The sequence below is a fragment of the Pseudopipra pipra genome, chromosome Z, assembly GCF_036250125.1.
Source record: "Pseudopipra pipra isolate bDixPip1 chromosome Z, bDixPip1.hap1, whole genome shotgun sequence".
NCBI lineage: Eukaryota > Metazoa > Chordata > Aves > Passeriformes > Pipridae > Pseudopipra > Pseudopipra pipra.
The window spans coordinates 9,266,520-9,372,943 of record NC_087581.1 but is presented as its reverse complement, the minus strand read 5'-3'; the positions used below and the strand labels follow the sequence as shown (position 1 = coordinate 9,372,943).

Genomic DNA, 106,424 nt, shown 5'->3' with positions numbered 1-106,424 from the left:
GAGAAAATTCTTGTAATCACCTGTCAAGAACTAGTCCTAATAGGTAGCATTTATTTGCTGCATCACAAGACCTTCAAGTGGCTTGAATTCTATGCAGAAAATAAATATGCTACTCTCTTTCTGGCTGACACACCTGAAGGACAGGATGACATCCAAAGGGACCTGGACAAGGTCAAGGACTGGGCCCATGGGAATTTCATAAGACCAAATGCAAGGTGCTGCACTTGGGTCAGGGCAACCCCCGGTACCAACACAGGCTGGGGGATGAACAGATCAAGAGCAGCCCTGCTGAGAAGGACTTGGGGTGCTGGTGGGTGAGAGGCTGGACATGACCCAGCCATGTGCACTCACAGCCCAGAAACCAATCCTGTCCTGGGCTGCATCCAAAGCAGGGTGGAAAGCAGGTGAGGGAGGGGATTCTGCCCTTCTGCTCTGCTCTGGTGAGACCCACTTGGAGCACTGCATCCAGCTCTGGGGTCCCCAGCACCAGAAGGACATGGACCTGTTGGAATAGTCTGGGGAGGGCCACCAAGATGATCAGAGGGCTGGAGTACCTGTCCTATAAGGAAAGGCTGAGAAAATTGGGATTGTTCAACCTGGAGAAGAGAAGGCTTAGGCTTAGGCTAAGTACCTGAAGGGAGCCTACAAGTCTTCAGTACCTGAAGGGAGGCTACAAGGAAGATGGAGAGAGACTTTCTACAGGTGTATGTAGCGACAGGACAAGGAGTAATGGTTTTAAACTGAAGAGAGTAGGTTTAAGTTAGATATTAGGAAGAATTTCTTCCCACAGTGAGGGTGGTGAGGTACTGGAACAGGTTACCTATAGAAACTGTGGATGCCTCATCCCTGAAGTGTTCAAGGCCAGATTAGATGGGGCTTTGAGCAAAAGGGTCTAGTGAAAGGTGTCTCTTCTCACAGTAAGGGGGTTGGAATGAGATGATCTTTAAGATATCTTCCAATCTAAGCCATCTTATGATTCTATCTTTCTGTTTTGCATACTACATAGCACCATCCAGAACTGAAGTACTGCTGTCTTCAGGCATTATATTAAGTATTATTAAAAGCTTTTTGACTTATAAGTGCCACTTTTACAATGGGGAGGAAAAAAAAACCCATCTTAGTTCTGGATGCACAGTACTAGAATCACCTTTACATGACTCCAAAAATTAGCTCAGAATCATGAAAGGCAACCCTGCCCTACATCTAAACAAGTTGTATAACCATGCAGCTTGGAAAACAACAAACAAGAAAAGTAACACTGGAAGAAAAAATTGTCATGTACTAACACCCTTTTACTGCCTTTTTCTATGAAGTTTTGTTGTTATTCAGAGCATTTTCTAACTTTGCATGAATAGTTAATGCTTCATTTATGATGCTCTCAGTCAGTGCTGGTTAGCTCATCTTTTCCCCAACGCTTGTGCTTTGTAAGCTGAAGCCCACTGCTATCTCTCTGGTGCAGCATTTCTTGTACAGATTGCTTCAGTAATACGCAGCACTGGGAAATATCCCCTCCTCCCACACAGATCCTTAAAAATAAGAGTGTGAAGTCTGGCTCTCCCAACAGCCAACACTATTTTTAAGGGCTGCGTATGTGGCAGGTAGGAGTCCCCCCACCCACCTCTCCCATTGCACCCCTATTCTGAGCAGAGGCAACTGACTTACTCCACTGCCAAATGAAATTCTCTCAATTTTTACCGACGAGCACCGTGCACGAGCGTCATGTCGAGCAGTTCAGGACACCGCAGATTTCTGTGCCCCATTCCAAATAAGATACCACCTCTTCCATCAGACCACACTGCTGTAATTCTATCTGCCATTATACCCCCAAAGCAAGATGCAAAGAAGGGAGTTTTGCATAAGGTGGCAACAGTTGTCTCAGCACCATCATCTTTAGTGTTCTTCTACAGTGTCTGATATACACTGATTAGAGGACTTGGTCCACTCTTCAAACATATCTGGGTTCCATTTTTACTGAAAGAGTCACTACTGCATCTAGCCCTGAGAAAAGACAACCACCTGATCAAGAAGGTCTTTGTTAGAGTCTTAGTACAAATGTGAATGCGTGCTGGGCAGCATCACACAAGGAAGAAGAGCCTACTGCAGTTAATCCTGGTTAAAAGGGATGAACTATGTGCACAAAGACTGTTCTTTCAGCCTCCAACACTCAAGTCACTTCTGGAGGAAGCCACTACAGAAATTGCTGTGACCAGATTGCCTAAGAAAAATGTGGGTAGAGAAAAAAAAGGCACATAGTCTAATAAGACTATGGACACATAGTCTAATAAGAAATCTAAGAATTGTGCAACATGCAGGTCATTTATTCACATCACCAACCCACTGCTGCCAACTACATCTTGCTGTCTGGTCAGCAGTTACACTTCCATGGAGAAGAAGGAAGGTGACTAAAATACCTTTTCCTTCAGAAAACACCAACTTGTCAAAATCAAAATCTGCTTTACAGGACGATGATTTTGAATGAGAACACTTTTCTGGTCTAAGATGCCCAAACAGGTGAGGGAGTGCAAGGAAGAAGCATTCTCTGGAGGAGTGTTACAGCTCAGCAGTCAATGCACTTTTCTAAACTGTGGGAAACACGGGCTAAAATCTCAGTATTGCTCAGTTTAGATCAAGAACAAGAGTCTTATTCCTCCATTATTCTAAACATATCTAGCTTAAAAAAGCTAATAGGTATAATGGCAGTCTATTCACAACCACCCCAGTACTAGCATTATGACCTTACAGGTCAGAGAAGAGAAGCAGAGTTCAGCCAAACTGGATTACTCGAACATAACATGCAGTACTAGCACAAAACACAGAGATGCATCTGATTGTGGAACACTCTGTGTTCATAAACTATACCCCAGATGTTGCACAATCACGTTCCCTTTCTTTTTAAGGAAATCAATGGAATAAACTTTTGAAGAAAATTAAATTACACTTGGATTCCCACTCAAAGGCTTCAAAAGAATCTTGACTTACAGATGTGTAGAGTTTATGATACAAAACGGAGAACAAAAACTCCCTTGAGTTTGGGGTTTTTCTAACCAGCAACAGGAAGATATGAAGGAACTTTGTTGTCACTGGAGGGGAGAGATGTCCTGTGTGTCAGGGAATACAAATCATCAACACCAAAACTGGCTTTTATCGGAGATGAATTGAAGTTGAGAGTCAGCATACTGGTATGTCCAGAGAAGGTTGCAGAAAATCCTATAAGCAACTGAACAGGCTCCTACCTGCTGTGATCATTATAAAAAGCATTTCTCACCAGCACACTGCTCCACAAGAGAGCCTTTCTCTTAATTTTTAACTACTCTGAAAAGGGAAAGCCTGCTGATTTTTTCCACTGGAGATAAGGTTATCAAAAAGCTACTCAAAAATCACAACAGCAGCTAATGAAGGCACAACACTATTTTCTGGGTGTCCATACAAATAATTATCTCTGCTGTAACATAACTGTTAACACTCATTGTAAAGCAGGTTAAAGTAGGTCTCAAGGAATCTCAGAAAAGATGAATAAAGATGCATTTTATTCCCAACAGATGAGAATACGCAGGTATCTTATTTAAGACACTTGGAGAAGAGAGCAGTTTGTCCTTTTCTGAGTACAGCATGTCAGCTGAACCTTCCCTCACAGAGAGGCAACAACAGGCACAGGTTGTTCAAGCACCAGAGAATCACCCAACACAAAAAGCTGCCTCAAGAAAGCTTTGGGGAGTCTCACAAGACTTGCCACGCTGCAAACTGAGGTCAACACAGAGAACCAAGACCATGGCACTGTGAGACGGTCCCCTCTACTTTTGTACTGAAATGCTTTCTAAATAATTATTGTTGTGCAATCCCTAAGAGATCTGAAAGCTGCACATGCACATTACAGGTAAGGTATACAGAAAATATTTGGCTGCTATTGTGAGCACAGCCACCTAACACCAGACAGTGCAGTACAGCTGGCAGTGACCCTCGGATCGTGCCTTACCAACATGATGTCTGCTCAAGTGTAGGAACAGAGAATTCATGACCACAAGGGTATGCTACAGATCCCCACCACCACTGATCCCTAGCACATTTGCCCAGCAATGCTGGTATTTTGGTGGAGGTTAAAGATAACCTTCATACATCATCAGGTAGATAAGAATGAAGACATTTAACTGGAGATGTAGGTTTTTCTGTATGGAGAGAAGTTTCTAGTAACTCTAATGTTAGAGTCACAGTGCTTCAGTTTGCTTCTTTGCCACTGTGTGGGAGGCTTTGAAAATGCAGAGCTTACTCATCTTCACGGGACTGATAAAAAACACCTAGGCAACAAAGCTTAAGGGAAATAAAATGCCGAAAGTAAACTACTGCATGGACTGCAAAGTCCATGAGAGGTGAAAAGGGACAGTTTCTAGTCTTTTGGTGACTGGCTTAAAGCCGTCTGTCCTCCACTAGCCATCTGGGATGGTGAACAGTACGTGGTAGTACATGCAGCAGTACAGAGCAGAGGGCCTGGATTCACATGCTGAGCTCATTCACATGGGGACAGGCAGATAACTTACAGTCAAGCTTGCAATCAAACCTGGCACCAATTAGTACCCTGCTGGTCTTTTCACTAGTAGTGGAAGTCCAGAAAGGACTCTTCAGGTCACTCCACTGCTACTTAAGACGGGAACAGTGGTGCTTTGCACCAACAACTTGCTTTGTCGAGATCAAAACAGGGCTTCACACTCCAAAATCACCAATACAATCACCCTCTCTGAACCCTGGCTTTTAAAAGTGAGACCCTGATGGTTCTTAAATACTTGCAGGTGCTTGATAAGAAGTGCTGACTGTGAAGCTATGGGGTATGGGAAAATCAGACTGAGGACATGACTGAGTACCTATAAGAGTAAAGAAGAACAGCCATTGAGTTCCCCTGACTGCAGGTGATCATCATATTCCAGAAAAACAGTCACAAACTACATCTGCCATCTCAGAACGTGATCTAGTTATGTATCAATCAAAAAGAATAGATTATTGACATTTAACAGGGAAAGACAACTATTATATGAAAAATGGTATAAAATGGTATTTATGAAAAAAAATGAAGAAAAATGCTCCAATTAGTTTGGTTTAGAAATGAATACAAGTCAATTGATGTATTTAATCTGCTGACATAAAATAGAAAAATTATGCATAAGATCTTTTCCCCTGTAAACGAATTCAGTATAAGTGGAGAAAATCCAAGACCCCGCACCCTCTTCTAATATTTAAATATACTTGAAAGAATTGGTAAGAGAAGCAATTTGATGATTTGACTGAATTTTTGTTCTTCTCCAGTCTGCCAATTCTTCTGTTATACAAAAGTCAGATTTAAATTTGTATAATTTTAAAAGTCACACAGCCATGTCCCTAGCTGGAGGCTATTTCAGCTACAGAGGGCTGTAAGTTGAAGATGCAATAGCTACGTGTTTGTTCTTCTCCTGGAAAAGAAGCTCCCCCTGAGGGACTGCAGCAGACGAGCTATCAATTAATCCCTCTTTGTAGACAAAGTTCTAAGTGTGAAGGTGAGGAATATTGAGTCATCCCTTGCGGGGCTGAAAACCCTAGTTGATTCTGGCATAATTAAGTTTCCTCTTCACAGAGAAAGAGAACAAGAAAAACAGCAGAAGTGAGGAACAAAACATGCAGGCTACAACAAAGCTTTTTTAACATGCACAGTTACAAATTTCTGTGCCATTTTATAACTGTCAAGTCTTAATTAAAATACTACATTTCTCTGACTCATGGTCAGGATGTAGGATGCATGTACATTATTCACATGAATATTAATCTCTTTCCAGGTAGGAGGCTGAATTGCTCAGGGGATTTATAATCACATCACATATGGAAACTTCTTGGTGTGTCTTCTTTTTTTTTTTGTTTTCTTTCAAATTTCAGCCAGATCATTAACAATTAAAAGTCATAAGAACCACTTCAGTAGTCTATGTGAGAAGAACGCAGCCATTCAGATCTGTGAGCTGGAGCTCCATGTGTAGTCATGAAACGATATGGCACATTGAGTAAGAGGAACACAGAAATGTTCTGGAGGCATCACTTTGAACATTAAGGACATAACTACCTGTTCTAACACGCTGGAACAAAAAAGGATAGTCCTCTTGAAAGCTTCTAAGTAATGACAGAAAATGGAAAGATGTTAATAGGGTGACCAGACAAATGTAATCTTTTACCAACAGATACCAACAGAGTTTCCTGGTTAAACTATCATCATCGAAGCAATCCTGATCCTTATCTGTAAGCCTGTATTTGTATTACTGAGCTCATGAGAAAAAGGCTTTAAGGACCAGGGAGTTCAGGAAGCTGTTAAGAAATAAAGAAACAGCATTAACAGAGAGAAATCACAAGCTGTCCCAGGGAAGAGGAGGGAAAGGACTTATTGAGAAACCTGTTCCTCTCCTAGGAGGCCTTGAACTCTCTTCTTGAGGAAGTTTTTAAGGACAAAAAAGATTGCACAGGAAAGAAATCAAAAGGCTAAAGCAAAAAATTAAACACTTAGCAGTGAACACACAATATGACAAATAAAGGATGGATGGAACTCACAGGAAGACAAAGCTATCATCAGGTGGCATTACGGAGGCTGGAACATTTGAAGCCTTAATTGCTTCAGGTCTTCACTTGAGAGAGGCAAGTGCAGTCAGGCAGCTGACAAAATTAGTAGTGGTTTGTTGGGGTTTTTTAAAGGAAAGAAGTTTAGAAAGTTATAATAAACAGGCTGCAGTAAAGGAAAACAAACTGAAAGAAATAACTGCCTTATCTGCTTGTTGAGTCAGCTGGCCCTGATAAATCTTCATCCCCAGGTTCTAGGTTGCAACACTGACAATCAGTAAGCACTAAGAACTCAAAGATTTCAAACAGGCAAAGCAAGTATTTACGCTTGTAAAAAAAAAAAAAATAAAGTAGTGATTAAAAATAGTAAGAGGAGAATTTGGATAATTCTGAAAGCAGTAACTTGACATACACAGACACACCAATTTCCTGGAGAACAAATAATCAAATTATTTGCAAATCTTCTAGAACACAAAAAGGAGAGAAATAACTGTGAGCAGAGTTTCATCAAGAGTAGAACTGTGTCAAATGGACTTAACTTCCTTCTATGACAAGGTGAATTAGTCTAAGAGGTAGAGAAAGAATAGTAGAAATTTTGTATCCTGAGATCTGGATGAAGCTGTTAAAAGAGATGCAAACACACTGGGAAAAAAAATTATACTCATGGCAGCCAAGCTCAAAGAACGTATCAAGCAAGGTCCCTCAGGCAACTCTGGTAGTACACAGCCTGGCAGCTTGAGTACCACACAGTTTTGCCTCATACAACTTGAATGATTTGTTCACGTAAAAGAAGAGGAAGAGATAGACAGCAAAGTGCTTAAGAAATGAAAAAATACCCAATTCTATTAAGAAGAAATGCATAGCCATATTCAGCTGTAATCCAACGTAAATATAGGCTAGGGAACAACTGACAAAGCCCTTTTTCAGAAGGAACCTCAGCTTTGGAAAGCATAAAAGGGTAACTATGCATCAGTGATAGCCTGTGACAAAAAAAGCACCATCACAGTAGGACAGCTGATATCTTGGGGTATCAGGATCACAGACAGGAGAGCAAAGTCTTTGTTGCTCTGTAGTGCACCTGAACAGGCTCTCAGCTGGGTTTACACATTCAGCTTTGGACACTGTGTTTCGGGAAAACAAAAGAAAGGAGTAAGAGGGAGAAGAAAAAAAGACAGGCTGATTAAAAGAGTGCCTAAAAATCCTGGCAAGAAAAAGCTAAAGAAAAAGGGTCATCTAGTGAACATGAGCAGAGTGAGTGTGGTTTTGTCTTGGTTTTGCAGCAGCCCTCTACTATTCCAGTATTCCTTGTCCTAATCATGAGAAATGGATTTATATGGCACAGGAGAGACCTAGAGCAGAAGTTAGGAAAAGTCTTTGGACAGTAAAGGCAGCTAAGCCCTGGAGCAGGCTCCTGGAAAACTCCATTTCCCACATTTTTTGTTCTAAGGGAATTCTGGATGAATAGCTTTCAGTGGTGGTCAAGGCAAAGCAAATAATGACATTTTGCTATCATAACTAAACTACTGTTTCAGTAACAGTCATCCTAAAGCATGTCTTCTTTCCAATTCAGCAGAATCACAAAATGGTTCTGAACCACCTCACGGACCTTCTACTCTCTCAGAAAAAGAGACATCCAGGGAGAGGTGTTGTTGAACCTCTTGTTCCTTCTAGTATGGCTGTGCACCTGTTTTCCATAAGGTACAGAACTAAATTGTTTTGCTTGCATAGTCTGCAAAATCACAGCAAAATCCTTCTTCTTAAGATACTAATGGTGCTTAAATTTCACTTTGCATGTCATTCTGACAGTTGTGATCCAAACCCTTTCTGCTAAGAAGTGAAGCAATTTTTAGATGGAAAAGCATTTACAATCCAGATAAGCCTAAGGAAAAACTATTTTGCCTCCCCAGATGCAAAACAACAACAACAACTGCTTTCTTGAAAATTTGCAACAAATCCAGAAGAGAAAGAAAAGTCCTGAAAGTGACAGATACTGTAAAATAATTTCTTATAAAAACAAAATAAGGCATCTCTAGAAGAAAGCAGAATTTCTAGATGAAATATATTAACTCAGCACTTAGGGTAATAGGCAAAAGTTTATCATCTAAAGAACATGAGCACCATATGTTATCTTTCTGTGGGCATAGAGATGGATGAAAGCATAAGACTTTTTTTTAAAAAACCCAACTTTTTGGTTCATAAGCACTGTTTTCTAAAACAAGAGTGTTTATTCTGTTATAGAAAATGTCACAACCTTTTCCTTTTGACTTCCCAAATCAAGACTATTTATTTTTAAATCTTAGTTCCACGAGATGGAAATACCAAGACTTATTATACACCCACTTTCAATTAGTATATATAAAAATATTTGATGTAAAGTTTCCCAAGGAACATTTTCACATGAAAAATAATACAGATTACTCCTACTAAGCTAAAAAGCTATCCTCAAGCTGCCTTGAGAAAAAGTCTTCATTTCAAGCAGTTTGACACAAACCATTTAGCCCCAGACATTGTAATTTCAAATTATTATTTACAGACCCAGAGCTAATTTCTCTGCTTCTGCATATTTTCTGATTTTCATCTCTAGTTCCATATGACAATGTTAAATATGTTTGGTTGAATTAGACAGCTCTAAGATCATCACAACATGCTGCAGTCCTATACATTTCATTAAATTTTTGACTGCAAAACATCAAAACTGTAAGAGGTATCTTACAATGAAGAAGAAATGAAATCACAGTAGCTCAGGAACAAGCAAAGCAATACTCCATCCTACCTCTTGAAGCTGCAGTCGAACTTTGCTAATTGCTCTAATCCAGTGGGCTCTTGCTGGAGGAAATGGTGGTGGCTCGTTGTCACCATGGTAGCTTAAAAGCAAGAAACAGAAAATCACTATATGAAAAACACTCACCTGTAGCATTAAAGACTCAACTACATGGTGTAACAACAGCTTCAGCTCTGGAAGCTGAAGGAACCAACAGGCTCCAGTCAACACACCCCTGCACACGCTCTGGGAAGTGAGAGGCTAAAGGTTTCCTTATACACAGGAATTGTCTTGGAAATTGATGAGCTGAAAGATATAAGCTGTATACAATCCAGACCCAGGAGCAAGATGATGTCTGAGAGAACATAACGAAAGCTGCCCAAGGCACATGACCAAGCCAGTGCAACACACTGGTATCATAATTACACACACAAAGAGGCAGATGGTGCCTGTTGCAAGTTCCTTCTAACCACTGCCCTTTCCTACTCACCCCTACTGCTACAAATTTACAGCCCCTCTTCAGTGGAAACACTAGCAACAGGGCTCAGCCTTGTTTTCCGCTTGTTCATTGAACCTTTATCACTCCACCCTTTCCCACAGCTTTTCAAGAGGGAATGTGCATCTGTCAGCAAGCTCCACTTCAGCGCCCCACAGCACATGTTGCACTCCCTAACCTCATGGTACCTTGGGCTTTTGGTTGCATTCCTGCTTTTGTATATTGCTGAGGTGTAAATCACCAAAACAAACATCTTTTCCTGCCTGCAAAGCACCCACTCCACACTATTGACAATACTAAACAACCCCACAGCTGAAAGCATCACATATCCATGCCACACATCTAGCTCAGGTGCAACTCTAAGGACCAATGTTCAGAGCTCAGTTCCATGCATACTCCATGGAGACAGGAGAGCATTGCCAGAGAGTGGAGAGAAAGGGCGCCAGTGATGTAGGAGCATCCAAGTTAGATGCTTAAATTAGCTTGAAACAGCCTATGTGAATAACCTTCCCTGTGAACAAATATAGGCCAGCCATTCTGGGACAAGACTCCTGCTGCTCTGTAAGGAGAAGAGGAAAGTGAGTCAGAGTTTAAAAACAGTTTAACACTTTCTCTAGTCTTGTTTTCCTTTTTTCATCTTTAGTGTAAGGCTTGCCTACACATGAACTCTTGTGGTTAATTCTACCATACAAGCACAGTGACACCAGCTGTACCCTCCAAAGGGCAGAGACAGGCAGACATCTTTCCATGGATCTAACTGAACCAGATAAAAGCAATCCCTCATACTTATTAAAATATAACCTTATCCACACTAGGTTCTGCAATGACTTAATTACCTCAAGGAAAAATGTCACTCCCAAATTTAAGCAGTGGAATTTGAAATTCCTCTAAAACCTGTACAAAACCCAGTACACTACTCCCCCAAACTTAGCCAAAATACTTTTGAAGTCTGTTTTCAATACTGTACAAGGACAAGAAAAGCTGCAACAGTGAGTCAGATCAACATGTCTATTCATACTGTAATTCTACAACCTACGACTACATAAACACTAATGGTGGTAGTCTACTACAGAAGAACTGAACTAGTGAAGCTCTAACCATGACAACATGGATTTCTTGGTTGCATAAACCTGATCCCACGTGAGCAATGGAAGCAGCTATTTTTGGGCCAGAGTACATTCATCAAACCAGAAACAGGAAATACAGCAAATGAACTTCAAGGCACTAGCTGGTGTTCCTCTTCACATACACTGCAAACATAGCTTAACCTAGCCAATGTCACATAAATAAATGTTCCTGTACAACAGATGTTTCACAGGTCAGCAACATCAACTTAGTTGTCAGAGAAGAGTGCAAGAACAATGTACACAATTCGCCCCAGCAAATTAGAAGAACCCTCTTTGAACTAATTTAAAATAACTAATTGAAATTCACCTACCTCATTTGGGCTTCTGCCTCAACATCCTTGGGTTTCTCAAGTTCCAGAGGTAACTTAGCTGCAGGATGGTCTGCCTGTTTTTCCTCTGCCTTGCAGAGCTTCTCCTCCTCTCCTTTGCCATGAGGCTCCTCTTGCTCCCTGAGCCAAGCCTGACCATCCTTCTGGTAGCTGCCCGAACTGTGGTAGGAATGATTCGACTGCCTTTCCTGGTGATCATCATCTTGCTCAGAGCCATGGGCACTTTCATGGGAATGTTCCAGCTCACTTAGGTGAGAGCTTTCCTGGCTGACATTGCAAGAGGAGCCATATCTACTACTGCCAACAGGACTATGAGAGAATAAGAAAGTCCATCAGAAAAAATAATGGATTGGAAAAACACAAAACAAAGTGCACATTCAACAAACTGAGCAGAACACTAAATATTACTGAAAACATATGTGTTATGGAGTCAAACATATTTAACTACTATGCTCTTATGATTATTATCTAGTCTTATGAACCTCAAAACTTTGGTAGGCAGTAGAAATACTTCATATACAGCCTGCCAGCATATAGACCATATATGGTTTATATATATATATTTATACATATGTATATATGTATATGCACATGTATACTTTTTATATATATACTTATATATGGTCTATACATATATATACCTTGGTCTTTCCTGCACCAAATACTATTTCACCTTACATCAGCAAGAAACTGCCAGTGAAGATATTCTAATAACCAGACAAGATTCATGGAATCATAGCAATTCAGAGTGAAAGTGTTTCTGTCTTCTGTGGTTTTGCTGCAGCTAGGGTCTTTATCATGACCATTTAGCTGATTATTATTATTAAAAAATACAGTTAAAGTTAACTTTATTTTTATATACTGCAAGTTTATGATAAAATACATTGCAGTCAAGATTAAGATTGTCAAGACTCTCAACTTAAAACCTTTCACAAAAGTGGAGCAATTTTTCAAATGAAAGCCACATGTCTCTCTCTAATAGAGCTTTCTCAATAACTCGTTTTATATAAAAAGAAACAGAGCCACAGGGGTGTGATCTCTCTGATTCAAGACACCACTTTCAGGACTGAATTCCTAGAATCCTCAAACAAAATACAGCAGACGGAAATTTCTCGTGCAGTCAGGAAAACTATGGCCAAGAATAAAGCAGCATTCATATTTCTCTCTTGTAGTCTTTGGAGAATTTGAAACCAGATAGGAAGTTTATGAGTGCAGAGTTGCAGCTGTGTGATCAGAGGAACAAGTTTCCCTTATATTAGACAGAAATATGTAAGTTTAGTGAGTCTCTGTTTTGATTTTTGAAGGTGATTGTAACTTAACGCAGAGGACTTAATACAGCCTCGTGAAATACCAATACTTTCCTCTAGTGGTTTTCATAACTGCATGAAATAACCTTCTGACAGATTTTAGGAAAAGCGAGCATTAGAATACCTTCACTGATATCTCTGATAATGTTTTAATATATTCGGTAATATGAAATGAACCGAAGTAGTTCTATAATGCATCATCAGTAAGTTAAATTTCTCTCTAAAAGCCTTTATCTTGCATTTTGAAAACAAAATGCTCCTTCCTACCAGTACTTTCTACCCACTGTTAGTTTTTTCTTGGCAAATACAATATTATTATCACTAAACAAGAAAGCAAAGTGAATCATATGCAGCAGAATTAACACACAAATACTTCTGAGAGGCTACTGAAATCAGCATTAGAAGCATTTCATTCAGTGGCACACGGTATAAGAACATAGGAAATTCAATTACACTTGCAGAAGAAAAGTGGAAAAAGGTGAGAAAATGGTCTAAGGGCTTGTACATAACTGCAACTGCAGTTTGCCATAACCTCTGTGACAAACATTGACAACAGATAGGGAATGGGACTGAGCTACAAACATCAGACACCAAGGCCATCATCTACTGCTGCAGTGTTGCATTATAAATGGTCAAAACCCATTTATTATGCCTCATTTGTAACTAGCCTTTTCTCATTCTGTTGTTCCACGCTCTGCAGATCTGCAGCCAGTGTGTTAGGATGAAGCACTGCTCCATCAGGAGCAGAATCAAGCCCAGTTTCTCCCAGTTCAAGCTTCTCTGTCACATGCTCTTCTGCCTGATCGTCCTTCTGCAGTTCACCTGAAATCACATTCTGCTGATCTTCTGACTCTTTACCAGACTTCTCTCCCAGCTCTTTGCTGGATGTATCATCAACAGTGCTTGCACCAGATGGCTCTTTGGAAAGTTCATTGTCTACAGTGTCAGGCTGCTTTGAAGACAACTTTACTTCTATATTTGCATCTGTCAGTTGATCTGAAACTGCAGATTTTGAGTTTTCATCTGAACTGACTGTTCCTAACACCTTGTCATCTGGTTTTGACAAAGCCTGTGGTGGCACATTTGGTTCCTTTTTGGCAGAGGTCTCTCTGATGTCTTTTTGCCAGGGAAAGGAGAAATCTAGCTTTTTCCCAAATACTGCTCCTTGGGCACTCTCTGGCTTACTCACCTTTTCTTCACTACCTCCTTCAAACAGAGATGAAGAAAGCTTCTTAAAACTGGACATGAGGCCCTGATCTGTTCCTGCTTTATTAACAGAGGGTGGCTGCTGAGAGAAGAACGACCCAAATGGCTTTCCACTATCAGAAGATGACATAAAGCTGAATTTTGGCAAACTGGGTATGTTTGGTATCTCAAAGACATTTTTACTACTATTTGTATCTGGAGGGACATTATCCTGTTTCTTCAAGTCAGATTTGGAAGCAATTCCTTCTGCAGGCACTTCATCAATTGCTAAATGTTTCTCCTCTTTGGCAGTTTGCTGTTTTACTTCACTTGTCTTATCTTCATTTGGCTGAAGCTGATGAACACTGGGCTCATCAGCTGGAGCTGTGGGTTCTCTATCATTGTTACTGATCAAGTCCTGCTGATCAACACCAGCATTGGCCTGATCCCCTGTAACAGCAGCCTCTGATTCAAGTGTAGCACTCTTGTCTAACTGGGAAAGGTTTGTGCCTGCCTCACTAGCTGGGGCTTCCATTTCGAGTGCAGGCTCATTAGTAGAGTCAGAGGGAAGGATGTCAATGGCTGCCTTGTCTGCAGGAGCAGCTTGTTCCTCTGCTACATCTGAAGACCCCGTATCTAGTTGGGAAGTACCTACATCAGTCTGGTCAGTGGCCTCAGCCTGCACTGTATCAACTGCATCCCTGAGATCAGACTGGTATGGCTGAGTATCTACCACCTCAGAGGGTTGTGCTTCCTTATCGAGCTGCAGAACCTCAGGGGCTTGTTCCTCACTACAGACTCCCGTTTCTGGCATGATCCTCAAAGGTTCCTCTTTACAGGTTTCCGAGTTCTGTTTTGACTCAGCTTCTGTTTTCATAGGAGACTCATTTGTGGAGTTCTCTTCTGCTGAAACAGGTAATACATCCTTCTTCACAGAGCTTGAGACGTCTCTTTTAGACTCTCTGGCTGCATCTGTATTTTCTGTCTCCTTAGAGTCTTTTGCTGGAACAGACCCAGTGACATCTTTCACACTACTGCTTTGAGGTTTAGGGGTGGATTTTGGAGGCATCTCTTTTGGAGGTTCTTTTGGAGGTTCTTTTGGACCTTTGAAGATGCCAAAGAGATCATTTGTGAAAGCTGGTGCTGGGGCACTTGGGAGGGAGGAGAAACCAAAGAAAGAAGAGCTTCTCTTCTGTGCAGGAGGAGGTGCAGTAGCTTGAGGTTGTGAAAAGAAACCAGAAAATGTTTTAGGCGGTTTCATTTTTGTCATGAAACTTGAAAACATTTCAACTGAAGAATCCAGAACTGATTTATCACCCTCAGGTTCCTTAGGTTTGTTTTGAAAATTAGATGCCTCTGGCATTTTAGGAGGAGTGTGTGGCTCTTGTGCCTGTTTTAACCTGTCACCAAGAGTTTGTTCAGGTACTTTATGTTCTGGCTCTTGTGTCTGTTTCAACCTGTCACCAAGAGTTTGTTCAGGTACTTTATGTTCTGGCTCTTGTGCCTGTTTTAACCTGCCACCAAGATTTTGTTCAGGTACTTCATGTTCTGGCAACTCATGCTGTACACAGACCTCTTCAGAGACCGCTTCATTTTTGATGTCACTTGTACTATTTAAATCTTTTAGACCCTGGGAATCCATCTTATCACCTGAGGACATGCTATTATCCATCTTTTCAGAAGTTTGCTCTTTTGAAGAATAAGGCTCTTCTTTATCAATGGGAAATTCAAGACTGTCCATTTTTTCTGTATTACGCAAAGCATCTTCTTCTGCCCCTGGGGAAATAGTCTGAGAACCTTCCTGCACAGTGGGAGTCTGAAGGCAAGGATCAGAAGCAGCTGAATTGGTTACTGCAGTGTCATCTGTCTGTGGAAGCTTTTCTAAGTCACTCTCTTCAGCTACTGCAGCAATACTTTCTATATTTTTCACATTTTCCACTGCCAGCATTTCTGATTTATTTTCTGGGATGCTGAGGTCATTAGATATTTGTTTGCCAGTCACTGCTGCAATAATATCATCAACTTCTTTTTTATTGTCTGCATCTTGTTGCCTGGTAGAACTGCTGCTTTTGACACCAGAGTCAGTGGAAACACTTTGCTTCACATGTGGCTTAGAGTCCACTGGTTTAGCCGGTTTTGTATTACTCTCCTGTCTATGAGCAGTTGGTGGCTTAGAACTCACTGGTTTAGCTGGTTTTGTGTTATTCTCCTGTCCTGGAGTAGTTTGAGGCTTTTCATCCAAAAACGATGTCAAATTGAAGAAGCTAAAGCTAGTGCTTCTTTGAGGTACGCTCTTCTCAGCAGATGGACCACTGGAGAAGAAGGAGGGCAGATGAAACAGTCCCTCTGTTTCTTGTTGCTTCCCGCCAGCAGGAGCAGCAGCAGGTGCTGAAGGCTTTGGTTCATCCGACCCAGTGAAGAAGGAGAATATGCTCTTACTGGCTGGCTGTGATTTCGGAGCAGTGATGTCAGAAAAGCTGAATGGCAAACTGAAACCTGACTCTTTAGGTGTCTGGTCTGGCTTCGGTTTTGTCCGATTGGTTGTGTCTCCTAAGCGATCTCCTGCTTGTTGCTTTGGTGTAACTGTGGGTGTGCTGCTTTGCTGCACGGCTGACTGGCTCAGCTGGTTTATTCTTGGACCTACACCCATTGGTTTCTGTGAAGCATTCCCAGGAGGCACTTTTTTACTCTCAGGAGGCCCCTCCACAGCTTTTCTGCTTTGTTGTTCCTTTTGCACCCCAGGACTAGGAGAGACCTGGCTGTCCATACCTTCCGTTCTCACCTCTTCCTTAGGGGTGGAGGACAGACACGGCATACTGGCACTCTGAAGACCCCCAGACTTCTCAGTTTTCTGTCTTGGCTCAGTCACAGTTCTGCTATTGGTTTTTGGAAGAGTTGTAGTGCTTGAGGTTGGTTGAGAAGACACAGGCTCCACTTTGAAGAGATCTCCGATGGATCCAAACAGTGATGAGATGCCAGAGGTTTCCTTCTGTTCTGGCTGTTTCACCTCTTCTGGTTTATCACTTTGACTTTTCTTCAAATCTGGTGATGGCTGTGGTGCTTTGCTCACCTGTGTTTTAAAGAAATCAAAAAATCCAGAAGCTTGGGGTTTGTTGGCAGTTGAGCTAGCAGGAGAATCTTCTCCAAGACTGAACAATTTTAGAGCACTTTTAAATAATGTCTCCTCAGGCTCAGTGGCTGGTTGGCTCTGATTTGGCTGTGACTGAGAAGGTTCACTAACGTTTGCGTGCCTTTCAAGATGCCTGGAAGCTGGTGTTGTTTTGACAGGTCTCTCTTCTCGTATGGGCCTGCTGTCTGGAGTAGTCTGGCTCAGTACAGAGGGAGATCTTGTTAATCCTGGTTTTTTAACACGGATGTTTTCTGTTTGATTTAATTCTGGCTTTTCCTTTCTAGCAGCCTCCAAATTAAGTTCTGATGAGGCATTCCTTCTCAGTTCTGATGTCACAGGAAACTTCTGCCCTGCCTGTGCCTCATCCAATTTTCTATTTGGTGTAAGTGGTAAAATATCAGTTTTATTTTCAGATGATATTGACTGTGTGTCTGTCCTCTTCAAGGCAGAATCTTCTGATGTCTCAGAGCCAGGGCCTGAAGACTTTCCAATTAGTCCACCCAAAGCAGAAAATAAAGAGCTAACTTTATTCACTGGTGTTTTCTTATCTTCCTCTGTCTTTTTTGTTTCTGTTACTCTTTCAGTAGATGCTACAGTTTCCTCAGCTTTAGGAGTAGACTGAAACAATTGGAAACCAAAGAATCCTGATGACCCACCCCCAGAAGTTGTCACAGGGACAGCCTTCTCGACTCCCTTAGTGTGGACCTCCTTACTCAGGGATTTATTGAAAGCTGCTCTGGAATGTGTTCTGAGATCAAGGGTTAATGGAGGCTCCTCTGAATGATTCAGGGTTTCCTTCTCAGGCCTAAAATCTACTTTGAGCTTCTGAAGCTTATAACCTGAGAAGTCTAATGGCTGCTCTCTCTGATAATAAATAGACTCCTCAAACATTTGTGAAAAGGTTTCCAAATTCATGTTCATTAGCTGATCACTCCTCTGCAGAGCTACTGACAAATCCAGGGGTTTATTTGTTGTATAATCATCTAGAGACTCTTCTTCAGCAAACCAAAACAGCTCATCTTCACTGCCAAGAGGGACTTTAAAACCACAAACAGCAATTGTGTTGTCTTCTAGCACAGCTCTTGGAATGGAATCCATCTGAAAGTTATAATCCCAGCAGTCTGGGTAAGAATAAGTTTCAGGAGCGCACACGTAGACATACTGTCCAGTGGGATCAGTGAGCAGTGAATACACGTACTGGCTATCACTGTACATGTAGTATCCACAATCACCATCTTCTGATGGCCACCATATGCCCTGCTCAAGCATCGTTATCCACTCCTGATACTCTCGGCTATAGGATGAGTACATGAAGCTCTCGTCCATACTTAAAGTCTCTTGGTCAATTAGTGTCCACATTGTTCCATCACAGCCAGAGGAGTAGCTTAAATCCATGGGCAGCTCCTCAAATGAGTAACTGACATCTCTTTCAAAGGGTGGAAAGTTACTGTAACTTTCATTCACAGAATTAGCAGCCCACGCATCATTTTCTTCTGAACAAACATCTTGAAACATTAACTGGTCAAATGACTCATACGATATTGCACTTAAATCTAAACTCTGTCCATCAAAATTGGCATTAGTCTGCCAATCCATCACATTTGCATTCCCATCCTTTTTACACAGATTCACTACCGTATCATTTGCAGGCCAGTCCAGGAACTGAGGGGGCAGAACAGAGTTCTGGTTTAACACGTAGTAAACTGGAACTGCTATTCCATGAGTGTCAGCCAGTTCCCCCATTTCATATTCCCATTCAAAGCCAGAATGGCTTCTTGTTTCCTGATAAACTGAGTACTGCTCCGTAGGGTTATAGCTTTTATTAGTCAAATTGAGAAATTCATTTGATCCTTTGTTTAAAGGAGTTGGAATTACTCTAGATTCTACATCCTGATGAGGAATATGTCTACTATTTTTAGGCTTTCCAGATAAGTCCTGTACCTTGTCTTGCATATTTAGAGCTTCAGGTTGCACAGGATGCCCACAGTGGGGAGCATGTGGCTCAGCTGTTTTATTTACTTTTGCACCGGACAAGTGGTCAGTAGTTTTGGAAGATTCCACTGTTTTCACATGATCTTGTTTCTCCTTTGGTTTAGGCAGGAGATTTTTTAAGAAGCTGGAAGCTTCCTGTTTTTCTCCAGTGCTGCTTTGACTGTCAGAAGCCATTCCCGAGTTGCTGGGTTTTGTCTCTGAGCTAGAATCCTCACCTTTATCAAAGAGCTTCATGAAGCCCAGAGAGTTTGTTTTCACCTTCTCTTGCTTAGATTCAGACAAGTTTTCATTTGAAGCTAACCTAAATAAGCCAGACAATAATCCAGGAGAAGTGCTTTTCTGGCCATCACCCTCACTTTTAGCAGTTAGGTCTTGGTTATGGGCTGTGTTTTCATTGGAAGAAATGCGAAGGAACCCAGAAAGAAAACCTGGTGTGTGCTTCTTCTCCACGTCGTCTGCACTTGCAGCTTCTGGCCCTCTGGCTGAAGAGGTGGATTCAACTGAGCTGTTGTTCAGTCCTTCCTTCATCAGTCCTTCTTTTACATTTCTAGGTTCTTCCTGAGTACTCTTGGTTCTCTGCTGCTCTTCTGCAGCCTTAATGGTAGCAGAGCCATTCTCCTGGTGCTTTTCCGTGTTTCCTTGGCCACTAGATAGATTTTCTTTATTTGTACTTTTTCTCTGTAAAAGTTCCTCCTTATGGTCTGATAAATTTGGAACTGAGCTAGATTTTAATGAAACGGCATTTTCTGAATTCCTGTTTCTGTCTCCAGGTAAAGAATTGTCGTTAGAACTCTGGTCACTTCTTTGGTCCTTTGTAGGTGCTAGATTTTCTGCAGAAGAAAATTTAAATAACGAAGGAATAAAGCCTCCCTTCTCATTCTTCTGTTCCTGCTTTGCTGAAAAACCCAGACCACTGAAAAAAGGAAGTTTTCCAGTGAAAGGAAATGACTGTTCTTCCTTTGATGAACTATTTTGTCTTACATCCTCCTCAGACTTATGGCCTTTAAAATGCTCAGATGTACTTTCTTTCTGCCCTTGTTCAGCAGAAGGAAGCAACAACTGACTGAAAGACTTTTTGAGTGGACTGAAAAAGCTTTCAGATGCTGTACCCTGACCTTGAGGTTGTGAATTAGGTTCCACATTACCTCTGTTTTGCTTGTTTCCCAGTCCATGAGCTGCAGTATGCTGATCCCCTGAGTGATTTGCAGGAGGCTGCTCCCTGGCAGTCGGTGCACCCTCTTTCACAGTGGCAGCTGGTTGGTTTGTAACAGGATGCAAATCTGGTTGCTTCTCTGGCACATCCTGCTGCTTGGGAGCCAAGAGACCATCAAAATTGGCTTTCAGGCTGAAGGAACTGACTGAATTCGTGAGCCTGCCAAAGATTGAAGACACAGAAGTGCTATTTGCGTTTACCTCTGCCTCACTTCCAGTCTCACTTTTCTGTACCTCTGGAACAATGCTGCTGGTCCTGGCTGACGTCTGTCCAGATGGTGTTTCACTCCTGTTTGCCTCATCAACTTTTGCAGCCTGGCTGTCCTCCTTGGTGTGCTCCTCCTTTATGACTTCTTGCTTTGGCACTTCCTTCTCAGAGAAGATCTTTAAAGGATTAAACATGCCTAGAACTGAATTCACAACTGAATGTTGGTTCTGCTGGCCGTCAGCAGCAGTTCCTTGTGACTGTTGGGGATGATGTGGTGCAGAAGCCTTACTGTCCACCTCAGTGGTTTCTGGCTTGTTGGAGTTTATGTTCTGGGCTCTTTTATCACCACTCACTGGGGATGGTAGCAAAGACTGAATGGAGAACTTGGTGTCAGATTTATTATCTGCTGCTCCTCCAGAAGATGACCTCTCGCTTTTAGACTTATTAGAAAATACATTCAAGATTCCACCTTCTGATGAGTTTTTGTTTTCTGTATTCTCTGGAGTGGAAGAAACAAGCTTTTCAACAGATGCTGTGAGCTGCTTTGTGCTTGACCCTACCTTTTCTGTGAAAGAGCTGAACAGGGAATTTACTGTATTTTTCACACCTGACAAGTCTGGAAGAGATTCAGATTTGCCTTTGGTACTCTCCTCCGCAGCAGGTTGTTTGGTCTCTTCAGACTTTTTAGCTTCTACTGAATTATCAGCATTACCCTGTTTCAGTGGCATGCTCTCAACATTTTTTCTGGTTTCTGGCAATGTACCAAATTTGCTGATTTCTTCCTCCTTTTCAGCCAAGTATTCTGAGACTGATTCTACTAGACACTGAAGTTCATCCATTGTGTCTATGTACTCCTCGCTGGGTTCTTCAACAGGAGACAGTGTCAAGTCTTGCATAGTATGAACACGCTTGCTCTCTTTAGTTTTATGTTTTTTATCAGAGCTAGCCTTTTTTTGGGAGCCCATATTTGCAGGGCCATTAACAGTTAAGTTTCTCAAATGGTTGATGTCAGAATCACACCATGTTTTTGAAAGCGTAGCCAGTTCCTCCATTTCATCATCCGAAACAGGCGAGTACTGGAACTCATCAGAAGCACTGCTGTCAAACTCCTCAAGGACATCCACAGGCACAAAAGTGTTTTCTGGCATCCCGATGTGTTTCATGTCTTCAGCGTTACTGAGGTGAAGTGAGTCCTCATGGTTCATTCCCTGCTTGATGGGCAGCTTGCCACTTTTAACCATTAACCCATTTTTGTATGGACGCAGGATTGGATAAGCAGGCAACCGTTCCTTACTTTCTGAGCTACTGGTATATTTTCCAGTTCTATCATATACTGGGAAATCATCAACTAGTTCAGAACTAGTTGCCACACCATTGAAATAAACTGCCTTCTCCCCAGGAAAATGTAGACCTCCATTACCTTGCAGGCTTATTTGTTCTCTCCCTCCAAAATTGTATCGCAGCTTCTTTTTCCTTCTTCTATCTATTGTATCATATTCCTCAGGATATCTAGGGACATCTACAGATCCTGACTCCACACATACCCTTTGGCAGCACCTTGATCTTTCACAGTGACTGAAATTTTCTCGTTTTGAGAGAGTCTGCATCTTTTTAATGTTTTTCTCATGCCAACTTCTATTTTTATGATTTTTTTCTAAGAATTCCTCTATTAGCAATTTTCCTAGCTCTTCATAGTTACTCTCCTCTTCTTCTTCTCCATCTTCAGAGTTAAATGGAATGATCCTGACTCTTTCATTTCTAGCTAGAGATCCTTGTCTAAGATGAGAAATAAAGGAGGTGGGAGGGAAAGAAAGAGAGGCAGCAAAAAAAACAGGAAGGGAAAAACAACAGTTTTAGAAAAAGCTCTAGAAAAGACAGAAAAAACAGCAATGGTAAAACAGGCGTTAAATAAAGGAAAATTAAATCAGAAACATTCAGAAATAACGAAGTTGAAAACCTGCCAATCTACCACCATTACATTTAAATGAAATAGTCAAAAAAAGCAGCACGGGTTGTGAGATTCCACAGGTTATGGCTGCACAAAAATTAGAAGTGCTTATTTGAAGGAGAACAGCTTTTTGTGATCAAGTGAGGGCACACAGCCTTGGATGCACCAGTATTCTGCTGTCACTTTTTTAGGCACGTTGAAAAGAAGTCACTTATTGCAATAGCAGGACTACTTTGAGATACAGTGCCCACGCACACCATTCCACTACGCTGTGCCTGCATTTCGGTCACTCCGTGCTGCAGACTTTTGTTTTAGCAGTATTCATAAAGCAGAATGACTTTGTCTCTGCTTTATGACTTTGTGCCTTCCAGGGGTGGCTACAAAGCAGAGACTTCATGTAAAAACTCAAGAGTCACTGTACTCCAGGCAAGTGTGCAAACTGTGCACACCAGCAGCATGAGGAGTTTCGGCTACTCCACCACTCCTCTTTGCTGGGAATGCTCTCACTGCAGCTACTGGCCTGGAGGGGCTCCTACCAACACAAAATTAAGGTTCTCGGGGGTGTCACTGGATATTAGCTCATTGCAAGCCTCACATGCTTTTCAGGATCCGTACTTCCCCTTTATAATGCATCTAAACAGATCCAGCAACTTGTCCATTGTGGGAGAATGGATTAAAACTGTGAAACAATTCCAAGCTTCTCAGAAACCCAAGTAAATGACACTTGGGGTTTTGGGATTAATTCCTAGCCCTTGGTCAGAAGGATTATCTCAATTGTTCAACAGCCCAAAGGCTAGTAGCAAGAAAGCTTCCTCTTTATCTGAATCTCACAAGAACAGCTCCTGGCAATCTACATAAAAATAAGCAGGTAGAAAGTGGATGTAAAAATAACAAAATCATCATCTGAAAGATGCACCGTAGCTTTGTCTCACATCATCATATTGGGGCAGCCCAATATAGAACACTATCGGGACAGCCCTGAAAAAGAAATAGGTCATTGCATTTTCACTACTGCTGGTTTAGTACTGCATTTCCACCAGTATTACCCAACTTACTCTAATTGAAATGGTGCTCATTACTTTAAATTACTCCTGTTATAAACATTTAGTACACTTACTACACTTCTTGCTCACAATTTTAAGACAGTAATTGAAATAATTTTCTTTTAAAAGCTAACAAAATTTAAAAGACTCCCAGGGCCACCATAGTTACTGGATCAAGACCTTCCAAATCTCAACTGAAAGCAATGGGACCTACATGAATGCCTGAAGAGCCATTATCTGCAAATGCTGAACCAACAATAGGCTAATTTAGGCACAAAGGAAATAACTTTTCTTTGCAATTGAGCGCCTTCCCCTATATGTGTTTCCCCTGTACTTCTACAGAGCATCCCTTTCACAAGAAATAAAGCAATGATGAGAAGTCCAACACATGAGAGGACTAAGAGATGACAACATCAGCCCAGCACTTAATTACCACAGATCCGAAAGAGAGAGGAGGCAAACAGCAAACATCAGCTGAAATGTATCACAAGACAAGCACACAGGCGCAGAGAGGTCAACCCACCTATCCGACAGATCTAGAGAGCGCCTGCTCTCTAGCGAGCACTGGCAGCTTGTCATCTGACTACACTCAGATGTGGACTCTGGGTCAGTGCAGCCACTCACAGTGGAATCTATGCTATCAAATCGCCTTGGGAGTGAAGAGAGCAAAGAGCAGGGAGACATGGAGGACAAATGGTTACACAAAATGAACATTGCAAAGAAAACTTAGTGCTTAAAAAAAAATAAATAAATGAAATCTGAGGGGAAGATATCTGCTATTCTGAAGCCAAACTGGCTGTTGGCAGCAAAACATTCTCCAAAGACAAATAAGAATATTGCTTGTTATCCCTAGGAAAGTGTGGAAGAAAATACATGTACTTCTATCAAACAAGTATGATCACATGTAGCAGCTAATAAAGAGAACCAGAACTTTTCCACCCAAACTCAAATGTCGTAAGAAAAAAACTGAGGTGTTAGGACAGTTTCAACTGAGGCATTTTGGCACTGACAACACTCTGCCCAATTCAAGTCAGGTTCTAGCAAAACTTTGACTGGTTCCTCTGGGTCTGCCCAGGACAGCCTCCTACAAGCCGTCATTTCCTCAGCAACCACCAGTTGTCATGAACTGCAACCTGCAGACTGCCAGGAACACTGATTTCATCAGGTGACTGCCTGGTCCACAGCATTAATTGCTGCTAGGACAGTTTAGTTTTGCAATACTCAGCTAAAACTTTGTTTCGAAAATATTTAAGACCTACCCACATGCTTCTTTTCAGCCAGCTTATTAGAAATACCTTTCTGGTAAGAACGAGAATCCCACATAGCTTCTTTGGAAAGCTTATTTGCATTTTTTAAGTTTTAAGATTAAACATGTAGCAAAAAATCTTGTTGGGCATGTGGAAAATGCGCATAGGAACAGGAAGGCTCAGAGGGAATCGATCACCATCTAGCCTTCCTGGACTGAAAGTAATTTTAGACCTTAGCAGTCTACAAAGCTCATTAAATTTTATCAGTCCAGATTGTTTCACACCAATACTTCAGTAAATCAGGAAAAAAACTCAAAACCACAAATTCATACTCTAGCTTGTTATTCTGTAACAATTCAAACCAGAAGTGCTTCTTTGGAAGGTCTTATGAACACATTTAGCCTTTAGATACAGTTAAAAGTTCACAAACACCCTGGCTCCAAGAAAGGTGAGCCATGAAAGACTACTTGTACTGTCAACACCACCCCAAGAACTCACACAACTGCAAAAATACACAGCCACCATTGGCTTCTCCTGGCTGGGGGCCCAATCCCACTGTTCAGTTTGGCTCTTCCATAAAGAGAATGCCTCAGCTCATCTACACAGACTCTCAGTAAGATCTTCATCAATTTTACCACTGCAAACCAGCAGCACAGAATCACATGGGAAAGGGAATAACTTGCTTTTACAAGATATTTAATGGACTAGGAAAAGAGAGCTAGGAATGACATGTCACACTGCAGTGAACACATTTTGTCAGCATATTTGCCTTTGTTCTTGAAACCTCAATAACAGTAACAACATTAAGTGTTACCACTAAAACTCTTCCTTTACCATTAATGACCATATGTCAAGAAGAGCAAAATTTAGCCTCAGTCATACACCCATGAGGACAACTGAATTCAGGTTCAGGCTTCAGGAAACAAGAACATTCTTACCAAGGGACATAAAGTAGAACAAATCAGTTATAATACATATAAAACTCTGCACATCTGTGATAGTCTTTAAGCAATTGCCTCTTCCTTCCACATCTAAGGCAGAAGCAGCAGCATAGCCTGTCTACACACCTACTCTTACCAAGCTGACCAGCACTGTCCAAGTTCTTCTGCTTTCTCCTTACACAACCAGCTCTATTATTAACTTATTATCATAAGTTAATGCTGTAATGCTTAATACTTAAGTTAAAACCAGTTGTGAAACCACTGATTTATGGTCAAAAATATGATTTAGATCAAGTAAACCATTTTTCATATAGCTCAAAGTAAACCAAAAGAGAAAGCACAGAATTCAACAAGGTTATATGAGGACCAAAAAAAAAAAAAAAAATCAACCGAAAAACCCCAACTAATTGGTTACAAACTTTCTTCTTGAATATGTTGTTTTGACAGAGTCAATAGAACCAGAACTAAACCAGGACAGAAGATAAATCTGCCCCGGGAAAGAAGCTCCCAATAGGATAACTCTGCTAGGCTGTGTTTCACTGGCTTGGGAGGCATGCCCATGCAATGGTACCAGAACAATCAACTACTCAGTGCTCTGGCCTTCAAAAGGTAAGGGGAAGGTACAGCCAAGAGTAAATGACCTCAAAGTTGAGCATATCTTTTAAAGGTCACTCCCTAAACTCCCAGATCTGGTGTAACACGGAGCCTCATGGGTTTTTCCTGGTTCACAGCACAATCCCAATGCTAACAAAACACCTTCCTATCAGAAGACTTTTAAAGCCCTCGATCTGCCCTCCCCTGCCAGCACGGCGGCTTCATGGCCCTGCCACAAAACAAGGGGAAAAGAAGAGCAACCCAGCAGACAGCACTCACCTGATGGCCACGTGCTCCCGGTAATCCAGATCATAGCTTTGCAGGGAGTCAGCACAGGAATCCCGCAGGACCCCTTGCTGCTGCAGGCGCGAGGGTGCCGTGAACTGGTGCACGGAGGCGTTGGGCTGGGCCGTGGTGTGGTACGGAGGGGGGATGCTGTTACTGGTCTCACTGCGGTAGTCGCTGTCCCGGTCATCCACAGCACTGTCAGCATCTTCAAAGGCTAAGAAACAAAACCAGTTAAGGCCACAGCTCTCTCAAGTCGCCCTGTACGGGGCAGTAAAGCCCATTTCGTTTTGAAAGAATGTAAAAAAACACTGTTTCTGCTGCGGATGTATCTCCGTCTGGTAGCTGGCTATAACCTCCATTTCTCTCAAGTATGCACCAAGGAATTGCAGTGATCAGGTCCACACCTTCCTTTCCCTCTTCCCTACATAGGAGTATACTTCTCTTTAGTCGTTACTAATCAGCAGATTAAGACATTTTTAATCAAAACAAACAAAAAAAACCCCCAGCATCTAAAATTTCAGGTACTTTGCTGCTGCCAAAATGAACCTTTAGATGTTGGGGAAAACAAACAAACAAACAAACAAACAAACACCAAAACATTTCCTTATGGAAAGGAGCTCTTTTCCTGGAAACTTTTCAACCTTTAATTCAAGCTGTAATACTGTCTCTTCCTCTCAGCATCCTTAACCAGAACTGTAGGGTTCTGGATGGGTATGTCATGCCTTTTTTTCTCTCCTTTTTGGTAAAAGTATTAGTTTAATTTAAGAGAAACTAATGTAAACTACTCAGTAGGAAAACCAGAAGAACTGGGAGAGCAGTTCTGCTTACAAACAATTACACTACTTCTTATAGGGGAAAATTGCTACATTTAACACATACAAGTAAATTAGCCTAAGTATAGTACTCAACACTAATAATAACCTTCACGAAGGAAAAGGCTCCTCTCCAATGAGTCCCTCTCCCTGCAGAAACATTTTAGCTTGTTAACCCTTCAGAAAAGGAGAATGCCGAGTTATAGTGAGGAAAGGTATCAAAAATATACGGCTGTGTATGGCTGTGCAGGATGCAAGGTTATCTTTGCAAGCTTAAAGTGAAATACACACACTGTTAGGCAGTGGAGTGCACCATTAACATGCTTGAAACAAAAGAAAATAAGGACCAGCCATTATTCATTCTCTCTGCCAACAAAAGCCTGCCTAAAAGGGACAATCAAATTAAAGCTCTCTCCAGAAAGTTACCCAGTGGTGTGTGTTCTACACAGTCATTGACCATGAGGCTAAAGGTGTTCTTTACAGGCCAGATCCTTAATAAAACCTACATTTAAGTGCTGAAATTCCAAGCAGATGGAATGCAGCATCACGGAACACCTTCTTCTTCCACTGGTGTTTCCCACACCTCTATTTCAATTTCCATTTTTTCAATCTGAGGCAAAATTTGTTCTGTGACCTTTTCAGTTCCTTCCCAATACAGTAAGATTAGTGCCCTGAACATGGATGGAAGAGTAGAAAAGAACCCTAGCAGAAAACAAGTCTGCAAAATATGGGCCACTTGAAAAAGCCCAGCTCTACCCTCCTAAGTAGAACCAATTCAATTTGATTGTCCACACTGAAAACGAAGTTAAGCCTCCTGCTTTTTAGTAGTTTAAATGCTGCAGAGTTCCTGTCAGTCTCGAGTCAATTGAATAGAAATGAATAGCAATCATATGCTGCTTTATTCAGCTTTATTAAAAGCAGTGTCCATCAATTTTATTACAGTTCAGTGCTTAGGAGAAACATTCAAGATTTACTACACAAAAGTGATTTTATATGGTAAGGTGTCAAACCACTCTGAGGAGCACCAAACTTCCAGCCTGTGGAGCAAGGGTTGATCTATTTGTCAATCACAAGGCACACGCTGTCCTCAGAAGAATAACAAGCTATTACTCAGCTGAGCAATGACATTGCTGAACACTTGAGCCATTACCATCTAATGCACAATAATTACTTTTACTGGGAAAGAAACACACTGCTCCAAAGAGCCTTTTAACGCCTCACTTTGCTGCTCAACTAATTTCTTGGTCCTATCAGATGTAGCTGTCATTCAAGCTAAAGCCTAAGTAACTCTGGTACGATGGAAAGTTCTTCAGCTGTGGCTGCATCATCATGGCAGCACTTGTAGGAGCTGAAGGCAGCCTAGTTGAGATACAGGTCTGGGAGCTGGTAAAAGTCACCAGATGAACAGCCTTAGGGATAAACAATTTAGCTAACCTCAAAAATAAAGCAAAAAGTACAAGTTAGTAGTACAATCACCTGGGTCAAAAAACCCCAGTGAATCCAGTAACTCACTAGTATTGGGCTAAGCTTAGTATCAGGGCGTGCAAAGACTTAGACAGTTATGGTTACCAGGAATCAGGACACAGCTTCTACAGGTCAGCAGCTCTGACCACCTGACAGGCTCAGAGATTTCCAAAGGAATCAGACTGTCGCAGAAGCACCATCTGGATTTGTTAACCAGCCATCCCATCTCACCTCTGCACTATCAAATGAAGATTTCCCGCATGGACCACAGTATCTCTAAGCAACATCCAAAAATAGCTATTAGCTTAAATGTAAATGTTAATCATACATTTAGAGCATATATGTTTATAAAAGCTGGTACCAGAATTTCTCACAATTCTTACTGGTGTTTAGCATGAGGAAGTCACTTTGGGATCATGACACTAACTGCTTCCCTGAGGCATGTTTAAAGGATGCAAGGCTCCTTGAGACAGGAACATACTGTTTCTTTGATGTATGCACCATGAGCCTAACAGCATCCATAGATGTTAATACCAGGCAGAAATCCTCATAAATAAGAGACAACTCAAAAAAACTCCTGTTCATGCTGAACTGCAACTACCCTATGAGCAACCTCACTTTATCTAACAGAAGTGTTCTCAAATGAAGACATTGCTCAGCCTGATCAAAAGCATCAAAAACTAGCCCATATGTGGCATATAGCACACGTTACCTTTGCAAAAAAGTATTCTGTGAAATGCCAGCATACAGTGATAATCCTGTTCATTAACATGCTTGATGTTTAAATTTCAATTAAGCAAGAGACTGACAAAAGCTTGCAGAAGCAGCTTTGGGGATGCAGTGCCTCTTCAAAAGGAGGCATTACAGTCCATGTTTCAGCAAAATATCCCTCACAACACACATGGTGTGATAAATTCAAGTACTATTTTCTTCGAACAGATGATACACCAAGTCTTCCATAAAGCGAAGCTGTAGCTTAGCCTCAGTCTGCAGATTAGTTAAATTAATAACAAGCTACATAACAATAAACAAAAAAAGTCAGTAACTGTTATCGCACTTTGAGAAATTTCACATATACCAAAGAGCTCTCAAGGGACGAAAACTGCTTCTTTGTCACTGGACCCACTGCACAGACAGCTGTGGGTGTGGCTGAAGGGGCAGGGCACAAGCATGCTGTTCACGTTTCATCATTGAATATTCATGCATATAGGCAGCATAAGAAGAAAACCCATCGGATTGTGACATCACACAGTAGGATTTTACAGAGTGGGGAAAATCAAGGAAAGGAGAGATACCTTCTCTGCCTGTTATTCCTCCCCTCAGCTCCTGCCTCTCAAAGTTATTACACTGCTGCAGGGTAGAACACACAGAGTTTTTAACATCTTGATCTCAAAACCACTTTGCACAGTCCCGTCATGTCATGTCAACTAGTCACCTTTAGCCTCTGGCAACTTCCTTAAATCAAGCTTCAGGACAGGAAGGAGAGCCAGCAGCAAAATTATTACAGGTGGCTGGATGAATGCACTTGAAGAAGTGTTTTTGTTGGTTTAAGGTCCCAAAGCACAGCAGGAACTCCTCTCAAAAGGCTGTATTAATTGCCTCCTGCTTTTCTAGCGTAATGTGTCATCAGCCACTGGGAGCTGAGGTCCAGTCCCGCAAGCTTAGTTATCATCCATAAACTTGAGCAAAATCTTGGACAAAAGCAAAATCCTCACTAGTTCTCCAAATTAAGCACTGAGCTGTTCACAGCTTTTGTATATTTCAATAATGGTAGAAGAGAATAAAGTGTTCTAACTGAAGGAACTATGTCCAGTCCAAGTCAGCAGAGATCTCTGCCAGCTCCCCACCAAGGCCTTTGCAATTCACCTTCCCCACCCTTCATCCACTCAAACTTCTTTTCAGGATAGCTCCCCACAACTTCATTCCTTAAGTCTCAGACCCCACTGCTCCATCATCTGCCAAATCATCAGTCCCTTATGGCAATCATGGACACTTTCTAAAAACTTATGCTAATCAAAATGCATATGAGCCTTAAGAGGACTTGAATAATAAGGAAGGGAAAAAAAGACACAAGGGTATTTTTTGAGGCCCTTCTATATCTCTCCATGCTAAAAACACCTAGGTTGTGAGAAATACTTTAAGTGCAATTCTGCAGGTCATTAGTTCATTGTATTGCCCTCATCACTTAAAATTACATTAGAAATTTGCATAATTGTAAGATGGCAAGTTTACAATATTGAGTCTTCAGTTTAAGAGCTTTCATAATCTTGTTTTTCCCACTTGAAATTACTCTGCTGCTGAAACACTCAACAGTCAAGAACCAAACTGACAGGCTGAAGTGCAAAGACTACTTTGAACATCTATCCTACTTCTTCAAGTCTTTCCCTTTCCTAAAATAAGACCAGGTTAGCAGCACTAGCTGCTAACATTTCCTAAAGTGCCCCGGTCTCTAAGAAGGGTCTGGGCTACAGCAGTCCTTTAGCAAGAAGCTCTTACCAGGAAAAATCTTCCAGCTACCATCATGTTGTTTCTGCTGCTTCCTTCTCAGTTGCTGTTGAAAGTTTACAATTAGAAGTGTATTTTTCATAACATTGTCAAGATAATGGAGTTCACTTGGAAACATCATCAACACTGGCCCAGGCCTGCCTATAAGCATTTCAAAGAGGATAGCACGTGATTTCAAAGAGGATAGCACAGGAAGGATGAAGGACAGGGAGGAAGGGAACCTCATGAATACAAATACCTTTTAAATCAAAAACTCCACACACCAACACTCCAGATAAATAGAAGAAATACTCTGCACAACCCTCCTAAACCTCTCACTGACCAATGCCTAAGCACCCCACTTCCTTCCCAAATACCCAAAACTGAGAAATTAAAGAAAGCTGTTTAGGACACTAATCTTTGGTTTAGTAGTGTACAAAAGTTAATTAGTTACCTCTCAGTTATCCTACCACACCTCTGAGAATAACTCCAAACAACTGAGACATTCAACACTGACAGCACGAGTTGGTCAACACTGCTGATGCAGAAAGAACTTATTCTTTGGTCAAAGACAGGAGACCAAGGAGGACAAAAAACATTGCTGGAGGAGAAATGGGGAAGTCAGTGGTGGGAGAATTCTAAAATGCAGAACAGGTCCATGTGTGAAATGCACTCTAACATTAGCTGGACATTAGACTCAGATGCAGTAAGAGCATCCTCTCCAGATCCCATTGTGTCAAAAATGGAAAAGCACCAGGCAGAATCCCCTCCCTGATGGATGCAATCACAGTGATCTTTCTTTGCATGCTCCCCTTAGCAACACCCTCATTCGTAGCTTTTTTACAGGGAACAGACACCTTCATTTTAAGCCTGATGGGTCAGTCTTTACAGGTCTTATGGGCTGTAGAAGCCACATACTGTATCTTGAGCAGAAGCCTTGCCTGTAGGACTTTCAGAAAGTGAAGATGTTTCATGCACATTATCTGGAAAAATGAACAAAAATTTGATGGCCGGTGCACAGGTTATCACACCAGTCTTCACATGTAGCATTAGCCCCACAGATCACAGTCAGCTGCAGTATCTGAATTTTACCTGTCCCAGGCTGGTAAGCATTAGTTAAAGCAAAGCCCTGCCACTTTTGCCATGATAGTGTCTCACTGAGCTTGAATATGTGCACCTGCCATTTCTGCTTTCAGATTTACTCCTATTAGTAGTATTTGGAAGATATTTCCACATATTTTCACATCTTAGTAAAACAATCACTGCAGATTCCCTTGTGTTTTTCCATCATTCCAAACACTGATTTGGGCTTACAGAGGTATGAAGACCAACACAAAAGACACACATAAGCAGAAAACTAGAATCACCTTTACAGGAAGAGAGTAATAGTCCAGTTCTGTCATCATGTCCTCAAATTCCAGCAGAAGGCAAAAGCAACTCACTTAAAACATGAGCAAAACAAAGCTAAAAAGTGAAAAAATGAACAGCCATCCATCCACACAAATATGAAGACTCAGTGAAAGTGAAAGAAAATACGATGGAACGGATTTTCTATATGCATGAATATTTCCACTTTTCCTCATACTGGAGCATGCTGCATCACTATACGATCAGAAAGCTTGCAAGAAATCAAACTGTTACGTACTCAGCTGTTCTCCCCATCCGAAATAACTCCAGCTGCCTGCATGTAACACAAACAGCAGAAAAGAATAGGAATGGAAAAAGAAAGCTTAGAAAAACAAACCACAAGCATACTTTTCATGTATTTAAAACGCCTTATAGATCATGAAGAGATTTTTTTTTCTTGATAAATACAACATTAAATTTATGTTGGGGCTTGCTCCTTGTATTCATTTTGTTTGTAAGACATTCTGAAGACTAAGATCATTATGAACTCTAGGAATTGCTGTGCAATCATGCATTTATCAACACAGGTAGGCAAAATACTTATCAATCAACACATTACCTAACAAGAGCAGTTAAACAGTTATTTCCCAGTGCACTCATCAGGATTATAGATAGAAGGTCCCAGAAACCAGAGTCCAGTTTAGAGCAGTATCTGATTCCAGGCTAAACTCTGCAAGTCAAGTGGCAAAAGTTGCTCCTTGTTTCCACTTCTGCCCCCCTTCAAGAACGAAGTTAACCCAGCGGTGAGAGCACCACACCAGTAGTAACACCATGAAAAACTGTGTGCATGTAAACTAGTGTTAAGTGTAGAGTACTTTCTTAGGCAGATAAACACACAGGCGAAAAATGTAAGAGCTCTCACAACGTTCCAGGGATGCAAATGGCCACAAGTTAATTCTGCAACAGTAAGCAAATCTCTCCCTGTTAAAATTGAAGGTGACAACAAATTCATGCTAAAGCTGAACTGTAAATTGGTAAGACAACCAAGTTTTTACTTATCAATATCCATGTTGTGACCCCAAGGTCATACTCAGTACAATGGAGGCAACAAACTAGCACATACAACACTTAAAGCACTTCAGAAGCATGCACACAACTTGCAACTCCAAGAAACACTTCAGATCCAGCATTTCTAGAAGACTACGTGTAAAAAACACTTTAAAAAGTGACATTTACAGGAGTTTTGATGGGCCAAGTGCAGCAGACAATAAACAAATTCTTCACCTGCAGGAAGAGAACAAGCAAGAGCTTTCTGTCCTGGCTATCAGTCTCATCTCTACCTACCAGCCAGGCACACATTACCAAGAGGGTGACAGCTCAGAGGATTAAACATATCCCTCACACTGCACTCATTAATAAGAGTCACAAAGTTAGAGTGGGCGAGTTCTTGCTTTTAGCTAAAATTGCAAAAAACAGTTCTGGGAAAAAAAGTATCTTTGTCCCAAAAAATCACCACTGAACTAGTACTTAAGTAAGTGACGATTAGTCCTGATGAGTAACTTGGCTTCCCGAGGGTTTAGTCCCTAGGTACATCTACTACAGAGGGGCTTCAAATCTACAGGGAAAGAAAAGGTGAGCCGGGAAAACAGGTACAAAGGTGGAGTACCCCAAGAAAATTAAAAAAGCAAATCAGGGTTTCACCCTCTCTCTCATCAGAGCTACAACTAGACTGCTCCTTTCTTCGCAGAAATAAAAGGTTTACTAAGCAATGCAGTTCCTCAGATACACATCAGTACTTCAAGGTTCCTGGACTACGCTCTGACACACGTGTGGTGCTTTGCACAGGCACAAGCATTGCTCAGCCTAAAGTGACACTTTTATTATCTGCTAGAGCTTCAAAGGTAGGTCACTGCCTTCTGGCTCCTACAAGAGTAGTTAGAGAAAAAAAAAACAAACCAACACATGTATGTTTGCTTTGGTCAATAAAGGAAGCAGCCTTGACCAAGTGGAACAAATTCAATTATATTTTTTATCATATTGATTTAGAAAAAGACCACATATTAAACTGGTATAATGCTCAATAAATGCAGTTTCCATGGAGTATAAAAGGGTTATTCCTCTCCTGTTTACAGAAGTTCTTGCTCACAGAACTTAACAAGTGAGAAAAAGCAAAGTCCATCGAGTTGAGCACCAGAAGTCTACAGCCTGAGACAAGACAAATGTCATGTCTCTGGTCCACAGCAGCAAGTGTGACAATTCACCACTTGGACAACGCACCAGTGCCAGCTGTGCTGGCAAGATGAAGATGTATCCAAATGCATCAGAAACCTGCCAGTGTCCACCTGACAGTGTTTACGTGACCCTGACCACAGGGCTGTCATCTCAAACTTGTTTTTCACTGCAACAAAAATCCATGGATTGCCTAAATATCAGCTTTGACAGAGGTCTGAGTGTATTTCAGGGGGAAAGGAGGGAAGAAGGAGGAACACACAACCAAGCTGGCAAAAAAACCAGAAGTAAAAGACATCCAAGAAAGAGAGATGAGAAAGGAAGACAACCAGTAGGAAGGGTATGGAAACCAGAGGGAGGGAGAGCAGAGGCAATAGAGACAAATATGGGGAAAAAGTTGAGAAAAACAAGCAAGATGTTGACAGAACCCTGCACTGAGCTTTAATGTGCTGTAATCAATAGTTCCCATTAGAGAGAAAATAATTTCCTATTAATGTATAAGTCAAACAATATCTTTTGTGCATCTCATTCCTGAAAATCTCAAGCCACTAACACATGTAATAGCAACTTCAGCACATCTTTCCATCAAAAAGTCTGTATCTCAGGTGAACAGTAAGAGGCAAAGGAAGGAACATTCAGATATCTGGATCAATACTAAAGATCCAGAAAAACTCTGTTGTGAGAGAGCATCATTGCAGTCAGGCTACTTATTAGTGAAATCCATGTCATTATTCACAAGTGAATGCACACGTAACATCCCAAAGAAACTGGGGAAGAAATAGCAGAAGATACTATAAATTTCTCAAACTAGTATGCAGATCAGAAAAACCACAAAGGAAATGGAGCTTACCTGTTCTGCAACTTTCACAAAGACAAAACACCCAGACTGACAGCCTCTGCACAAACCACTGTAATCAATCTGTGTGGAGGGAATGAGTGGCTCTTTAAGGGGAAACCCCTGAAACGAGCTCAGACTGTTCCTAGCCCTTATTTCCTAGACAGTAAAAGGCCTGGTGGCACAAACCAATAATGAAAGTCATTGTTTAAAACTGGAACAAGGAGAAAACCACCAAGTGCTAAAAATGAGCCTTTCTCTTCCTCTGTTCTTGGAGGAGAAACATTACCACCTCCCACAGGCAAAGAGTCCTCAAACTGACAGGGATAACCCTGAACCAGCTACTTACCTGGCCACCTCACTGCTACCAAGTTCCACAAACTTTCCATGCCCAAACATCAGCTGATGCCAAGCAGGGCAGGGTGAGGAGAAGGGTGGCTGCCATGAGACACCAGCTCCTTACCCTGCAAGATCCACACTGAGAAGTTGTATCTTGGCTAACCAGGGCGTGCTACAACTAGAGAACGACTGGAAGACAATACTGCAGCAGCAAACAGAAAGAGATGCAGTAACAGAGAGTAAGGCAGAAGCTCAAAACTCTGCTTTTGTTTGTTTTTACTAACACCCACTTCACTTCAGCGTCTAACATTTTGGAAAAAAAGATGAATTTATTAAAGATTCAACACATATGCTGCTTCATTTAAGATTCAGGAGCTAGCAGTATACATCTCAGTCCTTCAGCATAATCGCAGAAGACCTGGGCTGACAGTCTTGATATTTTGAAGGTTAATGAAAACAGAATTTCCTTTTAGCCTTTTCAAGTTGTTTTTCTGCTTCATAAAAATAACATGCATAGCCTCAATTTGTTAAGAAAAATCCCTTCCAGATCACCTTCAGGAACAAATTTAAACCTGTACTAACTTGAATTAAAAACATCAAGAAGTCTGGACAGATAAAAATTGGAAATTTGTAATTCTAAAGACATACAACAACATACATTAACACTAGAATAGATGATACACACAAGTCAGACTGGTTACTCCATGTGCTCTTAAATACCAACAGTGTGTGTCTCGGTTATCACATTATTTTGTATTCATAAGTTTCAGTACTCAAAAAATGAGGTTTCATATAAACCTCCAATTAAGGACTAAGCAATGCCAGCAGCCTGGTGCCTTGGAAGCTACAACATTTTTGTCATTAACACATTTTATAAAGCACATCTAAGTTCCCACAGTTAGCTGAACATAACATATGCTTGTTCTGTGTCTCAGTTATGCAACTATTCAAGGAGGAACTCCTCCTCCCCACTTCACACTGTCAAGCCTGGATCAGCAGGGACACTGTAGAAAAGCAGAATATTCCAAGTTCTTAATGCAGTCTAATTTGACTGCTTGTGTGCCATTTTGTTTCATTGCTGTTTACAAGTCTCTGGGAGTGGCTGGCACCTACTATCCCTGCTGTCCACTGCTTACAGTCATGCTGCTGAATTATTTAATTACCCTGTTGTATCCCATGCTGAGCACAGACAGAAATCATCTAAATAAGTTTATAAAAGCAAACAAAGCTCAGGATATTGCACTATATTTGGTGCTAATAAAATACTGTTTGTAGAATACAAACAGAGCTGGGAAAGTCCTGGTCAGTTCTTTTTTCTAGGTTTAATAAACCTCCTTTTCCCCTGGCTAATTCCCTCAACAGAGTGTGCCAGGTCTCAGATTCCATAGAAATCCTCATTCTTCCAGTGTTCAATGCACTTCCTAACACTAAACAGGTGGTATTTTAGTGGAATAAGCTTCTCAAATACCAAACATAAACTGAAAAGGTTTTAGAAGGAAGTCAAGTTTCCAGTAAGCAGGATGACCAAGAGGGTTTCATAACAAGTACCACTATTTCCAGTTCAATTTTGAACATCACAGATGAAGGCTAAGGCCTTTGCACAAAAGGAGATGAGAAAGCACAGGAGGGAAATGAGCTAAAAGGAGCTGACAGAGACAAGGATAGGCACTGTAGTGTGACATTAGAGTACTCCCCTCTTGCTCCCTTTTTTTCACCACATTCAGCTTATGCTGAGCTTTTGGAGTATTTTATTTCACTAAATGAAAGGGACCTTCTGGCCACCTTTACTATGGCTAAAGAAAATCAGATTGAGAGCTGAGAATTTAAGTAGGGCTTGGATCACCAAATTAGAGTACCCACTAAGTTATTACAAGCTTGTGCAACTCATTAAAAACCACAGTAAAAAGAATCAGGCAGAGCTCCACCTAATTTTATTTACAATGGAAAAACTGTAACATTTCTATCACTGCATTGATATCTAACAGAGCTGTCTTGTCTTAAAAATTTTACACAGACTAAGAGATGTAAACACAAGTACTGGCAAAAGATTTATATAATCCTCATGAGATACAACTTTGGACCATAGTGGATCACCTAACACTATATATATATGCATAATGAAAAAGAGGAATATAATGTTCTACAGCAGCTGGGATACAAGATTTGGTGCCTTTTTTCCTTCTGATTTTCAGTCTTGGACTTTGAGTACAAGCCTTATTGCTCAAGGGCACATGTTTCTGGCTTGTGCATAAAGTCAGGCAAAAATTTTTCTATCAGTTTAAAATATTTAGTCCAATTTTTAAAAAGTTTATATTCCACTGTGGCAGCAAAATTCAAATTAATTTCCTCCTATTGCTATGACATTAAAGGATGACTAATAAAGTTTTAAAGTCCTTAAAAAGTCTGCACAAAAAAAAAAAGGTAGCTTTCATGAAGAGCGCTGGACAAATTATGAAAGCTACAGAGTTTAACTGAGCATTTGCATTGTTTGATCACTGCTTACAGAGACACACATCAGTATTAGCAATGTTCAGAATTTCAGTAGGAGCTTTACATTTGGAGTTTATTTAAAAGTCAAAGCTTTATTTCCTTGTCACCACTTCTCAGAATGCAGCCCATACTCTAGGAAAACAACAACTAAAAAAAGGTATATTTAGGGGATCAGCAGCAAAAACAAAGCCTTAGAGTTTTCTGGAGTTCAGCAGTAAGTCAAACTTTTTTACTGTATAATCTCCTAATATAGCCAGTATTTTTATTTTTAAATTTCATTTGCCAAGTACTTTTCCTTAGACATATCCAGTCCTGAAGTGGCATTTTTACCCTAAAACTGCAGGCAGGCACTTTGGAGTAAGACCTTGAATCTGTGTTCCTTTTAACAGATCCATCATGCCTTCAGCCAGCCCTGACAGTGAGTACCATAATGCCAAGAAAACAAGTCTCCCAGGAGGGATTCATCCCAAACAAGGAGGAACAGGAGCTGCCAATCACCCAGAAGCAGAGAAGCCCAGGAACTCGCTTTCCCAGCCCATCACCAAATGACCACAAAACAGCTCATACAACGATTTCCCTTGCACAGGCTAAAGCAGTTTATCCTCGGCCCAGCTTAAATTAAAAAGAAAAAAAAAATAGCCACTCGTGTATTTTTTTGAATTATACTAAACATTTTTCAAGGACTGTTGTAACTGCACTGTGGCCAGAAGTTCTACTCTTACTGGAGCACAGCTTTTCAATGACTGATGATCTTTACTGTCACCTACCCTTGAGAAGGGTAAAACAATCACTGACTTCCTCTTCACCCTTCCCAAACTGGCCTGGTCTAGAGATGCCATAGGTGTCTGCAGACCTCTGTTGTTTAGGTGCAGAATCAGGCTGGTAACCATCAAAAAAAAAAGGCAAGAATCTAGATGTATAGCACACACCTCTACAGCAAGGAGAGCTGTGCAGCTGCATCACCTCCCAGCAATCTCAGACAACTATGCTGCCTGACCCTCCACTAACACACATCATACATCTCTATGAACAATCAAAAGGGTCAAGCTGTGGCCTGTTTAAAAGTGTTTTGATTCTGTCTGGCCTTGAGACACCGGTATAGCAGATCACTTTTTTTAACGTATCATTACTGAAGAAGAAAACAAATTTTTTTTCAATAGGATGTCATTTCGGCACATTTGCTGACAAAGAGTCAGTTCATCCAGCAGCAGGGTGGGATGCCCCCAACCCAGTGGCACATTAATGTCAGCAGAAAGATGCCAATATCCACAGTATCATCACATCCATACATCACTGTGGATAGTATCAGGGCTTCCTGGAGAGTCAGGGTTTGGGAGGGCAATCTTTGGGTTTTTTACCAGACAAAACCCCTCATCAGCACCAGGGAAAAAAACATCATCTCAGCATCAGAGTCCTTCTATTCAGAGGAATGTACAAGCCTTCCTGAGGCACCAGTGGAATTTGAGGTCTTAAAAAGAAAACTAGAGGGCGTCAGGAATGAAACCTCTCAAAGTCAGCCTTTGTTGTACCTTTGAAATAGTAGTGAATGCGTAGGTATTAAAAGAATTTTGCCTTATATATTGTGCAGAAATAGATTTCTTCGAGTGTTAGTGGGAGAGAAGGGTCACCACAACAAACTGATCTGGCAAAAAATGCCATCCATTCCTATGATGTGTATAAAACATTTTGCCAGATTTTAAGTGGATAAAAAGCTGCTCGTGTATCTAAAACAAAACTGCAGCATTTTTTTTCCTGCGTGCATGTGCACACACACACATTCCAGAGAGCATTTAGAGATGTAATCTTGCTCCTTTCTCTCTCATCTTATGGCAGACCAAGCACAGGCTAGCTTTGGTTCTTTTGGTGGTATAACAGTGTATCAGAAGTTTTTTCTCCTTTTGTTGCTGGTATCAACACACAGTCCAGAGCCAAGCAACAAATTCGCCTTCTGCTGATAAAAAAGAAGAATAGCAAAATGTACAATAAAAAAAAATAAACAAAACAAAACTACCCCCCCCTTTTTTTAAAAAAAAAAAAAGGAAAAAGGAAAACAAAAAACCACCACCCACCACAGCCCTGGTAACCAGGGATTTTACAGAGCAAAGCACTGAAGGAAATGGAAGAAAAACATATATGAAGAAAAGCAACAATAAAGCGTTCTCACAAAGATTATCAGTCGATGATAAGAAGACAGACAGAATTGGTTGATTCAGTGGCACTTAGGTTATCGTTCCTGAGAATCTGAACAAACCTGCTCTCTTCCAGATTTGTAAACTCCCTGACAAATGGTGTAGGACAGTATTTACAGTAGCTGATATTAACCACGTCTGCCAAATCTTTTTTGCAAAGATGCAGAATATCTTTCTCATCCCACTTTGGACTGTGACTGATCCAAGTCAGAGTTGCATTTAAAACACTCTCAGTGTGACTCACTTATGGATTATAATGGACTTTTAGGTTGCCAGAAATGATTTTGAGCATACGAGGAAAACATATCTGTAACTCCCCACAATAAATAACTTAAAGCTTATTGACTCAATGCCAAAATAATCAAATAACGCTTCTTCAATCTGCTTCATTTAAAGTGAATTTCAGACAATAAAACCTTGGGTTTCTTTTTAATTTACATTTAATTTCAGGCTGCTTGTAGAAGCTAATATGGGGATGCTTCAGTTATTCAACAATGACTTATCAGAAAATTAAGAATTATGACTGCCTTTAACATAAAGGCAAACAAAACTGGATCCATGGGCACTATAGTGCTTTGCTTATGGCTCGGAATCACTGAAAGTTAAATCACTTGGAAGCATGCAATCTTTCTGGGGCAGAAGAAATATACAGGGAAGCACAGCAGTTGGAAGGTAAAAATGAAACGGTTAAGTATGATAAAGGAAGAGACAGGAGTGCCAAAATCAGCAGGGCTTAGAAGAACCACCTGCTTCATTTAAGAATAGGTAGGAAGCCTAAATACCGCATTACCTCAGAAATTATGGGTCAGACTCTTCTAAGAACAAAACAACATTTGAGACTGTGAAAGTGGACCTGAAAGCCCAACAATCTCTGGAAAAATTGGAGCTTCTAGTCTGGGCTGAGATTTCCCATGGTACCATGCCAAGGCAGCAGCCCATACACAACCAGAGACAAAACCCCACCCTCACAGATCAGACGATGGCTTTCAGACAGGGCCCACCTCTCTTCTCCCACATCCTGCTCCATCCATCTCTCCCTCTGTACTCATGGGGGGATAACAGAACAAGTTGCATCCATGCAGGAGGAGGGAAACAACCACAAGAAGGTGGTTGGGGAAAGGGAACAGACATGTCTGCAAAGTACAGAAGCAGAAGAGGGCATAAGTGTAATCTAATTTAACATATAAGGAGGACATGTATTTCTCCATTTAATGAACCTGATCTTTCCTGCTGGAGTAGGTTTTCTCTAGCTAGAACAAGGATGTTGAAACGTTCTTCTGAGACCTGCAAGAGGGCTAAGCAGGACACCAGTGGCATGTGCAGTTATGCACCATTTTTTTAAATGCAACCTACATGAAGTGTTTTGCGGCACTTCTGTTCTATACTGCATCAGGTGTGGTTTCTTTATCAGTTTTGTATTTTTTAGGATTGGGAAGACATTCTCATGGGGCAAAAACTATTTACACTGAGCATTTCTCTTTCTCCTTTTAAACCCTTAGTCTGATGTCCAGCTGATTGTGTCCTGCTCCCAGCAGTGACCATATCTCATCTAGCACATCATGATGGAAAATTGGATGAGTCTTGCAAGTGTTCTTGAGGATGTTTTTATTACATCTAAAAATATAGCTATCAATTATTAACCCACAAGGTAAGTAAGAACACTACGTACTGGGCACATTTTAGGCTCCTGTGTGAAAGGGGTTAAGCTCCTCTGTCACATGCAAAGGTCAGGTCAGCTTTCAACAGAGATACAATCAATGCACCTTCTGGGTTAAACTCTTGAGTACCCAAGGACTGTGCTACAGTCAGGAAAACTGACGGTTCTAATGCACAGGTTGATGCAGGGAGAGTTCATTTTTCAAGAGTACCTCTATATTAAATGTCTAATTTACATTTTTCCATGTAAACAGATATTCATAGATGCCAGATACTTGCAGGCAGTAAATAAGCAAAAGTACATGCAGTGCCATGAGCTTTATTGAAAATTCTTAAATACATTAACCACATACTGCTATGAAATGTTTAACATCCATTCTAATGATGTTTTAATCCCATGAATGATTACACTAATTCTTGTGTGACATTACTTTTCAAAGCAGGGGCCTTCAATTAATTATTGTAAAAGGTCACTTTCAAGGAAGGTGCACGCTGTTAACAGGCAGCACAAAAAGGGCAGCTGCAGTGCTGCTCTTCACTGTGTCTGCCTGCGAGAGCCCATTTGGTTCTCCAGGGGAGAAACGGGCTACAGGTAGATGTAAAAGCACCCTGCTGTGGGAACAGGTGCAGCTATTTTTTCTACACAGAAGCATTCCTTCTAATTTACCCATACATCGCAATAATTAGAAGAGCCAATGAAACCAGCCTCTCCCAAACAGAAGCAAAGTCCAGGGCACAGAGCCAGGAAAGCAATTTCAGCAAATATGTTAATTTCTTCGACATTTCACATCAGGTAGCTTTTCTTTGACCTTTTGGCATCAGGAGTTCTGCTCACTATGCTAATATGATTTAATAAAATATCTGTTTCTCCCAAAATGCTTCTTATTTGTAGGCTTAACAAATCAATTGTGACCTTTTGACTATGCAAAAAGCGAAACAAAACACAAAGAAACCCACCCAAAACAGATCACCAACAAAAAAACCAAAAACAAACAAAAAAACTGCTTTATTCTTTACATACACTTTTTTTTTTCAGAAAGGGAGGACACATTCAGTGCTACCTGGAGTGAAAGCATTGATGAAATACTCTCATATGGAGCTTTGTACATTTTCCAGCTACACAGCACATTTGGATTTTCTAAGCAATTGGTTAATATCCATATTTTGTTGAAGATTCTTTTAAGACAACATTACAATACTATACAGAGTAATTAATTCTACTCAAAAAAGTAAACAGTAATTAGCATTTCCTAATGTTATCAGTTTTGAGGAGATCCTATAATCAGCCTAATGGATAAACAGCCTGCAACGTGTAATATCCAAGTCTTACAGGATTTGAAGTAGAGGATAAAAGATTTGTCTAAATTATGAGACTTGAATTTTATTAATGTTGTTGCCAAAAGTAGATAAGACATTCACAAGAGACATCACTGAGCTTTCATCTATTGTACGTTAAAAGCAGTGTTTCAGAAATCTAATTTTGCAGACCATCAGATACAGTATTTCCTAGGTTATTTTTCCATCCACGTTTTCAGAAGCATAAAAAAATGCAAGACGAGATAAGCAGAAATTAGTAAAAGCATTTTTTCCATCCATCAACACAGCATTGAAAAGTAATATTAAAGAAATTAGACATCAAGTACACAAACCTCTGGTGCATGTTAAAAGGCTACCAGCAGTACTTGTCTCCATCTACTTTCTGCCTCTTCAAATTTCATTAAACAGTAATAAAAATAATATTTAACACAGGATGTTTAAAGATAACACGTTTAAAGAGCCTGACTTAGTCACATGAAAAAAACTCAGCATTTTCTTACAGGCATCAATATTACAAGGGTCTAACAATCCAGGTGACTTTGAACACATTTGCTGTTCCTTTTGCACATAAGGACTCCAGCAGGTTAGACTCAATTTTGCTTCCTTGCATCAGAAGCTTTAGACCAGCATTTTGAGGAGCACAGCTTTTCATAACTGACAAAAGTTGCTGGCTGCACAGAGATTTAAGTATTTCTAGCAAGAAAATATTGTTCTGATGTACCATCACTTGATAACTAAGCACAGAAGGAAATTAAGTACACTGTAAGAGGAAAAAATATTGAGAAGAAAAAAGTCTAACTTACAACACTGGGAGGCAGCACTGGGCAATGGTTTCTTCTGGACTTCCTCCTGAAAGGAGTACTAAGGGAGGGAAAAAAAATAGGAAAAAACACAGATGGATAAAAAAGCAAATGGTAATTTTATGAAACAGCTTTCAGAATACAGCATGCCACACATAAGAGAAAATATCCCTGGCAGTATCAAAGCATAATATCTATAAGGATAATATCTATAATATATTCTCCATAATATAAACACAGTCCCAGAAGTGTCCTTTTTTTCATGCTAAAATCACATGTTCCAAAGTGCACATCTTGTTAGGGTGAAATCTGCTTTACTACAAGCACAGGACCCTACTATCAATTGTGAGGCCTCAAATTAGACACCTAAAAGACTTGATTCTCCACACCATGATGTCGGTGTGACAGGGAGCTCAGAACTGAGTATAAGCCTGTTTACATTTAGACACTCCAGCAGAGCTTAAACAGCTCAAAATTCAAGTGGGCTCACAGCAACTCTGCAGCAGGAGATGGAAGCAGTTAGATAATTAGTGTGTCTGGCAGGGTAGGAACACAATGTTTGCCCAGTCAACACTTGCAAACTCTCCTGTGATCCACTTTACATCCAAAGTAAAGAATTTTTCATCTCATTTAATACTAAATTAGAGAACACAGAGGTATTTCAATTAGCCAGCTTTGACTTTGTACAAAGCTGTTTGTTACAGCATCAAAGCATTCCCAAGGGGAATGCCAGTGATTTTATTTTGTTATTCCATCTTGTATTACATAGAGATACGAGAAAATTAGGACAATTGACCAAAATAATGAGAGCAGTCTTTGCTGGGAAAAAAAGGTCTGACAACAAAGGAAGTGGCAAACTCAGCAAGATGGTGCTGCAGCCTGTGCAAAAGAGGGCCACCAGACAGTCTCTCCTTGGATTTGGTAAGGATTAATGGCCAGTTCTTTACATGGAAGGTGACAACCCGCAGACTTCCGCTGCGGTTATCTTCCAATCTGTGCTATTTAAAATGCACAAGGGATCCTGAGAGGTGGTTAGTCTTGTCATCAGCAAACTGCCAACCCACTGAGTTAATCAGGATTGTGAAAACAAGAACTGCCGGATCTGACAGCACTGACTGGTTGACAAAGTGGTGAAAGGAAGTCTGTTGATGAGCAATTTCAGAAGCACAGGACAGCAACGGGTTCTGAATTATTATCCGCAGAGATCCCAAAATGGCAGCAGTTTGTTCTTTTTAAGGCATCAGCCTGACGGCTATCAGCAGTCCCAACATGAAAACTGAGTATTGTTTGTAGGAAGAGAGGCTGGAAAGCATTTTTATGACACCATATGAACTCCAAATGAACCTGCCTATTGAATACTGCTGTGCAACCTTAGTCTGTTCATTCATTGTCTCAGAGATAGCTGAACTTAACGTACAGAAAAGAAGATAAAGGCACAAAGCTGCCCTGCACCATAAATACCACTGTGCAGACTGGGATTCTGCAGCCCAAAAGGTGAGGTCTATAAAGGTGAGTGGCACAGAGTGGATGCATGAGGATCAGTCATTTAATTTGTCCAAATAAACCTGCCACCAGCTGGTTTCACAACATTGGGTTTATTCGCCCAGAGCAAATAAGGTGTTTCTTCAGGCAATGCACAATTAAGGTGCTGAATTCCTTTGCTGCAACATAACTGACCTGGGTGCACTGAAAAGGCAACTGCAATCCACAAAGAAAAATCCACTGAATGCTGTTAAACACAAGAATACTGCCTCTGGCTCTGGAAGTTCCTGAGCTACAAGTCACCGCCAATTAGATGAACATGCAGTGAAGATCTCATCCCCATTCTGGGTGGCTGGCAGACATGGGACAAGAACCTTAAGTCAGACACTGCAAAGGCGTCCTTACATTTTCTCATTTTCTCACTGGTGACACAGAACAGCCACAATAAATTTGAGACCATTAGGTCACAAATACAGAGAGATTATTTTGGTACTGGTATTTGACAAAAGCATGCACTTAGCATGCAGATGAATGGCACAGTAGGGAAAGGGAAGTCTCAGGGTATCTGTCAGCAAGTACCAGCTCAGTGAAGCACTAGAGGGCACCTTTGCTTCACTGAAGTACCTGGCACGGACTGCTCCTACAGCCCATGGGAGCAGGGAGGCACCACAGCAGGATCACTGACAGGACAAATCACAGACTGAGCTTTTTCATCGACTCCTAGAGGTTCTCAAGCCTCTAGGAAGGCAAGAGAGATTGCCCCAAACATTTTTATCCACGGAAAAACTGGCCTGTCCTCAGTCAGAAAGAAAATCCACCTTATTTTCCTTCATCTGCGCAGTAAAACAACTGACTCATACAAGGAGCAGAAAAGAACAGATGAAGGATCCCAGAAGAAAAATCTCTTGAAGTCATCGCATTGGCAGAATATCTTGTAAGTTATCTTGCTATGGAAAGAGACCTATCAAAGGGTTTAAGCAAGCACCATGTTCTTACTCAGTGATGTTCACATCAACATGTGTGTATGGTTTTTTTAAAATGCTACATTTCTGGTACAGGCATTACTATGTTAAATCTTACTTTGCAAACAATCACAGGGATCCAATACAAAGAATAAAAGCAAGTTATATGGCATTCAGGGCTACATTAATCTTTCAATTTAGATATTTACCTCATCATCTCCCAGTGAATTTATTTGTTCCAATTTTCTGGTCCAGTATCTGGCCTCTTCTTCAGGGATATCTATATCAAAAGAGTAAGTCACACCACCTTATTAACGAGGCAAGTTTGCATTTATCACCATTAGCATTAAAACAGGCAGAGCAGTCCAAGATCACACCACAAAAAACCCACATGTGATTTTGAAGAAATAAAACTGTCTTAGGTTAGCACTCAGACGAAAAAATAAACATTGTAAATAGTAACACAGTTCAAGGGCTTACATTGCTTTCTTGTTTAAAGCTGATTAACCAAATGCACACTGCACAAAGGTAGGAAAGAGAAAGACAGACTGGTTCACATTTAATTCAAGTATTAGTTTCATGAAGAGCCATTTTGCAATGGTATTTTAATACACTTGCTATATGCCTGATAACACATAAAAATAGCCTCTTCTTTTTATAACCTCAACAGAACACGAGCTCCCTTTGAATAGCACATCTTACCTAAATACCTGGTGTAGCACAAATTAAAACACAAAAGCTAAATGGTCTCTTTTATTCCTTTGCAGGCAATAAGCAAAATCTTTTCAGGTAAAGAATAGTGTTACATTATAGGCAGTCATATTCACTTGAAAGCACATTCCTACTTTTACATCACACTGCAACTTCATTGTGAAATGAACCACAACAACACTTTTACCTTCTAGATTTACCAACTGGATGACTGGCAGCAAGTAGCAAGCATTATCACCTTTATTTTGGTAACTATTTCTATTCTCTATTTCACACTTTGAAGTAATATAGTGTCCTAATGGAACACAGACTTCTGCCTCTCAAAATTTCACCTTTCAAAGCACACCTGGGAGATGTAGATGAACTGCTGTGAAAAGCTTGATACAAAATTATTTAGGGATGGGGTGGTGTAAAATCATTGGAAAAGGAAAAAAAGGTTATGGGTTTGTTTTTTGTTTTTGGGTTTTTTTTAGCTACTCAATATCCCTGACTGTAACAACTTCTGAAATCTGGCTATTCATGGCCTGAAACCACCCCAGTGCAGAAACTTCAAAGCTCACAGAGGAAGGAAGTGGAGGCAGTGCTCCAGCTAGACAACACCAGCCCTGCAAGCCAACAAGAAGATAGTGCTATACCAGTTCAGCTGGTTTTCCCATCCTCTGTAACCCTTTACACTCTCAAGTGGCCTCAAAAGGAGCCAAGTTTACGTCTAAGAAGTTTGTTCTACTGACAAGAACTCCACCCAATGACCACCACCACAATGGTGCGTTCAGCTACGCATTGGCAAGAACAGGAGAAGCAGGCTTGGGATGGCCTCCTGGTGAAAAGGTGATTCAAAAAGTTACATCCACCCTCACTCTCGAGAGAAAAAAGAACAGGATATATTGGCAGGTGAGCATTCCATTGGAACTATGATGCTTTCAGGAAGGACCAAGTATTGTTTTCTTCTTGTACTTTGATGGGATTATCTGTCCTACATGTGTTCTCTCTCAGCCACACAAATAAATCTTATGAAGGCAGTGACCCCAGAACACTGGAAATAATAGTGGCCATGAACCACTATCAACAGGAACATGCCAGATTTAGTGGAATTTCAAGCTTCAGAAGTAGGTATTTCCTTGGACTACAAATTCAATTCTACACCTTTGTAAGAGAAACATCACTGTATTTTTATGCAACTAGTCTCACCCAGACAAGGGGATAAAATAGTTGCCACTTGACACAGTTTTATGGAACTTTAACCCCTGGCTCCAAAAAAAACTGCATCAAGTAGGAAAAAAGACAACCTATTTCTCCTTGCTTGGAGGGAGACCAAAGTAATTTACCCCAACCATAATACACAAAGCCAGTTGCTCTTACTGGTGTACAGTACATTACTTTGTTGTTAAATCCTAACAGAAAACAAGCTAAGACAAACATGAGAGAGTCTTCCAGAACTGCAAGAGTTGAAGGAAAACATTACATGGTTTTGATCATCAGAGCTTTAGATCACAACTGCACAGATTTATTAGACAAGCTCTGCAGAAATCAGGGTTGGCATTCAGGGAGAATCTGGATAGAATTGACCTAGAAAGAAGACGTCAATGAACTGAATGGCTATCAGCACACAACCTGATGAGATTTAGGAAGACAAACTCTAACAAGGACCTGAAACAATCAAAAACTTACAGTAAAGCCTATGGAATTGTCTTTGAAAGCCAACACTTCTCTAAGACATGAAGAAAAACTCATGAATTGAGGACTAGAGGTCAGAGCCTATCTTGTATCCCAGATGCCCATTTCATAAGTAGAGCGATCAGATTTTTACTACAGGATTGCTGCTTCCATTGAAACAGGTTCTTATGCAAGTCAGAGATAAAAATCTGCTACTGCCCAGATACCAGCTGCTTCAAGGACATCGTCTTGGTCTTAGAGAAACTCTTGTCATCAATACTAATGCCAGTACAATTACTCCACAGCAAACGTTAAACATGAAGCAATGGGCCTACGACCTTGAGTCAAGTAACCTGCCCAGATGAAGAGATCCCAACGAGATAGAATTCTTGATGTTTTGAGGAAGCAGTTTGTTTTTTACTTTCACAATTCTGTTGTGTCTCACCTCAGCCAGCAGTTTCACTGAAGCTCGTTCTTTGGAATGCAGAGAATAGAAATCTCTAGCGCGGAGATCACAGACCGCTTGCAAGGCCACATCCATTGGCCAGCTCCTACATCACTGCTCAACTTTGATTACAATGGAAATTACTATGCTACATTAACTTTTGCTTACAAGATACAAATGTGGAACTAGTCCAAAAAGAGGACACCTGATGACAGCTCTGGACTCCACTGACATCACGCCTGGTGAACAAAAGGAGCAAGGCCACATGTCAGTGGAACTTATTCATGGTCACATGAATAAGAGCAGAGACGAGATGGGCAGCTATGTTCAATAGCTTTTGGGGCTTATTAATTTGATGCCAACACAGAAATATTGCAAGCTTTACTGCCCTTGCTCCTACTGCCATCCTCAGCTAGAAGCTGAACCCCTTGTTTTCTCTGGGCTCCTGGTGTCAGGGAGCAGTGAAGTCCGGTTGCTCCCCAAGGGAAGGGAGGATCCCCTGGCTGGCAGGGCAGGGGACTTGCCAGTTAGGGTCTCATTCTTACAGCACCTGAGCAAGGTGAGCAGAGCAGGCCCAGAGATCATGGCAAGGTTCAACCAGGAGCCCAGATTGGCAGCCAGGTCCATGATGACAAGGTAGGCCTGAGGTCGAGTCCAGACAAAGGTCTGAATCTATGGGGTCCCTAAGCAGGCAGAGACACGGCACTGGCTGGGGTGAGGGATCAGCAACTCCCACAACATCACTCAGAACTGAAGGCTCAGAGCTGAGCTGAAGTGAGATTCCTGGGCACACGAGCAGAGGTGTTGGGTGGAGGTCCCAGGTGAGGCTGCTCAGAGCAAATAGGACGTATCAGTGTATCCAGGGCCCTGACACCTGGATACAGACAGACACAGAAATGGGGACACAGCAGTACAGTCACTTATCAGACTTATCAGAGGAAGGAAATAGAGGAGAATTTGGTGCATCTATACAGACCACTCCACTCAGTTATACCTCTTGAGGTCCTAAACATGACAGTATTCCTGCCTAGAGATCTCTAGCTTGGCAATAACCAGGCATTTCAGCCCTAAAGCTTTTCTTCTCCTCAGGTTTAGTGGTCCTTGCTCTAATCCTTGCACATCACCTTGTGCCTCCTGGGTTTTTCCCAGGTAGCAAGTTCTGGGCTGGGGCATATCCCAGCTCAGCATAAGAACAAGTGCTGAAGGTGACACCCTCTCTCTCCCCACTTTCCTACAAGCCTTCACCTGGCTTTGCCTCTTCCCAACCCCAATTTCTCCCCTTTTCCAATGTATGGGAATCTTCGCAGGTTCTCACTGAACTGAGTTTGTCAAGTTGAGTGTTTCTTTCTGTTCAGTTCCTAAGACAATAAAACAACGAAGCACATTTACTCCACCTGATGGCTGGATGCAGATCAGCATGCTCCCAGCCTGGGAGTAATGAGAACACTAAAAGCATCTTCACTCCAATTATGAACTAGAAACTGCCTGGCACAGAACCAAACTGCTATAGTTCGGGAGCCAAAAGCATTTTTGAGTGCTGCATCCTGTGAGGGATTTACACATAGTCATTGCATTTCTAAAAAAGGGGGGCAGAGTAAAATTGCTTCTAAACAGAACAATTTTACACTTGAAAAGCAGCATCCTGAAAAGTCTGTGCCAGCACACACTCACTGCATCAAAACAATAATAGCAAGACTGTCTTCTCTTTACCAGTAAATTTTCTAAACCAACCACAGAAGGCTTTCTCCCTTCCTTGATATGTCTGTCTTTTTCCTGAGAAGAAACAGATATGATCAGTGGAGAAACCTGCTCCAGCCTGTCTTTGCTCACAATCCCATGAAGAAGGCAGTTTACTGCCATTTTTGATAGACTACCTAATATAAAAATGCTTTGCACCCTATGGGTTAATATCAACTCTCACTAATGCTTCACATTTCCCATGCTCACTCTTCGCTGCACTTTTACAGAAGAGGATTTTCAGTCATCCTGTTTCTGTGAGACTGAACATTCAAGCACCTGGGGCTGGCAGAGATCATTAGAGGACAATCTGGCCCCCAGCAGCACAGTCCCTCACACAAAAGGGTCCACAGGTCTGCTCTCTCCTGTGCTGATGTCACACTAACGACACTACTGACCACAAGGCAAGAGCTGCATCTGGAATGTGCAATGGGACACATGGGCCATATGTCAAGGCCACCACAGTAGTTCTTTTTCCTGTTAGAAATCTGGGCATTAACGAAGTTTAGCTCCTGTATGACCTCAAAAAAGCTTATCTAAAATCACCAGAAGCAGCGACTAAACTCTCATCAGGCTTTGTCAGGAGATGATTGCTTCCCAACCCTAAGCCTGGTAAATACTTAAAAACAACTTCATATGAAACACCCCCCCCCAAAAAAAACCAACCAAAAAAAAAACCCTCTAAGTTGCCTTCATCATATACTACCATTACCAGCATCAGCATGTTCTGCATTTATTTCAGCTTTAGCTGTTGCCAGTCTCCAGAGTACCAGGAGAAGAGATACCAAGAAGGTAGACTCTTGAATATATCATGTGGATGCAGAACAACAAACCAGCTTCTAAACCTCACTGCACACACAATCATGTTTTACGTCACAGATTTCAGCTTTTCTGTTTTTCAAGTTCACTTATTCTCTTTTATAAACCCTAAAAAACTTCTCAAGCTCCACTTAAATAAAACGAAACATTTTAAATACACAGAATAACCAGGAGTACTGGATCTGTATACATCTAAATGAAAGAGAGCAGCCAGAAGTGATAGAAAAAGCACAGAAGCACAGCCAAACAGAACACACAGTTTTTTAAAGCTGCTATCCCAGACAGCAGTGTTTTACTCGACTTGAAAAGCAGCACAAGCTGTACATGTGCACACATATCGCTCTGCTTCTCATGTACCTACAGTAGCCAAGAGATCCTCACCTGGGAAACAAAACATGATACACAATGTTCCTAAGTGTCACTTCAAACCTGCTGTTATTAAAATATTGCCTCTAGCGCACTGCTGATGACTTAAGAACTTCCACAGGCAGATCAGTGATCCACTTAGCTCCCTGCGTAGGTTTAAAGGGGTAGTTCCCAGCTCATTTTGAAGAGTCTTAACATGTAGGGCACTGGGAGTCCACATTGCTGCCATCCAGCTAAAGGGAAGCCGACCAGCAAATCCACTGGGGGAGATGCAGAGGCACTGCTGTGAGCTGAGCTGCCTCCATGCATCTCTCTGAGGCTCACAGTACTTGGGGCAAGGAGACAGAGCCTAACCCATGTTGCAGGGTCCTTCTCTGTCGTAGAGGTGACGGCACAAGACACTCAGTCACGGCGTGAAGGGAAGCACTGCTGGAGAAGGTGACGCTCCCTTCCAGAGAAATAACACACCCCTTAGTGCCTACTGCTTTTCAACCTGCCTCTGACCTTGCCATGGCAGGACACACTGAAAATGGAGATAGAAGCAAAAACTGTAGCACTCTTCAAGGGAAGAGCAGCAGAAGCCTTGAAAGACCTAACTCATGCACCCATTTTTTCCTGGACATTATGAAACACTGGAAAGGCAGACAACTTTTCACACTCTACAATAAAACTCCTTCAACACAGCAGTGTGGACTTCCTGTTGCTTCAGTATTTGGCCTAGTAAGCAAAGAAATAAGTAACAGATGTACTTTAAATGATCAATTGTGTTAAAAACAGAAGAATCACAAAAATCTTATTATTTATGGTCTGCTTTGCATGAAATCCTACTTCTCCAAATGTAAAAATTTAAACTAGTAGTAAAAAAAACCCAAAAAAAACCAAATAAGAACTCTTGTGAGTATAGTAGTAGGAATAAAATAAATTATTACCTGAAATAGTTTTATTTTTTAAATGCAGATGCTCTAATACATAATGATTTACAGGGAGTCTGTTTTCTTATGCTTGAAAAAAAAAATCTCAAAATGTAATGCTGTTCAAAATATGAATTGCAGAAGAAAGCAAATTCACTTTTTGACCCTCTCTGAATACAAAGGGAGACTCCAGAACTTCATTTTCTTTTAAAGCAATGACAGATTACAAGCAACTGTGTCACAATGAACTTAGATGAGAAGGTAGTGGCTACAAGCCTTGCCTTCAGCTGTGTGTGCTGTGTTCTGCCCCTCCCAGAAGCCTCAACACTTGCCCCAAAAAACCAAGATTTCCATGTGAGGTGAAACAAAGTGTGTTGTTCCTCCTCTTACATAACAAGCAATTTCAGTAATAAACTTCCCACTGACAGGGTGAAAACCGTCAAATACCTTTTCCCCCTTTACACACTGGACTGTAGTTAAAGAGTAGTGCCATTAGAACACTGAAGTACAACCATCCAGGGGACTGTGCACTCAGAACAGTACACTCAGAGCACTAGATACGATTTGCACCGACTGTTGTGCTGCAGGGCCAAGGCCTGCATCCTCCCCTGCACCAGCAAGGGGGCTATGAGACTCCAAGATGTCCTCACTCCTTCCCACAACAGATGGCCACCCTGACAGGTGCTGGCCAAACGCCAGCGGGTGCACAAATGTTCCACCCCTGCTTAGAGCACGATACAAATTCCCCACACTGGCAGGGGGCTTGGCAGCTAAAAAGAAGCAACAGGCAGAGAGGGAGAAAGGAGCCTTGCAATGACAGACAACTCTGAAACACTTCAATACCCAGTGCATGAAAAAAACAATAGCACAAGCCCTAAAAACATCATCTCTGCTCTTATTAGCTAAGAGCTGGAAAGAGAAGCTTCTTAAGTCTAGGATGCATTTTGGCTAAGGCCTTACTTTTGGGGGTTATTTGGTTATTTTGTTTGCTTGTTTTTAAGTAAAATAAAATTTTAAAATTATACACAACTTGACTTGAGATCTGTTTGCTCCAATTAGCTACTTTTCCATATTCTGTATTTTACAACCACAAGTAATTGCCAGAAAGGCACTTTTTACAGCATCAAGTTATTTGTATACTCTGCTAATGATAATGTTCAGGAGCATTAAGCATTAATGTTTCACTAACTGAACTGCACACTCCTAAGATGGCTTATGTGCACCTACCACAGAACAGCCCTAGCAATGCCAAATTTGTCTAGGTACAAAAAAACAAATGCTTCCTGCTCAGGAACAAAATGTGTGACTACACAATCCTGAAATACTATTAAGATGACAACTCTACTACTCATCTAAACATTCCAGCACCCAGGGACTTTCAGATACTCCACATTTATTTGGATCTTGTAAAAAGAAGCCAAACAGAAAATGAATACCAGAAATTTATCTCCACTGAACTATACTGACTGAACTAAGAATGAGCACAACTTGATTATAAAACTCAATCTGCCATCACTTTCTCTCCACTGTCAGCACCCTGGGTAAGTTATGGAAAAGCACTCACCAAAAGGTAATTCAAATCTTGTGTCCAGCAAAATTTTATGAGGAGTTGGGTTTTTGGTTCCACAGATTTCATCATGTTTCATTACAACTTCTGCCTCCAACGTAGACCATTCCCCAGGACCTTCCTGTGGATCACGAGCCACATGTCAATGAACTTTCAAGTCTGAAGAACTTTATGCAGCAACTCTTATACACTTGTTAAAAGACTCCAGGAAGAGCTTTACAACATTATCAAGGCCTAGTACTTTGTTTAACATCAAATTACATCCAGTCAGCATGTGCTGGCTTTTTCTTCCAAACTGGATTTCTTTGAAGTCTCAGAGGCCTTTACCAAGACAAGTAGCAAACATCTTCTAGCTTAACTGCTGCCTTCTTAGTGGAATTGCAAAGGTAAGACCTCAAAGACAGGACCAAGGAATGCTTGGACAGCCACAGACCTTAAGCCACGCTGCTGAGCATCCCCACTCTTTTCCCCGTATGGAAAATATACTCTCTCTCTCCCTGCTCAAATTCAATAATCTTCTAATTAAATACACTGATATTTGAGTTAAAAAACCAAATATGTCTTGCTTAGCTGCAACGACTGCCAAATTCAGTAGTTAGGGCAGTTACAGACATTGGCACATCCCACTTCCTACTTTTTTCCATATTTATCAGCAACAGTAGACACCCTCTAACACTGCAATCAGAAGCCCGAAGAAGATGATGCAGACATGCTCTGGGCCTACTCTGTCAGCTGGACTAAGACAGTCTTTAGCAATAAGTCACAGAAATTTGAGCATCAGACGAAGCAGTCAGTCCTTAAGACTTCAGACACTTGTCACTTACATGTTCCTTAGCAAATTAAGCCCTGGTTTTTGAGTCCACATGACTAAAATGAGACCAAAATCCCCTGTGTAATTTTGGTCTCACTTCAAAACCAAAACCAATAAAATGAGAGAGCCCTCTCTGGTCACCCAGCCTTCCTGACTTTTCAAGTGGAAGTTTTGCTGAGGAGCTCACCCTGGGCTGCACCAGGCCAGATTTGTAACACATTATCTATTAACACTGGAGAAAATAAAGGTTCTGTGTGAGCTTAACCTCATCAGATTGGTGAATGGCCTTCAGAGCAATCCACACAGTCCCAACCAGGGTATCCCAGATCAGTCCTTTGTTCCATACTTCAACAATTAGTCCCAGGTCCAGTCGGTTGATCTCACTGCAAGAAAAGAAAAGGCATCACAGGCGAGAAAAAAGAGAATACCATCCAATTCTGTTTTAGGTTCCAATTACCACCATGATTGTACCCGTGAACTCTTTCCACACAGCAGTGTCAAGCTACAGAAAGCTTCTGGAAGTCTGTGGTCGGGGCAGCTCATACTCACAAAGGTCACTAGTTTCTAATAACTACACAAAGATTGCAAACTAAAACCCAGGACTGTGTCATGCATCAACTGCCAGCTGGGAACTCATCTCTGCAGCTATGTACACAGGAGGAGGAAGTGTATCTTGGGCCAAAACCGAGGGGTGAATTGTTCTTTGTCATCGGGCACAACATTTCTAACAAAGTGGGTGTCTCCCTTGGCAGCACAGCAACACAAGTGTGCTCTGGCAGGTGCAAACATGCCAATACTTACCTGTGAGTGGAGCTACCCCATGTCCAAAGTAACAGTCCCAAAAATCACAGCTGCACCAGCAGCACTACCTATTGCTCAGGGCTGTGTTGCACCACTTCTGCTCCAGCACTAGCTACTTCCACATGGCCACCGAGTGCCAAGTTCTTGGAAATACTTATCTGAAGGTTTTCATGACATCTTCCCTTTCAGTAAGGAAAGAATGCATCTCAAATTTGCTTCCTTCCAGTGTTTCATAGCATTTATACCTCTCTCTTCCATGCTAGTTTATAACCTGTCTACTTCAGAACAGCCTGACACATACACAGCTGGTAAAAACAATGAAGTACAGAACAATCCTGAGCTGTCTGTTGATACACAACTGCCTCACACTTATCAGGAAGAAAGGCTATCACTCCTAATTCTTTGAGCTCAGGGCTTCCCTTCAGTGCAAATGTTAATCCCCAAAAGCAGATATTTTGGACAGTCAGTCCAAAGCTGCTGCCTTTTGTCCTTCGGTCCAAACGTATCCATTTTACATCCATCAAGGAAATTTAAAAGCATGTTAGTCCCTAATTTCTATAGGCTGCCATCATGGCCAAAAAAAGAAAGAACTGCTGCAAATCCCAGTATCTATTTCAGCTTTGCCCCCTTCTTACAACTTGAAAAGGGAACGCAGTATCTACAAGGCTCAAGACGAACCCTACAGCTACAGCAAAGCACATTAATATCTATTTTAAATCCAAGTCCTTCTGTTCGCGTTTGAGACACAGGAATTGAGGTCAGCAGTGTCCAGTACTTGGGTGGCTCAGTCTACACTAGTTCAAAATCAAGCTATTACATAGGCTTATTATGACTTTATTGCTAGCATCTTGTAATTCCAGCATCCTCTGTTTAGACAGGCTTTCACAAATACAACCAAACCAACAACTGTACCAGTACTGCTCTGCCCCTCCCACTGCTTGCCTCTTGGAAGATGATATTTATCTGACTCCAGGCTGCTGATGACTGGCTTTCTGCAGGCTGGACCAGCCTGAGTCCAGAAAGGGAAGGGAAGGAAGAAATACTCTGTTTTCAATCACAGTGTAAAACCATGTTCTTTGCTTCAACATACATTGACAGAGCAAAACACTGATCATGAGACATCCAATGGGCTTCTGAACAGAACTCCACAGGATAGGTCACCAGATAAGAATAATAAAGATATTTTCTGTACAGTGGTTTTGATTGCCTTTGTGTCTCCCTTTCTCCACCTTCTGGTTAGATGCAGAACAGCTTCAGAGAACAAAAGAGCTGAGACTGGTATTTGGTGTCCCTCCCTTTCCACACATACATAGAATTTAAATAAAATACCTTTCTTTAACACCAAATTAATCATTATGTTCTAAACATCAGTTTGCAGTTTCATTCAAGAGGTCCTTGCTGCAAATATGCAGTTCTTTTTAAAAAGCTGCTTTAAAATTAGAAGATGTCCCCAAAGAATAAATTAAAATGTTTTCCTGGTTTGGTAAATATCCAAATTTCAAACAAGCCCAGAGCCCCCAGTTCTGAAGTGCTGCATCTCACAAGAAGTTTGGAAGCAAAAACAACAAACACAGTCAAAAAGCATTTTCTTGCTTGTAGTCTATTCTTCTAGTACGCCTCACAAAAAAGGTAAACACAAATACAGACAGTAAAAGCATCCTTCCCTCAGGGAAAAACAACTGTATTAAAAATCCTTTTCCAACTCCAGAAAGAAAAAGAGCAAACTAGAGAACAGTAGTATTGGAATACCAGTGTTATTCCTCCTGGGACAACTTAATGTACACAGGATCATGCAAAACACGTTTGTTGCCACATGTAACATTTCTGTCATAAAGAAACAGCAGAACTACTGTGCAGTTGCCTGGCTAAAGCAGGGGTGATAATGGCGAGGTAGTTCAGCTAATATTCTGCTTTCATATTCCCTAGCAACTAATTATGGAGCATTACAATGACCTTACAGCAGGATAGCTCAGCTCCCAGCTGATACTGGAGTGCAGTTCCAGGAGCTCCTTCAGGGAAGGGAGGAGGACCAACCCTGAGAGCCTTCATCCAACATGCTCAAGTGCCTTTCTTAAACCACCTCTGAGTAGTCTCCTCTGCAGCTGGCCATGTTCAGAGCCAGTTCCTGTCCACAGGATGAGCACAAATCACAGGCAGAATGAGTTAGTAGTTTGGGTATAGGTGTGTGATTTGACAGACAGTTACTGTCCCCTGTCCCAACTTTACCCAGTCCTGCATGGTTTACATCAGTGACAGCCATAGCCTCTGTCCAACCAGGAACTGCAGAGCTGAGCAGATGTATTTCACCAGATGCCAAAGGACAGACTCTCTGCAGGAGCACACCCCTCTCATACTGCTCCAAAAGCAGACTGGTACCAAAAAAGGGATGTAGGAGCACAGCTATGATGCCAACACTGTGCTAACCCAGGTGAACTCCTTAACCAGAGGCAACAACTTCCCGCTTTCAGCTGAGGAGAACCAACTGCTTCTGGATTGGGAAACATGCTCACAAAATCCCATGTGGGTGTCTTACTACAGATACTATGTAAACACCGCAAACACGCTCAAAACCAGCAGCACTAGCTTTGACTCCACAAGATGAATACAACATCATTCCTCCCCATTTAGTTTGCTTTGTCTTACAAAGCTATAGAAACGGAAGCAGATGCAATATAATCAATAAGTCATTTATCCACTAGAAAAAAAGAAAACCACCATTGTGAAAGATACTGGGAAATCTTTGGCTACATGTCAGGATCAGAGCCAATCAGAAGTGCTGAGTGCACCAGAAGCCCGGGAAAAGCTGGAATGAACTAGTTCTGCTGCTCATGGCAGGGACTGGCAGCCCCTTAAGCTGAACCAGAGGAGCTGGAAAACACATTCATGGGCACTGGGCCAATGGCAGAACACATCAACACACAAGCAGCTCCCACACTAAGGTAACCAGGATCACCACGTGGAGGTCCTGAGTGCATTAACAACAGCCCTTAATTGCCCTGACCAGCCCCTCCAGCAGTCTCCACCCACACCCTGGTCCAGGGTCCAGGAGCTCCATTTAAGCTCAGCTATGGGCCTTCAGCCCTTCTCTAAACTATGTTGTAGGTGTGTGTGTCTCTTGCTCATAGCCACAGCTGTGCAGGTACCTGGCCAAGGACATCCATCCAGACCAACCCACAGACCAACTTCCCAGCTCAAACTCAAACTTACCTCCTCCCTATAGACCTGACTGGCAATTGCCAGTCTGTGGCACCGGCAGAGACAATCTCCAGGCTTGTGCATTTTACCTACCCAAATACTCCAACCCATGCACACAACAGCAGCTCTGTGTGAGTGTAGGGGCTGTGGAAGGACTCAACCACAAGCACCTCAAGCTGTGCACCCCCATACTTACAACATAAAGTCCTGTTCCCAGCAGGGTTGGTCACCGCGCACGGCCACCGTCGTGCTCTTCACATTTTGCACCTTCAGTGTCACATATGTATTGAATTTATCTGGGGAATGAGACACAACAAGTTATCTCCATCAGCAGATCCCTTCATCACATACGTGCAACACTTCAAGGTTTTCAGCTCACACAGTGCATCCAGAGAGGCCCCAAGTGAAAAGCCCGTCTGGAAAGACGTCACAGGGTTTAAGCAGCCAAATGGTCATGATGTTTTTTACCTGCCATCAAATTTTGAACCACAGCTTTTTTAGAAATTCAAGCACAAACAAACAAGATAAGGCAACTAATCACCTGCAGTAGGACAGGGACAAAGAAAGTATGTAAAATCCTAGAGAACACAGACACTTAGTAAGATGCTGCTACTGAAATGCAGACGAGGAAGAAGAGACAGTCTGAAGGAATAGGGACCATCATGCAGACCAAGAAGAGCAAAAAACAAACTTGCAAGACATGCAAGCAAGCAGTTGAGTTGAACATATCATTTCTTCCCTTTGGAACCAAGTGCTCTCCTAGTTCCAACCTGGTTTTCCACCCAGGAGTCCACAAAGAAAAATCCTGAAAGAACTTTTTCCTCGTTCTTGCTCTTTCTGTGCTAATAAAACCAAAAGCAGCCAAGCATAGACACATTCAAAGTTTGAATATCAGCATCTGAGAATGACAAAACTTGCTTTTAAGGGAAGTTATTACCTCAGACCTATCTATCAGTTTCAAAGAGCCTGGAACAAGACACGTTAAGTAGCCAGGAAGCAGTGTACATATTTTAACACTTCAGTGTTCTGCTACATCTATTCCCAGTGCAAGTTAGATCACAGTCCATTTCAATACTGTCAAACCACACATGGAAAAAAAAGAGGTGATTGGGAAGAGCCAACATAGCTTTACAAGCAGGAAGTTCATGCCTGACAAATCTGATGACCTATTATGTTTCAGCATCTAGCTTCCAACATCCTAACAGAACGGGAAGAAAGGGAAATACATGATCCAGAAGGGATCCACATTTCAGGAAGAAGTAGGAATCACTGAAAGTCAGAGTCTTCATATCTGTCTACATCACTTGCATCCTCCTGGGACACCGGCCTTGTCAGTAAAACCACATGCTTTGCTGAGTTAAACCTAGACTACAGGACAAATATTTTGCATCTGTGAGAAGGTTTCTTAAATAGAGAAAGGATAAAGTACACACTGTCTTCCTTCCAGTCTGGGCAATCAGCTTTCCTTCCCTGGAAGTTCAAGGCTGGTGCACACACAGATCTTGACCTGATGTGGAGTATGGACAATGACTCCTGGAAAATTTTCTGCTCTAACCTGAGGACAGCTGTATCCAAAGAATAAAGCTGAACGAATAAGTCATGAATACAGCTGTGCAATTGCTTGGTATCTAAGCACCTGCACAGGTGTTATTCCAGAAGCAAACTTCTTCTTTTCTAAACTGTACATCAGATTTCATTCAATAAACCTATTTGCCTGCTAAGGGATTGCTTGCCACCTACCAAACCACAGTGAAAAAAAGCTGCCTAAACTGTACATTCTGGGTGTCACCAGCTGTTTGTTTTTTACTTTATTACGCAGACACAAAAAGTAGTGGATGGGGTTTTAATTTCAAGCACAGTCATTATGGACCATCACATAAGGGAATGAGTCACTTCTGCAATTCCATCCAGCAATCCTGATCAGGATCAAGAAGGCACTGAATCCACACAGGTACACACCAGTCCTGTTCAGTGGACATTTTCAGATCCTGTTTTGAACAGGGACAGAGGAAGGATGAGCAAAAGGGCAGGGTGGGTAGGAAAGGGTGACAATAAAGGAACACATTTCCTTATTCATCACCTGTTCACGTCAGTGAGCAGACAGAGGTTTTCAGCACTATGACACCACATCACAGCCTCAAGCTTTCTACTAACTCAAGCTGCCCGGATGCTCAAGGCAGATCATGTCACTCCTAAGGAGAACATGGAGGAGCCAAGAGGGGGTGGATGGAACTTGAGGGAGCAGAACGAACAGCAGTGAGAGAGGTGTCCCTATTGCTGCAAATTAGCAGTAGAGCATGGCTTACCTGGTGGTCCATGGAGTTTAGCTTTTTTTACTGTAAAGAGAGAAGAAAAAAGAGGCTGTTAGTGATTTTGTCCTGCTGCAGTTGAATTAGAGTGTCACAGTGCATCGCATTAATTGGACAACATCCCCAGTGGAGAGCTGGTGGCTGGAAATCCAGTTTAACAGATCTGGAGACAAAAACTTCTTTGTACCCCATGGCACCTCTCTAAAGTGATGCATTTAAAAAAAAAATAATCATAGGCTTAATGTGTGAAAAGTAATGTGATATGGCTAATGGAAAGCAATTTCAAAATCGGTTCTTTGCAACCCCTCCCACAAGTTACTGCTGCTTAGTAAGGTGTCATTTCACACCACCTCACTTACAAAGTTACTTAAAAACACTCTAGAAGAAATAAACATTTCTTTATAAACAAAGAAACTCCCCTAACAGTGCACAGCAGACCTTCAACCACAAACTGAAAATAATCAAGCCTGAATAGCAGCTCTATAAGTAGCTCTATATTATGACATCTGTAAATTAAATTAACTAAGCCAAACAAACAGCGGTCTAAAGTCAAATGTCACTTTTACAAGCTCTCCTCTGTTAATTTAATTCCAGGACAGTACTTATATATAAAAATAGAATTGTTAAAATAAAACAGCATTGGCTCTTATCTTGCCAGATGAAGAAGGTCCATGTCTACCCAGGGGAGATTTTGTTTACATTTCCCTTTTGCAAGCTCATATCCTCACTAGAATTGCTAAGTGTAACCACTAAGAGAAGACATCTCCAGGCGCCAGCTAGTTTTCCCAGTGGAAAACTAATACTAAGAAGAAAACATATTTAGCAAGCTAGGAATCAAGATATACAGAGAGCAAAAACTTTTAAAAGCTGGTGTAGTGAAGTTTCCTTCAGAAAACAGAGCTGCCGATACTCAGTAGTGGCTCACAGTGTCCAGCTTTCAAGACGAAAATTCTAGAAAGGAGCATTAAAAAATCAAAAAAAAAATAAAATGCCCTTACACAAGTTACATGCAGAGCTGCAATGGAGTGTGATCCTGGAGAATCCACTTGCTATCTGAGAAATTCTCCTTTGTGAGCACTGACAGTCCAGGTAGATGTTTGCATGAAGGAAAATGCTGTACCAGGTATAGTATGAGCCAGAAGCCTCTCAAACAGATGCTAAAAGAGCTGTACCTTTCACCTAGGCTGACAAGGCCCACAAGCCATTCAGTCCAAAATAAACTGTCATTTTCTCCCAGGTTCAGGGCCTGAAGCATTCCTGATGCTAAACCTAGTGGTGCAAGCAAAACATACGATGGTGTGGGCCAGTGTTCCTGCTCACTGAAGATACAGATTCTGCTTAATCTCCAAATCAATCAGTCTGTTTAACCATGGAGAAACACACAGGCCAATCTACCCACTTTCTAGGTGCCTTTGCACGCCACACAAAAACAAGCATTCCATGAACTACCGCTCTGGAGTGGGCAGGCACCAGCTTATCTCTGAACCTCCCCTCACCCCTCCTTTGCAAGAGACAGGAGACAAAGAAACAAGTGCATGAGCTTGAGGAAAGGAAAAAAGGAGAAAGAGGGAAGGGGACCAGCAGTAAGCTTCAGCTGGCCTCTCTCTCTGTTTGTAACAAGCTCTACTACTGTTAGCAAGGAAGCAGAGGCAACTCCAGTGTGGAAATTTGCTATTATTTGTCGAAAATGCAGATAGAGTGGGCCACTGGCTGCTAAAGACAGAGACTAGACACTGCCACTGCAGTGAGGAATATGCAAACTAAGAGGCAGATGCCATCTGTATGTTGTGGTCTCAGTCTCTAGATATTCAGAGGTTCATTTTTCATTTGATGAAAAGCAGCAAACCCTGCACTACCTCAGAGTGCTGAGAAGGGTGCCTGTGTGGGGCTTCAGCAAGAGCTGCCCCAGGGCCTGCAGCAGGAGGAATATCCCCAGGCAGCAGCCAAGCTAAACAAAGATCACAAGCCTGCTACAGATCCACATAACAAAAATGGGAGTCTTTAGTAACTCCCAGGAATGAACACCATGCCTCGAGACAAAGTGCAAACCTTCAGCTGAAGAAACAGGGCTTATAACTAAGAGCTGGATCACAAACCCGGGAGTCTCATCTCACCAGTAACTCTTTTGCTCTGCCTGCAAGTCTACACAGAATGTCCAAAAAGTTCCCATGAAAAGTGACTTGGACGTGTTTTATTTTGTTAGCCCCACAGGAAAGCACTTCCTAGGAGTGTGTAAAAAGCATTGCAAAGGTGCAGCTCCCACAATATCTCAGGATTGGGACTGACTGTGATACTGCAGGGTTTCCCATTTAACAGTTTGAAAGTCTGGGAGTTCAGAACTGAAAAGAGCTGCTCAGCTCTGCCAAGGCCCAGCCTGTTTGTCAGCCCAGGGAATCCACAGGTTGGTTTTCTACCCACACCTGCTCCTTCTGTCTGGTTAGAGCTCCTCTGTGCCAAGTGTCCAAGGAAGGACTCAAAGAAGTAAAGAAGCCGCAAAGAAGCCTGATGCATTAGTTGCTCACAGTGTTGCAACAAAGGCTGAAAACCCATTGCTACTTCAGATGCAGAGTGACAGCACCTTGAAATTAAGCCATGTGTAACACAATATTTTTATAATATAAAATCTGTAGCACAAAATGAAACCAAGCTTCTCTAGAGCACTCAACAACACTAAGTTTCACAGATATAGTTGCTCCTGAGTTGCCACACAGTAAAAACCTAAAGTAAGTTAAAAGTCTAGATCAGATACTTCCTGACTCACTCCCATTTATCCCACAGCACTTCTGGTCTCTGAGAAAGCCGTGTTTTTAAACCATCAGAAAATGTTAAATTCTGTTCAGTTTCAAATGGCTTCTCTCAGCAAACTGGGCAGCACAGAAAGTCCATCCATTCAGAGGCAAACATTGAACCCTGCTGAACTGTGATCCTCCCATGCCACTGCACAGGATGAGCAGGACACCAGGCAGGGAATGAAAATGATATAAAATTAGCAATGAAAGTGAGACCTAGTGCTTTACACTGCTACATGCAAGCAGTGCATGACACAGATGGACAGAGATGCACCTGCTCTCACTGCATGTGATGATTCATTTAATCACCAAGAAAGACTTGGGTATATCAGAGACACAGCTATTGCAAGGAGAAAGCCAACAAAAATTGATACAGAGAATCCTCCTCTCCTCTCCCCCCCCCCCCACCCCAGCATTTCTCACCATTTTGGCATTACTCTAACAAAGAGACAAGAAAAAATTAAGTTGAAGTCTTGTATGCAACTTTAAAAAAAAAAAAAAAAAAAAAAGCCACGGCAAGATTCCAGAATCACTGTGGGAAGATGAAAAAACAACAACAGAGCGCACATTAGTATTCTTAAACTCAAGTTCTATGAAAAAAGTCTTGCTATCCACATATTTTTCAAACAATAATTATTTTTTTCCTGACTAAGTGCTCCATACACCAGTGAGAGAATTAAAACTGAGCGTGTCAAGTTCAAACGACACACTGCTCAACCCTCCTAAGCAGGCACACACTCATATTCAGTTTAAAGGAACCAGAGTGTTCTGAACACCTGCACATTTCAGATCACCTGTAACACCTGCTTGCAAATGAGAGGGATGCAGACACAGGGAGTGCCTGAGCAGATGGCCAAAAGATTACATTCTAGCTAAATCCAGCACATGACTTAGCTGGTCACTCAACACGCTACAACAAAACCTACATCCTTTCACAGGGGCCAGTGAAGTGCCATGGAGGGGCTGTGGGAGAAATCAGAATGAAAGGACACTGTTTTAATTAGCGATCTTAAAAATAAATGCAATGTTGAAAGCAGAGCACTCAAATGCATTTTCATGATCAGCAATTTGATAAATAGTTTCCTTTTCCCTGGGAAATACAAATGGTCATTGTGTTTTCGAGAGCACTCTAACTTTTACAGTAACTGTCTCCAGCTGAACATCAGAATTAATACATATTTCCATTTCACTCTGCTTTTCTCACCTTTTCCAGGTGCTCAGACTTCAGTGTACAGTGACACGCAGCAGTAGGTGCAAAGGTTGCTTAAACAACAGAAGTAAGAGACCACAGAAAGCTGCTCATACTACCCTAAGTAAGAATAAGTCAACACACCAAATACATGGCCTGTGCACCCTGCAGCAGGCACGGAGAAGGGAGGAAACCCTTCTGGGAGGGACGCAATGGTCAGGCAGTGCTCCAGCCCTTCAGGTGTGTTACATTTTCTATAATCGAGACTTTGGAAACAATTTTGCTGTCTGAACCCTGCACCAACAGCTATAGCACATGAACCTATAGCAGAGCCAGAAACTCAACACCTCCTACTCACTTCTGGAAAGTTATTTTTAAAATCTACGACATAGCTGGTAAGTGGCACGAGACTGGCATATCTAATGAGGACTGCCCTGTCCCTGGGGATCCCACCCTGACACACAGGGATCTTTCCCAGAATGGGCCAGGTTGGAAGAGATCACAGTGGGTCATCTGGTCCAACCTCCCCTACACAAGCAGGGTCATCCTAGAGGCACAGACAGTTCTTGCATATCTTCAGTGAGCGAGACTCCACAGCCTCTTTCCTCCTTTGGAAATCAAAATGTGCACAGACTGCACACCCTCATCTCCCACCTGAGGGTGGGGAATCCTTGTCTTTCTCAATACCTGAACCCAAAGGTGCTCCAGGCTGGAGGAAGAAGAGGCCATGCAATGATCTGACCTCTGATTTTAAGTCAGTCACTGTTTTGTTTCACGTGATCCCTATTAAAGCCCAGTAGCATCAGTTGTGCCATTAAATGCAACTGCATGTGTCAGAGTAGAACAGCAGTACTGACTGTGCCACGAACCTCTACTCCTCGCTTCATAACTCCAAGAAAGAAAGAGCTGGATAAAACAGCAGTACAATGGTTTCCTGAGTCTGTTATGAAGATTCGACATGTCACAGCCACAGCCTGAGACAGGTCTAAAAAGAAGGGCTCCACTACATTCTCACACATTCAGAACTAAATTATGTTCAGAAGAAAAAGATTTCCCTGAAGTAGCTCAGAGGAAGCATAATTGCACAGGAGGTCCCAGGGACACACCAGCACTCAGCAGCACCTCAACAGCCTCCGCTGTAACTGCAGAGAGCCCAGAGCAGGTTCCACTTGGGCTCCAACTCCTCGCAGCAGAGCCCAGCAGAGCTGGGCTGGTTACTGCAGACGAGAGACTCCTTTGGCCTCAGGGTCCACTGACAGACACAGGACCTAAGTCACATTTATTGCTTTGTACTTCGTTTTTCTGCCAGGCAAAAGAGACCACTGGTTTACATATAAACATTGGTCCACTCAAGCAGGGAAGAAAAGAGAGTACTTTATGCCCCAGTGTATGCCCCTTGAGAATGACATAACGGAAACACAGTGGGCACCTTCGTGGACCAGCAGTCGTAAAAGCTGAGGCCGAATTTCACAGTACATGGAGGATAACATTCTGTTTCTGCTTCATGTGAAATGAGGGCTAGGCTGTTCAGAGAACTTCCCTGCTGCCAGAAGGAAGAGGAACCACTGTGAAATGCCACTCTGCTGGGTAACTCAGGAACTGCAGGAACACAGCGCAGATTTTCAAAAGTACCTGAAGAAATAAGGCTGCATCTAAGGGCAGAATTTTTCCTACATAGTGCTTGAAATAGTCCTTCAAAAATCCACCACCTTGCTGACTGAGACAACTGTGGAGGAATCCGGATAGCCAATTCACCTCAGCTGAACCGAGGGATCGATCTGCTTTAATAAGTAGTCCGGAAAATTGGAGTGGACACAGTATGAGTTTATTAATTTTTAATAGTTCACAGAAATGAAAAAAAGAAATCCAAACCACAAAGCACTTACACACTGCAGTTCCCATTCATAGAGCAAAGAGCTTTCTTCAATTTGACCACTCTAAATGCCCACAGGACAACTTGATTTGCCCTTCCCAAGCCCTTGGAAAGCACATCAAACAAAGGGAAGGTACGTTCCCTTCAGCAACCAACCACCACTCAAGGATTCTTCTCAAGAAGGTGGGGGAGGGAGAGAGAGATTCTATTCTGCTGTCTGCGGATAGCAAATTGATCTACCCAAGGGATTTCCATATTGCCAGATGTCTTGAGAATGAATTAGAATCCCTCCTAATTCACGTGAATTAGCATCTTCCTGCTCAGATGACCTACAAATTCATTATCCTGTCCAGAGACACACAAAGCTACTAAGTCTCTTTGATTTACAATACAATTTCCAGCAAACAGCTTTCTACCAGTGACTCCACCCTTCCTGCACACTGGACAGTGACTGACAGCAGCTGGGACACATAACTGCTTGAAAGGTTTTCCAGATTTCTATGCTAAGTGGATATACACTCAATAATAATTCCATTCACATTCAGCACCATTTCATATAGGATTTCTAGGAAAGTACACATCCCAATAACTCCACACCGCCAAACCTCACTAGATGCTCCCCTGTTCATCTGTAAATTCTCTGGTCAGTTGGGATCAAGGACTTGCACGCATACAAGTGTTACAACCTACAAATAGATAGCACCCCACTTGCTTTCCTCCACAGTCCAGGCGCTCCACACCTTGAGGCTGACAGATCAGTCCCAGAGGGATACTGTAGTTGCTGCCTGGTTCTGCTTACTAAGCTTCACCCCAACATTTACTTCTTGCCAGAATTTTCACCCGTATGGGACAAACTATGATGAGCAAAGAACTGAAATCTACACAAAAAATGCCTACCTTTTTGTATAAAGATATATATCATAGTCTTGTCTAAATCTCTATTACTGCCATAGCCAGTGGGCATGACAGTGACACAGCACAGTGACCAGGTATCTGGAATACTCCACGGTGTTTCCTGCACATAAACTTGAGAGAGCTGGCAGGACAACACAATGGCCTATCTACACAAAATTGATCAAACCAACAGCTAATATACTGTGCTGAACCAATTATAAAATAAAAGACACATACAACTACTTTGCTGAATCATGCAGTTTGATCCCCTTACTGAAGTGGGTAATTTCACACCTCCTGCAAATATTGTCACTTTTCAGCTCAGCTTTCTCATAAAACTCGGTAAGTGTATACAGCACAGCACAGCTTGCATCAGAGCTTCAGAGTGTTCTGCTTTTTCCATCCTTACCAAAGTTACTAGATAACATAAACAGAACCAATTAAACAACTGCATAGGAAATCCTTTCTGGCAGTTACAAACACTACAATCAAAATCCACATTCTCACGGTATACCTGGAGGACAGGACCAACTTTGCAGACCCTTTAGCAATTGTGGTTTGGGTTTTTTTTTAAATAAGATTCAGCCCCATCATCAAAAGAAGCCTTCTCTTAAAAGATCCTACTTCTCTAAAAGGTATTTCATGTGATAGAAGGAGTGACAACTCAATTTACTTTCTGTGCTGGTTTAATGTAGAGGCAGTTAATGTAAATAGGCTTCTAAACACTTTCAATGACAAAATAGATTCAGACACTTAGAGACGCATCTGGGTCTTGATTACAGGTTAATCTGTTACCAGATTTGATTTGACACACTGACTTACCATCACACAGGTTTTCAACCTCCTCAACTGAAGAGTTTCATATGCATTCTAGTTTGGTGCTTAGCTCAAGAACTCAACTACCTGAAATATTCCTTGAACTATTTCAGCAACAGAAATTCACAAGTGAAGAAAACACTACAGCAATTTAAAAAAATTGTAAATAGTGCTGCAGAAGATATACCATGGGGATTGCATTTGCATCAGAGTATTGCACAGCAAAATGAAACATCTATCTCAAAGAAACACAAACCGAATGTTTTACCAGGGAACTATATAACAGGAAAAATGGAACTGAAACTATGTATGCAACTTGTAGAAACCAACTGTGACAGGGAACTAAATGCAACAGGAAAACTAAAGAGGTCTGCAACTGATTCCTTCCTAGAAGTACACATCAGATTGCTCTTCTGAATCCTTATACCAGTGTTTCTCCAGAAAGTAGTATCAGGCAACAAGGTCAGGCTGTTATCTGTTGCTTTGAAAAGTATCTGAGGTAGAACAACTAGGACAGGGTTCACTGAGAGGAAAGGAGGGAGGAGACTCACAAAATGACAGGTCCCAAAACCCAGAACTCCCCTCATCTCTGAACTTGTAAGCAGATACGTTGATTTTACTAAAAATCTAGCACAGAATAGGATCTATACTGGCAAAACATAATCAATACACCATGACCACTCAGCACTGCAAAAGGAATCCAGTATTTTAAAACATGCAGATCATTTTATCCAAAAAAGCCTCAGGAGATCTTACCAATAAAATACTTAAAACATTGATAAGCTATTTTGTAAACCACAGATCAAATCATTGTTACATTAAGCATTAGCACTTACTGAAACTTCTGTTTTGCAGTAAGGAAGCTGCAAAAAGTTTACTTACAGCTGATCCCAGAAAAAGCTTCCTGAAAGGCAGTAGGAAGCATTCAATTGATTTCAGATAAAGAACAGCTGAAATAAGCTTGACAATATTGTTTCTTCTGGCTGAGGGGGGAAGTGTATTCATGAACCACGCAGTCAAGAAAGCTGGAATCAGATCCTGGGAAGCAATAAAGAAAGTAGGAACATGCAAGTCTTGAACTTTACAGCCTCCTGAAACAAATTAGCACTGCCAGCAATTCCAGAGTGCCAACAGCCCATTAAATATTTTCCAGTTTTTACATGAAACACACTTGGAAGGAGAAAAAGTGCAGAAGCTTCTACTTGCCAAGCAGCATGTATGGTGAAACACTGAGGAGAGAGATGGAGGCAACAGTCTGGGAAGTGGAACACATCATGCTGGAATACCCAGCACCAGGACACTTCTAGAAATTCCCATCACTGTAGATGCTCTTCCAGGCAAGAGTCTCCCTATCCCCAGTCTCCTGCCTGCATGGTCCCCCAGTTCAGATGGCAGGCAGGACACTTCTCCAGCCAACACAAAAAAAAGACCAACCCACTGAGTTCAAGTTGTCTTTCAGGTCATTAAGACAAGCTGAAAATCATAAGCTGTCTTCTGCCCACTTTGGGACTTTCTGGAATGATAGCCTCCCAGTGCCCAGACAAAAATCTTTCCCCTAGAAATGCATCTCATTATTGTCCTTAAAAGGCTGTGCAGAAAGCATTTGGTCCAGCTCTCAAGAGCCCCACAGCCTGTGCTGGAGTACAAGGTGCCTCCTGCTCGTGTGCTGCTCTCCAGAGAGAGAGAGCATTTCTCAACCTTTTCAACTTATCTGACAATAATCACAATCTCAGTGCTCAATCAACTGACAAGTTAATTCTAGCAAGGCAAGAGCCACCTTGCTAGATGCGTATTTAGAATTGTGTTTTGCTCCTTCATAACCTTCCCACAGGCATGTTATCATCCACCTGAAATTTAACCTCACTCCCAGCTGTCATCTCAACATCCATTTGCTACTCAAAACCAAATGCCCAGGCTCTAACACATAGCCAGTGGAGCACTCAAACTATCTTCAAATGGCTTTCTTCACCAAGGAAAGGCTCTAAAATGTCAGTTCTGCTGTCCTATTTCTCCACTGAGAACTGCAACCAAGTCACACAAGAACATTCACAACCAATATGCTACAGAGACCCCTTTTTATCACCTCACAGATATCTGCCTTGTGGTTACTGCCTCTCCCAGCACAATGACAAAGCCAGTCAACATTTGCAATTCACTGTTCCCCAAACATCACTTGTTTTGATAAGTCTGACAGTCCCACTGCTCAAACTCAGTGCTGGAATTCCCAAAGAACCTCTCTGACACCAATGACATCTCACACTTCGGTCCCAAACCAGATGTCTTCTGTCCCACAGACCAAAGGGCTCTTTGCACACTTCCAGCTTGCACTATGAGAAACCATATAATGATAGTAAGGGCTGCAGAACAAGCCCATTTAGCTCATATCTTGCCCATAAAAACACCCAGACAATTCCTAGGAAAGACCATGGCATGATGATACAGCAGTACCTACTCTATAAATTAACATGCCTCCAGGCTTAGGACCCAGAGGTGACATTTTCAAAAGCAGAGTTTCATACAGTCTGTTCTACAACCAAATCCCCTCCGTTCCCAATATAATCAACACTGAATGGTGCCAACAGGCAATTTCAGTTGAATTCCATGTTGGTATTTCTTCAACAGCAAGGGTGAATGCATGCTTCAGACACCTCACTTGATAGTTTAGCCTCTTTGCTATACATGTTTGCTGTCACTTGACAGCAGTATCGGACGTTTTAAAGTAGGCAGACAACACAAGCAAACCCATATCACTCTACATTGAAAGGAAAGGGACTATCAAAGAGAGGCAAGATGCTTTGCTACCTGTCCAGCACAGCAAGTACAGTCTGGTGGCTTTTTTCAAAACTAAAATGAACAGCCTTCCCATGACCACAATACACAAAAGAAAATCCTTCAAATTTTGTGGGGCTATAAGCAGAGAGCTAAATCCCTTATTACTAACACCACCACTCCTCAAGGGCAGATACTCACACCTTAGCTGACTGAATAATCCCTCCTAGCTTTGGCCTGACCTAGGGCAGGCAGGTGAGCATCACCTCCAACTGATTGGTCTGGATCGGTTACATTTTTCTTGAGAACTGGGAAAATAAACACAACACTGAAGTTCTCTTATGCTGTGCTTACAAACCAAGAGACTATGATTTTGTCCAAAGTTTGCTTTCCAAGGGGCTGGGAAAGCAGAGTGTGGTGATGGAGAAATGGATTTGACACTATTTGTGTAACAGAACACCTTGTAAACAAAAAGAAAACTGAGGATGTGGCCAGCTTCCCCAATTCCATGGAACAGCTAGCTGCACCTATACACACACTTACCACACAAACACTTAAGTTGCTAAAAAGCACAGTTAGGAGAAATTCTCTAACATCTATTTTTTCCTTATTTTGTCTGACCAGTACAGACAGGCTGCTGAAGATCCACTGAAGTTTCTGCCAGGCAGCTGCTTTGAACTGAGCAGTGAGGACAGGAACAAAATCTCCTATTCAAATCACAGAGATTATGAGAGGTTAATCCTCCTGACGCTGGCAACACAGACAGCTCTGTCAGGCGACCTGGTTCCCCAACCAAGAGGTGAACTAAACAGTAATCCAAGCTGCCACGCCTCTCCAATATTCTGCTGCAGACTTAATATTATTAGTAGAAAAAGCAGTTTGGGTGCAACATACTGGAGTGAGTTACTGAGTGTGTGACTCTCTCAGATGTACTCTGTTAGATCACGCTTCGGTCACTTCGCTTTAAGGCGTTTCTAGGGGTTACAAATTTCTCCTGAACTTTCAACTGGTTTATGATTGGAAAAGACAGCATCCCTACTCCTGAACCTGTGCCATGTCAGGGAAAAAAAAACTCTATCGAGCCTTTCAGAATTTTCAGATGTATAAGATAAATACTACTGGATAGAGCAGTAAAGGAGGCTTCCAATTTTCAGTGGCGTAATTGTCCTTCTTTCAAATTCTTTAAGGTTCGGAAATACATTATTTTAAGTTAGTGAAAATGCCTTTACTGAATAAGAGAACAAAACCATCCCACTTAATTTTACACAAAACAGACTTCAAGTCATATATGCATCCAGCTGCCAAAGACTAAGGAAATATGCATAATGAAAGACATATAATTGTACCAGAAGGCAGGAAAAGAGACAGACTGATAATGTATTAGGTCTGCTAGGAGCCAGCCTGAATTGGTAAACTGACTCTGATGACAAAACAACAACAGTTCAACCAGTTTATAATAAAAGGTTTGAGGGGGCGGGGAAAAGGCCCCAGAGCAAAGATAAAAATAATTAAAAAACACACACACAACAAAACCCCTTAAAATTAATTCAGAAACCAGATGAATGGACAAAATGGCTTCTTGGGGTTTGGGGAGGGGGTTATTTATTTATTTATTTTGAAAATAAGATACACCTCTTTACAGAATCATTTCTGAAAAGACACAGAGCATATGCAGCTGCTGCTCAGACACTGTACATACAGGTAAAGGCCACTTAAATTACTAGAATCTTGCCAGAGTTACTAGGTCAAATCACACAGCCTGGTCACAGCCAGGTAACAGCTGCTTGAAGACACAACTACTCTGGTACCAAAGAAGACAGAGCAGAAATGACAGAATAAAACCACTTGTGTGTTTGTCCTTTGGCTGGTGTGTGCTTCTCTCCTGTCAACAAAAGCACTCAAGTCACCTGTACAGTCTCATGACTCAGATTTCTACACTCCCTGTTCAGATTTAGTGTAAACAAGATGCACCCTGGAAAAAAGGAGTTGCTGACTAACCACACTAGAAGTGATTGCCACCTAGTCACAGCCTTGGTCTGTTTTCTGGTAGTTTCGATTTAAGTTACAGAATTGCAAGCAATCAGCCAACTGGAACATGGCTAATTATCAAGCAGGACGGAGCACAAGTTTGTCCTGAAAGGCACTGAGTTAAAATATGATACTAACAAATACCACTGTTCGACTCCAGAAGTCTAGCATATTCACTAAAAGAGAAGCTAAAGAACAAAGCAACAGCACATTTGAGGTGGATTCAGTAACTTTTTTTTTCTGTTTTCTTCCTTTTTTTTTTTTTTTAGCAAAAACATCTCATCATACTACAGCAAATGATCAGCTTCCAGCACCTGTGTTTTCCACACCAAATGAAGAGCGATTGGTCTACTTCAAAAAATATTTTCATTAAATTACTAATAAAATGTTAACAATATATTAGTAATATTTCAGTAACATAATATTATGTTGTTTAAATATTTCCTGGTCTGGCTTCACAAACCAGAGGAAAGACTAATATGTAAGAGACAGAAATAAGCTTGACTGCAAGAATTAGGAAAGAGTAAAAGAACTGATCAGGATATGAGCTATGGTGTAACTGCATGAGATTCCCAGGCAGGAACGGGACATTTAAGAGAACGCTGCTGGCAAATCAATTCTTTGGCAGTCTGGCTTTACTTTTAGCATTCACGAACTGCTCAGACAACACTGGTTCTTGGAGGACACCATCAAATTGTAGAAATAGGACAGTAAGATGAGAGAGCTGTGCCTCACAAACAACTAGCATTCACCTGCCAATACTTTTGTTTTGACACAGCATGTACACAAAGAACCGAACCACGAGCAGGTCTTACTAATGACAAGGATTGTGCCCAAGACTGTTCTTCCAAAAGCCATGTTGTTTTCTTGCATTTGGGCCTTAACAAAAAATAAAGCGAAATTCCATCAGGCTAGATGCAATAAGAATCAAAATCATTAACTAAAATAAACAGCCCGAGGTAACAATTGAGTATGAGCATGTTCCCTCGCTTGAAGGGGTTTTTTTTATTTTTTTGTTATTAACATTTGTAACTAAGCAAGATGCTACCTCAAAATTTTACCTTAATATACAAATTGTCTATAGCAAGTAGTTGTAAGAACAGTAATTTACATCACAATGAAGTTAGTTCTGTGAGGATAGTAAGACTGGAAGGGCCCTTTGGGACCACCAACTGTAATGCTGGTTTTCCCAACACCTTTACCACTTAAACCATTAAAAACCATTCCCACCTTCCAGCCTACACTTTAATTAATGGCACACTTATACCTTCTATATCTAATGTCAACACAATCCTCCACCTCAATGTTTTTCTTCACCCCATGTTTAATTTCCTGGTGTTTTTTATGGACACAAGTGACAGATCCCATCAGCTTCTGTTTATCAGCACCACGGCGCAGAGTCACAAGGACTCCCCAGCACATCTCCTTTCACCAAGATTCACATTTTTCAGCAATGCTTGTCATTTGCCTGTAAGTGTACAGCTCTCCTACATAACATCAACTCATTTTCATTATCACTCTCCTCAGGAGTCACTGAGTCCTTCAGGAGTCACTGAGTCCTTCATGCATTATACTTATCTGCTTCCAAATTTACTATGCCATTAGGACTTGTCTTAAAAACAGCTTTGACACACACATTGCTATTTTTTCCTTGCCATGACACAAGTGAGAGACATCTATCTGCTTCTCCCACTAGTCTTTGCCACATTCCTAGCTTCTGCTACAGCCAGCTCCTTATAAACTTTTTATATATTTTGCCAATTCCAATTTTCTTTAAAAAAAAAAAGTCTGTTACAGGATATGTGAGATACTACAGAAGTTTGAATAGATGCATGCTTTCATCTAGAAACGAGACTATCCCAGCACAACCTTCCTCTCACGAACGCACGCCACATTTTATACCCAGTGACCTTCCACACTGCCTTCATCTGTCTGTAAAATTTTTATCATTCTCTCTTAAAAGTGTATTTTAAACCTTGCATATTGTCACAGTCCTGCCCGCTTTAGAAGTCAAGATCCATACTTACCCACGTCTATCACTCCTCTCCTTATCTTCCTGCCAATCCACAGAAACCACCTTTCTTGCCCTCCAGTTAGGTGATGCCACTTGTGGTTTTAGGTGACTGCTTGCTTACAAACTTCTGCTAACAGAGCACAGATTTCAAGTCTTGCATATTCAAGCACTCTGGGATACAGAGTACCAGACTCAAATTCAGAGTACTAGAAGTTTTGCTCCCACCCCATATATCTGTGCATCATTTTCAATTTCAACCTCATAAGAAACAATTCCTGCAGTCCAGGGACCATACCCAGCTCATCCTTACTCAACTCCCTCTCCCTACACACAGAAGTTTCATTCCTTCCTCTCTGGAAGCTGGCTGTTTCTCCTTTTCCTATGGCCAAAGCACATTCTGTTATCTGTTTTACTACCCTTTGCAAGATGTCACCTTGTCTGCTGAGGTGGAAGCCCCTGCCTTAGCCCTGGACTTCCTGATCCTCAATATACACCTTCCTTTAGAAACTGATTTTTTGCCCACACCTCTCACAGGTTCTGTGTTTGCTCACCATATCCTGATGCAATGATCAGATGAATCATCAGCTCTGGGGTCATTTCCTAGGTGGAGCCTTTTCTGTTATTTGAGATGCTAATATTTACCCCTGTAGCTTCACTGAATTGCATGCCCTCCTCCGTATCCAAGCTCCTTGCTTCAACAAAAGGCTTCTTCAGTTTCTCTGGAAGCCTGACAGTTGCTAACCTACATGTTTATCTGTTTACCTTAACCTAGTTTCAGTTGTGATCACTCAAACCAAGTTCAATTCTATGTCCAGCTTCCCTGAAGCATCTTCTGTGCCTCTCAAAGTCACGTCTACAGTTCACTCCATCAATTTTATGACTTCAGTCACTGTCTGATGGTGAAACTACCAGATAACACAGCTCTCTACACCTAGCCATCACCAACAGCATCCACTCTCTGGTGTGGGGAGTCAATCTTTCACAGTGACAATACCCAGAAATGGTTCTCTCTAACCATGCTACGAGATTTTTACCCATATTTAAACCCTGGACTACGTGCAGTAGATCTCTTGTGCTATCACGGGAAAATCTCTTATCAGCTCCTCCCAAAGCAATTTCGGCCCAGCTGGTTCTCTTTTATCCACACTAATGCTGCTTTACAATTCCGCATCACCAAAACCCAGTGGAATTTTCCCAGTCACCTCTATTCCTCTCTTTCCACAGCAGGACATCCCCTCCAAAATTCCTGTTCCACTCATAACCCCCAATCCTCGTGGCTCCAGCTAATCTTATGGGGGTTAGTTCTGAGTCCTTCACTAACAGCCCCCTTCCCACCACTTCAGTCAAAGCTCCCCACTTTGCTTTACAACACTAATGTCTTTGCATCCCTTTGGAAACAAACTCAACACTACTAATTTAGATGTTTGACATTGTTTGCTTTCTGTAACTGTAGCACATGTCATTTCAAGATCATGTAATCCCTACTTCGTCTCCAACACCAGCTCCAGCTCCATTCTTTGAGAAAAAAAAATTCTACAGTGCAGGCCCCCAGCAAGTGTGCACAGGGTTAACTCATATATATTCAAACTTCTGTCACGTGCTGCTCTCCTCCAATAAATCCTGAACTAATTTCTACATCTTTGACTAAAGTATCAGATCTACACAGAATGGTAACTTCAAGCTCAAGTTTATAACAGAAGTAAAAGTTCTGTAGGTCGAGCTCTGTCAAATGTCACTCCTCCCACCTAGCAAAAGTGCAGCAATATACTGATTTAACACTGCAATCCAACAGGTCATGGCATGTCTTGATCTCTTTTTAACTGTTGAAAAATATGGAAACACTTCTCAATATAGTCAGACTAGTCATAATACAACATCCACAGGCCTCTACTCAAGTAACAGATGTTACCAAACTCCATTTTTTTCCACTCCTTAAGAACTGGATGGGCTAGGAGTACAACTTTCATAACAACTTCTCCAACCTAAGGAAAGGCACAACAACTTCTGCTGTTCTAATGCTGAAGCTAGGAAACCACTTCAGTATAAAACACAAAAATCTGTCACATATGATGATAATCAACATAAAGCTGTGGAGAACTGTAGAAAACCCTTCATCAATTTTAGCTCAGAATCTGATCTTTTTTATAAGACTCTAGGTTGTTATATTAAAAAATACTATGTCCTACAGAGGGTCATATTAGGTGATTACAACAATCTATTCTGGCCTTATAACTATGGAGTTTATAAGCAGTTAATCTCCTCAAAAAATCTCCTATTGAAATGGAGCATATACAGACTCCACTTACTTAATTTGAGAGGTCAAAATCTAATAAAATTCTGCACACACAGCAAACTATACCAGGTAGGAAAGACTGAAACAAAGCTACTGTCTCACGTCCATTTTTCCCTCCCCAATAATCCATATCCATTTTGCACGCTAAATTCAAGTTGCACACTACAAGTTTAGGTTCAGATCAGGAGTTCAAGTTTGGGGGATGTCTGAACCAGAAAATAATGAGAAATTTGCTTAAAAATGAGACTTTATTAATCTAGGAAATGGCATTATGATTTTGGTAGGGTTAGAAATCCCAAATCCAAAACCAGAGGCAATCTCAGCTTTCTAGTAATTTACGGCCCCTCTGGCTCTCAAAGAGGAGCCACAAGAAGGGTTCCTTCCACAGAGGCCAAATGACCTTCTAAAGAACATCACCTGCTTGCCTTAAGTCTTATGATGAAGAATAACTCACGAAATTTGGAAGGTGAACAGAAAAGGAATGACAATTTTCTACAATGCCTGTAATAGTTTAGTCAACAGTCAAATTTCTTCCTCATTCAAAGTTGATAAACTACCTTGGCATCATGTCAACTAATGTACAGTATTCCTGGCCCTATAGGAAGCAACAGTTACTAAAGATTTCCAGAATAAGGGTTTGTAGCTGTCCAGTGTATAATTGCAGCCCTAACACTCCACAGGGACTTCTGTTTGCAAAGGACTGTGGTTGTTGTGCAGGATAACTAAATGTGAATCAGAGCAGGTATTGAAAATCTCAAGTCCCTGGATGTTTTCTGAAAACCTGTTCTGAAGTTCATACAAGTCCTTAGGAAAGCAAAATGTCTCTAAAGGGTTTCTCTTTAGAAATTTAGGTATCTACATATTCATACATATATATTTATTCACTGAAATCTGGTATGTTTGCTAAGCATAAATTTTCAGTTTACAACATAGCTTAAGTGAAATTTCTTCATGCCTAGTCTTTCCATCACTACCTGACTTACGGAACTGTTTTGAAATATCCTTAAGACGTACTTTAGAGCAACTAAAAAAAAAAAATAAAGAAACCCCAAACTCAAAGAACTCCATTTGCACAACAGTCTTAGAAAAATTTGATGAAGGATTTGATGAAAAAAAGGGTTACAGTAAGTAACTTTCTTATGATACCCAGGATGCTGACTATCAGTACAGAGCAGAATAAAGCACACAGCTCCCCAGGCCTCCATCAGGTATCCAGTGGCACAAAAAAATCAGATAGATCTTTGACAACTCCAAAAATTCTGGCAAGCCAAGACAGATGGCATGGAGAAAGTTCCATGAATGTTTCAAAGCACAAGGCAGCTTTGTCAGCACACCAGCTCCAAACCAGTGCCTGAGTCTGGGGCTTTGCTCTCTGTGCACAGCACCAGTGCTCACCTCACTGCCCAGACCTTGGACAACAGCCCTACATCACCCTAGAGAAAAGGTTCCAGGTGATGCAGTCCCTCCATAGTCATAGTGCCCTATTAAATGCCTGCATCTCTGGCACAGGAACTGCACCACAGGGCTACCATAACAGCTTAAAAAAGTGAAGGGTTTAATGGGCCACCATCCTTAGCTCCAGACGTAAACTCTTTCCCTCAGCAGATGCCAACAAAGACAGCAGCAGGTTGGTTATAGGTTGGAGACTTCATCTGAACAGAGTGGTGACCCAAAAAGTCCTTTAGCATATTCTTTCGTTTATGATGTTTCTTACACTGAGTGCCTGAGCAGAGAAAATAAACACTGAGTGTGCCAATACTCAGAAGTGTAATTCTGCAGTTATTTTATACCTGATAATTAGGTCTCCATGGTGGAAATGCTGGAGTCTGTTTAGCAGAGAATTTAGTTGTAAAGAAATAAGAGAGTTAAGTCACAAGAGCTTTAAGTAATAAGGTTAAAACCAGTATTCCTTAAAGGGACACTGTCAAGGCTTAAAGCCAAACTTCTTTTAAAACATGCCAACAGTTTTAGGCTAGAGATTATCTTGAACAAGACACCTTCTCTTATCCCTCATCAGACAAGACATCCCAGTCCAATTCACTTTCCATTTATACAGGCTGTTCAACTGCAAGGAAGAGTAACAGGAGTCTGAGATCAGCACAAGGCTGTCCAAAAACCTTCTTTATGTTTCTAAATGCTCCAACTCCCCAGACACAGGCAGTCCAAAAGGGAACAAAGTAAAATGTTTTAATCCCTTTATCACAATTTCTATCCCATGCACCCTGCCCACCAATGTTAAGACTTTTACAAGACTTTTACACCTGCAAACAAAGCAGGTGACATTTATTCATACCTAACAGTGCCTCAATTTAATTTTCTCTCAGCACAGGATTTCCATGAACTGAAGGACTCTGAGCATACGCTTACAGGTTGAATGCAGGTATCCAACTCCCTTACAGTTCTGCCCAAATCCCACCTCAGCTCATCTGCCAAAAGGATGAACATATACTTGAGCAGTATGCCAGAGGGTATAAACTGAGTCACAACTGGCAGCACTCCCTTTCATTTTTAAGATGCCCTCGCCTAGCAGTCAGAGAGAGGGAGTACCTGCCAGTACTGTGCTCCCATTCCTTGCCACTTTCCACAGTAGCAGGACATGAATCGATGCCATTAACATGGTGCTTATGAAGTTCAACCAACATCAGTCAAAAGAATTCCTCGGCTGAGGACTTCTAACCTGATCGAACTTGATCCCCTGGCCACAGCTGGTCTCTTGCACTTCATGCTACACAAGAAGGGAAAAGCCAATAACATCTGTAGGTACTGAGTGTGTTACTGGTTATTTTGAAGTGCAGTTACTCAATTATTCAAAAGTTCATAATGGGGAAAATAACCTAAAAGAACAGTAAGAAATCTATTTTGAAAGCCTGGTGAAAGAATTGGGTATCTCAGCTTTTTACAATGTATGATGTAAATCCCACTTGCATCTTGTCATAAAACTATCAGCCAGAGGTTTCTCAGTTTAACTTTTTTTTAAATCTGGATTAAACTTGAAGCTTTCTTCACAGCTGAACTACACATATAGATGGACATAGTTTATTCCATAATGTATTTAACTGAAATCTGTGAACTCACCACAGAAGACAGTATTACTCATAGAAAGACAGTTAAACAGAAAAATGCTGGAAAGTTCATTAACGTAACTATCAATATTTCTTCAGTCTTTCAAAACTTGTAAGTAGTGTTCCAGCTCAAAAACTGCTGAACAGCAGAACACCTATTTTGGATCTCCACTACGATTTCCTTCTACAAAACAATTAGTTAGAAGTTACCTGTGGTAGCTGTGATCAAATAAAATACAACATGGGCTGTCCAAAGACAATCTCTATACAATAAACAAGGGACATTTCAGAGGGGGTTAACTTCATGAAATTGAGAGTAGTTATTACAAAATAGACTGAGAAGAATAAATTCAAACCAAAACTGTCATAATCAGATGCAGGAATCATTTATGAGGATTTTTCCAGGGGGCCAAAAAGCCACTACTCCTCAATCTGAATTCCATTCCACTCCAAAGAGCTATAATGCCATGGTAAAATACACAAGAAATAAACAGTATCAACACAGGTTGTGTGGCTCAAGAGGTAGGAAGTTAAACGCAAGGAAAAGCATGAGAGTTAGATATATCAAAAAAATCTTAATTATTTTAAGGGAAAAAACACCAGCAAGGGTATTTCCTTCCATTCCATCAGTTGACTTCACGGCTAATGGTGAAAAAGCATTAGGCATCCAACAAACGTTTGCCCCATTCTCAGGAAAAAGCAAGCACCTGTGAGATCAGGCACTTTCCAGCCCATCACTGAGTGAAGATGATGTTAAATATCCAATATGCAAGTAATAAAAATCAGAAGGTCTAGAAAACTGCCACTCACATGTCAGTGAAGCAGTCTGCAGCCCAGTGACTTCGGCTTTAAATGCACCTGAAGAGATTAGAAAAGAGGCTCCAAGAGGAGCAAAGCACAACACCCAAGGTGACACTCAAGAGTACACTTGTAGGAGCTCGGGTACCTACATAGACCACTGAGCACTCCAGAGAAATGTCTGAAATGTCTAAGGAGTAAAAGTTCTGAATAAAAATTATGCCCACTATTCAGAACCAGTTTGGACAGACTTATCTAAGCTGTACACGCATGGAATTTTCTGAGATATATGACTTATTAATGTAGCGTAAAATGACATAGCATGGCAGGAATCCAGTGAAACAGTAATGGTCAGGCACTTGAGAGACTGGTCATGGTCAGTGGGGTTTCCCGCTCCGAGTGCCTGCCATGTTTCGCTCCTGCTCAATTGGGGATTTGCCATTTACACAAAACCAAGCAGGACATACAAGCCAGTCAAAAGGCAAATAATGAAAGCATCATTATGCACAGCAGCCTAATCAGGTACAAAGAGAGCCGAAGAAAAAAATAAAAAGCATCTAAAATCCTGCTAAACGCAAAGAGATCTGATCCAAACACCCAGGATACACCTATAGAATAGGAATCCATATCACAGAAAGCATCTGCCAAATTTTACAGGTCACAGCATACAAGCAAAACATTATTTCAGCACAGCCCTTGGCAAAGATGGCTAAAGCATGCTCAGATAAGCACAAGCTGACAATACAAGTAAAGCACATTTTAGTTCTCCATTTAACAGCGACAAGATCAACACATCAATATTAAATGCAACATTCATCACTACAGAAACTTTATAAGCATGGTCAGAAAATAAAGACTACAAAGAAAAGCAAATTCAAATGCTAAAGAGAAATCTTTCAGACTACAGACTCCAGAAATCTTTCTATCTAACAAGAAGCAAGAACAGCAAGGTGCTTTCACACACTTCCACCTCAAGGAAATGCCAGGGACTAACTTGTAAGCTTTAATTTACAAAACAGGCAGAGTAAGGGAAGACCCTACAGACTTACACAGCAGTTCTCTATCTGTTTGCAAGACCACACAGTGAATTACCAGAACAAAAAAGCAACAGAGTTATTAGGCACAACATTTCAATTTAAGTTCTCTTGGAAGAGCACTGGGAACAGCTTTCAGCAAGTGATTCACATGTTTTTCAGAACATGGAATAAAATTTGATCACGAGGCATCAAAAAAAAATATGCAGGAAAAAATTTTAAAGGAAATTTCTAAGGGGATGACTTGCCATTAGACATAGGCATTTCACATGCCTTCAAGTCACATATTTGAAATTAGGTCCTGTATCTAAAGCAGCAGTGTAATTTGCACATTGCGTAAACTGCAACTAGCTCTCAGACTGCTACAGTTTAAAATCAGGATCTTTCGGCATTTGGATTAAATCACTTTACTGTGTATTTAAACAGTATGGCAGTAACAACTTAGTATACTAAGTTTGGCCTGGCAGATCCCAAACTCAAGGAGCCAACTCACAGGACACCACGGGATCAAGAAGGAAGACGACACTGTTCAAATTCAGGAAGCACCTCTGTACATTTCCTTCATCCCACTGAGAAATACAGGGAGGTTTCAAGTAGCTCATAGTCCCTAAATACCTAAAAAGTAGACTCCACACCTGTTTGTTGGAACTTTTGCAGTAACAGTGCCCAAAGCGGAAGGATAGAGGGTTTGAAACAGGAAATTGAATGATCTCCTGTGAATCAAAAGCCAAATGTGGTTTGTAGGTTTTAAACATTACTATTATTTAACAACAGAAAAAGCTTGAAATATTAAAAGTTCTCTCCAACTAAGCCAACAATTATAGCTTTATAAACCTCAAACTTAACTGTCAACACAAAAATGCTCATTTAGTAGAAAATGCTTCTATCTTACCCCTATTATCCAAATTTCTAATCCACTTCATTTAGTTCCAACACTACATACACTGGCAGCTTCCTCACTAAGTACTGCTAGAGAAATAGAGTTCATAATACTTACACAGCAAATTCTAAATGAAAAATTATGGTGTTTTAATGCCCTAGCTTTATAATGTGTACTTCTGCTACCACTTTTAATGTCCAATTATGTTCTTTGCCATTTTGATCTATAAAAAGATGGGAAGGGGGTTTTTTTCAATGCTACAACTATTTCAGAATACTGTCACAACACAGCAATGCAATCACCTGATTGCTGAGTACTATTTATGAGTGCACAATGTAGGGAGCTCCAGCCAGAGAGACCTTCACCCTTGAGAGAGAAAGGTGGAGGCACTGCATTCAGTCTTACAGAGAACACCAAAGTAAGTTGTGGCTATTGCATCAGGGTGAGGAAAAATCCTGTAAACAAAAAGTCCTGACACTTGACTACTGGGCTTCTAGATACAGATGTTTCTAAGTACTCCACAGGATAGACATGTTTTAATTTCTATTATCATTAACATCCATTTCCCTTTTCCTTCTTTGCTTCTTTCAGTTGGATGTCAACAGAGTACAGTTTGGTGCACAGGTACTGGAAGTCACATTTTGCTGGCAATACAGGGAGACACAGTTAAGTTCTCTGAACAGTATTGCAACACTCCAGCTGTTCTGACAAAAATGTCACCAGATAACAAGCTCTTCTAACTATTCAGAGCAGCCAAAAGATACACAGTAGGCAAAACAATAACCTCCCCAACCTCCAGACAGTGTCATTTCACACAGCAGTCAACAACTCAAAATTCTAGAGTCCAAGGCCAGAAGAGTTCACCTACATCAGTCTCCCACGTACCTCTGGCAGCCAAGTCTCACACTGATACTGCAGATCAGTCCCCAAGATAAAAGGACATTACAGAAAAGCACTATGCCCTCACAGGACTAAGCTAGGTTCTGTGCACAGGGATGAGGGAAGAACCCCACCACCAGTATCCTTGGCAATATAATTATCAGGCGGATAAGGTACGTCAAGCAGTTGGGAATACAAAAACAGTGAAGACACAGCATAAGCTGCTTTAAAGCAGAGGGGAGAAAAACCATAAGAGAACCATCAGTGTCTTGAGACAGCAAGAGCCGGGGACAAAGCAAGATGTAATAGAAGTGAGCAAGTGAAAGGGCCTGACGTGTGAGGACAATGACGCAAATAGAGCCCGTGACCGGCTGATCCAGCCCCAGCAGGGTCTTCCTTTGCTATGACCCTTGCAAGCTGTGCTGAGACAGCACTTATTTCTACCTCCAAGTCAGAAGACAGGAAAGATCACAAGAAGAAATTTAATTTAGCTGACATGTGAGGTAAGATCAAGAGTCCCAAGAGAAGATCAGGGAAGCTGACAATGGAAGACTGATGTGGAAAACTAGACTGCTTCCCTGGGACTGGTTTTATTTAATATGTGCTGTTTTCGCAAATACAACACTAAATGCAAACTAATAAAGCAAACTATGCCAAGAGGAGATTATCAGACATAATCCAGACACAGCTGCTCTAAACAGGAGTGTATGCAATCTCTTTTGCACTTAAGCAGTGGAATCAAAATACAAAGAAGTCTCCTAAAAGCCTCAATCATGTAATATTCAGGACTTCTTTTCTCCTTCACTTCACTTACACTCTCTGTGTATTTTACTGATTCAAATGAATCCCTTAATTTGCTCCTACAACAGCCCATTACCACTGGCTCACTACACAGGTCCTCTGAACACCAGCAGGCTCACAATTCCTCCGGCCTCAGATTTTCAGCCAGGTACTTCCTACTTCTGTGGTAGATATAGCTCAATGATTCTGGAAAAAAAACAAACCAAAACACAACAAAACAAAACACCGAAGGAACAAAGAGAAAACCGACCACATAACAAAACAGTAGCAAGTAAAACAAATTAAAAAATCAAAACAAATAAACCAAAGCTAAACAAAAAACACACACACACAAAAAAAAAAAACAACAAACTGTTCCCCAGAAAGAAGAGGTAAAAGAAATGTAGCGCTAAACACGAGATCAAGAAGCCATGTGTGCTAGCTGCTCTCTCAGGAACAAAGGCAGCACTCAGACATGTTTGGTGAGCACTGTTTTAGATTAGCCATTCATTAAAATACTATTAATGTGCGTAATTCAAGGGGGGTGGAAAATAAATCAATAAATTAAAACACTATCTTTCTGGCTGCCGGGCTTCTTATGACGCTGACACTTAGGGCTTTTTCCACATTTCCCTTTATCTGTTAAACTGCAATCCAGATGCTATTAACAGTGTCCCAACTGCCTACATTTATTGCATGGGTTTTTTTGTTCTCCTTCTGTTTGAATCTCAGGTCTACACCATCCAACACCACATTACTATGCAGTCTTATATGTGTACCATTTTTAATGGAAAAAAAATCAGCTTTTTCAACTTTCTTAATAACAGCTCACTGGTGTCTCAACAAGATTAGTTCACTTCAGTGAAAAGGCAAAAAAAATGAAGAAAATGCCACTTTTTGGGTTTGTTTTTTTTTTAAGAAGTGCCAGTTAATAGAGCCTTTTCCATGCCCCAGAAGGTATTTTTTATCTTAGCTCCCAGTATCTGCTTTGTTTTTCAGGGTGCTCTACCTCAACATACTTCCATTTCATGTTTGATGGTTCCTACTTGTGAGATCTCATCAGCTCAGCCTTTCAGTCATGGCTCTTTCAGAAAACACGTTTCTTGAAGTTTAGTAAAGTGACTACATTCTGCATGCTTATGATAAAGTTGCTCATTATCATCTATGTAAATTAATGCCGATGTTGTCTACTGTGTTCACACAGCAGATGGAAATGAAAGATACCATTTTCACAGTAATTCTCCATTACAGTGACCAGCTTCTTCTTCAGCTATTTATACACAACCAAAGAATAAATCTAACACAACACCACATCATTCCAGGCTGCCAAAATGTTTTTGTCCTGAAAACTCTGGAGACCAAGAATAAACACCCTGAAAAGGGAAGATACTTTCAACAACTCAATCATCCAGCTCATGTTCTACCACTACTCTTAGTGAATGGTGTACGAATACATTTTTAACACAATCAGCTCCAAGTGGAAGCTCAAAACCACATTTCCTTAAAAGACACTTCGAAAACCTTTTGACCACAAACCATCAAAAAGAAAAAAGAACACCTGTAACATATAAGCATTCTTTGGCCACTAAGAATCGGCTTCAATGAAGAGATTTTGGCAAAGCCTTCAAAATGGACTAGACAAGTCTGTGTTTCACAGTTTACACAGAAGTGCATGAAAAGCATTTTAAAGATAAACTTCACACTTGTGTACCTCTCCTAAGTCCTTAAACACAATGTATGTTTAATAAGAGGGCTAAAACTTTATTCAGTAACACTCTCCAAGAACAGCGCTCTCCCCAAAACAACACATCTCAAGATGCTCAGCTGGCATCTTATTAACACCATCACTGACACACGGATTTTGATTCAAAAAGGTGACAAGCATCTGGATAAAGGAGCTGCTATCAAATCAACACGTGTGTGTGGAAGAAGAGCTGAACTATCAGCAGCACACCAGTGCCAGTTTTTTTATCATACCTGGCAAAGGAGCTGAGAACATTAAAACTACACTTTTAAGCCGCAGGGCACGGCTGGCGCTCGAGGACGCCCTGTGACCACGACTTTCAGTGCAGGGAGACACATCCCAGTAGCGTGAGCCCTGTGGCAGATGGTTTTCCCCGGGGATTTTTTTATTATTTATTTATTTTCTGGCACAAGGGGAGCAAGAGACGGAAAAACGGAGATGGCGAGCAAGCCGCTATCACTGTAACCCACTGTGCAGAGAAAGTGCCCGTAACCTGTTCAGCCAGGGGACGAGGTTTGGTGGCAGGATGAAAAGGACGTAAGGGATGCGCCTGAAGTAACAATGCACGGTACAAGGCGAGTATACGGAGTGACAGCAGCCCTGCTTCCTGACAGCGCGGTTCCCTGGGCGGCAGCGACTCAACTCGTGTCCGAGCCAACTCCCAAAGTCAAACCCGGCTCCTCCTGGCTCCTCCTGGCTCCTCCCGGCTCCCGGGGCTCCGGCTCCCGCCGCCCGGGATCGCCGCTCCCGGACACCGCACCTGCCCCCCGGCCGTGCGGGCACCTCCCGCCCCGCGGGAGCGCAGGTGGCGGCTGCGGGCCGAGGCCGCCCCGCGGCTCCGCCGGGAGGCACCGGCACGCCCCGTCCCCGGCTCTCGGGAGGCACAAATCCACTTCACCCAGGACAAAGCCAAACCCTGCCCAGGCGTGACACCCCCCACGCCCCCATCCCATCCCATCCCACCCCGCTGCCGCCGCCCCGCTCACCTCGCACGCACAGCAGCGACATGGCGGCCCCGGCAGCCGCCCCCGGGCTCTCCTCATGCCGCCCGCGGACACCGGGCGGCGGCGGCGCCTGAGCCGGGGCGGGGCCGTCCCGCCGGGGCAGGGCCGAGTGACGAGAGGCGCGTCAGGGGCAGTTCGCGCCCGAGGGACGGGGAGCTGGGGGGGCCGCGCTTGGCTGAGGGGGTTGGGTGCTTTGTGGTTTGGTTGGGGGGTTTTTTTCCGGCTTTTGTCGCTTTTGTTTCGCTCCCGCAAAAGGCGGGAGAGCTCGCTGGAGGAGCGGCGTCCTGGCTGTGTCTTTTCGCGGGAGTTGCTGCCAGCGTTTACCTGTCCCGTCCTCGCACAGGTTGTGGTTTGCTACCATAACATCCCGATTTGGAAGGCACCCACAAGGATCGTCGAGTCCTGCCCCAGCACGGGACACCCCAACAATCACACCATGTGCCTGAGAGTGTAGTCAAAATGCTTCTTGAGCCCTGTCCGCCTTAGTGCTGTGATCACTTTCCTGGGGAGCCTGTTCCAGTGCCCAGCAATCCTCTTGGTGAAGGACCTTTTCCTAATATCCAACTTAAACCTCGCTTGATAACATGCCATTCCCTTGGGTCCTGTGGCTGGTCACCAGAGAAAAGAGATAAACATCTGTCCCTCCATATACCCTCACAAAGAAGTTGTAAACTGCAATGAGGTCTCCTCTCAGTCTCCTCCAGCATGAATAAGCCAAGTGTCCTCAGCTGCTCTTTTATGGCTCTAGACCCTTCACCATCTCAACTGATGATGAAGAAGCTTGACAGATTCGCAGCAACAGCCACCTATATCCCCCTGGTACAGAAAAAGCCATAAGCAAAACACTTCGGGAAAAGCAGGACAAGCGGGTGTGATTACTGTGCCCTAAGTCCTCCTACAGTACCCTGCCAGCTTCAAAGGGCAACCACCTCTGAGGGTTTTCAGAACCTGATGCGTTTGTGCGTTTGGTAACCCCTAATCCACCTTTCTGCTTGTCTAGTCTGTCTCAGACCCCTGAAAATTCCTTGCACCCTCATCTTCTCATACAGCGACTCACAGGTTGGCTGTCTGTTGCAGAAACAACCTCCTGAGATGGTTTCCCTTGAGCCTGGTTCTAGTCTGGTTTCCCTGATTGTCTCTAATGCTTTCAGTCCTGCTTCATCCCAAATTATAAATAACCATAACACTGCAGAATGTGCTTTGAGTTCCAAACAGAGGATCCAAGGTGAAACAAATAGTTTCCGAAATTGAAACTCAGCAGCAAAATATCATATGATGTGATTGGTATTCCATTAGCATTTAGAACAACTCAAAAGTCTACATAGAGAGTGGAAGACAAGACTCTTAGCTGCATGTTTCAAGGACACAACAAACATTCCCAAAACTCAGACCTAGCCAGGTGAGATTTAATTTCTACCCTGTCCAGCACAGCATGTTTTACTATCTTTGTGTTTGCTACCCAGAAGTGCCTCAGTGAAGGGAATGTGTCAAAAATATACGTAAAGCTTTCCCGAGATACTAAGAGGAAACACTTGTAAGGATAAACCATGATGTGCCTGCAAAAAAACAAGCAGACTGTGTGCTAAAGGTGTTACCAAAGGCAGACTCAAGGGACTGCGAACACTTCCACTTAGCAGTGTGAATGGGGACTGTCAGTACAGGGAGCTGCAACTGCCAGCACTGAGGCAAGCAGGAAACGAATCTTCTCTTCTTGCCCCTGAAGTGGCTTCAGTGCTGCTGAAATGCTGCTAGACTCCTGAGAAGCTGTGCTTTGCTTCTTTACACGTTCATCAAGTGCAACAGTGGCAGACTGTAAGGGTTCCAGCACACCAGCCTCTGCATTTTGGCTGTACATCATCAAAGCCTGCCCTACCTGTCAGCTGGACACAACACTGACTTTCCAGTTAGCTTGAAGAGAAGTTAGCGTTCTGATCTAAAAAGTCCATTATTATTTATCTCACATGTGCCTTAGGGTAGGATGCCAGATCCCTGGCCTTTTCAGATCTCTATCACTCCTCTGCATTCATCAGAGCCTGGGAGCTTTTTGTCACCAAAAGGTGTGTTTGAGGGTCCTGAGCTGTCCTGATCCCTTTCCTTTCCTGTCTTCTTTGAAGCCTTCTTGCAAATGAAAACTCCTAAACTTTGCATGAGATAATCTCTGCCATAAACACACATTCCCATCATGACTGCTTTCCTCCCTTTGCTGGGCCCCACTGCTCTGCCTGTCCTAATTTAAAAATTAAAGCCTGGGAGGCCATAATTGTTACATACTGCATCATGCAGCACCTGGTACAGCCAGTCCCTGTCTTACCCACAGCTTGCAAATGCTACCAGAATACAGAAATTATCTCATCAAGGGCAGATGATGTCATATGAATTTTTAAAATCATACTAATATGTTATTAGCAAGCGTGGCAATCAAGTATGCGCCTTGTAGCTAGGATGAGATATGTAACCACCAGCAGTAACAGTGAAGGCTGGGATTATCACAGATGTTATTATTTCCCTGCAGTTCTGAGGTCTAATTCGACGCAAGTGTTTTACCAGACTTTATATAATCAAAATAAATCATTTGTACTTGCGTATCTGTCTATCCCTCCTCTTCTTTTGACCTCAGATAGGCTGGAAGAAGGATCATGCCACTACTGCAAAACTTTTGCAAGGCAGAATTACCTTCTTCTAAATTATGCTTGCTCTTTGAAATCAACTTCCTTATGTTTTCCCAGCTGAAGTGACTCCCCAATGCAACTTTCTCTGTTATTGTTTCTAGTTCTTCCTCTGGACATTGTTGTCACAAATGCAAAAATAGTTTAGTGATAAAAATGCTGCAGTAGAAAGAGGAAAGAAAAACCCTGCACTGTCCTCATGCTCTTAAACATGAATTATCTTTCTAGGTTTATTCCTATAAATCCACAAAAGGGAATGCCAGGTTTACAAATACTTAACTATAAGCAAAGCCCTGGTCTGTTGTAGCAGACCAGATATAAATTCTGCAGCTGACATGTGCTCTCGTAGCTCAGGCAGCAGTGTATTTTTTTTTTTAATGGAGAATTCTACTAGATTAAAGAGGAAAAATACAGTGCAGCGAGCACACTACAGCAACCTTCATACACACTGAAACTATATGTTTTTCTGAGCAACAAATGAGGTACTCTGTAAACTCAGAAAGGAGGCATTACTGCCAACTCTAAAGTAATACCTGATTTTTCTCTTGCTGCAGAGCAGGAGTTAATTTTTTCTGGTTACTCAGACCCCAGCCATTGGTCTCGGTTCACCTGCTGTTGAATAGGAAAGTAATAAATGGGTGATACTACACTTACTGCAGCTTGCCAGCTGTTTTATACCTGCCTATTTGCTGTACTTTCCCTGTTCAGAGTGCAATACTGTACCTATATTTGCAGTCTAAGTAAACTGTGTTTGCGTCTTCTCTTCTTGTTCTTCTGCATTTTTTGAGCTTTGTATTTGTTGCTGGAGAATGGCTCAAGCTGAAACTTAGTGTGTAGCAAACCCATGTGGGCTTTATTTTAAATGAAAGGGTTTAGGTCTGTTAAACCATTTTTTTCTGTTATGCAACTGAAAAAAAAATCATCTCAGACCTGTTTTTTGGGGATAAGCTCTGAAGATAAGGAGAAAAAGCTTTTAATTTACCCTATGACATTTGGCAGGAATTCAGTGCTGAATATAGACTAAGCAGTTGATTGATATTCTGATATTGGAAAGCAGCCCTCATATTTATTTGACTGTAAAATAACAAGCTACCGAAATGGCTTTCACCGGTATTTCTGATCTGTTTCTTTATTAATAAAATGTAACATTTGCATAACCACTAGGGGATCATAGGATCTCTTTCACAATACTGTGTGGTGTCTTACCCATGTGCAGGAGACATTTCAATATCATCCTGAAATGCACCTTCCCCTGAAGTGGATCGCAGCCAATAATCAGCGCACAAGGTAAAGACCACCACATACATGTACTGAAACATGCAGGGAAGCAGCCTGCAGTCTCTCAGTTATATATGAACCAGAATATTTGGATTTAACACTCAAAAATACCCAAAAAAATTTTAAAGGTCCCAGAACAGATAGGACCTCTGCACGTGCCGGGCAGCGAGAGGAACAGGGCAGCAACCTCCACCAAACAAGCAGCCAAACTTTGGGCTGCAGTTTAGGGCCTCCTCTTTCCAGTGTCCCAGCCTTGGTTTTCATAAAGATTGGTGGCATCTGGAGGTGACAGTGGTCTGGCAATTAGAGGCATTAACCAATGGTTTAAGTGCTTCTTGGATCAGTGTCTCTCCAACTATCCTGCTCAACTGGCTACCGTGCCACTGAATTCCCTGTACTGAGCCTTTCCTTTTGGCATGCTCAGGAACTCTCTGCAGCCATTTAGCTTTCCTCCACAAGTAGCATAAGCACTTGGGTAGGGTTTAGTCTTTGTGCCTTAATTCGCCACCCACAAAATGGAGGTGGTGATATTTCTTTAAGGAAGGAGGTATTAAAGATAAAGGGTGTCCTGATTATAAATACATTAGCGGTGATGACATGCGTGGACACTGTCCCCTCCATTTAAAACAGCACAAAGAGATCTGCCAGCTTTTAGATTACGAGGCATATTCAAAAGACTGGAGGGGCAAGAAGCATCCTTTCATCTCAAGGAGAAAACCCTCTACATAAGAGAGCAGCTTCCATGGGAACTGATCTTTCAATTAGAACTGCTCATGCTGGAGTCGATAGAACTGAACCAATTTCTCATACAATTATCGCAAGCATCCCAAATATGACATTTCTTATTCATATTGGGGCAGTTTGTCCTTGAGTGACACAGTAGGATTATACTGCAGGCTACACCCAGGGCTACACACATGCAGTGTGGGATCTTTATCCAAGCAGTGAGCAGCAAAGCCAGCAACACAGGGTCTGTGGGAAGTAGAGACTTTAACAGGGATACTTCCCCAGGATCTGATCATGCACACCGGGACTGGTGATGCCTGCTAGTGATCCCTCACTTAGCCAGCAAGGACAGTGGCACTACTGCTGCTTCCTCAAAAGCAGGTGTGTCAGAATCACAGAAACAACTAGGCTGGAAAAGACCTCTGAGATCATTGAGTCCAACCTATGACAGAACACCACCTCGTCAGTTGGACTGTGGCACTAAGTGCAGTCCACGTCCACTCTTTCCTTAAACACCTCCAGGGACAGTGACTCTTACCACCTCTCTAGGCAGTCCATTTCAATGTTTAATCACCCTTTCTTGAAAACAATTACTCCTAACACCCAGCCTAAACCTTCCCTGGCACACCTTGAGACTATGTTCTCTCGTCCTGTCGCTTGTTACGTGGGAGAAGAGCTTGACACCTACCTGGCTACAACCTCCTCTCAGGTGGTTGTAGAGTCACCCTTGAGCCTCCTCTTCTCCCAACTCTCTCAGCTGCTGCACCTCTTCTGTTTAAGTTAGCATTTCTCAAATATTAGGTATATGTATTATGCACAGCTGGTCACACTGAGATCGGGCCAGTATTTCCCAGTGTTAATGCTGCAGATCAACTACAGGGATCTGTGAAGTCCTGTGAGATGGTCACCTTCTGATTCAATAAGAACAGGTGACACCCATTCTGCTATTCCATACTCCTCTTTGACTGGATTCATATTTGAATTGAGCCATGGCTTCCCTATTACAAAGGGAGGAGATAACAATTTTACTTTAAATAAATCAGATATTTTCCCTTTCCAAGAGTGTAAAACCCCTTACCGCAGTTAGGCTTGTTTCCCACCTTACAGCTGTGTCTTCAGTTTTTTGTTGTTTACATTAACAGACATTTGAGGAGTGCAGAAGGTTATCCTTCAATAGAGAAGCCTGGGGGAATAGCTTTTCTCTTGCTTTTGTAGTTTTTATTCACTGAGGATGAACATTTGTCAGACGTAAAAGAGGAGCTATTTGTCAAAGTTAAAATTGTTGGCAAATACAGCTGAAGCAATTGGCTCTGAAGAAGAAGCACCGTGAGACCGCAGAGGACTCTTCTGTCTGTTTGACTGGCATCCCCATCCCAGCACTTCAGTCAAAAGCCACTGAGCCAGTCAACCTCTAGCAAAGAGTATCACAGACATAAGGGAAATCGTGTTCCCCCTTGGGAATCCTGGATAACTCTCACTTTGCTGTGGAGCAGCTGGCCAGGGCTTCTCCTCTCTGGCATGATTTTGTATCGTAGTGTAATTGCTATCTGAGAGCAGGAGGGAAAGAAGGGAGGTTTCTACAATAAAACAAAAAGTGCCTCAGTAAGACCCATGAAGAATATGGGAGGGTATTTAACTGTATTTCTGTGGAACATGGTTTTTGTTGGACAACTTTCATAGTGCTCTTGTAAAATTTGGTTTCTAGGGAAATAAAATACATAGCAGGAAAAGGCCAACCTTGCACAGTTTAGGAGAGCCACCAGCCCTCTAGAAGAGGTCAAATGACTGGCACTTGCTATGCAAACAGGCTGTTTAACCTTCCAACTAAGCTCTTCTATATGTGCTGGAGTTCGAGCGGTGTGCATGTGTACCATGCCTTCCTGCTGCGTGAAGAACGGGGGGAAAGCAGGCAGGCAGGCAGGCTGTCTCTCCATCCTCCAAGCTTTTAGAGGAATAAAAGCAGAATAAAAGCCCTACTGTGACAGTTTTTGACACCAGTCTCCTCAGAGGGGTGTGCAGAAAGCAAATATTTTGCAGTTCTCTCCTCTCAGTTCACCAGGAGTTTCTCTAGTTCACATTTGTACTCCCTTTTTTGTCCCTGTTTCCAAAGGATTTAGAAAAATCCTTTTCAAAAGAATTTTAAATGCATAGATAAGAGAAGCTTATCCATTTCATTAAATGTCCATGGAACGTTTAGCACTGTGCTGCTGATTACTGTGCTATAAGACAAGTGGTAAGTAGTAATTAGGAAACATCTCACTGAACAAATCGTAACTTTTTTTCCCCATTACTCCCTCCCTCAAAGCTTCTTTCTTAAACAGCAACAAAAAAATTAACAGCTCTTCGGATTTTATGTAGTTGTGTCCACAATACAGCCTGCTTGGCAGCCGTGGGGCACAGTTCCCTTAATAACAGAGAACTGCGGGTGAAGATAAGTCACAGAAGATGTAGCAATACAGCCTGAAAGTTGTTGTTTTATGGACCATAACTCTTTATTGCCGTGTTGCTGAACTTCACCTTGTACCCCTGCTGGCAGGTCTGAGAGGGTAGGGTTTGAAAGATTAACAAAAATAGAGGATCCTCTTGAAATCTTCCCCAGGAACACCTTGAACAACACAGGTGTCATTTAGGGACTATTTCACATCTTTGAATGAAATAAATTGACAAAAAGCAATACAAAAGTGAAATTCAAAACTGTTTCTTTGGCTGGACATTATCATTTTTCATTTTATGTTACAATAAGAACAGACTGAGATCTTTGAGCTTCTTCCAAGAGCTGAGGATAAAAAAAAATAAAATAAAAAAGTAACAATAACAACAACCAACAACAACAAAAAAAGAGGAAAATACTGCTTTTCCAAAATTCTTTCCTATCATAAAGCAACAAAAGAGGGCAATAAGCCTTTGCTCTACACTCGTGGAAATCCAACCCAGCTGGTTACATAAAGTTGCTTAGGAAAGCCAGCAAAGGTTGGAGAGAAACAACCTGGGACAGATATGGTGTTTAAACATTGGAGCTGTGATAAGGGGTCTGCAAGGATCCTGCCACGGTCGAGGTTTGCCTTGGCAGCAAGCTGGGAAAACGGAAGGGTGAGAAGTCCCTGGTCAGTACATTGTAACTGTGGGACAGCCCTGAGCCTCACTGCAATGCCTGGTACCCTCTGCAGTACACCATGACTCCACAGCCACCTCCCATCTCACCTGGGAGGCTTGTCCAAATCCAAACCCACTCAAAGGGAAGGAACAGGGGCCACTGACACATCTAGCCCCCATCTCCACTCTGAGCAGTGCCTACTTTACTCCAGGGCTGTCATTTCCCTCCCTGCTTCTCCTCTTCCTCGTCTTTTTCCGTCTGCCTGAGAAGGGCTCAGCTGAAGCATCTCTCAGAGCCTACAGCCAGAGCATGGATGCAGGCAGTGCCTTTAACTGGCACGAGTTTGCCAAGTCTTGTCTTATGCAAGAAACTGGTGATTCTCACTGAGGAAAGCGACACAAAAGCAGAACAGTCCTGGAGAAAAGGGCAGCAGCAGAGTAACGCCATTGAGATGAGGTCAGGTGCAGCAGTGGAAAGCGGAGTTGTGTAGGAGGGCCTGGAGAGCAGCTTCGGGCCTAGCCTCCCATCATCTATAGGAAACTTTCCCAGTCTTCTGAGATGCCATTCCTTGTCCCCATTTGTGAAGTTTCTCGCCACTGAGCACTGAAGCCACACAGCCTGTAGTGACATCCATCAATACAAGTGATAGGATCATGACAGAAACTCCGAGCATAAGGTTAAATAGGGCCCACCATCTGAACCAAAACCTGCCACTAACAATTCATTGTTGGGGTGTCTAAGACGTGCTGGGAGGCAGTGCTGGCTGTCTAATTTCTACAAATATGAGGCTGTGAAGAAGTTACCTACCTGCAATGTCATTTGCTTATCCGAGAGAGGTTTTTTGGCAGTACCAGGCATGCTTTCTCTGCCTTTGCAGTTTCTGCTAAGTGTACAGAACCAGGATTCCAAGTTCGTCTACTCACCAGAGACCCTACAGCCCTTTCCTTAGGGTACTGCTCTTAGCCTCAGCATCCTGGCCAAATTCCAGTTGGGTAATTAGACCATGATTAGGTAACTGCTTGTATATGCCATTCCTCTTCCCTAGGGAGCCTGTCTGTAAATTATTTGATGCTTTCAAGATTTCTAGTCATTAACAAGGCTGTTTCCATTGCCAGTGGGAGACCAAATGCTGGCAGAGCTTGGTGAATCAGTATGAGCAGGGAGATGAACAGACTGAGAGCAGCCCTGCTGAGAAGGACTTAGGGGTGCTGGTGGTGGTTGAGAGGCTGGACATGACCCAGCCATGTGCACTCACAGCCCAGAAAGCCAATCCTGTCCTGGGCTGCATCCAAAGCAGGATGGGCAGCAGGTGAGAGAGGGAATTCTGCCCCTCTGCTCTGCTCTGCTCTGGTGAGACTGACCTGCAGTGCTGCATCCAGCTCTGGGGTCTCCAAGGAAGACATGGCTCTGTTGGAGTGAGTCCAGAGGAGGCCACCAATATGATTATAGGGCTGGAGCACCTCTCCTATGAGGAAAGGCTAAGAGATTTGGGGTTGTTCAGCCTGGAGAAGAGAAGGCTTAGGGGCAACCTGATTGCGACCTTCCGTACTTTAACGGGGCCTACAAGGAAGATGGAGAAGGACCTTTTACAAGGGCATGTAGTGACAGAACAAGGGTGAATGGATTCAAACTGAAACAGTGTAGGTTTAGATGAGATATTAGAAAGAATATCATTACTATGAGTTGGTGAGACATTGGCACAGGTTGCCCAGAGAAGTTGTGAGTGCCACATCCCTGGAAGTGTTGGATGGGTCCGGTTGGATGGGGCTCTGAGCCACCTGGTCCACTGAAAGGCATCCCTGCCCATGTCAGGAGCGTTGGATGGATTCTATGATTCTATTAATAACTTCACTTTTTATGGCTTGCCTGTAGGTTGGGTATTTCTTGGGTGGCCTGGATATTGCCTGTGGTAGTCAGAGTCCTCCTGCCATTTGGGGAGATGCTGATTGGAGTTTGCTCCTAAAGCCGAGGTGTAAGCAGCAAGACCCCCAACTGGGAAAATAAACAGTGTCATTGTTATGCTTAGTGAGTAGGAAAGAAACAGATTGGCAGAGTCATTTATATGTGCTAGGGATCATTTCATGGTTTGCAGAATTGAAATTCTTAATGGCACTCCTTAGAAGTAGTTTGCTTCCAGATGCTGTTTGCTTTCATGTTCAGAGCTACATGCATTGACATAGAAAATGCTGCTTGGAAAAATGGTGAGTACTTGCAACTGCACAAACCTAAGAAAAGTCAGCATACAAAATGCAGGAAATTTTAGGCAGATACCATGATTTTTCCTTGCCTTTTCATCCTTAATTGCCAACCATTTATCTCCCATGGAATATTTCTGTACCTACAAAAATGCTGATGGCTCACACAAAGGTGTCAGGTAAAGAGATTTTTGCTTCTATCACAGATTTTTATCCATCATCTGCCTCCTCCTATATCCAGCAATTCCCCTCTAGTCTGCAGCATTCATCCAGCCAACCTCCTGTTCCCATCTGATGACACCAGTGCTGTGTTCTGCATTTAGAAGCCCCTCCAAGCCAAGTCCTGGCTGACACATCCACAGGGGAAAACCCAGTTCCTCAGGCTGATGACAGCCTGCAGCATTCATGGCAAGCCTGACTGCAAAAATCACCCAGATATTCTGGCACCAGGATCCCCTACAGAGACAACACAGATGTAGAAGAAAAGTATCCCTGTCTGAATGCACATTCCCATAAGGCATACAAGTTTCTCTAAAAGTCTCCAATCAAACTACCAAGCAACCCAAGTCCTGCTTTTTTTCCAAGGGTCTGCTAAGTCAGCATGCACCAGCAATAAAGTGCATGTGTCCCTGCAGGATGTGGAGATTTTAGTGCAGAGGCTGGAAGTATCAAGAAGCCTTGTAGGTCAAAACTAGTATGTTTCTTTGGGGTTGCTCATAATCTGAAGGTTTACCAGAAAACTGCCCACATCTGGTGTTATTTAGTGAAAGTTTCTCCCTGTGGCCTCACCAATTCAGTTCTGGCAGAGTAAGTTTTCACAGACTGAAATCCCTAACTGCAGGACACCGCGAAGCCCACATGAACACCCCGTGGGGTGTTCCAAGTTTTAGTACTAGATACATCTGCATGTGGGGATGGAGGAGCTGTCATCTGTACCCTGTCTCAGCTTTCTGTAAGGAAGAGCAGGGCTTTTCTAGTGCTTTAGGTGTGTGTTGGACCATTAGCCAAACCATGAGCTTTCCCCAACAGCAGGGAAAAAGAGGTTGCAATGCATGCTGGAATCTCAGCCAAGAGCCAAACAGGCAACACAGCCGGGAGCAGACAGCTCTCTTGCAGAAGCAAACCAAGACAAAAAAACTTTCCCTTTCCGTGCAGGGTTTTCTCAAAACTCAACCTTGCACCTTCTTCTGAGGCTGTTGATGCTCTCAGCCTTGTCATCTCTACATTTTTGCATGTTCATACGGCCACATGGGCAGCTTTAGCTGTTTTACAGAGGTGGGACTGTGCCAGTGCTTTGGCCATAGGGCAAAAGCAGGAGGGATGGCTTTATCCTGACACTGAGTTTGTGGAAACCTGTAAAACTGCTCTGCTCCTCTTCAAAGCTCCTGAGGACATCTTCTAGTCCTGTCTTGGTCCTGCTGAAGTCCTGATGCAGTGTTAGAGGGTGAGCAGATGCTTTGTCATCTCTGATTTATCACCACTGGATCATTGACCATATTTTTCTCCTGGAGACCCTGTTTTCCTTCAGATTCTGTGTTCTGTGTCCTCACTTCTCATTCCCTCTGAGTGTCCTTTGGAGCAGGAATCCCCCTGGGCTTTCTGTGGGATTTGCTCTGGGTCAGGATTTAGCTTTACAAATGCAGGTGTCTGCAGCCTGGGTATCTGTCTCTGAGGTCTTCCCAATGTGTCCCTCTTTATAATCCATGCAAACACTTCTTGGTAACAGTTTTCGTCACCCTCAAGTATATATTCAATCTAGATTGGATGCCTCAAAATATCTATTTTTCTTCAGTGACTGCTAAGGAAGCCTGTGTACCTTACCTCAGACGAAGGCAAATGTCAGATGAAATGAATCTAATGCTTTACCTCTAAATATGGGCACCAGCTCATACAGCTTCACACTCACAGATTTGCATTTTTATCTCAAACCAGGCTTTCTTTGCCTAAAAAGAAGCTTGACCTGCCATGATTTTCTCCTCATGGGTGTATCCCACAGCCTTAAGTTCAACTTGGCTAGGGCAGAGCTCTTCATATTCATCAAGTTCTTCCATGATGGAGTAAAAAATATTATCCTGCCAGTTTTTCAGGCCATAAGCAAGATGCCAACTTCAAACCAGGTCCTTCTGTGCACCAAGGTCTTGCAAATGCCTTCTGCAGAGCACCTCTAATCTTTTCCCACTCCCTCACAGGAAGGAATCTCTTCAAAGCTCCCATCGGAGCTATTCTGAACTGTGTGGCAAAGGATCTTTTCCCAGCCAAATGTTGGACCCATCTGGCTGGCACAGTCCTAAAGAGAAACCACATGTACCTCCCTCATTTTTCATCCAGCTCTCCCAGTTTTCCACTGCCTGCTTTTTTTCATCTCTGAGTTTTTCAGTGTCCCTCCACATTCCTCTTGCAAAACTCCCAAAATGGGAGCTGACTGGTTAGCTCTGCTAGCAGGCTCAAATCCATGTGGCATTGGCTGACATTTTTCCCAATGCCCCTTGGCGTTGTCTCTACCTGCTGCTGTGTTTCAGATCACAACCTCTCGAAGCCACCATTTGTCCTTTCACTGTGAGCTGGCACAACAGCTGCTGAGGCACAGCCCCTCTGGAGAGGGCTGTTGCTGCAATAGCTCAGACCACGAGGACTCTTTGTCTGATTAAATCTGAATGGGGATTAGTAATGGAGGAGGAAAGGGCTGTAACTTTAATTCATGAACATTATCCTCTTTCCTTCCCTCACCCATTCAGCATTGAAGTGGATGAGTGGCTGCAGAGCAGTATTTTTATGAGAGCTATATGTACCCTGTGCTGCCCTGTGTTTTTATTCCAGCTGCAGCCATCAGAGATGAAAATCCAGAGCCAGCCCTGTTGAGCTGAGAAGACAGCTTCTGGAAATGGCTTGTCACTGTAGGGCATGTTCAGAGAGCACAGTCTGGGGATGAGTAGCCCAAAAATAGCCAAGTGCCTCCCACTGCAGCCACCCATACCTGGAAAGAGGCAGATGTGATCTCTTCCTGTTCTGGCCCTTGGGCTTTCACATTGGAAAGCTCTGCTGATAAAAAGCTATCCTATGTATACCCTTCTGCCTCCAAAGCCTGGACATGCTGGACAAAGAATTTATTTAATGGCATAAGGTGACATTTATTAGAACAAGGTGTAATACTTTTTCCCCTCTGATCTAAAATCAAAACAGCTTTGCTGGGGGGGGGGGGGGCTTTCCCCCCATCCCCTCTTTTTTTTCTTTTTTTCTTTTCTTGTTTTTTTTTTTTTTTTTTACCCCAGATATAAGTGTGAAAGATATGGAGGTAGGTCACCTGGGCTGGAAATTGTTTCAGAGAGCCCAAAACCACTCTCCAAACATTGCTCTCACTGCTAGCATGGCTGCAGCATGCTTCACCACTGTAGTGCAAAGCCCATGGGTCCGAGGGATTTACGTAGCCCCTGAGCCCCCTTGCACCTCTCTAGCCCAGTGCCAGGGATCTGCAGCCTGGCAGGTGCTCCTGGGACAGGGTCAGCCGTAGTGCTTGGAGATGGGGCCCAAGGCTCCTGCCTCCCCCGTGGCCGTGACCTCGTTTCTTGTGCACCCGCCCGCGCTGAGCCGGTGAGACTCATCCCGGGAGCCCCGCGCGGGCAGCTGGCAGGGATTTTTGCATCGTTTAATTCTCAATCCTCCCAAGAGCCTGGCGAGGGATTGAGCGCGCTCACTGAAACGAAGGACAGAGCCGGGCACTGGGAGTTGAAAAGGCCCAGTGAGAGCAGTTTGTTCCCAAATGTCCCTTTCGGTGGGAAAAGGCAGAAATAACAGCCAGTGTGGGCATTCTTCAGCTCCAGCTGGACAGAAGAATGCATGCATGGAGCACACTGAAACCTTGAGGAGGGTCCCAGCCCGGTGCAGCAGAGGTGACAGGCCATGAGCAGCTGTGATTTGGGACAGGAAGGTTTGTCCTCTCTGCTACCTGCTTCCCTGTGAGCATAGACATGCCCACGCGGTGGTGCTGGGTGTGTTTGCACATCTGAGCGTGGTGCACAGTTGTCTGCAGTTGGATGCCCAGACAGGTATTTTGGGGATGCCAACAGGCACTCTGGCAGTGCAGCAGCTTGCTGGTGCTGCCCAGCCCTGCCTGATAACGCTGGCAGCCACAGCAGCCCCTCCTTCAGATCATGGAATCACAGAATCACAGAACAGTTTGGGTTGGAGGGGACCTTGAAGATCATCTTGTTCCAACCCCCCTGCCATGGGCAGGGACACCTTCCACTAGACCAGGTTACTCAGATCTGACTCTCTGCTCCATAGGCTCCTTCTGACTTGGTTTCCTCTATAGATGTAGATGCAGATGAGCTTAAGATGCCAGAGGGGAAGATCAACTTCTCAGTAAGGCACCTTTCTGATAGAGTTCCTAGGAGCAACTCCTACAGAAAAAAAGTGGGATTTAAGGCAAAGGTACAGTGCCTGGAAAGTGGGGTCTTGCAAAGACAGGAAAGGTTGAGGGTGCCCAGCTCTCAGCCTTAGGTAGTCAAGGCTCAGATTATGAGAACAGCAAGGGGGATAAACTGATCTGGCATGAGATTTGGCTGTAAACCCAAAGGAAATGTTAGTGGGTCTCTGACAAGGTCTCTACCATGGTCTATCGCACCAACAGCATTCTCATGTGTCCCCGTTACAGATAAGCAAACAGAAAATGGGAAAGGGTGCACACACAAAATGAAATCAGTCCAACAATGCAGGCACAAAGAGCAGCTTTGGCTGCTCCAGGGTCCTGCATAATCAATCTCCAAAAACTGAGCCAGGAACCATCAGGAAGATCCCCTGAATAGTCCCATATCAGGAACTTTGCAGCTCTTCTTGCTTACAAAAATGCACCTGGAGAGCAAGCACAGATGGAGGGAAGAAATGGGAACCTGCCATGCCTCCTCACGGCTGTATCATTGAACATATTCACAGGGAGTCTCAGGCATAAACCGGCCTCCAACCTGCCACATTCAGAGGGAAACAACAGGACATGGGAATACAGTGAGCCCCAAGAGGTAAGAAGCTGTGTCAAAACAATGGACTCCCCACAGCATCAACAGTTTATAAAAAAACTCTCTACATCCTTTTCCTGGAGGTGTCTGGCCACATCAGGGTGAGAAGCCCATTAATGCTTCTAATGCATCCTGATACCCCCACCTTGGGCTGGTTGTTGCAGACCCCAGGGCAGAGAAGAGCCCCTCATTGCCTTTTGCTGTGCTGGCTTGTTTATCCCATGCTTATGTTGTGCCTTCTTGCTCAGAAAAACCCTCAAAGAAGGTTCTGGTAGCAACTGTGTACCTGGTGTGGCCTCACCCTGAGAACCTCCCTAGGCCAGGAGCTGCAGGACTGTTGCCCACCAGTGTGTCCTTTGTCCCCACGTCCCCTCACAGAGGGAAGGTGCAGCAGAGCAAGGACAGTGAAGATGCAACCCCTGGCTGCCCATGGGCAGAGCTGTCTCCTGCAGCAGGGCTTGTCCCTTCCTCACCCTGTGGTAGGGTGAGGGCAGCACCCCAAACTGAAGACCCGCACCCCAAGCCTGCGGGGACCGGGGCCACCCTGGCAGGTCATGGCAGGGCCCAGATCCCCCCTGCAAAGGTGCTGGTCATGGCCCTGCTGAAAATAAGCTGGGCTGGGCTGCCACCTTGTGCCAACAGGCATCCACTGACCGAGCCTGGCACGGGAAGAGACTCACATTTTCAGTGACCTAAATGGGGATACACGCCCAGCCTCCAGTTCCCAGGTGAACCCCACAGAGCTCAGCACCTCCCTGGCAGCAGGCAAGGGGCTTTGTTGTCCCTCCATGGGAGCATCTTCCCCCATATCCCGGGGTTCAATAATCCCATACTTGTGCAGATCTTTGCCCTGCCATTCAGCAACTGAGTCTTTGAGGAAATGCCCAGGAGCTGGAAGACAGGGTGCAGCATGCTAGTGTGCTGGCACTTGGGGGGCACAGGATCCCTGTGAGCGCTCTAAGTTGCAGAGCTCAGTGGGAGGGCTCAGACCCAAATGCCAAGCACGGCCAGGGAGAAACGCCAAAATTCCAAAAGGTAAGTGCAAGCAGCGAGCAAGCAGCCTGTGGCACTGGTGCAGCCCACAGTGCTCAGAAGCATTTCTGAGTGGCTCCAGCCTCTGCCACCCTGCCAAGGTGACGCCAAGGGACCTTCGCCTCCTGCTATCAGCCTTGGCTCACACACGTGGCTGGGGGTGCAGAAGCAAGGCAGAGATGTCACTGCCGAGCCCGGGCAGCCCTGGCATGCACCAGCCCCGGCACAGCCCGCGCCTGCTGGCTGTTTGGAGCCGATGCTATCTGGGTGGGTAAACAAAGTTTATCAGTGCCTTCAGGGGGTTTTTTGTTGGTTTGTTTTTTTTTTTTAATTTTATTTTCAAGGCAGGCATGAAGGAAACTGCAGGGGGAACAAGCCAGGGACCCATTCCCACATCCGTTACTTGGTCCAGGCACTTCTCTTCTGGGAGCCAACAAAGACCATCAGCACCCTCTTCAGAGCCTGTCCCTGCTGCCATCCTAAACCCACAGCCTGCCCTACAACTTCCCAGCTGCAGGTCAGGGCAGAGGGCCATTAAGTGAAGTCAAATTGGCCGGGACAATGGGTGATCCTGAGCGGTGAAGTGGCAGCAGTGGGAGGTCTGCAGTGAAGGATGAGCAGGGATTATTTCACTGGTGCTGAGCAGGCACATATGGTCCCCAAGTGTTGTTCCAGTGCTGGCTACGGGATAGCAATTGGGCACCCCCCAAGTACAGCTGGCAGGGACAGGCAGGGAGATCCCCAGCCTGACTTCCTGCTCAGAGCAGGACATGACATCAGATCTGCTGTGTCTTTGTACTGCAAATCCCCATGCCTGGAGATCCCTGCCCTGGGCTGCCCAGAAATTCTTCCTGCTGAGCATCCTCAGCCTACCAAGCTGCAGCCAACAGCTCTCATCCCTCATAACATACTCTGCTAGCAGCTGCAGGATGGACCTCTTGAGCATTGCCCACAACCAAGAACCCAGTTTGGCTCTGGAAGGCCCCTCATGGGTCTCAGATCTCAGACACAAAGCAGCAATAAAGTGTTGTGGCTGTAGCACTGGATTAATGACCTGCATCCAGCTGCAGGTCATCCAGCCTTTGCCACTGAGGTCCCTTTGCTCCCCGTCCCCTGGAGGTCATGGTGCTGCCCTTCTCTACAAAGGTGCTGGGAGGCAGCTGATGGGAGAGAGGCAATGCTGGAGACATGAGGGTTGTGTGAGTATGGGAGGAAGAGAGCAGCCCTGCCTGGCCTTACCACCACTGCTTGTTAAAATGGTATCAGATCAATCTTTCCTCAGTAGTGTTGTCACTCCTTCCTTTCCCATCAGAGCTCTGGATCCCAGCAGGCACCTCCAGTTTGGGATGAGGCTTTGGTGGGTGTAGGGGCTCAATCAGGATGCCACAGTGACTTCAGCTCAGTTGTGCTCTCAAGGCCTGCTCGGAGCCATACATGGAGGTATTCCCACAGCGCCAAAAGGGAATACCACCCATACCCTG

At 42.5% G+C, this 106,424-nt stretch overlaps 1 protein-coding gene across 2 annotated transcripts; it reads right to left on the bottom strand.

Annotated features, from left to right (window-relative positions):
• Positions 1-13,008: 13,008 nt before the first annotated feature.
• LOC135407051 (uncharacterized) lies at positions 13,009-89,302 on the bottom strand. Of its 2 annotated transcripts, XM_064641752.1 has the most exons (10): positions 88,926-89,302; positions 62,095-62,124; positions 59,985-60,084; positions 56,058-56,175; positions 54,979-55,102; positions 46,982-47,052; positions 44,332-44,389; positions 32,772-32,807; positions 26,358-26,580; positions 13,009-22,081 (listed from the first exon to the last, which is right to left on the bottom strand). In XM_064641752.1, the coding sequence occupies exons 1-10, from the start codon at positions 88,945-88,947 to the stop codon at positions 13,225-13,227; spliced, it is 9,639 nt and encodes a 3,212-aa protein (XP_064497822.1). In that variant the 5' UTR covers positions 88,948-89,302; the 3' UTR covers positions 13,009-13,224. The 2 variants fall into 2 exon arrangements, with proteins under 2 accessions (XP_064497822.1, XP_064497823.1); XM_064641753.1 differs by lacking the exon at positions 32,772-32,807.
• Positions 89,303-106,424: the final 17,122 nt, after the last annotated feature.

What these genes read in the sequence shown, in the direction of transcription:
- LOC135407051 (XM_064641752.1), bottom strand. Translation starts at nt 88,947, where the DNA reads ATGTCGCTGCTGTGCGTGCGAG. An exon ending in TGGGAACAGGACTTTATGTT is followed by an intron (nt 56,176 to 59,984) that starts GTAAGTATGGGG and finishes CTTTTCTTGCAG; the next exon opens with TGAGATCAACCGACTGGACC. An exon ending in CGGGAGCACGTGGCCATCAG is followed by an intron (nt 22,082 to 26,357) that starts GTGAGTGCTGTC and finishes TTCTCATCTTAG; the next exon opens with ACAAGGATCTCTAGCTAGAA.